Genomic DNA, 143,682 nt, shown 5'->3' with positions numbered 1-143,682 from the left:
CAATGTCGCAGAACTATCAAGACCACTTAAGTAACACCCTTGGAACATTCTTCCCCACATCAGGGTCTCTAAGGCATCATCAGATGACTCTTCCGTTCATTGGTGGTGATTTGGTTTGACAGCAAGGAGTGGCCCCTTCTCTTCCCTCCCTACAGATTCAGGAGAGGGAAAAAATTTTTGTTTTTAGGCCCAGCACAATAGCATAGCGCCTAAAGTCCTCGTCTCGAACATGCTGGGATCCCATATGGGCACCAGTTTGTGTCCTGGCAGCCCCGCTTCCCATCCAGCTACCTGCTTGTGACCTTGGAAAGCAGTTGAGGCCTGCCCAAAGCCTTGGGACCCTGCACCCACATGGGAGACCTGGAAGTGGCTCCAGGTTCCTGGCTTTGGATCAGCTCAGTTCTGGCTGTTGTGGCTACTTGGGAGGTGAATCATTGGATGGAAGATCTTCCTCTCTGTCTCTCCTCCTCTCTGTATATCTGACTTTCCAATAAAAATAAATCAATCTGAAGGAAAAAAGACCCAACATATAAAGAATCAGGCTTTTGGCATAGTGGGTTAAGCTGCCCCTTGGGACACCCAGATCATATGAGAGGGCTAGCTACCCTGCTTCTAAGCCAGCTTCCTGCTAATGTGCCTGGGAACGTCAGGATCATAGTCCAAGTCCCTGTTGCTCACCTGGTAGACTCAGATGGAGTCTGAGTCTTGGTTTGATTTGGCCCAGCCCCAGTTGTTGCAGGCAAAAAGCAAAGGAAGCAGAGGATAGAAGATCTCTCTTTCTCTCTCTCTTCCCTCCTCCTTCTCTCTCTGTCATTCTGCCCTTATATTTATTTGAAAGATGGAGTTACAGAGAAGGAGAGGCAGAAACAGGGAGAGAGGTCTTCTATGTGCAGGTAACCCCCCATATGACAGCAATGATCTGGGTCGAGTCAGGCTGAAGCCAGGCGCTTTATCTAGGTCTCCCGCATGTGTGCAGGGGTCTACCCGGCTGCCTCCTGCTGCTTTCCTAGGCATGTTAACAGGTTGCTAGACATCTGAGAGACGACCCCCTGGGCTCAGGAATCAGAATCGTATTGATAACCAAGAACTGTCACCCTCTAAGTGCGTATGCTACCAATCCTAATACACATTTAGACATCATACAAATGGAATCCTAGAACTAAAATATACAAATATATGTGATAATGGGGTAAATTTTACTACCATCTTACTGACTCAGACAAATCAAGCGTACACCTATAAGACATTTTATTAAAAAAGCAGCTAAGGATAAGTGTTTGTCAGAGAGGTTATTTTCCCTTTGGAACACTCACATCCCATGTTGAAGTGCATGGGTTAGACTCTTGATTCCGCTTCCAATTCCAGCTTCCTGCTATGGGAAGTGGCAGATGACGGCTGGAGCAGTTGTGTCCCTGCCACTCCCATGGGAGGCCTGGACTGTGTTAGGCGCTCCTAGCTTCTGGCTGCTGCAGTCCTGACGTTGCAGGCATTTGAGGACCGAACCAGAGCTTGCTCTGCCAGTCTCGCTATGCTTTCTCATAAACCTTTGCATTTACTTCTGTTCTTTGTCCTAAATCGACACTGTAGGCAGGGATCTAATCACTTGAGCCACCGGTGCTGTTTCTTGGGGTCTGCATTAGCAGGCAAATGGAGGCACTCCACTATTGGGTAGCACAGGATCTTTATCAGCCTCCGAACTGCCAGGCTAAATGGCTGTCTCCTGAAAGCTGAGTCTCTGGAAGGCAAAGTAACTACTACCTGGTAGAACCATCTCTGGCAGATTAGGTAATCTGAGACCATACGGTTCATAGGAATACTGGGTAAAACATATCAAATATTTTTTTTTTCACATAGTGATTTGAACTTAGAAGAAAAGAGGAAAAAAAATTTCCTAGCCTAGGAAAGAAGTGAAAGATGAAAACCAGTAACCAAGCAATTTATTTTCCCAGGGTTACTTAAGAATGAGATAAGATCTAGGGACTGACAGCTTTCGCGGAGCTGAGGCCACCTGCAAGGGCTGTGTTCTCAGCAAGGGGTTGGGCTGAAGACACATCCCGTGGGCAAAAGCAGTCCTTTGTTCATTCAATCATTCATTCACTAACATCTTCTTGAAATTTAACCACTGGCCAAACTTACCTTCCAGGCACTTGGGACACAGTGGCAAAAATACAAGTACTTGCTCTTGGGGAATTTAAATTCTGGTAGGAGAGAGACAGAAATTACTCAATAAACACAAAATACAGTTATCTAAAGGGATGTGTTTACAGAAACAACAGGGTAAAGGGGACAAGGGGACCGAGGAGATTACTGTCTGCTTTGATCTGAACTGTGTGAAGGACAAAAGAATGGTTTTCTGCAAATTCCCAGGCACAGATCCACCTTTAGGTTCTGCTGGGGTTGTAATGGACATTAACTATAGGCATGACCCAGCAACACCAAGGCAGGTAAGGAGCATCCTTGTCTGATCTTTTAGTGCTTTTCCTCACAATGCCAGGAGTATAGAAGGTTGATGAAAACAAAAGGGGCCTGGCGCAGTAGCCTAGCAGCTAAAGTCCTTACCTTAAACACACCGGGATCCTATGTGGGCACCAGTTCTAATCATGATAGTCCCCGCTTCCCATCCAGCTCCTTGCTTGTGGTTTGGGAAAGCAATCGAGGACGGTCCAAAACCTTGGGACCCTGCACCCTCATGGGAGACCAGGAAGAGATACCTGGCTCCTGGCTTTGGACTGGCTCAGTTCTGGCTGTTGTGGCTGCTTGAGGAGTGAATCGTTGGATGGAAGATCTTCCTCTCTGTTTATCTTCTTTGTATATCTAACTTTCCAATAAAAATAATTAATTAAAAAAACAAAAACAAACAAAAGAAATGGGATGACTGTCTAGGGTGCTAAAGGTTCTCATAGACAAAGCTCTAACAAACATGCACTCACAAGGCAACGATACAAAGCTCCTGGCAGCACTTAGCATTCCATACAACATCTGTTTGATACTCATGACCTGTAGCCATGTACCCTCTATATGTGCACTGGGACTGAAGCCACACACCCTCACTCACAGCTTCCTCACACAGCATTTAGAACTATGGACTGGGGAGGTCCCCTGAACCACGCGGGACATGTCTCCCTCTCAGACCACCCCAGCCTCTGTTTGATTATCTCCAGGAAGGGAATGCTCACTCCCTTTGGTGATGCGGGAGGCCTTGCCGCAGAGGCACACCACAGCACTGCCCAAGGAGCCAGGGCGGGGTCCAGTGCTGGCTCTGCACTCCTTCTGAGTCAGGTGATCTTGGGCAGGCTCATTAAGCAGGTGCATTTCAAGCTTCTTATCTGTAGAAGGGATGTCATCTCAGAGGGCTGTGGTGAAGGTCAAACAGAATAATGGATGCAAAGGCTCACCTGGCACGTGATAGTTATTTTCCCTTCTCATTACTATCTAGATCTTGAGCAATATCAGTCAATAAAAAGACTTACTCTACTTTGTAATCATCAATTAACATCCTCCGAAGATGTTAAGTCTGCCTTTAGAGAGGGCCCCTCTCATTCAGCTGAGTGTTCCATAGGGAAGGGTTTGGCTACTTCCAACTGTATTTAAAGTTGAATCAACATTGACTGCCTTCTGTGGCCTTTTACTCCTCAGGGAAGCTGATGGCTTCTAGTGGTCCATTGTGCTGCAGTGGGATATGGCAGACAAGTTTATTTTATTTATTTATTTATTTTTTGCTTTTGGTAACTCAATTTTTTAAGGATTTATTTTATTTTTGTTGGAAAGTCAGATATACAGAGAGGAGGAGAGACAAAGAGGAAGATCGTCTGTCTGATGATTCACTCCCCAAGTGGCTACAACAGCCAGAGCTGATCCAATCTCTTGGCCTCTTCCAGGTCTCCCACATGGGTGCAGGGTCCCAAGGTTTTGGGCCGTCCTCCACTGCTTTCCAAAGCCACAGTCAGGGAGCTGGATGGGAAGCAGGGCTGCCAGGACACAAACTAGTGCCCATATGGGATACCAGAGCATGCAAGGCAGGGGCTTTAGCTGCTAGGTTATCGTGTTGGGGCCCCAATAACTCAATTTTTTTTATTAAAAAAAAGTAAATTTCAAAATATTTAGGGTCTATTTTTATTTTCAATAGTGTTTAAGATTTATTTATGCTTATTGACAAGGCAGTTATAAAATGAGAGAAGGAGAGACCAAGAGTGAGATCTTCCATCTGATGGTTCATTTCCAAGTGGCCATAATGGTCAGAGTTGGGCTGAAGCCAGAGCTTCCTCCAGGTCTCCCCTGCTGGCGCAGGGGCCCAAGGACTTGCACCATCCTCTGCTGCTTTCCCAGGCCATGAGCAGGGAGCTGGATAGGAAGCAGAGCAGTCAGGACTCAAGCTGGTGTCCATAAAGAATCTGGCACTACAGGAAAAGGCTTAACTGTTATGCCATAATACTGGCTCCTGAACTATTTTTTTTAAACTTTTCATTTGTTGAATTCTTTATCTAGCAGAGCATGAAACCTTGACTATGATAATATAAATTAAAATGTTATCTCAAAATCACAAAATAAAATAGCAAGTTGAGAAATTAAGGTATTTGTTATTTACATGCAATGCAATTCTTTTTTTTCAGGTGTGTAGTTGGGCAAAGCTCAGTAATTGTAGTTTGCTTGAGAGCCACGCTAATTCTTAAATCTTAATTCTTAAAATCTTAAACCCCTTCCTTGTTACTGGAACATTTGCATACCAGCTGGGAAATCAGTCAGATGTCTCAAGTCTTTTAGGGTTGTGGATGGGGTGGGGTGGGTAGGAATGCCAAGGGCCATTTGAATATTTATAATATCTTCACAAGACACACAAAATTATCAACCGAAAAATTAGCCTGCTAGAGTTATATTGGATTTCAAGTCCCACCTGTGGTTGCCTAGGCAGGAGCCGACCAACTGATTACCCGCAGGCCAGACATTCCTCACCCTGCTGGGCAGCCCTTCTTATGGGAGGAAAGACATTTCCCAAGTCTTGAAGGACGTCTGGGGGGGCTCTCTCAGGTTCAAATATAAGAACTCTGATTGCAGACTTGACAGGTGAGGCTCCAGAGGGTGAGGTGAGGGAAATGTTAACATCAAAAGTCAACTTCTGACCCAAGGAAGTAACAATGCTGAGTGTGACTCAGACAGTTAAACACCCATCACCTCACATCAAACACGTGGGAAACGGTAGCATTCGAATTTGCAATCAGGTTTGTGAATCCTAAATCAGATATCCCCAATCTCTCTGCTTTTGGAAAACAGGTTGCCTGCTGAGAGGGTATTTGCCTGAAGCTAAAGATGACTTGGTATGAGGAAGTGCTTCAGCTGTTTGTCAGTGTAAGTCATTTACCCATTGGCTAGGGTCCTGACTTGGTCTGGTGTTAGGAAGCTTTGGTCCTGCAGACAAGCGGTCCTTCCCGTGTGCGTGGGGGCAGGGGTGAGGCCACCCTGTCCTCAGCCCCTGGTTCGCTGTGCCTCTGCCTGGAGCCATCTCTTGCCCTGATTTGCGTGTGGGTTGAGGATCCAGGTCAGTGAGAAGCTGGTGCTGGAGCTGCCTGCGTGGGTGCCGCTGATAGGGATCGGCTGCAGACTCGGGCTGGGACTCGGGGCTGAGTACTCGGAGCCGGCCCCCAGCTGGGGCAGCAGAGTAGATAGAGGAGCTGATGCAAACGTCTTTCACTTGTTCTGTTGGGCTTGCAGGCGAGGCCCCACGTGCGCGAAGGTAAAGACCTCGTTGCAGATTGGAGACTAGAAAGAGCACCGCAGGTGAGAAAGGGAGAAGGAATGGTGTAGAAGAGACAAGGCTTGGGGATAAGAGGATGGGTGTTGCGGACTGAAATCCCAAGGAGTGCGGTAAGAAGAGGCAGGGAAGGTAAGCTGAGCGGCTCTGCCCCGCGTGCTGGGACTGTTGGCCTCCTCGGCCTTTCGCTTGGGGTGAGGGTTGCACAGGTGCCTGCTGCTCAGGAAGACCTTCGTGCGTGAAGATGCTCTGCTGATGGGCCTTGGCCCCAGCCTCAGGCTGAGGGAAAGGGACAGTAGAGGCTTCCTTTAACAGGACAGGGCATTGGTTGAGTGTGACTGAGGGAGCAAACCAAGGAACGCAGAGGCCCCTCCTCCCAGGCCAGTCCCTCCCTCTCCCTTCCCCCTCCTTTTCCCTCTGGGAGCAGCTGGCTAGCCAAAAGCGGGCGTGCAGCGTGATCAGACAAGTGGGTGAGAGCCTTGGGTTTTACTGGCTGCAGCTCGTGGGCCGCAGCCAGGTGGCAGAGAGCAGGACAGAGGTCACTTGAACCCGGACCACGCGTCCCTGTTAAATACATCAGCTTTTAAATCAATCTTTGTTCAAAGTCCAGTGAGTTCCAAGACCAGTGCCCTGCAGCAGAGCTCCTGAGCGAACCAGCAGCTCCTCTTTCTTTCTTCTAGCAGGTAAGGACGGGAGTCCCTGGCCCCTGGGGCTGAGGCGCTACTGGCAGCCTGGGCCAAGCAACACGCTCTTAGTGGGACACTGTTCAGGGTGGAAGACAGGGTCCTGGGGGAAGGAACTGGTTCCTTTGGGGCTGGGGGTGCTGGGGGTGGTTAGCAATTTTCTACACTCTGAGAATGTGGTTTTTTTCTTGCTGGAGTTGCCCCTGACTCCTGCACGTTAAGGACCGTTTGGCGAAGACATTGATAACTGATCTTTGAAAGAACTCATCCGGCCTTACAAGGGCACTTTACGTGCAGTGCAGCCAAAGGGAATGGAACAGGTCTGGGTGTTCTCCATCGTGCCAAGACTGTGAGTGGTAGGGAAGACTTGCTTCAGGAAGCAGATCTTAAAGCGCACAGCTTGGCTTCCCTTCTCTGCTCGATCCTAAACGCCAGCATCTCTCATCCCTGTACCACGTTTTAGCATTCAGAAATCAGCATTCCTAGGGCAGCTGAATGGTACCGCCAGGCTCCATCTATCCCTGAGTGTTTTGATGCTTCCAGGTCTTGTGGGACTCTCGAAGCACACATCTTTGTTACTTGGAAGTGCTTCCTGGTCTTTCTGATGCACAGCCAGGGTTGGGAACCACTAGTGGCTCATTTCTCAAGCAGAAGAAGCTGGAGACATAAATAATAGCTTTCCCCTGAGGGTTTCCTGGTCGTTGGCACTCCTGCCCTGGGTTGGACGCAGCTGTGGAGACTGCTGGGCTAGTTCCACGGGATGAACGTCTTCTGCGTTGTTACGGAGATCTCTGCAGTATGGCAATGAGGTGCTCAGCGTGGTAGTCGGGAGTCTCAGGAGGTTGACCATCCTGGTCCCAGCTGTCCAGGCACATGGAGTCAGAGTTCCCATGGGCATCTAACTTGGGGGACTTGGGATTTTTGATTGATGGCTAAGCAAATTGTCCTTATTTCTAATTCTTTTGTTATGTTCGCTGCACCATTAAGTATGAAGTTATTAACATCAATGCCTTGGATTCATAGATCACTGCTAGACAGCTCCTTGGCACCTGGGGCAAAGAACATAGGCCTGGAATATAGATGCCCAGGGTTTGGATTCTGTTGTTGGTGATGGGCCATGAGGCAAGTCAGTTAGTGAATGGGAGCCTCCACTTTGTCAGCTATCAAAGGAAAATAAAGTTATAAACAAGAATGTGTTTGCGGGTATGGTACGCGTAGCAGAAGCTGCTTCAGTTTGGATGCGTAGATCCGATGTCCTGTAGTGTAGTGGCAAGCAGTGGCCTTGTCCATGGGGAGACCTGTGCTCGGTCTCTCCTTGTACCTCTACTGACTCTGCTGCAAATAGAGGGGTAAGCTCCCATGACCACTAATGTGCTTTCAGCCCACCCAATGTGAGGGAAGTCCTGTAGCCTTGTGTCATGTGGGTATGGAGTGAAGTGTGACCTCCCCAGGAAGGACTTTCTGAGAATTGGCTTTCCACTCCATTCCTCTCTGTCCTTCATGGCCTTTGTCCTCGGAGGTTGTCCTGTCTGCTCATTGCTTGTCACCTTGGCCAGGCTTTAAGCTTCAGGAGAGCAAGGAGCTTGCCCCTAGTGTAGCCTGCTGCAGTCCCAGCTGGCACCTGGCACAGAACAGAAGCTTAGCTGTTTGGATACCTGGACCTTAATGTGGCACAAAAGGATGTGGAAGAATAGTACACAGGCTGTCTGAGAAACTGCTCCTTCAGGAGAACGAAGACCTGTGATATCTATCCTCTTAGGTTATCTAGAGTCCAGAGTCTAAGAAAGGGCTTCTCTGATCACACCTCAATTAAATGTCTCATCTTTCTTGCACAGTAAACTGATGAGAGCAGCAAGTTGGAGCTGCCTGTCTTTTCCTCAGACATCTGCAACTCCTTCCCTTAGACTACAGAGTCCTTTGATCTCTTTATGGTTAAGAACATGGACATTGAAAATGGAAAGCTGTATTCCAGACTGACTTGCTCTCTAAGCCCTTACTTCCTCATCCGTTAGATGGGGCAGTGGTTCCTAATGTTAGGAGTGTTAAGTGGGAGACGGCATAGAGTGCTTGGCACAAGCTAAGGCTACTGTTAGCTGAGCTTTGGACAGCTGTATGAGATGCAGGACCCCAGGCAGTGACAGACATTGGATAAATAAGACAATATTCAGTCTAACTGATGGCAACTCCTTGAGATGGCTATCAACCTCTGAGGCTGTAAGTCTGTCTGGTTAAGGGCACAGGTCTGTATTCATGAAGCTGGATGAAACCATGGAATCCTGTTAGGAATACAAAACCAAATGTCTCTGAATAGTCTATGGGCTTTCTACTCATTGCAGTAAGAATGGACCTGAGGGGATGAGCATACAGACAGGAATAGTGGTCCCTGCTCGTTAGGGAACTTGATGGAGACAAACATAAACACTGTAGCTCCTCTGAAACATTTGAGTTCAAGGTGTGTCTCAGTCTTGCCTGGCTTTCCTTGCCACCTGCTCTGTGGTCTTGCTGAACCATTCACCATTCCATGAACATGACTTGTGCTGTTCCTTCTGCTTGGGATGCTTTCGCATAGTACCTTGCACTGCTCACAGTTGGGAGGCAGAAGCCTGGGCCCAGCTGGGTTTGAATGTAGATTTTGTTTAGGCAAGGAACCATGAAAAGTCAACTTTTCAGTCTTTTATTCCCTGTAAAATGGCCCATTGGGATTAAATTGGAACTCAAAAAAGTGCCTAGGTTGGTTGCTGGAGCCTAGCAGGAGCGTAATCATTGCATATGACGATAAGAATCCGTTTTCATTGAAGTATGCAAGCACCTGTTTTATAGTTAGGTTTTGTTACTCTCCCCACTGGACTCTGCATTCTTTGTTCTAATGTGGATTGGGTTCATACAACATCTGTCCTGCAATTGGTCCTAAATATAACTTACTGATTATGTAAATGACTCTTGAAACTTGGGCTATTTCATACCTTCAGACTGTGTTGGCCATGGAAAGTTTTGAACCAAACCTTGCAGATGAGTAGGCCTTGAATTTGTTCACTTGGAAAAAATGTCTACTCAACATCTACTGTGAATGAGTAGTCAGAAGTGGGAAAGATATGCCAGGCAAAGCCTGGGGGTGAGCGAAGGGCAGCCTGGGTGTGGGTGACTGCACGTGGCTCTGCTCGGTTCCTGCTGGGGCGCAGAGGCAGGTGGATCTGGGATAGGCTAGTCCCCAATGCCTGAACTGGTAGTCTGGGTTCCTGTTTCTTGTTTTTCTTAGAGTGGAAGCAAGGTTAGGGAGTTTGTGTGGAGGCAGTGACTGTGACGGATTGCACGCAGGAGAACTCATGTAGTCCACACGTGAGAAAAAAGTGAGGGGCTGGAAAGTGGGGTGAGCAAGGTGCTAATCTGGAAGTTCTTGCCTCAGCCACCTGTCAACATGGTTTGGCTGTTTTCAGGTTCCTATTTGATGCCCCCCTATTGGCACCTCTGTTTCCATATTAAATTGAGACTCTCTCTCTCCAAACTTCTAGAATTCTTAGAGAAGCAATGAAAGTGGGAAAAGCCTTGATCTCTAGCCTGGAGTCCTGCTACGCACAGAATTCAAAGCTCTTGTACCAGGGTGATGATTGTAGGCAACTCCCAGCCTGTCACACAAGCTCCACCAACTTTTTTTCTAAGCAAAAGGCAGCATTCTTTGGTGTTTCTCCTCATAGAGCATGCAGTGCAAATACTGGAGGAACAGCATTCCGTGCAGGTGCTCCTGCTCAAGCTCCTGGGGATGTTCTCTTCTTGCTGTAGTTCGAAGTGTTCTGTAGACCAGCATGGAGTTTGGTTACTGAAAAGCTCATGGCATCTAGCTGGAATGTTGCTGGAGAGATCCTGCCTGCTCTTCTCCCTTAAGACTCAATGAGACATGATTTCTTATTCACTGGCTGCGTATCCTTCCATGGCTGCCACGGCTCGTGTTAAATGTTCCTCACCCCCTATGCTGTTAGTTACATAAATGCCCGGTAGGGAGAGGCTCTGCTTTCTTTGTTAGCTGATACTGACTGCATAAATGATTGCTTATCACTATTAGATAAGGTGATGCCAGTTCTTAGCTACCCTTGACTAAGGGTTGTTGATTACTGTGTTCATGGAATAACATACACCTGGACCTTGGGAGCCAGGCAAAGGTGATGGTCCCTGGGCTTGCTATTGGTGGTGGCCATTGCAGCTGGGCATCACCTGCCACAGAAGCCGTCCATTTCTCTACCCCGAGAAGGATGCTGTGTATCCTACTTCTTTAATCTTTTGTAAATTCAATGATGTATCTGGCGAGTTGGTCTGTTGACATGCCACTCTGTGGTCGCCATGGTTTGTTCTGGGGCCGCATATCCCTAGAGTTTGTGCTATATTCACGTTTTCTCCATCTTGGTCTGTTCTTGGGTTCTTTGTGCTCACTGCTGGGATGCTCATGTGCCCCGTGTGGTGGGACCTTCTGGACAGCTTTTCCTTGAGGTTCTGTTAAAGCACTCTGGATTATTACATCCTTCGTAATAGTTAGCTTTTGGTTCAAGTTTGTAACACTTGAGTTTTTAGATTTACATGGCACTGTTGGGGCCTGGCAAATCTAGGTACCTTATTTGAGATTTGTTGCAAGGAGAACAAAATCTTTGGCCCCGACTTTTCAGCAGCTAGAATCAGTCCTGTAGAGGTTGTCTGGAATAAGTTAAGAACTCCTGGCCTGCTGATCAAGGCGCTCAGCTGCCCCGAGGCCATTGGCGCTCCTCAATTTCAGAAAGAAAAATCAGAAACACTGCTGGAATGTTCTCCCAGGAAGTGGGATTTCTGTGGCCCCAGGGTCCCAGCAGGGTCAAGGAAGGGGTTGTGCCTAGTGGAACTTCCTGTTCAGGTACTGGGTGTGGATGTTCCTGGCTCGCGTTGCAAGCCATCTTCACTGTCCGCATGGCACTTCTCTGGAGGTGCTGCCACCTCTGCCTCAGAGCAAGGAATTTACCGGTGTTCTCACTGAGAGTAGGAAATGGGGGCCACAAACTAGGTGTAGCTCTAGAGCCTTACGCTGCCTTTTTTTTTTAAAATTCATTTTTATTGCAAAGTCAGATATGCAAAGAGGAAGATCTTCCATTCGATGATTCACTCCCCAAGCGGCCGCAATGGCTGGAGCTGAGCCGATCTGAAGCCAGGAGCCAGGAGCCTCTTCTGGGTCTCCCATGTGGGTACAGGGTCCCAAGACTTTGGGCCATCCTTGACTGCTTTCCCAGCCCACAAGCAGGGAGCTGGACTAGAACCAGCATCCATATGGGATCCTGGGCATGTTCAAGGTGAGGACTTTAGCTGTTCGGCTACCACGCCGGGCCCTCAACCTTACTTTCTAAGGCACTTTAGTTAGAGTAGAATACTGAAAAAGATAGAAATAGAAACAAACTCCATCACACTGGCAGCATGCTCAGGTGCTGCTGAGATTTTGTGGTTGGGAATGACTGTGCCAAGGGCCTTTTAAGATGATTTTGCTATGCTGATCCCTTAGCTTTAGCAACGGCCTCCCCGGTGTTCCTTCTTCCTCCTGTCACTCAGCCTGATGAGGAAGTGATTCCTGCAGTCTTCCCAGCCTATCCTTCTGGCTTCTTTTTCCTGCTTGTGTACAAAGGCCCGATGGAACAACACCCTAGCTCTGGGCTCCTTGTAAATCTAGCAGCCTTACTTCCTGGTCCTCTGCTGCTTAAGCCCATCAATCGCCAATATAGGCAAAAAGTTGCCTCTATTCTTGCAGTGTGACGAGAATCTGAAAATTTCATAACATGCATTATGAAGACATGGCTTTAATAAACTTTTTTTTTAGGCCAGTGCCATGGCATAATAGGCTAATGGTGCCAGTATTCCATCTGGGCACTTGCTTGTGTCCTGGCAGCTCTACCCCACATCCAGCTCTCTGCTAATGACCTGAGAAAGTAGTGGTGGATGGCCCAGGTTCTTGGCCTCCTGCACCTGCATGGGAGACCCAGAATAACTTCCTGGCTGCTGGCTTTGGATCAGCTCAGCTTCAACCATTGTGGTCATTTGTCTACCCTTCTTTCTGTGCAACTCTGCCTTTGAAATAAAAACTTTTTTTAGGGTTTATTATTTTTATGAGGCAGGTTTGTGGCTCAGCCGGTTAAGCTACTGCTTGGGATTCTGCAACCCTTATCAGAAAGCCAGTTGCTCAGTTCCTGATCCAGCTCCCTGCAGATGCAGGCTGAGGGGCAGTAGGTGATGGTGTAAGTTCCAGGGCTGCTACTCCCTTGTGGGGGACCCACGTAAAATCCTCAGCTCCTGACTTCAGCTTGAGCGAATTCTGGTCATTTGGGGAGCAAACCAGTGGATGGAAGATCATCTCTCACTCTACCCTTCAAATAAACCAATAAGCAAGTAAGTGGATTTTGGGGGGAGGGTGTCAAAATAAATTTATAGGCAAGCTATTTGGCATGGTAATTAAGACACTACTTTTTAAATATTTATTCATTTTTTTTATCAGAAAGTCATATATGGATAGGAGGAGAGACAGAGGAAGATCTTCCATCCAATGACTCACTCCTCAAGTGGCCGCAACAGCTGGAGCTGAGCAGATCCAAAGCCAGGAACCCGGAGCTTCTTCTGGGTCTCCCATACAGATGCAGGATTCCAAGGCCTTGGGCTGACCTCAGCTGCCTTTCCAGGCCACAAGCAGGGAGCTGGATGGGAAGTGGGGCTATTGGGAATAGAACCGGTATCCATATAGGATCCTGGCACATGCAAGGTGAGCTTTTAGCCACTAGGTTACTGAACTGGGCCCAAGATAAGACTTTTGATTCCTGCATTTTACATTAGCGTGCTGGGTTCAGGTCCTGGTGTCAGCTCTGTGCTAGCAAACACCCTGAAGGCAGCAGTGACGGATTGAGTGCTTGGGTGCTTGCCACCTACAAGGGAGATTGGGATGGGTTCCCAGCTTCTGACTTTGACCCGGTTTAACCCTAGCTGTTGTGGTATTTGCAGAGTGAACCTGCAGGTAGGAGTACCTTTCTCTCTTCCCCAACCCCTCACAAATAAATGAATGAAAAAACTTGAAAGAAGTGGAAATTCTGTCATATTAGGAGGAGAAAAAAACCACAGGAAATCATGCTGAGTGGTTTGCTGTAAATTAGACGCATACATCAATACACAATGAGAGCCTGTACATGTTTGTAGAAGAGGGGATGTATTTTAGTGTGGCAAAATTTGGAAATCCATGTGAAGTCTTTTCAGAACATGCAATTTCGATGAACTCTCTGAAGACTCCTCTTGGTCTGGATTTCAAAATGTTGTATTCCTAAATTTTTGAATTTCATTCCCAGGAACTTGGTGTATGTGTGTGTGTGTGTATATGTTTGTGTATTTGTGTGTGTGTGCATGTGTATATGTGTATATATGTATGTGTGTGTGTTGGGGGTATGTGAACCAGTTTCTTGGGAATTATTATGCCATTTGTTGACTTTATGTAGTAACACAATTCTTGGGTTACCACAAGTCAATTCTGTTTTGATTTACATGGAGTCTCTTAAATACTTGAAATAACTGTCAGTGTTTTAAAGAAAGTATTTTTTTCATCCATCTAGATTCTCAGCTTCTCTTGAAGCGCTCCTGGCCCAGCCCTCCTCTCCGGCCACCCTCCCTGACTGCCCTTGACCTGCCTGAGCTCGGGGCGTGTGCAACCTCGCTGCTTCTGCTGCTGTCCTCAGTCAGCTGCTTCACAGGAGCCGTTGAAGCCTAGGTGAGCGGCCTTGTCTTCCTCTTGAGCCCATCTTTGCCCACTTCCCTCCCCTCCTCCGGGAGACAGGCCCCTCCCAGCAGGTGTCTGCTGTCCCGTGTCCTTCATACCATCTCCTGGTCTACAAACATGTTGGCAGCATTCTTCTTCACAGAATTCATTCATTTGAAGTGAAAGGGAAAGAATTAACTAAAAAAAATTTTTTAAAGATTTATCCACTTATTGAAAAGGCAAATTTACAGAGAGAAGGAGAGACAAAGATCTTTCTTCCACTGGTTCACTTCCCAAAGGTCAGAGTTGAGTTGTTCTGAAATCAGGAGCCAGGAGCTCTTCTGGGTCTCCCACGCAGGTGCAGGGTCCCAAGGCTTTGGGCTGTTCTTAACTGCTTTCCCAGGCCACAAGCAGGGAGCTGAATGGGAAGTGGGGCAGCTGGGATTAGAACTAGCACCCACATGGGATCCCAGTGCATGCAAGGCGAGGACTTTAGCCACTAAGCTACCATGCTGGGCCCTTGAGTATGAATTTATAATCCACTGGTTCACTGCCACTCCCTCCAATGCGTGCAGTACTCGGATCTGGGCTGGTGCTGAAGCCCAGAGCTGGGAACTCAGTCTAGGTCTTCCATGTAGTGGCAGGAACTCAACCACTCTAATCGTCGTTGTTGCCTCCTGGAGTCCCCATTAACGGGAAGCCAGAGTCGGGAGTTGGAGCCAGGAACTGAACCCATACCCGGATGTAGAAAACAAGTGTCTTAATCCCTAGGCCAAATGTCAGCTCACACAGTGTTTTGTTAAGGATAAAAGCATCCATCAGCACAGCTTTCCCCTTTAGCGGCGCTCCCAGCCCTCTCACGTACTTGTTCCAACACATGTCCGTGCTCACTGCTTCTGCTGTTCACTCTCCCCGTGCTTGCTGGGTCTCTGGCCTGGACTTCCGCTTTCTAAGGTTAATGACCTTTTCTTTCTTATTGTACTTTTTCTTTTTTTTTATTATTTTTTCATTGGAAAGGCGGATATACAGAGAGGAGAGACAGAGAGGAAGATCTTCCGTCCGATGATTCACTCCCCAAGTGAGCGCAACCGGCCGATACTATGCCGATCCGAAGCCAGGAGCCTCTTCCGGGTCTCCCACGCGGGTGCAGGGTCCCAAAGCTTTGGGCCATCCTCAACTGCTTTCCCAGGCCACAGGCAGGGAGCTGGAAGGGAAGTGGGGCTGCCGGGATTAGAACCGGCGCCCATATGGGATCCCGGGCGTGCAAGGCGAGGACCTTTAACCACTTGCGCCACCGCCCCGGGCCCTGTACTTTTTCTTTGTTTATTATTTTACAATGAGGTTCCATAGGCTCTGGGATTTCCCCTCCCCAAGTTCTCTCCCCTTATTGATTTCCCCTATATTATTGAGGCAGCATAGTCCTTCATAAACAGTGGTGACATTTTCTTCGTATTTTTTACATCTTGACATTATTTGTTATTAATGATCCTGTCTTGGATTTCTTTTGGTTTTGATGACATTGTAATTCTTGGTGTTCTGACTTCTGCTCATGTCTTTTTGCATCTAGATCTTGGTAGTGTCTTGGTCCATACAGATGGTCCTAAACTTGTACTCTGGTCCAACATCTCTTGAACCACAGGTGATGGTTAGCCATGTCCTCTGACTTAAATGTCCCATAAATTAGCACTGCTTTCTCATTCCTTGTGACTCTCTGGCGTTTTCAGGACTTTTTTTTTTTCTACCAGTCATCAAGTCATGAACTTGGTTTCCTTTGGCAGTACTCAGCCTGCACAGGGCGCATGACTGCATAATAGAATGCCACCCACTGGGCTGCTTTCGCCATGGAAATGTGTTTTCCCACAGTCCAGAGGCTGGAAACCCAAGATCAAGGGATCCGCAGATTTGGTTCCTCTATGGAAAGTCTATCCCTGGGGTCTCTTCCTGTTTAGCAAGATGCTAATGCTGTTGGATTAGGTCTCCACCCTTGCAAATATATGTAACCTGAACGGCCTCTTTAATGTGAATGCAGTCACATAGGAAACTGGGGCGTTAATGTATGAGCTTAGGGGATGGTGGCCAATTCAGTCCATGAGAGAGGCCAGGGCCTACCTTAGGGAAGGTGTCAGGTTGGTGGGTAGAGTGCTGAGCTAAGATCATGAGGTTGGGGCAAATTTCACAGTAGCAACTTATGGAGAAGCACATAGAGTGAGTGGGTTATTGAACTAGAATCTTCTTGCAACCCCTGGACTAGATGGAGCCAAACAGTGTTCCAACTGAGTTGTGACCTCGGGAGATGTCACTGTGCATGTCGCACTCTGCTACAGGAAATCTTTTCTTATGGGCAGTGAAACCATGACAAAGTGACCTGGAAGGGCAGTGAATTGCTGGGGAGAAGACCAGGAGCTTGAGGAGTCTGCAACTGACTAGTCACCGCAGAGCTTTTGTTGTTCTGGGCCAACGGTCATGGGCAGTGTCAATAAGCGCCTGGGACATCTGTGCTGGTGTATGTGTTCAGAGTGATGCCATCTCTGCATGGAGACAACACCTGGTGGAGCAGGGTGAAGAGTTGACATAATCTGTCACCTAGTCCTCTCCCTGGTTCTTCTACCTCTGTCACCTGTGTTCTGTTTTCACGGTTACTGTGCTGGGTCATGCTGCTTTATCAAGTGTGAAGATTATTACAACAACCTGTTACCAGGCCTCTCTCTGGTCCGCTTCTGCTCCAGTGATCCTTGCCTGTGGTTTTTTGGGGCTCGACTCTGATCCTGTCATTTCTCTGCTCAAGATCCTTGAGGGACCAGGAGAGGACTGGTGTTGTGGCACAGTGGGATAAGGCTCTTAGATGAGTTTCCTGCTAGTGTGTTTAGGAAAGCAGTGGCATGTAGCCCAGCTATCTGGACCCCTGCTACTCATATGGGTAACTGGCTTTGGCCTGGAGCATCCCTAGCTATAGTGGCTTTTTGGAAAGCAAACTAGCAGATGGAAGAGCTTTCTATCTCTCTGCCTTTCAAATAAATAAATCTTAAAAAAAAAATCTGAGTACTGCCCACTAACTGCTGAATGAAACCCAGATTCTCTGGGCTGGAGTTCAAGGCTTCTGCAGTCCATCGCTTCCACTTCTTGCCTGCCAACTATCCTTCAATCACGTTTGTTTCTAATCTCTTCCTTGACCATACTCAAGGCCTTTCTCATTTTCACACTCACTTCCACTGTTGGTGTCTAAAATGGTTGTTTCATGTTTTATTTTTTTCTACCTGTGGAAGTCCACCCATCTGTTAAGCCCCAAACCAAACCCTATGTAATCGGTGAAGTGTTCCCTAATCTATCAAAGGTTTTGCGTTATAGCATTCATAGTCTATTCATACTGCTAGTTACCCTTGTATTTAGAATATTTTTCCCCCCTTCATCTTATTCAACTGTGAAATCCCTTGCAAATAGGGGAAGTATTTTACTGTATCCCACTGACCTTGTAACCCTGTGTTGCATATGAGCGTGAGGTGAATAGCTGAGACATGAACAGATGGAGCCTGGGGAGGATCTATACCTTCTTGATGTATAGTGAAGGAACTGCTTTCTTGATCTTGCTCACCCTCCCCCCTGTTCCAGTATGCTAAGTGAAGAAGCTGAAGATCGTGTGGAAGGAAGAGGTAGGCGGAGGGCAAGAAACTTGAAGTAGCGCTGGAGATGACCACTCTTACTCAGGGGTTTGCAGGATGACTTGTGGAGTCTGACTTGAATAGAGCTGGGGACTCCACCTGTTAGCAGTGGGGGATGTGGCGGAGGAGGAGGAAGAGGAAGGGCAATGGCTTCAGCTTATAAAGTGGTTACACTTGGGAGTTGGTGAGCGTCCCGCTGTATTAACTCTGAGCACAGAGAGCCTGTGAGAAGTGTTCAAAGTGGTTTTTGTCTGCTTGATTCTGCATCTGCCTGACTCAGAACTAGACCTTACTGGGAGAGGCACAAGCACAGAGTTGGGGTTGCTGCACACTCCTGTACCACTGGCTGGGGCACTGCTCAGGGACAGAGCCAGGGACCTCTCCCATCCAGGCTGCCGTCTTGATTCTCAGACTTACAAGGGTGAGTGCAAGGTGACTACTGTTAATATTCCATTCAACCTTGACTTTCCTCTGTGACCCAGGAGGAAATGACCCCGAGATGGGAGGGAAAGAAGAGTCAGTGGAGGCCCAGGGTAGAGGGTGACATTTTTTTTAGGATTTACTTATTTTTAATGAGAAATCGGATGTAAAGATGAGGAGAAGAGACAGAGAGGAAGATCTTCCATCCATTAATTTACTCCCCAAGTGACCGCAATGGCTGGTGCTGAGCCAATCAAAAGCCAGGAACCAGGAGCTTCCTCTCTAGGTCTCCCACGTGGGTTCAGGGTCCCAAGTTTTTGGACCATCCTCTACTGCTTTCCCAGGTCACAAGCAGGGAGCTGAATGGGAAAGTGAACTGGCACTTGAGTTTGTATCCATATGGAATGCTGGTGCCAAAGGCAGTAAGTTAGACTGCTGTACTATGGAACTGGATCCTCTTTTTAATAAGTTTTTTTTCTTTAAAAAAAAAAAAAAGACAGGGGATCTGGCATGATGGCTCAATGGCTAAATCCTCACCTTGCATGTTCCAGGATCCCATATGGGTGCCAGTGCTGTCTCAGCTGCTCTACTTCCCATCCAGCTCCCTGCATATGGGAAAGCAATAGAGCATAGCCCAAAGCCTTGAGACCCTGCACTGGCATGGGAGACCTGGAAGGAATTCCGGGCTTTGGATTGGCTCAGCTCCAACCATTGTGGCTATTTGAGGAATGAATCAGCAGACAGATCTGTCTGTCTCCTCTCTGTAATTCTAATCTGTCTTTCCAATAAAAATAAATAAATCTTTATGAAACATAAGCAGCAGAGAGATAGAAAGCAAGTAAGCGAGCTCTCCATGTTTGCAACAACTAGAACTGAGCCAGGTCAAAGCTAGGAGCCCAGAACTCCAACTGGGTCTCCCACATGGGAGTCAGGGACCCAACTGCTTGTGCCAACATGTGTTGCCTCTCAGGATCACATTAGCAAGCAGCTGGAATCGGGAGCAGAGCTGGAGTTTGAACCCTGGCACCCCTATATGGGATGTGGGAATCCCCAGTGAAGTCTTAACTCCAATGCCAAATGCCCGCCCTTCTCTAATAGTGTTTAGGAAGGTATTTCCACATGTAATAATGGCCTTGGGGGCCTTTTCAGGGTACAGGCCCGCAGGGCAATGTACTTTGCTACCAGATCCATTACTGGAATCCACTGAGATGGGGTCATCCTCCCTGACTCTGCCCAGTTAGCCCTGCTGAAAATAGCCTACTGTCTGGTATATGAGCTGAGGGCAAAATGGACTTCCTCTTATGCTCGGCGAGCGCAACTTGAACCCCTTGGGCTGTTTGACCTCTCTTAGTCTTCGTGATGTCTTCAGGAATGGCTGCTAGCTGGAATCCATTTAGCAGTTCCCTGGGCAGAGGAGCTGGTGAGGGTGAAGGTTGACTGAGGATCAGGAGACGAACCATGTTGGTGTCTTCTGGGAGCTGGAACACCTTGGGTTGTTTGTTGAAACCACATTTTCTCTGCTGGAGAAAATAGCCCACACGAATGGCTGCGGCTCTTTGTATCCTTTCCACATCCTGGGAACCACTAACATCTCCGTGATTATTACCTAGCCTGCCTAACCTGTCCCACCTGATTTTTCTCCTTGCTTGTGGACATCATACTCTTTTTCTGGCAGCAATCATCTGATCCTTTTGGAAGAAAGTGGGGTCCAAGAGTATGAGTACTGTGATTAATAATTAAGATTGATTGAAAAAAGTCTCTGGCACTCACCCTTCAGAGCCTTTCCTGTCTGCTGGCCAATGTTTTGTTCTCTTTCCCACACATAAGCAACTTTGCTGCCAAGTATTGACTTTTTTTTCCCCCAGAGTCAAGAAATGGTTATAGTTTCTTTCCTGTCTCTTATCTTATTTGGCTCTCTGAACTGGGGAGCAAAAATGTCCTGCAGGCTTAATGGATTCCAGCATTGCCAGTGGCTGACATGATAGAAATGCAGTCCATGGGTCTTCCCTTGTTTTCCTGCCTGGATTATCTCAGGATGCAGAAGATGTGGTAGGGGCTGGAGAAACAGAAGTGATATTGGTTCATGGAAGGGTCCTTCCATGTTAGGCCCTGTGTTCTGCAGTCTAGGCTTCCTTCTTCAGGGAGCCATGAAAACTTTGCTGAAGTGACTGATTCCAGCCTGGATGTAGAGGGTCAGAGTGGCATCCAAACAGAACCAGGACTGGAGTTAGACCACAGCCCCACTCTCTTAATTCTCAGGTGACTCACCTTCTTGTAAGATGGCAAAAGACATCAGTAGGGTCTCAGCGAGAGCAAGCTTTTGGCATCTTAGGTTTTCCTGTTGTTACAGTCAAGGGTCTTACCTGTGTGATTCGTTTGGCCCTGGACACCCACCAGTTGCTGGACATTGGCATGAATCCTTTAGCAGCTGAACTGTGGGAAGAGCAGACATGGTGGTGGGGCAGCTGGAAGCTCAGATAGGTAGTGTGGTTCTTGCCAGGATGGAGGTGGGTCACTATTTCTATTGGGTTGACCCGGCTCTGGTTTTTCCAGATTCAACTGCAGGTGTCAAGAAATGACCTTGAGTGTCTGAGGCTTCAAAGTCATGGGCGCATATCTCAGTTATTAGCATCTGGCTGTTGGAAACTACAGCCAAACAGATTTTTTTTTTTCTGCCCAGCAGCACCAATTTGTGGGTGTTTTTTTTTTTTTTTTTGTACGTTGGGCTTTTGGGTCCCCAGTGAGACCCAGAAAAACGTTGCCTCTTCCTTTCTTCCTAAGCATAGAACCAGTCCTGCAAGGGAGGAGGTCTTATTTCCTGTCTTTCGCCTGTAGGGAAAGGGCGCCTCTGGTTGACACTGGAGGGTGTGTGAGTGAGTGTGTTGCAAACAACCGCAGGCAGGCTGGCAGCTTTGCCTTGTGGCTTTCCTTCTGTTTATAAGGATGTATTTTGAATTTTGTAGGATTTGCATGAAATTCTCCATTAATTATCCCCAGGCTTTAAAAATTGTGTGTGTGTGTGTGTGTGTGTGTGTGCGCGCGCGTTGATAAGGATGTTAAGAGAGGCTTGAATACTGCTGTGGATTCTAGCTGAAAGCTGAATCTATGCCCATGTCAGGCTAGGTGATGAGCAGAGAAGCAAAGGCGCAAGGAGCTGGAATGGATCCCAAACAGACTCCTGCCTGGCAGCCAACCCCACTGGCCATGCTCTGAGCTTTCCCCTGGTGGCTGCTCCCCTGCTGTGGGCTTGGCTTTCCCCTTTCTCGATAGGCATCTGTCTTGGTTTGTCTTTTTCTTGCCTCCTTCATCTCTTGTACCTCTGTGGCTGCCAGCCTGCGGAGACCCTGTGGGATGGCCAAGTCATGGAGCTGTGGGAGGCTTTCTGGCTGATTGGTACTGGCTGTCTCTGTGGGCACAAAGTTCAGAGATGGCTATCTCTAGTCACCGAGGCTGCTGGAGCACTTGGCTGTCTGTTCACCACCACATGTCCCAACCCCTCTGTGGTTATCTGTCCCTGCCCTTCAGGAGGGAAGGGACAGATGGTTTCATGTCTGATTTATAGCTGGGGAATGTGAGGACTTGCTCTGCACCCAGTTTCAAGAACAAACTGAGCTTATTCTCTGTTCTCGTGCCCTCGGTCTCTTGCTGTTCTAGTTGCCATTCTTATTCTCTAGTGAAAGGAAAAGCTTTAAGCCAGGAGGGCTTGTGGGAATTGGCAGGTGCTTTCCTCTTAACTGGCAGTCAAAGCCCTAACTCTTGACTTTCACATTGGTTCTGTGCTCGACCTATAGCTTAAGGTCCTGGTCCTGTGACAGCGCAACAGGAGGGGCAGGAGGGATGGAAACAGGCCACTTCTAGAGCAAGAGCGCTGGCCCAGCCACAGGAGTCTTCTCTCTGGTGGCATCTCTGCTGTGACCAGAAACTTCAAGGTCCTCTACAACCAACTTTTCCATTGCATCAGCAGCTGATCGGAGCAGACGTGAGGCCTGGATTCACGCATTCATTCCCTGCCCCCAACTACATTGTTTATGGGATTCCTTGTCCTGCCTTACTTCATATGACTCCTACTCATCCTTGAAAAAGTCATTCCTCCAGGAAGCTGCTTGCAGGTCCTCCAACCCTCTTCCTGAGAGCCTTGTCCTTCCTTACCACTCTGTTCTGCAATACAATATCCCGCACGCTATTGTAAACAGGTAGTTACGTTCTCTCTGATATGAGAGGCAAAGTGTGGGTCTCCTATCTGTATGCTCATCATCTGTGCCTAGAACTTGATAGATTTGCCAAATGTTCTTGCACTTATTGAGTTATGTATTTGGACTTAGTTTCTTTGAGTTGGGGGATAAAAAGGAGTGCTGTTGGAGATCCTGGAGTTGAGCCATCTGTGTGTGGTATCAAGTTGAGACTGTGAATCTGAAATGCACATTAAAAGGTCATTCTTGGAGACGGGTTTGGAAATTTTGAGCAAGCGGCAAAAGGCAGCTGATATTCCAATGCTGCTGTGCAGTCTAGACTTGGCACTGCATGAAGAACAGGATGACAGGGCTGGGGAACAGGGTTCGGGAACAGGGCTCTTATTCTATTTTTTTTCCCCCCATGAATTCCTTTTTTTTTCCCTCCAGAAATGGCCTCCACCTTCAACCCCCGAGAATGCAAACTGTCGAAACAAGAAGGGCAAAACTATGGTTTCTTTCTGCGAATCGAGAAAGACACCGAAGGCCACCTGGTGCGGGTGATTGAGAAGGGCAGCCCTGCCGAGAAGGCTGGCCTGCGGGATGGAGACAGAGTGCTGCGGATCAACGGGGTCTTTGTGGACAAGGAAGAGCATATGCAGGTGAATGGCACCTTGAGGTCCTTTCTGGGTCTCGCTAGCTTCCGCATCTGCTCTACTGATGGTCATGTTAGAGGTGAGAGCAGCTCAGTTCTTCACTGGCTGCCAAGAGCACGGTTGGTTATTTTATATTGGAAAATCAAGTCCCTTACAAGTAAATAAGAACCACACTTTTTTTTTTTTTTAGATTTTTTAAAAAAGATTTATTTATGTATTTGAAAGTGTTGCAGAAAAAGAGGCAGAGACAAAGGGAGAGAGTGCACATGGTTCCTGGCCATAACAGCCGGGACTGGGCCAGGCCGCAGCCAGGAGCTTCACTGGGTCTCCCATGCAGGTAGCAGGGGCCCAAGCACTTGGGCTATCCTCTGCTGCCTTTCCCAGGCCATCAGCATAGAGCAAAGTCAGGACTCCAATTGGTGTGTGATGGGATGCTGGCGTCGCAGATGGTATCTTTACCTGTTATGCTACAGTGGCAGCCCCTCTTTACATCAGTAACATCAGATTTAACATGCACTGCATGTTCATTGTATGCCAAAAACTGTGCTAGGCAATTAAGCATATACATATATACATACAAAAATACGTATATGTATGTATATATATTTAGCATCGTGATCAGGCTAGTTCATTTGGCAATCAACAGCATGGGTGCATAAAAAGAAACTACATTAAAAACCCTTGATTGGAATGCTTTCCACTTTCTCTGTAACATAAACCAAAATGCCCATTCTCCAGTGAGTCACAGGTGCAGTCCTGACTACACATGGCTAGTGACTAAAACACGATTGCTTGGTAGCAGCTGGGTCCCCCACCACTGTGCTCAGTGAGCTCTCAGATCTGCTGTAGCCGGTGGCTTCCTTGGCCCTATAGCTCTCCTTTCCTGCTAAGCTTTGTTCCAGGGAAGTCATTCAGACCTTCTGCCATAGCTACAGCTGCTGCTGGGACCACCACAGCCACTTTAATTTTGTGGTTTGGCAAAACATTGGCAGCCATCATGAGAGGGACAAGGGCATCTACTTCCGAAGTTTTTTCCCTTCATGGGTCCGAAATCTGAAGATTGATTGTTGTAACTAGCAAAGTCATCATAGCTTCACTACGTTCAAAATTACATACCCTTATTACTAAAGCCATCTTAAGTATCCCCACTGCCACCATAATCACCACCACCCTGGCTGCCACCAAAGCCACCGCGACCAACTTCCTCTACAACCAAAGTTGTCATTGCCACCAAAACTGTCTCCCGGACCATCACTGAAGTTTCCAGAACCATTTCGCACTCTTGGGGCAGATGAAGCACTGGCTGTGTCCTGCTTCACCAGAACGTGCATGCCTTGAAGGCTGTGACCATTCACAGCACTGCCTTTCTGAATGACAGCTTTATCCGTAGGGTCAAGGTCATCAAAAGTCACAAAAACAACCCCCCCGCCCCTCGCCGCTGTGTTGGCTACCATTGCTTGAGTCAGTTTGGTTTTCCCATATGCTCAAAATCATCTGAGTGTCATCTTTCATGCCACCAGCAAAGGCCTCTTTCAGAGTTATGTGGGCCCCTTGTCTCTGGGAATCTCTTGACACAGCCCTCTTTGGTTCTACAACTCTTCCACCACCTCTTGTGGCCTTGTGGCCTTGCACTTGTGGCTACATCTGCTGCCCATTCCCCCACCCCCAGCCTGTTTGAAACTCATGGCGCTCAGCGGGCTTGGTGTTCAGTCTCTTTCCTGCACGGACCATGGGCGCTCTCGGTGCTCTGGTGAAGCGCCTCTGCAGCTGTCGGGCTCTTTGGGAGACTCTGACTTGGCCCTGACAGTGGCAGGAAGAGAGAATTTGAGGATGCTTCCTTGGTGGCATCCATGGGCAGAAAGGCTGTGCCAGGTGAGCCTACATGTTGGGCATCGCTGTTCAATTCTCATCACGCTTGATCTGGGCCAAAAAGCCAAGAAATGATGCCTGTAAAATCCTCATCCCCACGCCGCGAGGTAGGCACGTGTTATCCTCTCAGAGGAGGCGTTGTGCCAGTGTGTTTGTGCAGTGAGCATACCTCCTTCTCTGTCCTAGGTTGTGGATCTTGTCAGAAAGAGCGGGAATTCTGTGACTTTACTAGTCCTGGATGGCGATTCGTATGAGGATGCCATGAAGAAAAAGGTAGATTTGAAGGAGCTGGGTCAAAGTCAGGAGCAGCCACGTGTGAACGATGAGAAACCTGGTCCCGTGATGAATGGAAGTGTGGATACTTGGCGGCAGCCGCGTCTCTGCTACCTGGTGAAGGAGGGAAACAGCTATGGCTTCTCGCTGACAACTGTCCAAGGTGAGCTGGAGGCGGGGCGGGGATGACAGCTTCGGGGATCAGGATGTTGCCATTGTGGAATGACTTTTCTCCTTGACAGCTTTGCAGTTGCTCCGAGTGTCAGATGGGCTCTTCGCTTCCCCTCCCTGCCCCCACCCCTTCTCCTGCCTGGTACCATTGCACTATGATGAATCGGGCATGGCACAGCAGTGGGGGCTGGGGGCACTGAGGAGAGGGGCACTGGGCTTTCCTCTCTCCTAGTGGTTTCCAGGCTGACCCTATGACGACAGGTGTCCTTGTCATTCTTTTCTAGAGTCCTCAGGGTAAAGGTGCAGGGGAGGTTGAAGATATGACAGGCAAAACAGTAAACAAAACAAAAAACTCCGAGGTTTTTCCTAGTAGAACTTTAGCATAAGAACAGGATCTCTCATTGCCCAGAGGATCCGAAGGTCGGTCATTCACTCTACCATATCTTGAGGTGGCCTCAGTTGTGGCTCAGGCCCAACTTTCCTGAGGTGCACTGCTGACCTCTAGGTGAGGGGTACCTGATCATGTGAGGGATCCTGGATGTGCAGTGGTGACTGAAATCCTCTTGCTGGCATTTCACGAGTGTGGATTGGCTGTAGCTCTGGCCTGGTCTCTCTGGATTGTAGCCTATACCCAGGGGAACTACAGTAACTGGTTGGTTCCATCTTGAGTGTTGCCCACTGCCAGCTGCTTCCCTGTGCTGGTGAGGCACTAGTGGTTTAGTGATGAAGGGAATTCTAAAATTGGTCTGAAAACCCATTTAATCTGCGGTAGGAGATGTAAGCTAGCTGAAGGAGGTAATTCTCAGATCTGCTGGTCGGTAAGCACGCAGGCAGTTGAGGGAAGCTTGGCATGGCTCAGAAGCCCATGATCAGCAAAATGGCGAAACAAACATTGATATGCATTTACTCTACTCATTTGGCTCTGGTGCTAATGTCATGGTGTATAGTGTAGCTTGACTTTATGAAGAAAATGTTTTCTTAGTGGCTGGTGCCATGGCGTAGCATGATAAGCCTTGACCCGAGATGGAGGCATCCCATGTGGGCACGAGTTTGAATCCTGGCTGCTCTGCTTCCAGTCCAGCTCTCTGATAATGGCCTTGAAAGGCAGTGGAGTGAGTGTTTGGGCTCCTGTACCCACGTGGGACATCCAGAAGGGGCTCCTGGCTTCAGACCAGCCCAGCTCTTGGCAGTTGTGGTCATTTGGCAAGTGAATCAGTGGATACAAGATCTGTTTTTCCTTTTCTTTCTCTGTCACTCTTGCAAAAAATGAAACAAAATTTTTTTGTATAAAAAAAAAAAGTGGAAGCATGACATCTGGGCCAAGATAAGATATGGCTCTGACCAGAAAAAAAGAAGAAAAATAGTAATAAATGTAATGTGTTTAGGAGGTAAACTTTAAGTTATTGCTCTTATTCATAGCTGGTTTGTGCTATGAGGCTACCCCTTGCCTAGACTAAAATAACATTGTCTTGAAAGAACTGATGTTTCTTTTTGTAGCACCCAAAGCACCGCCACCTAACTGCGTGCTTTCCCCTCGCCACCAGGCCTCTGTCCTCGCCGCATTACTGACTCCACTAAGTAGATCCCCAGTGACACCAAAGATGAGGGAAGGGAGCAGGTTCCTCCTACCTCTGGGAAGGCAGAGAATCCAGGAAGGACAACACAGGCTCCAGCACAGGCGTGATGTGGGATGTTCTGGGCCAAGCGGCCAAGGATCTCAGGGGTTCAACTGAAATCAACATGTGCTCCCCCACAGATGAGCCGGGTGTCAAGTTTTGTCCTAGGAGGTATAACTGTGATTCCAGATCATAAGCCAAGGGCTGTTTGAGTTAGCTATACAGGTTAAAAGTTGTGCTTTTCCTATTTGGGACTTTTAGTTTTTCTGTGTGATGGAATTCCTTCTGTTCTCTTCCAGGCAAAAAGGGAGTGTACATGACAGATATAATTCCTCAGGGTGTGGCTATGAAGGCTGGTGTCCTGGCTGGGGATCACTTGATCGAAGTGAATGGAGAGAATGTAGAAGATGCCAGCCACGAGGAGGTGGTTGAAAAGGTGTGCCCGCAGGGGGACTTTTCTTATTACTTTATCTACTCTGATTACAAGTGACAGACGGCGTGGGAAGAGGTCAGCTAAGCTTGAGGACCAGTTAGGTTGCCCTGCTGTGTCGGGATACTCACTGGTGGCTCAGCAGTGTTAATAGAGCATTTTGTAGTAAACCCTTTGCGGCTTCCTAACACGAGGCCTCGAACCATCGGCTTTATCTTCTGCATCTTCCTCATGCGCTAGTGACCTTTCATCTGTAGTTTGCTTTCCCTGATTTCAGTTACTTGTGGTCAGCTGCAGCCTGAAAATGTTAAATGGAAATTCCAGGAATCATTTTTAAATAACTTTTATGTAATTGCCTGTTTTCAGTTTGTCTCTTACCATGTTTAAATTAAAAATGAAATGTTACCATTGTCAGCATGTTTGAGAAAAAACACTATATGTAGGTTGTAGTACTAGCGTGGTTTTAGGCGTCTGTGGAACATTTTGGAACACAGTCTCCTCTTGTAACAGGGGACTACTGCATTCGTCACTGCCTTGGTTATCTTCCAGTTCCTAAGAAAATATTTTAGTATCATCATCTCAACACTGAATTTATTACAGTCATAGAAGGTCATTAAATCAATTATAATGATATGCTATAATAAAATAGTCTTGTGCTTTGGGACCATTATAAAGTAAAATAAGGGCTCCTTGAACACAAGCAGAATGATACCATGACAGCTGATCTCATAACTGAGGTGGATCCCGGGTGGTGAAGGAGTGGGTGGTCCCACAGCGTGGGTGTGCAAGACAAAGGGATGATTCACGTCCCAGGCAGGATGGAGTGGGATGGTCCAAGATTTGATTCTGCTCTGCAGAACGCATGCCACTTAACACTCGTGGATCGGGGTGGGTGTTAGGCAGTGGTGAAGTCACTCCTGGGGAAGTCTGCATTCCAAGACCTGGGCTTGATTGCAATTTCTTGTTAGTGCATGCCTGGGAGGAGGCAGATGATTGGTCAAATACTTGGGTGTCTGTCCCCCATGTGGCCCCCGGGCTTTGGCCTGGGCCAGCCCTGGCTGTTGTGGGCCCTTGGGATGTGAACAGTGGATGGAAATTCACTTTCTTTGTTGCTCTGCCTTCCAAGTTGAATTAAGAATTAAAAATAATGAAAGCTAATACCAAGATTAAAAAACTCTTATGAATAGTCTATTTCTAGAATTTTAATATTTAGCATATTTATCATAGTTGACTATGGAGCACTGAAAGTAAAAGATAAGGATGGACCACTGTCCAGAACTCCCATGGAGGATACTGGATAACTACAGATCATCTGTCCTGGCCTGGTTCCATGACATGTGAAAAAAACTGGAAATTTTGGGGAGGATCATGCAAAACCTTTAAAAATTAATCAACTTGGGCCTGGTGCAATAGCATAGTGGTTAAATCCTCACTTTGTGTCTAGTGAGATCCCATATGGGCACTGGGTCCTATCCCAGCAGCCCCGCTTCCCATCCAGCTCCCTGCTTGTGGCCTGGGAAAGCAGCTGAGGATGGCTCAAAGACTTCAGACCCTGCACCCACATGGGAGACCCAGAAAAAGCTCCTGGTTTCTGGATTTGGCTCAGCTTGGCTCCAGCCATTGTGGCCACTTAGAGATCTGCCATCTGCTGGTTCACTCCCTATCTCCTTCTCTGTATATATCTGCCTTTCCAAATAAAAATAAGTTGATTAAATTTAAGATTTTATTTATATATCCATCGCTCCTTCCAGGTTTTTTTTTTTTAAAGATTTATTTATTTTTATTGGAAAGTCAGATATACAGAGAGGAGGAGAGACAGAGAGGAAAATCTTCCACCCGATGATTCACTCCCCAAGTGAGCGCAATGGCCAATGCTATGCCAATCCAAAGCCAGGAGCCAGGAACTTCCTCCAGGTCTCCCACACAGGTGCAGAGTCCCAAAGCTTTGGGCCGTCCTCGACTGCTTTCCCAGGCCACAAGCAGGGAGCTGGATGGGAAGCGGGGCTGCCAGGATTAGAACCGGCGTCTATATGGGATCCTGGCGCATTCAAGGCAAGGACTTAAGCCGCTAGGCCATGGTGCCGGGCCCTCCTTCCAGGTTTTCTGAATTCCAGGTCTTGCCTGGTGTCAGGTGGCCTCTGTGTGGGTGGAGTCGTAGACAGCAAAGGGAAACAGCTGTAGGAGTAGCGCTAGATGATAGGATGGTGTCAGGAACAGCTTAATTTCAAGACCTGATCTCACGTTTTCTGTCGGGAGGTCGTGTGCCGCTTCGTGGAGACTGCCGAGCCCCAGCCGACGTCCCTCATCCGTGTGTTGGTTGCAGGTGAAGAAGTCGGGCAACCGGATCATGTTCCTTCTGGTGGACAAAGACACGGATAAACACCACAGTGAGCAGAAGATACAGTTCAGGAGAGAGACGGCCAGTTTGAAGCTGCTGCCGCAGCAGCCCCGCCTTGTGGAGATGAAGAAGGGAAGCAATGGCTATGGTTTCTATCTGAGGGCAGGATCAGAACAGCAAGGTAAGGCATTAGAAGGGCCCCGGACCTGGCGGCGTAACCAGCTAGCTCTTCATCCGAACCCGGCGCCAGCGGTCTTCAAGCCCTCAATTCCTGATCCACAGGAAAAGCAAAAAAGTAGGAAAGAAATGGGGTCAGTTTGTCCAGCACATGGGGGCCTGAACTTGGGCCCCCTAAAGTGTGATAAGGCAAAATGAAGCCTACACTGACTTGGGGGCTTTAAACATCTCCATGACTCTTGATCATTCCACAAGAATTGCTGAAATTGAGGGCTTGGAGAAGACCTGGTAGTTATGTAAAAGTCAAATAGTTGTGGTATACCTGGGATCCAACTCGGGACTGATTATTTGCAAAGCCTGTGTGTGTGTTGCCTTGGGGAGTGCATGCTTAGACAGGGCCACAAGCGGGTCAGAAGGCAGATCTGACTTGGAGAACAAGGGAGGGGAGAGCCGGTTGGAAAAGCTATAGCAGGATAGATACAATCCCAGGCAGAAACTACTGCAAATTGCATTCAGGTTACTGGAAATGACCAAGAAGAGGGGTGTGGAAAATATTAAGGCAGCACTGAAGGATGTAGCAACTGACTGATTATAGGGGTGAATGTAGGAACGGTCAGTTGTTGGTGTTAACTCAGGTGACCAGGGAGAGGGGCTTGGAAATGGGGAGTGGGCAGAGCTGATTTTTCATTTGAATAAATGGCATTTGAGGCATCTATGGGATATCTTGTTAGAGATGCCCAGCAGGTAGCCAAAAAAGTAGAACTGGAACTTGTTCACACAGTGTGAAGGCTAAAGCGTAAGAGATAGGGAGGCGTGTGGTGACGAAAGTGCAAGGTCGGGAGAAGACGGCTACAGGCACGCCAGGCGATGGTTCACTCGAATGCAATCATAGTTGAATACAGTCAGCTGCTACTAACATGCCAGCGTCGGTGTCCAGAGTCTGAAGTCTTTGGTTTTTGTTCTTTGGTCCCCCCTCCCTCATCTACCTTTCCCCTGCCTCAGTTTTTATATTAATTGCTTTTTTTCATTTTCACTTTCCTTTGTATAAATTTATTACACCTGTCTTCCTGCCCTCCTTCCCCCCCACCTTTTTTTTCAGCTTAGCTTCTATGTAAGACATACAAGGGTCCTTCAAAAAGTTCATGGGACATGAGAATGAAAAGCTTGTTTTGATGCAGAAATTTTTGGAAATTACACGTATTTCTTCATAATGCTCTTTTTCTCATGGATTTTTTGGGAAGACTCTTGATTTGGCTACGGGTTAGCCTATTGACTTCCTGGGAACCCGGTGACCCTCAATGATTATTGCTATTTCACCAAGATGGAATGTCAGGCACTTTTAGAGGATGACATTTCATTGTAAAATGCAAGGTGTGTCCCGAGAGAGTTCTGAGCAGGAAATGAACCTGCGCACAGTGCTCACAGGTTTTCTGAGGCCAGAAGGGGCAGTGGTTATACTCAGCATGTGTTTACATGAGCTTCATCAGCTCCTTGGACTCCAGTAGAAGTTTCACAGTGTGTTAGGGGCATGCTTTCTGATCATTTCATTTTCCTGTTGTTCGGACGGTAGGTCAGATCATCAAGGACATAGATTCTGGAAGTCCAGCAGAGGCGGCTGGCCTGAAGAACAACGATCTGGTAATTGCGGTCAATGGCACATCTGTGGAATCCCTCGATCATGACAGTGTGGTGGAAATGATTAAAAAGGGTGGAGACCAGACTTCCCTGCTGGTGGTTGACAAAGAGACGGACAGTCTATATAAACTGGTAAGTAGAACAGGCCCCGTGTTCTTGCGTTAAGGTTGGACCTGTTCACTCATACATTTGCACTTTGGCTTGAGTTCCTCCTTTGTTCTTTACACTAGAATGGGCGTAACAATCATCCGTCCCTAAGGCTGAATTGAATCTCACAGTGGTACTGATGAAAGAATGTCAAATGATTGGTAAATGGATCCCAAGTGTCTAGACTGGACATTTTGAAAGACCGGGCGCTTTGTCTAGCGGTTAAGTGCCTGCTCCTAATACCCTAGTGCCTGGGTTTGATCAGCAGCTCCTGGATCCCTGTAATGCAGACCTGCAGGAAGAGGTGTAGCCAACTATGTGGGAAACCTGGGCCCCATTCTAAACTCTAGTCCTTTCACATATCTTGGTTGTAAACTAATAGTGAGAGCTCTCCCTCTCTTAAATAAATTTAAACAAAACAACCCCCCGCCCTCTCCCCCCCCCCAAAACCCTGGGACCTTCATTGTGGTGCTGCATATTACACTGCCAGCATCCCATATGGATATTGGTTGAGTCTTGGCTGTTCCGCTTCAGTCCAGCTCCCTGCCAATGAGGAAGGAAAGCAATGGAGGATCGCCCAAGTGTTTGCTTCCTTGCTACCCAGGTGGGACACCTGAAAGAAGCTCCTGGCTCCTGGTTTTGGCCTGACCCGGCCCCGGCTGTTGCAGCCATCTGGGGAGTGAACCAGTAGATGGAGGACTTCTTTTTCTATTTCTCTTTACTTCTCTCTCTGTAACAACAACAAAAAAAATTATTTGAAAAATGGGTTTGTAACAAATAGCCTTAACTTTCAAAATGGAGAATAATGGGATTTTAAAATGTAGATCAGTAAAGTCCACCAATCTCTGAAATTATGAAACAGAGTACAAATCCTTAGCAAATTGGAGGGAATAGAAATGGACTCCTGAAGATCAAGTTGACTCGGACTAAACTTCCTCTCAGCAACTTTTCTATTTGAAAGAGTGAAAGAAAGAATATCTTCCTTCTTCGGTTCATCCCCACATGGCCACAACAGCTGGGTCTAGGCCTGGCTGAAGCAGGAGCCAGGACTCCATTCAGGTATCCAATGGATGACAGCAGTCCAAGTACACCTTCCTCTGCATTTCCACACTCATCAGAAGCAGCAAAATAGGCAGCCCAAGAACTGCTGTGGGATGTCAGCATTGCAAGTGGTGGCTTAATCCTGCTGCACCGAAACTCCAGCTGCCTCTTAGCAACTCTAAATCATAACACCTACTATTTGTGTATTTTAAGGTTTTACAGCCTGTATTTTACCATAGGAACTGAGCTTCAGCTGAGTTTAATCGTCATTGAGGGATTTTTAAGTACCATCTGCCTGTTGGGTGTTGGTCATACAGATGAACCAGATAAAAAGTTCTTGTTCTATGAGATGCGCAGTAACAGAAGCATCCAAAGGACTTTGGAAGATACAGTTTGTGTGGGTGCTGGTGCTAGTCCTTTTTCATAGAGTAGAGAGCAAGCTTAGACTGTGATTTGTTCGTCACTGAGCTTGATAAAAATTGAAACCAATGTTTAAACTCAAGTACTTGGATTGTTAATTCATTATACCATACTTCTCAGCACATTTGTTTTTGTATTATTTTTTAAAGGTTTACTTATTTTTATTGGAAAGATAGACAGAGAGGAAGATATTCTGTCTGCTGATTCACTCCCCACATGGCTGCAACAACCAGAGCTGATCCAATCTGAAGCCAGGAGCTTCTTCCGGGTCTCCCACGCAGGTGCAGGGTCCCATGGCTTTGGGCCATCCTTGACTGCTTTCCCAGGCCACAAGCAGGGAGCTGGATGGGAGGTGGGACTCCATGACTAAAACTGGTGACCATACGGGATCCCAGCACGTTAAAGGCAAGGACTTTAGCTGCTAGGCTACTGCATCAGGCTCTAATATTACTTATATCATTGAGGGATGCATGCCTGTGTGGGTCACTGATTAAGGTGGGAAGGGTCAAGATACAGAGGAAGGTAGGGACAAATGTTCCGGTTCTTTCCCCACCCCCTTTTTTTTTCTCTTGTGTCTGTGGGGGAAGCTGGGGAGGGAGCTGCTCCTTGCTGTCAAACTGTATGAGCAACAGGATGGGGGACAGTCATTTGATGCCTTACACACTTGGATATGGGTCAATGGCATGCTGCTTGTTTCTGTCCTAAACCTGCTTACTACATTTAAGTGGATACACGACAGCATATCTAACCTGATGGATAAAATGCTGACAGTTAATGTGCTGCAGAGTATAATTAGTATGCAAAATCAGTAGGTTGGAAAGAATAAAAACAATAAGATTAAGTTGAAGCAGGGATAGATTTCAAGTACCAAATTATGTCAAAGTTTAAGTTGTATGAATACCAAATGAGACCTGATATGACTACAGAAAAAGACCAGAAACTTGATGACACTCCATGCAGTTGCTCTACATTTATTGTCAAGATGTATGTATGTATTTGAAATGTAGAGTGACAGTGAAGGAGACAGAGACCGACAGACACGACATGTCTTTCATCTACTGGTTCACTCCCCAGATGTTCACAACAGTGGGGGCCAGGCCTGGCAGAAGCCAGAAACCAGGAATTCCATGCAAATCTCCCATGTGGGTAGCAAAGATCCAAGTGCTTGGGTCATTATCCATTGCCTCCCAGATGCCTTAGCAGGAAGTAGATCAGAAACATGGAGCAGCCAGATTTGAACTGGTGTTCTGATAAAGTATATGGGCTTCTCCTGGGAATGGAGACATGGACACAGCTTAAGCTGCTGTCCCATGATGCACTTTCTCCATAAAAGGTAGTTTAGTGTTTTTTGTCAATTGATATTTGCCATTGGAGGATCATGATCTCTGGTTTGGCCAGGTTATGCTGGAATTACCAGTAATGTTACCTTGGGACAAATTAGCTACTGATTTAGTTGTAATATGGAGGTAGCTGTGGTAGAGTGACCATACAAGTTAAATGAATTAATGTTCACAGCATGCATAATAATGTTGCACATTTGTTAAATCAATATTCTATTTCTAAGAACCTTGAAGATCCAGTGATAAGGTAGCCAGGAGAAGAGGTTTTGGAAGCTACCAAGTATTTGGGTTGAATAACCATAACCACTTTAGAGAAGAAAGTGACTTCAAGAACTTGAAAAATTGTGCATATGAGGAGTAGATTTCTTTTTGTTGGGATGTTTTATACAGCACAGCTGGAACAAAGGGAGAAGCCTATAAGACTTGTTTTGGGCTAAGAACAACTGAAACTACTAGAAATGGGCTGAGTAAGGTACGCAGAGCGGTGCACACCATGCCAGTTGGCAGAAATGTCGAGCAGCAGGCTAGAAGCCACTGCTGCAGGTTTCTAAAGGGACTGTTGGCATCAGGTCCTACCTGACCTTTCCTGAAATCACAATAATATGATCATGGGAGGGTTTAACTCCTTTTGTTAGTGGTTAATTTTTGCTCCATGAAAATATCTGCCCTTATCCTCTTATTGCTCCTCTCTCAAAGGCAACTTCATAGGGTGGGTGGGAGGTGGGCCCTTGAGATGGATTGGTGAGCAAGAGAAACACCTGTTGCAGTTCCTAGCAGAGGTGAGACCCATACATATTCAAATAATGAACAGAAACTCACGAAATATTTAAGTTTTTTATATTCCTTTTTCCAAATACTTATTTTTTATGAAAGGAGGAGTATCGGAGACAAAGATCTTCCTCTCATGGGTCTATTCACCAACTGGTTGCAATGGACCCCAGGCTGGGCCAGGCCAAAACCAGGAGCCAGCAACTCCATCTGGGTCTCCTAGTTAGCAAGAACACCAAGAATGTGGGTCATCTTTTGCTGCTTTTGCAGGCACAGGAAGCTGGATTGGAAGTGGATCAGCTGAGATGCATTCCAGTATGAGCTGCTGGTACTACAAGCAGTGGCTAACTTACCCTGTAGGGTAACAGCATAAGTCCGAAGCGTTCAAACTTTGATGTCCCTGTAATTTGCTTCACAATTAGCTGCTGCTATTATATATAGTGACTTTGCTTGAGCAGTGCTGCTATTCCGGCGTGTAGTGAGTCATCAACAATTTTTCACCTTTTTAAAGAGGAAGACTCCAATAAGGAACAGGTTCTTTTTCTTTTCTTCCCCATTTTAAAGGAGCAGTTTATCACTGAAAGGTCTAAAGTAAGCTGACCTAGGTAAGGTACTTGTGCTGTTCTCACCCAGGAAGGAAGGAGATGTGGTGTTGTGGTTCCTAAGATGACCACCAGAGCTCATTTTAGGTTGCTACAGTTGTGATTTCAAGAGCACACATTCTCACCTTCATGCCCTTGATTGCCTATCAAGTATAGACATTCAACTGACCTGGGATCGCACCAAAACCACATCTACCCTCCTAGTCCTCAATCTGCTCACAGCCAGCTAAACTTTTTACTCTATTAAAATGTCAGTTTGTTGTTTTATGATTTCCTTTAAAAAAATTATTTGAAAGGGAAAGAGTGTCTGTGCTTCCACCTGTCGGACCCCTCCCCAGATGCCCGCAATGCCCAGGTTGAAGCCTGGAACTCCATCCGTGCGGGCAGCACGTGCTCCTTTCCCGGGCACCATAATCAGGAGGCTGGATTACAAGTGGAGTAACTAGGACTTGAACCAGTTCTCCAGGTCAGAATGTTGGGGTTGTAGGCCTCAACTTAGTTTTCTGTACCACAATGCTGGGCAAACTGAGTTCAGTTTTAAAAAAATTACATGTCCTGTTCTGCTTTTATACTTCTTTCTTCAGATGGAAGTTCCGAGTTAGCCTAGATAAGCACTTGAAAATGGTGAGTTTGGCAAGAATAGTTATTGGTTATAACACATGGCAAAAGAGAGTTCAGCAGATCCTGGGGGTGGAGGTGGTGAAGGGATGGTTAGAAGCAAAGTGTTGGAAATAACATTTAGCAAAATGTGTATCCATATGGTTGGTAACTGCTGTCCTTCCCCAATTACTATGGCAAAAAGGTTTTCAAAAAGTTCATAGAAAATGTATGAGATCTATGCATGGATTTCACTTTTTTTTCCAAAATTTAAAAATTTTCCAAAATCTTAATTCAATTTTTCTATGAACTTGTATAACTGGCCTTCTATAGGTTAGTCTATAGCCTTGAGTCTTCAGACAGTGATGAAAAATGATGTGAGGAGTTAGGATCATCTTCAGGAAGGGGAATGGTCAGAAGAACCTTTGTGTGAGCCAACAGGTTTCTCAGATTTGTCTTCTCCCAGTGGGGGATTCCAAGTAGGGCTGCTCAGTGTCTTGTTTGCTATCAGGGAGTCCAAAGAAACTGGTAGACCTTTCTTTTTATTATCAGTGGACAGCATATTCTGTTCTGCTTCACTTTTATGTGCATTTTTTTTTTTTGCATATTGCTCCAGGACCAAACTCAGGCTTCTTTCATTATGACAATAAATTAAACCATGTCTAATAATCTTCTCACAATTAAGTGCTTTTTCTTTTGTTTTCCAAAGGCTCGTTTTTCCCCATTTTTCTACTACCAAAGTCAAGAACTGCCTAATGGTTCTGTCAAGGAGGCTGAGGGTCCCACTCCTGTTCCTCTGGAGGTCCCAAGTGCAGATCCTACAGAGGAAGCAGAGGATCACAAGCCTAAACTCTGCAGGCTGGAGAAAGGTGCAAACGGCTATGGCTTTCACTTAAATGCAATTCGAGGTCGGCCGGGCTCATTCGTCAAAGAGGTATGGTACCTGGCTCCGGCAGCATAAAGAACACCGCCAGTTAGGGCAGTCTCGGCCTCTAACCACTGAGGGCTTAGGAAAAAGTTTACACTGAAGGCCCATATTTCACTTGGATTCAGACAATACTATCTTACACCCTTTATGAGTGCATTATAAGATCTTTTACTTCCCAAATCTGTTGCTCCTCTTTAGACACATTTAAATCAAATAACGAGTTGACTTGATTCCTGGTGACATTTGCCATCAACCCTCACTGCTGCTTCTTTGCATTTAGTGCACGTATCTTGGAGGCACCAAAATGAGATTCTCCCTGCAGCTGTAGAGTTGAGTGTAGAAAGTGGACCTAGGGAACCTAGTGCTGCCAACCTAGAAAACACACACTATGATATTCAATCACTGTAACACTAACCACTCACACACAGTAGAAAAGCTTTAGAAGACCCTCTGCACCTTCTGTCACACAAGGGGAAATAACTACACAGTTATGAATAAACTTTCTAAACACTTCCATCTGAAGGGAAGTTAGTCTCTCACCTGCCCTTTGGAGTTGATAACTCAGTGCATCTGTTCACAGGTACAGAAGGGCAGCCCTGCTGGCCTGGCCGGCCTGGAGGATGAGGATGTCATCATTGAAGTGAATGGTGCAAATGTGCTCGATGAACCCTATGAGAAGGTGGTGGAAAGAATCCAGAGCAGTGGGGAAAACGTCACACTCTTAGTCTGCGGGAAGAAAGCCTATGAGTATTTCCAAGCTAAGAAAATCCCCATTGTGTCCTCCATGGCTCTTCCACTGGCTAGCCCCCCAGGTTCCACAGAAACACCTGTGGAATCGGAGAACGATTCGCACGTGGCAAAAGAACGAGTAAGTGGATATATCAGCATTTTTCAGTGACTTAATTTACCAAAGCCCCTAATAAGTTGGATTGCCATTGACTTCTAAAATAACACAAAATGACTATGTAAAGATGACTAACAAATAGTTATTGCAGGAAAGGAGACAGTGTAAAGACAATGAACTTCTTATTTTCATAGCATGTAAGTGACAGCAATTGCTTAGGGCTGATAAAAGTTGTCAAATTATCATGTGCATCAGTAGAAGAGCCCAAGTCAGATCATTTAGCTACAAATTCTGGGTTTTTCATGTTGTCAGCCTTTATTTGCTCTGCTTCCCCACAGGCATAAGGCAGTTTTTTTTTTATCAGGATCACATTGTCAAAGTGCTTTGAACACTGGGCTTGGCTCACCATGAACATGAAAACTGGGTGGTAGTAGTCAGGAACAGTATTATTAATAATTGGCATGTATTACAGCCTTTTGTCTGAAGGTACTTCAAAAAGTTCATAGAGGATGGAATTTTCTGAATTTATTTTGGCACAAATTTTATAGTGTGTAGAAAATATTAAGCATGAATTTCAAGTTTTTGCACTAAAATTAGTCTTCTATTTTTCATGAACTTCTTGAAGTATTCTTCTATACATCTGGAATACATTCTTTGGTGAATTTGTTTGCTATTTTAAAGATTTTTGTTCATTTGAAAGGGAGAGTGGCAGAGAAAGACAAGGAAATCTTCCAATCGTGGGTTCACTCCCCAGTCCGGGCCTTCTCCAGACTGAAGTTAGGATCGTGGAATTCCATCTGGATCTCCTAAGCGGGTGGTTGGGCCCAAATGCTCTTGCCAACTTCTGCTGCTTTCCCAGGCATGTTGCCAGGGAGTTGGACTGGTAGTGGAGAAGCTGGGACTTGAACAAACACTCCAACAGGGGATGTCAGTATCACAGACCTAACCTGCTGTGTTATAATGCTGGCCCTTCTCTTTGGTACCTTTGTGTAGTTTATCACAGAGGAACAGACTTATCCAAATTCATAAAGGAAATTTAATACAATGCCAGGATCCTGAAAGTTTCATTCAATATTGGTTTCCATTCTATCAATTCTAATGATTGGCAATATAAAAAACAAATATTCATTTTAATGAACATACAATAATAGTTACTGGCTTTGTATGCTGGAATGCTTAACACTCTATCTTTAAAAAAATTATAAATTCCTGTATGTCAATTATAGCACTAAGCTGGCTTATGTACTGTGGACACATTAAGACACTTGCTAATGTGTCAAGAGCACATTGGAATCGAAGCCAAGTGTAGAATTCAGGTCTTCTGGTTTCTAGCGAGTGGTTATTCCCTACCTGAGGTCATGTAACTCCGATCATGCCTCTCTTGACAGTCACACTTGGGCTCTTGTCAATCCTTTCTTTTCTTTTGTACAGGCAGATAGTACAGCCTCAAATTCTTCTGCCAGTTCTGAAGATACTGAGCTGTAATGAGAATGAATTATGGCTTTGGCTGAAAGCTGTTTCTGGATATGTAATACAAATTTTTGAAGGAATGAGCTGCCATTTGTTGACCGTCTGTTAGAGAAGAACTCTTCTGGAAACCATTCGTCATGTCTTCTGCTGTCATCCGTCTGAGGGCCACTATTGCAGATGACTTCTTTATGGGTGACTTAGGAAGAACTATGGCACGAGCCGGATTCTTCTCATGTGATCTCTTCCAAGCTTCAACTTGACCTCCCTCCTTTGTGTGGTATCTCCTACCCTGACGAGTTCCCTGAGCACCAAAGATGATTTGCAAATCTGTGTATGTGATTTAAAGTATCTAAGTAGATAAGTCTGTTAAATTATGCTTTTGTAACAATGTTGTGTTTACTACAATAAATACCATTAAAGACGCCTTCTGAGTTTGCTTGAAACTTTCTCTGTTCACTGGTATAACCTTTATAGAGCTTTTGTTGGGATAGATTTGTGTTTTAATCTTTAAAAAGCACAACATACAGAATAAGACCTTTATAGTAAGAGACTTCCATATAATCAGGATTTTCTTAAACCATTTTTCCGAACATTCTGAAAAATTCCCATTATCTTCCTTTTATAGATGAAGAAACTTAGTTCCAGGGTAGAAAAGTGACTTACTGCAGCTACTTACTGTTTCACATGAGGGGCAAAGGGTAAGAAAAAAAAAATCATTACTGAATTAAGCAATACTAAGTGAAAAGGAACTCAGGAAGAGTAATATAACTCTCTATTGGTAGCATCTATTTCAGCTGTACTCCATCCCGCTCCCAGAAAATAACGGAAAAGTTCTTGGCTATTTTAACAGGGCAGGGGAGGGCAGTGGGGAGAAGCTAACGCACATTAGATAACAGATACCCACACTTGAGGAAATGAATGCAGGACTAAAGTGTCACCACCTTTGGCTTTTAATGAGTCAATCCCAAGGGAAAGCCACGGTCTCCATGTGAACCCTGGCCAGTTGAGTTCCAACGCCTTTTTCCCTCTAGTTTCTTGGCTCATTTCCCACAACCCTCACTCCCAACTGGCATGAGTTTCAAATCCACAGGAAATGTTTTCTGAGGACCGCTGCTTTGAGTTGCTTCTGCTCAAGTCCTCGCTGATGCTGCGTGTGACCTGGGGTGGAAGGCCAATGCTGAAGGGACAATATGCTGCTGCAGCATTTCATTTAGAAAACATTCAGCTTGAGCCCTCTCCACTTTCCCTCTTCCATCCAAATTGTGATACCACTGGTCACTGCCAGTCTGTGGCAGTAGGAGTTCAAAATGTCATATGTTTCTCTGGTGCCTGTTTGTGAGCCAAATAGAGGAACAGTATGCTGGAAAGAGCGCTGACCAGGAAGATGACATCAAACCATCGATGGTAGAAGTTGAACTGCAGTTCTCCCAGGACTTCCGTGATTATAGTGCGGTACTCCAGAGGCATACTCATCCGGATCAGCAGCACGGAAGAGACGAAGTACATGCCCTGTAGGTTCACACAGAAGTTAACTGTGAATGTAGCGGGGGCTTGAATTATTTACAATACATCTGTGGCATTTTATAATTATACACAAAAAAGCTAGTTCATCAAACTTACCATTATCTGCGCTAATAACAGGACAATGACATTGGATGATTTACTGCTGGAGATGGCATAAAAGAACTGTCAAGGAAGGGAAGAGAGATGAATTCATGCAGTACTACTAGATTCCTGTATCATGAGAGTAAGCAACATGGTTAACTTTTACCTAAGTGTCTCTTGCATGCCACATCCTGTATAGAATTCAGATGACTAAAGCTACAGAGAGATGTAAAACAGATGTCTGTGAAAGTTAGTTTCCCCAAGAGGAACTTGGTGGTTTTAAGTATTGCACTGTAACACAGGACTCCTTTCACTATCAAATTTCATAAACTGACTATGACTTTAATTTCACTATAAAACATTAAAACATAGTTTGAAGCCACTCTAAACATCTAGGTGTTATTACACTTCTGAGCTCTTTCTGAAATTATGCTGGGTGGCTGGAGAGCCCTTCTCATCCCAAACTCTGCTCTTTTGGTCACCTTGAAATTTTTACTCTGGGCCCGGCACGATAGCATAATGGTTAAGGTCCTCGCCTTTAACGTGCTGGGATCCCAAATGGGCACTGCTTCCAATTCCAGCAGCTCCACTTCCCATCCAGCTCCCTGCATGTGGCCTGGGAAAGCAGTCGAGGATGGCCCAAAGCCTTGGGACCCTGCACCTGTGTGAGAGACCCGGAAAGAAGTTCCCGACTCCTGGCTTCAGATTGGCACAGCACAGGCCATTGCAGCTACTTGGGGAGTGAATCATCGGATGGAAGATCTTCCTCTCTATTTCTCTTCCTTTCTGTACATCTGCCTTTCCGATAAAATAATTAAAAAAAATTTTTTTTTTTTACTTTTCTGTCAGAGGACTCATTTTCTGCCTCAATGAAGCCAGCCTACATTAATCAGAAAACACCTGAATATCCTTTCTACTTATCTTCTCTGCAACTGGGCTCTCACAATTATATATTTATTTTTATTTTTTTTTTAAGATTTATTTTTATTATTTTTTCATTGGAAAGGCGGATATACAGAGAGGAGAGACAGAGAGGAAGATTTTCCGTCCGATGATTCACTCCCCAAGTGAGCGCAACGGGCCGATACTCTGCCGATCTGAAGCCAGGAGCCTCTTCCGGGTCTCCCACGCGGGTGCAGGGTCCCAAAGCTTTGGGCCGTCCTCGACTGCTTTCCCGGGCCACAGGCAGGGAGCTGGAAGGGAAGTGGAGCTGCCGGGATTAGAACCGGCGCCCATATGGGATCCCGGGCGTGCAAGGCGAGGACCTTTAACCACTTGCGCCACCGCGCCGGGCCCTATATTTATTTTTAAAGATGTATTTATTTTTTACTGGAAAGGCTGATTTATAAAGAGAAGGAAAGATCTTCCATCTGCTGGTTCATTCTCAAAGTGGCTGCCATGGCAAGAGCTGAGCTGATCCAAAGCCAGGAGTGAGGATTTCTTCCAGGTCTCCCACATGGGTGCAGGACCTCAAGGCTTTGGGCCATGCTCTCCCAGGATAGGAAGTGGAGCAGCTAGGATATGAACCTTCACTCATAGCAGATGTTGGTGCTTGGAAGTGGATTAGCCAGTTGAGTCAATGTGCTGGCCCCACAATTATTTTTCTAACCTTAAATATATTTTTCATTCATTTATTTCAATTATCTGCCAAATACCTATCATGTGCCAAGTTCTATTCTATGCTGGTGACATACCTGAACAAAACATATACTTAGGCAGTAACTTTTGGTAAGTGTATTTAACTATAATAAGCACGTATTCCATCACCATTTTATGCAGTAGTTTAATTTTTGAAAAATCTGAGGGTTGGTGTCATGGTGCAGAGATTGTTACCCACAATGCATGGTATCATAATTATTTAAGAGCACTGGTACAAGTCTTGGCTGCTCTGATTCCAATACAGCTCCTTGCTAATGTGTCTGAGAAGGCAGCAGAAGGAGGCCCAAGTGGTTAGGCCCATGCTACAAATGCTAGAGTTCCAGGCTCCTGATTTTAACCTGGCCCAAACTCTACCACTGAAGCCATCTGTGGAATGTATCAGTGGATAGAAAATTTACTTCTCTCACCTCCTTTCCTTCTGCCTTTCAGATAAATAAATTTTTAAGAAAAAATTCAGTGTGTCTTTTAAATACTTTGGACTTAAAGATTTCATGAGGCAGAAATCTTCATTAGTTATAATAATAATATCATAGTGCTACATACAACTAAATAATTGAGAAGTCCTTTAAAAAGATTTATTTATTTATTTGAAATGGAGAGAGATCAATCGATCTTCTATGTGTTGGTTCACTCCCCAAATGGCTGGACCAAGCTGAAGTCAGGAGCCTGGAGCTTCTTCTAAATCTCCCATATAGGTTCAGAGGCCCAAGTACTTGGCCATTCTTCTAGTGCTTTAGCAGGGAGCTAGCTGGGTTGGAAGTGGAGCAGCCGGGACTTAAACTGGCACCCAACTGGAATGTTTGCATCACAAGGGGCAGCTTTACCTGCTACTAGACTAGCCCACAGAAGTACATTTCAGCATTGTAACAAACATACCTTGGTAAGCGTGATCAGCAATCCTCTAATGGATGTGACAATGATTATTCCAACCAGAATGAAGGAAATGTGTTGGGACCAGAACTTCACCTGCCTCCAAAACAGGAAAATAATCTGTTAAATCTCTGCTGAGTGACACATGAAAGCTAAGATGTATTCTGATTACATTTGTGAATGTGAAATGGAACTTCATGAAAAACTAGGTTCCTATGTAGTTTTTATTTTTTAGGGAGGGAGCAGAGTAAATAAATGGTAAATAAAACACCTATAGGAAGACCTGAATCTAATTAGCAGATTGAATTAAATCTTATGGGCAAAAGAAAGCAAGTATAGTGAAGTAATGAAAATAATACTAATTAATAAAAACAATAGTGGCATAATGAAATAGCTTTACTGTGATAAGTATAAAGAATCCAAAGGAAACTAGCTAAACCATACCTTTATTGTTTTTAATTATCTATGAATATTATTCATTGATATTTAAAACTTCTTTTCACAACAGACAGATACTCCCAATTAGGGTCTTGGAAATAGTTGAATGTCATCTGAAACAGAGGAGGACACCTTTTTCCCTGCATTGTTTGCTGTGAGAAGTAACTGTGGGGCCATGTGCTTGACCCACTTTTGAAAAGTGTCTGAGGGTGAGCTGATGCTACTAACATCTCAAAGTCTTGTTACTCAGAACAATGAGAACAGAATGTGTAGATGAATTACAAAATTATAGACGGAATACACACACCACCAGTGAGTAGCCTCAGGAAGTACTGACAAAGAACATTTGTAAATATCAGCCCAGTAAAAAATTTAAGGAAACCTCAATACAACTAGAGCAAAGCATGGTTAACAATGTAATAATATGCTTATTAAAGAAAATACACCATGCTCCTTTCCATGCAAAAAAGGGAGACACTATTGATTATCATAAAAAAGGCCGGGGGCGGGGGGAAATGGAACAGAGAATGGGAGTCACTGGTCTTAACTACCAAAGTGCTAATCAGCTGAATCACTAATCAGGCACATGGCTGGAAAACAAACTCTTCTATAAATAATGAAATAACTTACATCGGGACATGGGTGTGTTTATGACAATGTATTATGAAACAGATTAAAAAACAAGCCCAACTTGTACACAGGTGACAGTCACCATCTTTAGCCAGAAGTCCACATTAATGAATTGATAAAGAGAATTTATTACACTAGAGATCATTTCAGGGCCAGTATTTCAGCTCTAATTAGTAGTTACATTTCTACCAGGGGAAATCAAAGGTGAGTTGTGCACATGAAAATCTCATTAAATATGACAGAGAGAGGTTATCTGAATACCTAATGGGAACAAACTGGTAAAGTGGTAACTGGCCACAGAGAAGCACAGGAAAAACTGAAGAAATAACAAATTACACTAATAATAAGTATCAGGTAAGTGCCAGTCTTTACATATGGTTTTACGTTAACAGAGAAACTAGACTTTGACAAATTTGCCATGTGAATATGACTGTATAGATGAAAGTAGACAGAACAAAAGCAGAAGCAAGAACCTAAAGTATGAGAAGTCAAAGCTTCAACAATTAAGTTATGGTGGAGTGCTCAGGCTTTTCCATGAACAACATCATGTTATGTGTAAATATGCATCATTTGACTTTTTGTCTTTTTTTTTTCAATTTTGATGTCCTTTATTTTTTCTTCCTCCCTAATTACTTCTGCTAAAATTTGCAGTACTCTAAAGATCAACAGTGGTTAAAGTGGACATCTTTGTCTTGTTTTGGATCTGAGGGGAAATGCTTTCAGCGTTCCCCATTCAGTATGATACTGGCTGCCAGTCTGTCAAGCACAGCCTCTGTAACTGTGAGGCAGGTTCCTTTTGATATTTGTGCAGAGTTCTTATCACGAATGGGTATTGAGTCTTATCAAATGCTTTCTCTGCATCTATTGACATGACCAAATGGTTTTTGTTCTTTATTCTGTTGATGTGATTTATGGTGCTTAGTGATTTGCATATGTTGAACCACCCCTACCATCTCATTTCTGGGTATACACTCAAAAGACACGAACACATTATCAAAGAGATACCTGCATCATCATGTTTACTGCGGCACTGTTCACAGCAGCCAAAATATGGAACCAACCAAGGTGTCTGTCATCAAATGAGTAGATAAAAAAATGTGGCATATATGCATTATGGAATATTATACAGCTATAAAAAATGAAATTCTATCATTTCTGGTAAAATCCAAGTGGAGGACACCAAATTGAGTGAAACAGATGAATAGAAACATACATTCCCTCAAATGTGGGAGCTAAACCTAAAAATGGGATAAAGAAGCCAAAAACAAAGCCAAAAATGTCTGTGTGTAACAGTTTGCTGCAAATAGTTTTGTCAAACCAATGGTTACGGATGTCACATTACTATATTTTTGATGATTTACAATTATTTTGAAATTTGGCATATGTGGGTGAAATCATCATCTTTCTATATGATTTTTGTTTATAGTCCTTGCCTATGTTTATGTTAAACTGTATTTATGCTTTTATGCCAATATTTATGCTAAACTAGGGTCTTTCAGCTTTTTACTTGTTCAACACTTTGTTCAAGGGAGCACTAAGCATTAATGATGTAAATTATGCTAAAAATATGCTATCTCAAAAATTAAAGAAATGAAGGAGGGAAAGTAGGAAGGAGAGACTGGGAGGGAAAAGAAGAAAATATTATACTCTTAGACTTACATTTATGAACTACACTAAATCTATTAAAAGCTAAAAGTTAAAAGCTAATTATATAATTAGAACTGTATGTTATATGTGATTATAAGTAGATAAAAATGAAAAAAATATAATAAAGCAGGACCTTGATATAACTTACATCAAACTGGATTCCCAAGTAATTCACAGTGATCTCAATGCCTCTTGTGACAGGATCAGTTTTCCCCACTCGATCAAAAACGATGTTGATGGTTGCCTACAAAGACAGAGACTTTACATCTGTGTATCAAAATAACGGCTACTTCAAAAAGTGGCTGAAAATAATGAATTAATTACAACACAGGTGAGAAGGCAATGTTTCTAAAAATGCGATTCTATCCTCAATTCAAATGTGGTGTAGTCGCATATTCTGTAAAGCTGCCGCCTTGCAATGCTGGCATCCTGTATGGGCTGCTCTGCTTCTGATATCCTGCTAACAGCCTAGGGAAAGGGGGTGGATGGTTCCAGAGTTTGAGGTCCTGCTACCCACATGGGAGACCTACATGAAGCTCCTGGCTCTGGGCTCCTGCCTTTGGCCTGGCCTAATGCTGTGGCTGCGGCCTTTTGGAGAGTGAACCAGTGGACAGAAGACTTCTCTGTCTCTCCTGTTCTCTTTGCAACTCTTTCAAACAAATCTTTACAAAAGAATCATAAAGTTTATTTCAGCTGATTATATATAAGCAAACAACAGAAGCCTATACTATCTTTATGCTCTATGAAGAGTAAGGGGAATAAAGCTATGGAATATACACTTTAAGTGCTCAGGAGCCAGGAAAATAACATTCTAGCAGGTTGAAGTCAAAGAAGTCCAGGATTGCTCCTTGTGAGAAGAAAAAAAAAAGTTAAAGGCTAGGAAGCCAACAAAGGTCAAATGGAACCATAAAAACTACAACTAATCCTAAAGGTGACAGTTTAAACAAAGAAAAAAGGACAGGACAAATAAAACTATTTGACAGTTTTAAAGCTAACCATATCAAAAATCACATTACATTTAAATAGGATGAATCATGGATCAGTAAACTCTGCCAGTGTTGTGTGAAAGTAATCAAAGACAATGCATAAACAAATGGGCTTGGCTGTTTCAATAGAACTATTTACAGGGTGGATGTTGTGGTGCAGTGGACAAGTGTGGCACACTTAAGTCAGTGCCTGAAAAGCTGGCATCCGTATCAGAGTGCCAAGTTAAGTTTCAGCTGGTGTGTCTGGGACAGCAGCACATGAGAGACACAGGTTGAGTTCCAGTTGTTTCACTTATGTTCCAGCTTCTGGCGAATGTATGTGGGAGAGCAGCAGTATGCTGCCACACGGGAGACTTGGCACAAGTTCCTGGTTCCTGGCTTCAGATCGGCCCAGGTTAAGCCACTGCTGTGGACATTTGGGGAGTGAACCAACAGATGGAAGATTGCTCTCTCTGTAAACTCTGCTTTCAAATAAATACATCTTTTAAAAAATTAATGAATGACAAAATCCGACATCCTTTCATGATGAACAAGACTAAACACATTGTGCATAGAAGGAACTTCCTCAATCTGATAAAGAAAACTGAGAAAAAACAAAACAGTCAATATTACACTTAATGGTGAAGGACTTGGAGCTGGCACAGGGACATTCAGGCTAATCCTCTGTCTGTAGCGCTGGTATCCCAGTCCTGGGATTCACAGATTTGTATACAAACACTCACAGCGGATTTATTTATAACATCTTCAAACAGAAAACAGCCAAACATCTACCAGCAGCTGAGTAAACACTGACATACATCCACATTACAGTATGCTACTCAGCAATAAAAAAAGGAATAAATTACTGATATATACAATTTTTAAAAAATCATGCTGAGTAATATAAACCAGATAGAAAAGGAGAGAGGCTGGCACAATGACTCAACAGGTTAATCCTTCATCAGCAAGCACCAGCATCCCATATGGGAGTTGTTTAGCGTCCTGGCTCTTCCACTTCCCATCCAGCTCTCTGCTTCTGGCCTGGGAAGGCAGTGGAAGATGGCTCAAGTCCTTGTGCTCCTGCACCCACATGGTAGACCCAGAACAACTCTTGGCTCTGGATCAGCTCAGCTCCAGGCTTTGTGGCCACTTGGGGAGAGAAATAGTGAATGAAAGATCTTTTTCTGTCTTTCCTTTTCTCTATAAATCAGGCTTTGCAATAAAAATCAATCTTAAAAAAAGATGATAGCAATCAGTAGTAAGGGGTATGAAAAAGTTTTGAGGTATTTTCTCTATCTTGATAAGGTGTTAGTTGCTGCAGAAATATTTACGATTTGTAAAAAACTTATTAAATTGTACACCCGACATGGCAAGTATATTTCCAATAATGTTATTAATAAGTCATAAGTTCCCTTAAAGGTTGCATCTCGGGCCCGGCGGCATGGCCTAGTGCCTAAAGTCCTCGCCTTGAACGTGCCGGGATCCCATATGGGCGCCGGTTCTAATCCTGGCAGTTCCACTTCCCATCCAGCTCCCTGCTTGTGGCCTGGGAAAGCAGTCGAGGACGGCCCAAAGCTTTGGGACCCTGCACCTGTGTGGGAGACCCAGAAGAAGTTCCTGGATCCTTGCTTCGGATCGGCATAGCATCGGTTGTTGCACTCACTTGGGGAGTGAATCATTGGACAGAAGACCTTCCTCTCTGTCTCTCCTCGTCTCTGTATATCTGGCTTTCCAATAAAAAAAAAAAGAGGTTGCATCTCAGGGAAAAAACTGAGTCAACATAGTGCCTAAACATACTATTTTCATTCATTCTCTCCCACTGAGTGGATCAAGATTTAAAAATGTCATCTCAGTGGTACCCACATCAATGTATTATAACATTAGATCCATTAAAACCAAAATCTTTCAATCATCTACACTGGTCAATATAAACAAGCTGTCAAATCTCCTCTTTGTGTAAACATGGCCTCAGTAGGAAAGTCATCAAACCAGAAAGTCAAATCAGCCTTTTCTATAATCACACTGAATCTACTCAGACGAGTGAGAAGATCAGTGGGGTACATGAAATGCACACACAGAACAGAACACTAAGGGTCAGCCAGACACAGCCCGGGCTGCACGGATGGAAGATGAATCTCCCTACAGAAATACACCGTACAATTTATTTTGCACTTAAGATTTTACATATACCAATTATTAAAAAGGACGAGTGATTTCTGTTCTGGCTGGAAGGAGTTGAATCAGGTACTCCTGGATAAATGGAAAGAAGAATGAAATAAAAAGACTTCAGATTGAATTCTTACATTTCATAATCTAAAGATTTCTTAATGATTTTTGACAGAAGAAAAATGCAACTTCCCTTTTCTAGGTCATGTGAAAAGGAGAGGGGGGAAACAGTGAGGTTCTGAGACAGGAGAGATCATGTTCCCTGCTGGCATGGCTCAATCTGGAATTTAGTCCAAGGCATCAATCAAATCCACCTTTAACTCTTTACCCATTCCAGGAAAAATTGTCTACACCCTGAGAGTTCAAAATAATTTACTTACCATGAAGATTTTCCAAACGCAGTAAATGGAGAAAAAGTAACCCAAGAAATTAAAATATTTCCCTTTGAAGGTTTTAGAATACTCAATTCTCTCCTAGGGGGAAAACAAACACAAAACACGGTCAGTCAGTGTAAAGTATAAATTTATTTTCAGCAACAGCATTCCCCCCTGTATGCATCACTGGCTCAGGCTAAGACAACAAAACTACCCATGCTAGTAATAATATGAAACTATCAGTACCAGTGGTGGCATTTACTGAAGGTTTACTTTGACACAGAGACTGGGATAAGCATTTTATGTGCATTATCTAATCTTCATAACAAGCTCTCATATGTCCTATTATTTTCACATATGATAAACTGAGTTTTGGGCTAAATAAGTTAAGGTCACGTGCCATGGACCATTCAAGGTAGATATCAGCAGTCTGAGAAGGAGGGAGACAGTTCTGAGCTGAGAGTTCTGGGAACAAACTCTGCTAGGGCGTTCCGCCTGCAAGGCAGCAGTCAAGCCCTCAGCTGCAGGTGGCGTTCTAAGACTCTGAGCTCAGGGAGCTTGTGTGTTCAGGGAGGAATCCTGTTCTTCTGGTGCAGGCTGAGCTCCTGGGGTCTCAGGGGCTCCTTAAGCAGTAGAGTGGGGATGTGATCTTAGACTATCGTGACATCAGTTAATGATGCCTTGACTAAGAAACACTGGTGGGAAGAGCTCAACAAGGAGGAGAGCTCTGGCCCCTTGTTCTTATAAACCTGTACTTTGCATCTGTGTCTGTTTCTTGTATTTAGTTGCACATTATCTCCCTGTTCACCCTAGTTCCTGTGCTGGGTTAGTGGTAAGTGGTACCTGAAAAGAGACCAGAAATGGAAGACTCACTTTGAGTGGAATAAATAAACAAAAAGAGAAAACACAAGACTACTGTCCAAGCATCAAATATTCCTGCAGTAGCGAGTGAGTCCTATGGATGACTAATTGTTAGCCAGAGCAATGGGGCAGATTTATAGTACAGAACGTAGACAATATTGGAGAATACTTAAACGGTTACTTCAAGAAGAGCTAATATCTCAGAAGTTGGTTTCTGCAGCACGAGACCTGAGATTTAGCTGAGGGAAAAAGTAGGTTCATCAACAGGGAGAGAAATTGCTCAAAGTACATTCTCTCTGTGGGTTCATATCAAGCAGGTCCTGGAGCCTTTGCAGCTAGAGGGAGACTGTCCAGTGTGAGGAAGAACAGCTGTTTCTCTCCCAACACTGGTTCCTAACGTGTTTATTCTCCTTCAGTTCCTGATGTGCAGTTTAAACCCACTGCATTGAATCCTGAGGTGACAGGCAGTGGGAGACCTGGATCTGGCATTTCCTGTAATCCAGAGTCTAGATCCTAATAATCCCAATCAGTCATTAGAGACCAGGCTGGATTTGACTGGAAGATTTAAAAATCTCTGATATTGGCTCATGATTTGAGGTCTCCTATGCCCTTTATAATTTTAAGTACATTCCTTCAATGACTTTTATGGAGGTTTTTTTTTTTTTAATCATGAAAGGGTGTTGAGTCTTGTCAAATGCTTTCTCTGCAACTATGAGATGACTTGATTTTTCTTTTTTATTGTATTTATGTAAGTTACGGTGTTTATCAGTCTGTGAATGCTGAACCACCCTCGGACTTCTGGGATATGTTGTACTTACTCAAAATGAATGATCTTTTTGATGTGTTTTGGTTTCAGTTTGCTGGCATTCTGTTGAGAATCTTTGCATCTATGTTCATTAATAATATAGATCTCTGTACTTTCTCTTCATGTCATGTTAATACAATCTCTTTAAATTTTGGAAAAAAAAATCTCTTTGAGAAATTGTAGCTCAAGACAGGGCTAATACTCCTTTTACTGTGTCTTTAATTGGAGGCACCTTCTCGGGCCTGGCTTAGCTCCAGCTGATTGGATGTGGCTTGCTTTTGCTTGTTTAGATGGAGGAAGACTACTTACTACAGAAAAATGAATACTATGAGCAAGCTCAGAAGCAGGACAGGACCAAGTGGAATAATAGGATTAATATGATGTATGACATGCTTACAGGCCAGGACAATATACTACTATTGATTGGCAAAGCATTTATCCTGCCAATGCTTATGATCAGATTAGAGTGTACTCATGGCACATGGATGCCCTTGCTTGGCAAAGGAGATTTACCAGGAAATTTTGCTAAATGCCTTCAAGGACCTAATGAACATTCTGCAGATTGCATGAACAGGTTGATGAGACAAATTCACTGCCAAGTAAACAGCTCTCCAGCTGGGGAGATACTAGTGAGACAGCTTGCATGTGAAAATGCTAAAGCAGACTGCAAAATGGTTATGTGTCCATTCAAGAGAGGGAGGCACATCTGAAGGATCAGAGCTTGCTGAGATGTTGGGAGCAGTCCACATCAGGCTCAAGCCTTTGCTGCAGCCATGCAGAAGGCCCAGAAAATTTGTGTTAATTGTGGTAGTTAGCCATATTCAGGCAGAGTGCAGAGTGTTAGTAAAAATATCTGTGGCTTTCAGAGACCTACTTTTACAGTTGTTAATGCCTTCATTCAAGGTTCCAATGCTTCTGGCCTCTATATGTGTTGTAACATAGGCAATCACTGGGCTAGTCAGTACAGGTCAAAGTTTCACAAAATGCTCAGCCTTCACAAGGTGTTCAGGTACAGGGAAACAGGAGGAAGGCTTCTCCCAGCCCAGTCAACTGTGGGCTCAGATACCTCCTCCAGCGAGAGGTCCCAGGCTTATTCTGTCAACATCCCAAGACATTGCAGGAAGTGTCGACCTTGATTTAAGCAATGTGGTCAATGTGACTTTGACACCAGGAATGAAAAGGTAGGCAACTCCTATTGAAGTTTATAGTCCATTGCTCCCAGGCACTGTAGGGCTTCCTGCAGGGCACAGTCATTAGCACTTGATGAGGACTCTGTTTTAAAAGGATACAGATGCAGAATATACAGGAGAAATAAAATCTTGTCTGAAGCATATCATATAAATCTTATTTTTCCAGGAGACAAAATAACACAAATTATTATTTGTCCAATATGACCATTGAGAAAAACAAAAAGAAAACATCAGGGTGATAATGGTTTTGGTAGCTCTGATGTCTATTAAACACAACAAATAACTATGAAAGATCTATTATGTGCTTTAAAACTCAGGAACAAAATTTTGAAGGTCTCCTTGACACAGGAACAGACATCAGAGTGATTGCATGACATAACTGCCCTTGCCTGTCAGTGGTCACTTATTGAGGCAAATGGGAGATTAGTGGGATAGGGATTCTAGGAAATACTTGTAAGAGTGCCGCTGTCTTCAAATGGCAGGACCTAGACAGAGTACCAGGATATCGTAAACCTTATGTGGTTCCAGGCATAACATTAAATTTATGGGGCAGAGACATTTTATCTGTTTTATTCAACTTACAAATTCAAATAGCAAGTGGAAAGGTATGGCAATGTGCCACAAAATAGGATATTAAAAAAAAAATGACAGTGGTTATGAAAATGTAATCAAGGTAAAAAACAACCTATTCAGTCAGAGACCAATGTGGAAGGAAAAGGTTTGGGACATCAGCCTTTTTAGGAGCGGCCAGTGACCAATCTCCTCACTCATTTACAGGTCCTATTACTTGGAAATCTGATGATCCCATTTAGCTGGATCAATGGTCTCTTTCCAAGAACATTTCCCATATTGAACAATTAATAAAATAACAGCTTGATGCAGAACACATAAAGCCACCTAATAGTCTTTGCAATATCCCCATATTTCCTCTTCCAAACAAGACCATTAGAAAATGGCATCTCCTGAATGATTTCTAGGCAGTCAACGCAACCATGCTACCCAGGGGCGCTTTTCTCATCAAATTCCTTTAGTTTGGTCTTAAAGACTGTTCTTATCTATCCTTGCAGCTATCCCTTTAGCTTCTCAGGATAAACAGTGCTTTGCATTTTCTGTCCCTTCTATTAACAACATTGCACTTACACAAGGCTATCAATGGAAAAGTGTTACCACAGCTTGCTCCTGTGAGATATCATTTTCCTATAGCTTATCTTATCCATTATACGAATGACATTTTAATGATGTGTTCTTCAGTGGGGGAGAGGTTACAACAGGTTTATAATTCCTCCTTAGCTCATTTGAGCTATGGGGGTTAAAAACTGCCACGAAAAAAATTCAACACTGCCCATCTTTCCAATATTTATGAACATTAATAGATGAGTATATAATTAGGTCACAAACAATCCAAATCAGGTAAGACAGTTTAAAAACCTTAAATGACTGGCAGAAAGCCTTGGGTGATATTAGTTGGTTTGGCCATTGTTAACGTTAACTACAAAAGATTTATGACACCTGCCTGAGATACTGAGGAATGACCCTAACTTAATCTCCTCTCCACAACACACTCCTCAGGCTCTTGCAGATTTACAAAAGGTAGAAAGAACACAGTGATTGGTCCAAGCCTTCCAAGCTGATGAATATTTGTTACTTCTTACACAAATTAATACTACACAATGGACTGCTAACAGGCTAATATGTCAGGACCCAAATCAAGTAAAAATTATTGAGTGGATTTCATATGCAAAACTCCTACTACTTACACAGAACAAATAATTTTCTCATTTCTCATTACCCTTACAAGAAAGAGATGTTTGCAATTATGTAGAATTGAGCCAGAAATTATCTACGTTTTTCTCACACAGAATCAGATTTACATGCTTTACGTCTCTGATCTTTTATGACAGATTGTTTGTGCAGGTTTTTAAAGCCTATTCTCTTTAGCATGAACATCTAATAAACTTCTCTAATTTGCCAAAGTAGTTCCAAATATTCTTGTTGAGGTTATTAAACATCAGTCTACAAAGCAATCTCTCACAGAGTTTTTACAGATGCTTCCAAGTCTGGGATGGCAGGATTATGTCCAAGACCACATGTCACCAAATCCAAACCTTATTCCTCTGTTCAAAGGGCTGAACTGTTTATTATTGTAAAAGTGTTCAGTTTCTTTTTTCCTGCTAATCTTGGGATTGCTTGGCTGCCGTTTTTCTAGCTACTTCAAATGTACAGTTAGTATGGTTAATTCATTTACTTGGCTTTTTTTTTTTTCTTTTTCGGTGCTTTCTGTGTTATGGCGTGTGTGTATTAAAGCACATCACACACAGATGTGAAGATACAGTGCAGTGTGCATCTCTAATTCCAAATCAAAGATGGACTCCCAATGAAACTGTTCACTATATCTTGACAACAGGATGCTGGACTCTGCCATTGTCCATGCCTACAATGTTAGGACACACTTAAATAGCAGAATGATGGACTTATGATGATACTATTGTAATGACGTGGGGGAAACTAGTGGCGGGATGGGAGTTGGGGAAGGAAATCCCAGAGCCTATGAAGCTGTGTCATGAAATAATAAAATAAATTTAAAAAGTGTGCTAAGTTGGGCCCGGCGCGGTGGCGCAGTGGTTAAGGTCCTCGCCTTGCATGCCCGGGATCCCATATGGGCGCCGGTTCTAATCCGGGCAGCCCAGCTTCCCTTCCAGCTCCCTGCCTGTGGCCCGGGAAAGCAGTCAAGGACGGCCCAAAGCTTTGGGACCCTGTACCCGCGTGGGAGACCCGGAAGAGGCTCCTGGCTTCGGATCGGCATAGCATCGGCTGTTGCGCTCACTTGGGGAGTGACTCATCGGACGGAAGATCTTCCTCTCTGTCTCTATTCTCTGTATATCTGCCTTTCAATAAAAATAATAAAATCTTTAAAAAAAAAAGTGTGCTAAGTTTCCTGGTCTCCCCTGATAAAATCACAGAAACCCAATACTCTGATGTATGCTGGTTAGAAACCGCTAAAACATTTTGTTGATGAAGAATTGTTCATTGTTTTAGACTGTGTAAATAGTTATCTAGGAGCATGTCTGTCCTTTGTCTATTACCCACACTGATCTTCCCGGTCCACCTAGTCCTGGTGATGCCATTGCTGATGGTTTAACTGCATCTGTAATGCAAGAACCTCTGGCAGTCTTAGCAATGGGAATGGGATGTGACCTTAGATTACTGCCATGTCAGTAGAGAAATCTGATATCCTAATAAAAACCTAGGAACAGCTCCACATGTTTCCCATCCCTGTTGTATAGGTGAAACCTCTGACCTCCCACCTTTCTAAATCTCTACTTTGTGTCTGTCTTGTATCTACCTGGCACTATTTCCCTTTCTCTGGGGTGGGTGGAGGTCATGGTTGTCACACAGCTTGTGAGCCGTCTCAGAGCTGTGCTCAGAGCCTGTGTGAATCTCTATCTTACTGTCCCTATGAAGTTACCCTCAGAAATTATTAAAAGCTTGTAAACTTCAGTAAAAGATATTTGCATTTTTCAAGTTTACTGTATTCTGGGCGAACATAGGACAGTTACCTCTTGAAGTTAGGACACTTCTTGACCTAGAGGCATTAAGGTAAGGCTAACCCATGGCACACAGGTATCTACTGCTTTTGTATTAAGCTGTAAGGGAATAAAGGGAACAAGAAGGAATCTTGATCAAGGGTCAGCAGAAGTGGTACATGTCACTTTCCCAGATGCTTACTGGGAGAACTCCGTGAGAGTTCTGCAGGTGATAAAGGCACTTGGTGAAGATGCAGACCCCTCATACCCCAGGCTTCAGGGCTGACACTGAACCTGCACTGAATGGCCACTGTGGCCACTAAGAAGACACTTAATCTTGTTCTCTCTCCAATTATATTGACAAAAATCATATTTAGTTCAGTTTCTTGCTTTGTACCTTGGTAGCATAGAGATCAGCTGTTTCCAGAAAAAGTTGCCTGCTTAATTCTTCCAAAGCATCCACTTCCTGTTGAATAAGAGTAAGATCTGGTACAAAATGGGCATTAAGGTTTAAACCACATAGAAATTAAAAACAAACAAACAAACAAACAAAGAATAGCAGTGAAGAAAGCATTTGCTGTTGGTTTCTCTTGGCACACCCTGAGAACAGTCTGTATCTTCAGTTTGTTTCACAAACAGCTGTGTTACGCACAGCACTTTTCCCACCCCAACACAGGTGTGAAAGCTGTGCTGCAAAGAGAATCACTGCTGATCTCTCACTCAGTTTCTCCAAGTTTGTGTTTTCGATACTTTCTAGGCATCTGATTAAATTAAGTCTAACATGATTTCCAGGATCTCAAGTGATTTCATAATAACCCTAACACCCAAAATAGAGCATAGTTTTCATACATTATCTGAGTAAGGACGATGTTTGGAAAGGGAACTGACATTTACTGAGTTATGGACATCTTTCATTCCCGTAACAGTCCCATGGAGCAGCTATTTCCATTTTGCAGATGAGGAAAGTAAAGCTCAGAGAGCTGAATAACTTGCTTAAAGTCACATATCTAATAGGTGTAGATGGAAAGTTACATCTGCCAACCCCTGCTCTTTCCACTAAGCTGTGCTACTTTCCAAGACCCAGTGGGTAGTGTTAACTATTCTCTCCACGTTGGAAACATAGGCTCAGAGGTTAGATACTCCCAATACATGTACTATCACTAAAATAGCTTATACTTGCACTTTTGGACTTTACGGATTTTTAAGCAATAAAAAAGATGGAGGTAGCACTGTGGTTTAAAGAGTAAAGCTGCTGCCTGGGGTGCCAGGATTCCAATGGGTGCTGGTTTGTGTCCTAGGTGCTCCACTTCATATCTAGCTCCCTTCTAATGTTCCTGGGAAAGCAGTAGAAGCTGACTCAAGTCCTCAGGCCTCTGCACCTATGATGGGAGACCTGGAAGAAGCTCTAGGCTTTGGATCAGCCCAACTCTGGTCATGGTGGCCATTTGGAGAGTTATGAAAGATCTTTATCACTCAGCCTTTAAAAAAAAAAGCAACACCAAACCAAACCAAAAAACCTACCCTTATTTCTAAAACAATACACTCACTGACTTTAATCCAAATTCTCCCTTCTTCTGTGACTTTTCTATTATCTAAAATCAACAAATGTCATTCAGTTCCTTCCTCAGCATGCCTGCTGCTGGCATGGTGTAGGCAATCAAACAATACAACCTAAAATGATTAGGTATTAGGCTCCCTAAAGAGAAATGCTATACTCAGTTCATCATTTTGTCCCTTAGTACTCTGCTTGGAAATAGAAGATATGAAATAAATGTTTCTTGTTGAAAAGAACCTAAATTAATCACTTTTCTTTCTCTGTCATAAACATCTTGCTTTCCTTTGGTCTTACATTTATCTGTATTTGACAGCTGAAGGATCTAAGTCATAATTTTTAATAACAGACTACATCCTTCTCCAACTGAAACCAAAAAGCAAAATGCTACAGCAGGACACAGCAATATGTTATCTGAAGCCTAGTTCTCTGTATTCCCAGCCGAAAAGCCTAAGGGTCACAGGGATGTGGTTCTTTAGACTGGGAGAAGTTCTACATCATATTCAGTTGGGCCGGGAATAATCTATTATTTCTAACTGAGTATCTTGATTTTTTTTTAAACCACAAAGTTACTAGCCAAGCACAGCTACTTAAAACTTGCTTAGGAATGCTAATCATTTGAGAAATGGGACTTTATCAACTCTTATACAAACCACCCATTAAGGAAGCCATCATTTTTGTGGTGGTTTCTCAAGAGTCGGGAGACGTAATGGTGAACTAGGAAGAGGAGACCACAATTCTGTTCCTAGCTTTGCCACAAACCCACTGCGTGACTTTAGCTCTCTGGCACCTATTTTTTCCCCTGTAAAATGGAAAGACTGAATTTTTAGAAGTCCTTTAACTCAAAGAAAACAATTTTACGATCTTAAATGGATGCTAGAAACATGACTCTACACACTATTTCCTAAGTCTTGTATGGGCCAGGTTGGACTGCGATGCAGTCAGGGACCTTTGAAGTGCTATCCCAACACGACTTTTTTCTTCTGCCATTGGACCAGAGCTGAGAAAAGGAATCAACAGTAATTTAAAGGATACTTTCACTTCCAGGTGCTGAAGTAGTGACACTCTTTATCATTCCCCAGAATCCTGAAGGTTTGTTATGCACCTCCCCCTTTTGGAACATAGTTCTCCGTGCCATTGCCATCCTGAAATGAAAGCAAATATAACATCTCAGCAAGAAAGCATGGATTCTCACAGTCCAATCCCATCCACTTTCCAGCTTCACAAGTGCTTATCCCACTTGCCAAGTTCTTCAGGAAAGGACCCTGATGCTGGAATCCTACTTCCTGCTACCTACGGCTGAGGGGGACCTGCACACTCTCAGGAGCAATGTGGACTCAGGGAAGGAGCACTGAAGTTGGAGTCAGACAATAAACTTGGGGACTGGCTCTGCCACACAGAAGCTGAGGCCTCGAGTTTCCATTTCCTCATCTCTGGAGGGTTGTGAAGATCACTGAAATAGTTTGTAAAAACTAATACAGTTAATTACAAAGTGCAATGGACTTATTAATAATGGCTACAGTTATCATTTAAGGACAAAAAAAATGGATCTGATACATGGTAGGAATGCAATAAAACAAACAAAAGGCAAAGTAAAATCACTCTACCCTGCTCTGTTCTGAAACTTTTGTCTCCCTCTACTTCAAGCGCTTCACTTCACTTCATTACAATCTATCAACAGGAAATCTACCATCTCTTTCTGCTGTCTTCTCCATGTATAGAAAGCCAATTAGCCTGTGGTAGCTTCTGGCATGTTCTAACCCACAATAAAGATCTTAAGGACAGGTTTCTCAAGAAGTTTAAAAAAAAAAACATCAAGGTGGGTGTTTGGCTTAGTGATTAAGGTTCTGCTTGGGATAGCTGCATCCCACATCAGAATGCCTGCACTAATTCAGCATCCTGCTAATGGACATCCTGGGCAGCGGTAGGGGGGACAGCAGATCATGGCTCAAGTATTTGGGTGCTTGACGCCTCTGTCAGAGAGCTAGATTGAGTTCCAGGCTCCTGGTTTCACTGACTCCAGTCTGGCTCTAGGAGTGGGCATTTGTTGGATGAACTAGCAGATGAAAGAATGATCTGTTTATGTCTGTCTCTGACACTTTCAAATAAACACAGGTGCCGGCACAGTGCCGTAGTAGGCCAATTCTCCACCTGTAGCACTAGCATCCCCTATGGGTGCTGGCTCATGTTGCGGCCGATCCATTTCCCATCCAGCTCTCTGAGTATGACCTCGGAAAGCAGTGGAGGATGACCTAAGTCCTTGGGCCCCTACACCCATGTGGGAGACCTGGAAAGAAGCTCTTGACTACTGGCTTCGAATTGGCTCAGCAATAGCTTTTGCATTCTCTGTTTATAGCTCCCAACAAGGTACAAATTTATCAGCTTTGCTTAACTTTTGAAGAGTGTTTTTGTTTTCTTTTATTACTTGTATTGACTGGATACACCTTTGGTAAATATCTCTTTTTTACTGGATTCTATTGCTCCTTTCAATTGGCTCTCACAACGCAAACTATCAACTTGTTGCTTCAGTTCTTGGCTGCAGCACTGCAGGGCCTGGAGACGGTCACTGGCAGCCTTGCTAGCATCCTGCTGCTGTGCCAGTTTCCAGGGACATCCCAGGCAGTATTTAAATGCACTGTGCCACAGTGTCTGGCCCTTTTCTTCATTTCTCTGAATCTATTTGCAAAAGCTATTTTCAAGTCTTTGCTGAGACTTCCCATGTGGAGCCATTTGGAGTTAGTTCCTAATGATGACTTTTTATCTTGCATATGAGTCATACAGTTCTAGTAGTAAATTCTGGTGGAAGGCTTGATAGTGTGGATAACATGACTGTCAAGTTTTTTGTAGTAGTAGGCAGCTAAATTAACTTGGACTCAAACTGTGAAATCTGTCCCAGCTTCAGCAACTAATGTTTCTTTTCAATTGTTCGGCTGCCGGCTGGTCCTTTTAGCCTCCCTGATGCGCTTCTCAGCCTGAGCTTGGTAAGCCAGGAGTTAAGAAGGAATTTGGATAGTTTATACCCATTATAGGATTTTGTGCTTCTTTTGCTTCTGGGGATATTCTAAATTTCAAACAGAGTTGCTAGTCCTGAGTTCTAACTTCGGATACATCCAGCCAAGCTGAGGCTTTAACTATCTCATCCAAGCTGTGCGTACAATCTGCAGTTTAGGAAACACATGCAATCAGAGGCGCAGCACGTTTGTGGTTCACACCAGAAAGCAATGCTGTCTTCGAAGGGGAAATTTCCTTTCAGTCCCTGCCAACTTCTTCCTCAGGTCCTCTGGTATTCCTTGTGTTCATGGCGTGTAGAGCAATGAGGAAGCAATTTGGGTAAAGTTTAGACTTAGATTCTGAATCTCAGCTCTGTGGTATTTCTCTTATCTTTGAAATTTCTTTTTAAATTTCCAGTTACTCTACAGAGAGTAGAGTGGGTGGGTGGTAACTGAGAAGCAACAGGGAAGGCTTAAATACCTAACAACTGATGATCCATTCAAGCTGCTATTTGACTCTTTTCATTTCCCAGTGATTTCAATTTAAAAAAAAAAAAAAAAAGTTTCCCTAGGGCGTGGCGCGGTAGCCAAGTGCCTAATGTCCTCGCCTTGCACGCCAGGATCCCATATGGGTGCCGATTCGAATCCCAGCAGCAATGCTTCCCATCCAGCTCCCTGCCTGTGGCCTGGGAAAGCAGTAAAGGATGGCTCAATGCCTTGGGACCCTGCACCTGTGTGGGAGATCCAAAAGAAGCTCTGGGCTCCTGGCTTCGGATCGGCATGGCTCTGGCTGTTGCAGACACTTCGGGGGAGTGAATCAGCAGATGGAAGATCTTCTTTGTCTCTCCTCCTCTCTGTATATCTGACTTTCCAATAAAAATAAACAAATCTTAAAAAAAGTTTCCCTCGTTTTTATGATATTCTGTATTAGAAATTGCTTCAATATTTCACACTGCCTTTTCTCTACTTTGAAATCAGCTGTGGCCAGCGCTAACAATTCATCACTGAATGTACTATTTTCCTTATCCCTTCACAATTTCAAAAAGAGAACTAACATAAAGTTAACATAAAGTTAAGATTTTTCCTCCAGTCTTCCCAATGACAAGATGTGTTCTTTCATCCTTTTCCCATTTACATTTTGTTAAAGAAAGGATGCTGTTTTTTTCACTATGGCCCTCTACTGCTAAACCAAAAGATGGGTTTCTGGTCACTACTCCCTAGCTGTAAGTGCTGACAGAACTAGCTATTCTAAGTTCTGGCAAGTGGCAAGGGCACTGCACAAATTCCAAAGGCCCCAGTGTTATAACGCTGGCTGTCGATCTGTTCTGTTAGTTCCACTGGGTAAAGGACTGTGCTAATGGCATTAGTTTGGGGGCGTCTACTTTTGAGGTTTACTCAAATAAGTAAGACCTATCACAGAACCACAAACCATCTCTGAGCTGCCTAAACAGGGTCTTATAGAAGAACTACGCTACAGTCTTTGTACGTCAGAGCTAACTCCTGATCACAACTAGTGTGAAGTAGCTTAAAAGCATTTACCCATATTTAACGTGGGCCATGGCTGCAATTTTACGCATTCATTTTCTGAAGAAATAGAGCAAGGGCCTGGCGCAGTAGCTTAGCGGCTAGTCTTCGCCTTGCATGCCCAGGATCTGATGTGGGTGCCGGTACTGATCCCGGTGGCCTCGTTTCCCATCCAGCTCTCTGCTTGCGTTCTGGGAGGGCACTTTGGGACAGCCCAGGGCCTTGGGACTCTGCAACTGTGTGTGAGACCCGAAGGAGGCTCTGGGATCCTGGGTTTGGATAGGCACAGCTCCGGCCGTGGCGGCCACCTGGGGAGTGGGTCAGCAGATGGGGGAACATCCTCTCCATCTCTCCTCCTCTCTGTATATCTGACTTTCCAATAAAAACAAAGAAATAAAGGGAGAATAATCTCAGGAATCAAAATGTCATTGTTCCCAAAGAACTATCTCAATATAAAACTTTATCAAGCAGTTCAGCATACTTGGAGTCCTAGAAAAGAGTCGAGAAACTATTTGAAGAAATGATTAAAAACTTCCCATATTAGATGGAAAACATTAATGTACAGATCCAGGAAGCTAAAATAACTCCAAGTAGGATAAACAACAAAGAAAACTACAGCTAAATTCATGTAATGAATGCAAAGATAAAGAAAAAATCTTGAAAAAAACAAGAGAAAAATGATATATACAGAAGACCAACTTAAAAAAAAATTATTTACCAATATTTCAAAATATGAAGTAAACATGTGAAAATCAAAAGCTTTCGTATTTGTTAGCTATGAAAACGTGGCTATTAAAATGAAAAACTATAATCATTCAAAAAGCAAAACACTTAGGGATAAGCTTAACAAAATATATAGGACTCATATGCTGAAAATGACAAAACTACATGGAAAGAAACCAAAGATCTAAGTGGAAAGACATATCATGCTTACGGCTTGGAAAACAACATAGTGATGATGCTAATTCTCCTCAAGCTGATATTCAAGTTTGATTAATTTCAAAATCTAAATAAAGTTTCTTGTATATGGTCCTGTACACTGGCTCCTTGTACAGGGTCCTATACATATTTAATAGCTATTTATCTGTCTCTCAAATAAAAATAATTTTTAAAAGGCAATGGGTGTTCAGCCTCAGTGCTCATGCCCCACAGCAGAGCTCTTGCCTTCACCTCCCTGCTCCGGCTCCTGACTCCAGCTTCCCGCCCATGCAGACCGTGGGAGGCAGCAGTGACGGCAGCTACTGATGCTGGAAACCTGAACTGAGTTCCTGGCCCCGATCCAGCTATAGCCATTGCAGGCATCTGGAAAGTAAGCTGGCAAGTGAGCATTCTCTTTCTACCCCTCCACAAATACATTTGGAAAATAATGTGGAAATTTGGAAATAATATGGAAAGGAAAAAACAAAACACCAAAAACCAAACTAGATACATGGTTTTGAAAAAGAACAAGAGTGTAATTGATCTGATTTCAAAACTTATATAATTCTAGTAATCAAGATCATGTGATGCTAGAGCAATGGGACAGAACAGAGAACTCTGGAATAGTAAAACTAAACAAGAAGACACTTTCTGCCAGCAGCAATTCACAGGTAAATTTTTTTGTTGTGAATTTCTAACAGTACAAATTTTTCATGAGCTGACCTTACCTTTTCTTTTTGCTTATGATCATATCCATGGTTTGGAGCAGCCGTCGTTCCAGGGCTAGAATATCTGTGTCAGTTACATTCCTAGAAGAAGTATAAAGTGTTAACAATGTTTTTGGAACCCATCCTTGGGCACAATACAAAGCAACTGGAAAAACACATACACTTCAGTTGTCTCCTGGCAATTCTGGGATCTGTCTTCTTCTAGGAAACATTAAAATGACTGTATTAGGCTACAACAATTCTGTGGCTACAATGTTCATGGCAGCTTAGGGCGGTGGAAGGTTATTCATCTCTCTCATAGTCTTTCTTAGCTTTGATCCAGCAATATTTAGGATATATGAAAAGCACACTGTGAACTTGGAATTCTTCCACTCTGCTTCTAAGAGGAACTGATTTTACTGAAGCTGAGAGTGCACTAGAAATACGCCTTGAGAAAGTGTGCTTGGGCTATTGCCATTTAAATGAGGACTGAGCATTTAGCCTAGCAGTTATGATGCCCAAGATTCAGACTGGAGCGTTTGGGCTTAACAACTGTCTCCGGCTCCCAACTCCAACTTCCTGCTAATGTAAACGCTGGGGAGCAGCAGCAATGGTTCCAGGAATTGGGCTCCTGCTGCTCACTGGGAAACCTGGATAGGGTTCCTGGCTTCCAGTTTTTGCCAGGCCCAGTCCTGGCAGTTGCAGGCGCTTGGTTGAATAAACAGATGGACTGCTAAGCTCTCTCTTAAAAAAAAAAAAAAAGGCAAATGAGGGGAAGCAATATACATTATAAGACAGATAAGACACTTAAAATCCTAAGAGAATATCTGCAGGAAAGGAGGAAGAATAATATGTAAGTATTAAATATGTTATGACATATATTCAAGAAGAATGGGAGGGCCCAGCATGATGGCTCAACGGCTAACTCCTCCCCTTGCAAGATAAGAGCGCTGGTTTGTGTCTTGGCTGCTCCACTTTCCCATCCAGCCTTCCTGCTTGTGGCCTGGGAAAGCAGCAGAGAATGGTCCAAAGCCTTGGGACCCTGTACCCGTGAGAGAGACGCAGAAGAAGCTATTGGCTGCTGTGGCCATTTGGGGAATGAACCAGTGGATGGAGGATCCTTTTGACTCTCCTTCCCTCTGTGAAATCTGCCTTTCCAATTTAAAGAAAGAAGGGAAAAAGGAACGGGGGAAAAAGAAAAAGCAACAAAGTGTTCATTACCTGAGGAAGTAAGACATGTAAGTATATGGGCAGTTGACAGCACCAAATCCAGAAAGTAGGGCCATGAAAGTCACCCCGATCACACCAACCCGGCTGATGAGCTGTTCTATGGATAAGATCCCTAAAAACATGAAAGCACATTCATGCAGGTAACACAGGTAAAAAGGCTCTCATCTGTGTGGCAAAGGAAAACACTGAACACATCCACCAGCACAGATGCCTTAACCCTCCCACACCAACAGTAAGTTATTAATTTGGAAGCCTATCTATAATAAATAAATGTCTACTAATTATCCTCTTATCCCTTAGGCCTTAGAGTAACCCTTTTATTGCATAATAATGGTAAAAACTTTAAAAAAGTAATAATAGTTGTAAATAACACAGTAAAATATTTTTAGTAAAAATTTTGGCAAAAAAAAGTGAAGCATGCTGGGAAAGCACACGGCTAGTAGGTGACACTGTGATGCTGACCTTTGACACATGGATTTTCCCCTTCGTCATACTTTTTAGGTTATATCTTATCCCTTGTTCACCCAATAAACACATCATGCATCTAATAAACAGGCTAAATTTGTAGAAAAGGATCAATTCAAAGGCAGAGAAGGGCAGATTATCAGTTGGCTTCGGATTTTCAGATCTTTCTTATCATTTGAGAAGGCTAAAAATCACTGAGGAACCAGAATAATACATGCTGCTGAGGGAAGTATTTGGAATAAATAAGATAAAACAATACTGAAGAACAACTCGGGAAGTTTGGTGCCAGAGGGGGAAAAAATTAATTTAGTTTGTCTTCACTCCCTATTCCAGGAAAGAACTCATATCAGTCATTTACTCCCAAGGCCCAAAGGCATTGTGCTGCCATTCGTGAATTCTATCAGCTTTGAAACTACAAACTCCAACATTTCACTTGTGGTCCCTGCCCTCTGCTCCTGTCCTTCCAGCTCCCTTGTTCTTCTATTTCCATCACACTGGTTGTAGAGCTCAGCGCCCTCCTGGCCTGTAGTCCTGTGCTACCCTGCTCCATCACCTAGTTGGGGGCCAAGCTTGCTTGCTTGCTCATATTTCTCCCACCTACCCTCTTCCTGCCAAAGCTCTAATCCTACAAAACCCAACCTTCTGCCCAGACCTAAGTTGCCTAAAATGCATCCTGGTATTGGGGTAGTATACATTTATGGCCTATTGTCATCAACAGAGCTCATGCAGTATTGAATAAAATCTTACCTAGCTCCTGGTAGACATCTCACTCTACCTCTCTCAGGACTGGCTAATCTATTTCGCCCACCTTTGTTCATCTCTTTTAGTCAGTGCCTTTATTAGAAAATATAAGAGACAAAATCTATCTTCACTCTAGTAGATATGTATATATGTGTGTGCGTGACATTCGCAAAACATCTCTCTTAGAACAACATGGTAAGCAAAGCTAAGACATCTGTATTAGTGTTATTGGTCCTATTCAATTCCCTCTACATGCTACAGAAAAAAAGCACATGTACTCAAAGGGAGTGACATACACTTAAAATATTTTGGGGAGGGGCCCCAGGGGGAATGGTGACATGGCATAGCATGCTAAGCTTCTGCCTGTGGTGCCAGCATCCCATATGGGTGCCGGTTCTAGTCCAGGTGGCTCTACTTCTGACCCAGTTCCATGTTAATGGCCAGGAAAGCAGTGGAGGATGGCCCAAGTCCTTGGATTCCTGTACCCATGTAGAACATTTGGAAGAAGATCCTGGCTCTTTATTTTGGTATGGCCCAGCTCTGGCCATTTGGCCATTAGGGGAGTGAACCAGTTGCTGGAGTATCTCTTTCTGCCTTTCCTCTCTGTAACTCTTTCCAACAAAAACAAATTTTGGAAAAAAAAAAGTGATAATTGAGGCCAGTGCCATGGCTAAGCCTCTCTGCCTGTAGTGCCCGTTTAAATTCTGGCTTCTCCACCTTTGATCCATTTTCTGGTAGATGGCCTGAGAAAGCAGTGGAGGATGGCCCAAGTCCTCGGGCCCCTGCACTCAGGTGAGAGACCCAGAAAAAAACTCCTAGCTCCCAGTTTTGGACAAGCTCAGCTCTCCATTACAACCATTTGGGGAGTGAATTGGTGGATGGTAACTCTCGCTTTCGTTCTCTTCATTTTGATAGCTTTTCAAATAAAAAACCAAATCTTGTAAAAAAAAGTGATATTTATAATTTCCCCAAAAAGGTTTTAATTTTAACCGATTACACTCTATTTGATATCTTCTCTGTAGTAGACTCTATGAAAGTAACCCATTCACTTCTTGATGACAATTACTAAATGGAAATTACTTGTTTATAATATTTATCTCTGTATTGTTTAGTCCCACTCACAAAAAGAGTTTTAGCAGTGCAGAAACCAAGTTTGTTTTGTTCTTAGTTCGTCTCTAGCAACCAGGTACTCATAAGCACCTGTGGCATGAGGAAATCCTCATCTAGCTTCTGCTGATTTTACTTTCTATTTCTCTTTTGAACTTGCATCCTCTTTACAGGAAGGAATTATTTCTCATTCATCTTTGTTTTCCTTATACAAAGGGAGTACAACAAATACTTGTTGATTATGTGTCTATAGTATTATTCAATAAAAAAAGAGAAAATGGATTAATATAGAGGTCTTTAAAAAGTTCTTAAAAATACATATTAAGAAAAAACTGTGAACCATAAAATTTTCTGCGCCAAAATAATCTTGTCTTTAATCCAATCTTTTGCAAAAATTTGAAGTCCCTATTGTAGAGTGTGCTGGAAAAAACAAAAACAGAAACAGAAAAACACAATCCTTTCTACTTTTACTCTTTTAACTTGGTGCTCTTTCATTAAATGTGTTTTTCCAAGATACTGTCTACCTACTCCAAGCATTTCTTTCTTTTTTTTTTTTTTTAAGATTTATTTTATTTTTATTGGAAAGGCAGATATACAGAGAGGAAGATCTTCCATCCAAGGTTCACTCCTCAAGTGGCCGCAATGGCTGGAGCTGAGCCAATCTGAAGCCAGGAACCAAGAGCTTCTTCCGGGTCTCCCACATGGGTACAGAATCCCAAGGCTTTGGGCCTTCCTTTACTTCTTTCCCAAGCTACAAGCAGGGAGCAAGATGGGAAGCAGGGCCACCAGGATTTAAGCCAGTGCCCATATGGGATTCTGGTGCGTTCAAGGCGGAGACTTTAGCTGCTTGGCTACACTATTGTGCCATGCCTTCCAAGCATTTCAGTTACGATTTGGTCATATTTTGGCCCAGCGTGATAGCGTAGTGGTTAATGTCCTCGCCTTGCACTCCCAGGATTCCCATATGGGTGCCAGTTCTAATCCCAGTGGCCCCTGTTCCCATCCAGCTCCCTGCCTGTGGCCTGGGAAAGCAGTGGAGGACGGCCCAAAGCCTTGGGAACCTGAACCCACTTGGGAGACCCGGAAGAGCTCCTGGTTCCGGATTGGCTCAGGTCCAGTAGTAGCGGCCAATTGGGGAGTGAGTCATCAGACAGAAGAACATCCTCTCTGTTTCTCCTCCTCTCTGTATATCCGCCTTTCCAATAAAAATAAATAAATCTTTAAGATTTGGTCATATTCCTACCTGCTCACCAACTAATAAATGGAAAGCTGATAAATCAGGCAACCAGCAGAAGGCCATTTCCCCACTGCCATCATCCAGACTCCTTCTAGGCCTCTATGTCGTCTTTGTAGTCTCCTATAGAATGTCTTCTAGCTTGGGTGCGGCGTGGTAGCCTAGTTGCTAGTCCTTGCCTTGCATGCTCCCATCCTAAATGGGTGCTGGTTCATATCCCGGCTGCTCCACTTCTCATCCAGTTCCCTGCTCGTGGCTTGGGAGCAGTCTTAGGATTGCTTAGGGACCCTGCACCCACACGGGAGACTAGAAGCTTCTGGCTCCAGATCAGCTTAGCAACGACTGTTGCGGCCACTTGGGAAGTAAACCAGTGGACAGAAGAGCTTTCTCTCTGTCTCTCTTCTCTGTATTTCTGACTTTCTAGTAAAAATAATAAATAAATCTTTAAAAAGCTATTTAATAATAAAAATAATAAAAAAGAATGTCTAACCTCCTGAGACTCAGGCATTGCACCAGGAATTATCTGTTTTTTTTTTTCAGTATAAGTAAGGATGAGATTTTATAGTTATTGAGGTCTTCAGTTATTAATAAACCATACTGATTGCAGGGAACATCCTAGCAAAAAAGCAGTTTACATCTGGCTATTGCAGTAGCTCAGCTATTGCAGAAGCTTTCTTCTTGCTCATTTCTCCTAGGGGACCAAATAACTTAAGACACCTGAGCATTCAGGCATAGCTGAAATGTGTATTTATTGAAGTATAAAGGAAAGGCCAGAATTGAAAATATCTTCCTAATTTTCTAGGTCAGAATCCTTTTAAGAATATTTGCATACAATTTAGAAAGGAGGATGGATGAAGGTATAGCAGATATTTTCCAGTCCCTCTGCCAACGGGCTGGCCGCACGGAGATTCAGGCTCTGCCTAACTTCTTGCATTGAAAATGAACTTTTTTTTGAGAGGAAACACCAATTCCTAAAAAGCTTTTCTTTATCCACTAATTATAAAAGTTTAATGTTATCTTTTTTTCGTAAAGCACACATACTCCTGAAAGAGAATTTTTATCATCACATAAGCAGTGGTCACAGAACCTCCTGGGAAGCTGATAAAAACCTTGCTGAGGCCCGGCGCGATAGCGTAGTGGTTAAAGTCCTGGCCTTGCATGCGCCAGGATCACATATGGATGCTGGTTCTAATCCTGGCAGCCCCTGCTTGTGGCCTGGGAAGGCAGTCGAGGACAGTCCAAAGCCTTGGGATCCTGCACCCGCGTGGGAGACCTGGAAGAGGTTCCTGGCTTCGAATTGGCTCAGCTCCAGCCATTGTGGTCACTTGGGGAGTGAATCATCGGACGGAAGATCTTTCTCTCTGTCTCTCCTCCTCTCTATATACATGCCTTTCTAATAAAAATAAATAAATCTTAAAAAAAAAAAAAGCTTGCTGAAAGCTCACCTCTAAGTAAACATAGAAATATAGTCTCATAATTCTGTGTACAATATTAAGAGATTTAAGTTGAGGACCCCTTTCTCTGTACTTAAACCCTTAGGGTTCATTCACTAAAATAAGGTCCAAATTTCCTACTCTGGAATGAAAGAAGCCTGTTCCCAAGCCAATATTTGATACCTCTTAGGGTGAAACAGAAAATTTGGTTCAAAATCAGATTTTTTTTTTTCTGGAATACTTGGCTCAGCTCCAACCATTGCCGCCACTAGGGGAGTGAATCATCAGATGGAAGATCTTCCTCTCTGTCTCTCCCCCTCTCTGTATATTTTCCTTTCCAATTAAAAAATCTTAAAAAATAGAGAATCAATCAACCTCTGTGCCCACTTCCTCCTGCCCCCAACATAAAACTCACCGTGCTTCGGGCTGAGAATGGGAAATGGATCTCCTAATTTCCAGAAGAAATACATAAAGGTCAACCACAGGAGACAGGAAAACAGCAGTCTCTGTTTATACACTGTGACAGGGGAGACAAGAGCATCAGGGAAAACAGACCTATATTAAAAGACCTTGCTCTACTGAAAAATACAAATGCATATCATATACATTTGGCCACCCAGTCTACCTGGCAAATAAGAGACAGAACAATACAGTCTTCATTGAAAGCAGCTTTAACGTCCATAGGAGAAATTTGGTTGACATTAAGACATGGATTTAGCTAAGACAGGCTATGGTGAAAATTAAAGCTGTGGTAGGGTAAATAATCAAATTATCACCTTCCTGTTTATGACCTTTCTAAAATATTGCATGGTAGTTTCAAGCAGCATTAGCTATGGAAAGTTCCATAGAAACAAAGGTATTCACGCTCTCCATCTCTAAGAATAAATCATCTCCATCTATGTGGCAAGAGGTAACTCATGTAGTATTAACTCACATAGTCGGATGTTGCTCACGATAAAATAGCCAATGTAAAAAGGCACCATGAAAACCAGGATCAGCAGGATTACACACAGGTTCATTTTCCAGTGAAAATACCGGGAGCTGAAACAGAAGTCAAAAAATATCACTGCCAGAGCAGGGAATGGTGGAGGGAAAGAACAGCGACTTCCCTTCACGTCAGTCTTCCAGACGACTCCCTGCGCCTTGAACTCAACTGCTCCCAACTAGGCTAGCTACTCACCTATAGAGGTTAAAAAATAGATTTTTTTCAAAACAGTGTTTTATACATCTATCAAACCATTTTAGCCTAACAATTTCACTAATCAAAATAAGAATGTTAATGCTCTAGCCATATTCACAGTCACTATGTCTAAATGACAAATATTATTACATTTATCATATTTCATTACTGGCAGACTGGCCTTCACTCAATGCAAGAAATAAACAAAACTAAATGTTAATAGTAAAAGATGCTTGCTATAGAATTAAGCATTTTATTTGCATGATCATTTTACTACAGTTTATAAAGCCCATTTTAAAAATTTTTAGCATTTGTGCTTTTTGTAAGTTTTATAGATTATAGTTCACCTGTTTAAAAGTGTACAATTCAATGATTTTCACAGACTGGCATGATGGCTCAATTGACTAAGCCTCTAGCTGCAAGTGCTAATATCCCTTGCGGATGCTAGTTCATGTCCCAGCTGTTGCACTTTCCATCCAGCTCCCTGCTTTATGGCCTGGGAGGGCAGCTGAGGATGATTCATATCCATGGGCCCCTGCACCCACATGGGAGACCCGGAAGAAGCGCCTTGCTTCAGATCAACTCAGCTTCAGCCATTGTGGACATCTGGGAAGTGAAGCAGCAGGTGGAAAATTTTTCTTAATTTTTGTCTGTCTCTATAAATCTACCTTTTCAACAACAACAACAACAAAATCTTAAAGAAATAATTTATGTGAAAGGCAGAGTGGAGGGGAGACTGAAGAAGAGAAAGAGATTGTCCCACAAAAGGGAGAGCTGTGCTAGGCGGAAGCCAGGAGTCGGGAACCCCACCTGTGTCTCCCACGTTAGCTGGCAAAAACCCAAGTACTGAGCTGCTCCCTGGGTCATTAGCAGAGAGCTGGGTCAGAAGGGAAAGTGTGAGTCAATCCTGGACACTCGACTAGGAGATGCCGCCATGGCAAGCAGGGTTTAATTCACAGCACATCATGCCCTCCCCGAGGTTTGAATTATTGAATATCAAAGTATAAAAATTACATTATTAAGTGATCTATCAAGAGATTCCAACCAGGGCCAGCACTGTGGCACAGTGGGTTGATCAGCCGCTTGTCATGGCAGCATCCCATAGCTCAGCAATGATTTTAAATCTTGGCCAAAGGAAAGACAGACAGAAAAAAGGAAAGGGAAAGAAAAAAAAAAACAAAGAAACTTTAAAAAAGAGATTATGATTTTCTTTCCCCAACTTCCCATATTTCGTGATTAACTGTCTACTATAAGGCTTTTTAAAAAGCTATGATTTTTCAACTTTGATTCTGGCAAAAAAAGGATTTAAAAGTAAATCTCTTAATAATTTTTTAAAGGTTTTAAAAAATTTTTATTTGAAAAGGCAGATTTACAGAGAGGAGACAAAGAGGGAAAAATCTTCCATCAGATGGCTCACTCCCTGTGGCCGCAATGGTCACCAGCCAGGAGCTTCTTTTTGGTTTCCCAAGTGGCTGCAGGGGTCAAGGCCCTGGGCCACCCTGCTGGTATCCCAAGTCATTACCAGAGAACGTCCGGGACAAGAACTGGTGCCCAGACGGGATACTGGCACTTGCAGTACATCTCCCAAGTCTCACGTGTCAAAGGTCTATCCAGCTTAACCGACTGTAGGTCACACTGTGCAAGGTCACTTTATGATCACATAATTTTTTTTCATTTGGTGATAAAAGTACAACAAATGTTGCCATAGCATAGCTAATGAATTCCAAATACAAGTGCTGGCTTAAAGAATACTTAAGCATGGGGCCAGCACTGTGGCATGTAAGGTTAAGCCTCCACTGCAGAGCTAGCATTCTGTATGGCATCAGTTCGATTTCTGGTTGCTTCATTTTTGATTCAGCTCTGTGCTGATGGGCCTGGCAAAGCAGCGGAAGACAGCCCAAGACCTTGGGCCCCTGCACCCACATGGGACACCAGGGAGAAGGTTCAGGCATCTAGCTTTGTACTGACTCAGTTTCAGCCACTGCAGCCATCTGGGGAGTAAATCAGTAGATGGAAGAAGTTTTTGTTTCTCCTTTCCTCTGCAAAATCTGCCTTTCAAATAAAGATAAATAAATCTTAAAAAAAAGAAAAGAAAAGAAAAAGAAAACACTCAAGCTTGCGGTTTTATAGGCAACACACATCTTGGGTAAATGTTTAATGAACAAGTCCACCATTTGGGAAAGAGTAATGTGTCATTTTTAAGAAAATGTTTTGGGGCCTGGTGCTGTAGCCTAGTGGCTAAAATCCTCGCATGCACCAGGATCACATATGGGTGCCAATTTGTGTCCTGGTTGCTCCACTGCCTTCCAGTCCCTGCTAGTGTCCTGGGAAAGCAGTAGAAGATGGCCCAAAGCTTGTGGGACCCTGCACCCGTGTGGGAGACCTGGAAGCAGTTCCTGGCTCCTGGCTTCGGATTGGCTGAGCTTTGGCTGCTCTGGCTACTTGGGGAGTGAACCAGCAGATGGCAAATCTTTCTGTTCTTCTTCATTCTATAAAAATCTGACTTTCCAATACAAATAAATAAATCTTAATAAAAGTTTTAAAAAATAATCTCAGTTTAATCAAATTTAATTATGCTTGTAAAACCAAAAGTCAAGAAAGGAGTGGAGCTCAGGCTTCATGGAGGAATTCTACTCTTCTCAGGCAGAGACAGCCAATCAGCAGGGCTGTGTGAAGGGCCACATTCCAGGGCTTTAGTCAAGAGAACACTCCATGGAAGAGCAAAAACTGGGACAGTCTCTCACAACTCCCTGAGTTCTTCAGAGGTAAAGGTAATTTTTCTCCTCAAACATCATAATCCTACTTTAAAATAATTACTTATTTTTATTTATTTGAACGGCACAGCCAGAGAGAGAGAGAAAGAGAGAGAGAGAGAGAGAGAGAGAGAGAGAGAGAGAGAGAGATACATAGAAAGATGGCTCTTCCATCTTCTGGTTCACTCTCCATATACCCGTGGCAGCCAGGATCTCCAGCTGGTCTCAAGCACAGATGGCAGACCCAAGCACTTGAAAAATTGGAACTCAAATTCAGGCATACTGACATGGGTGTGGGCATTCTAAAGCCAGCCCCTAAGCAAATTAGTACGCAGAAGAGTCAGTGAAGCATTTCTTTTAGATAATCCCTATTTGTAAGCATTTAAAAATAAATGATAGGGCTCAGCGCGGTGGCGCAAGTGGTTAGGGTCCTCGCCTTGCACGCCCGGGATCCCATATGGGCGCCGGTTCTATCCCGGCAGCCCCGCTTCCCTTCCAGCTCCCTGCCTGTGGCCCGGGAAAGCAGTCGAGGACGGCCCAAAGCTTTGGGAACCTACACCCACGTGGGAGACCCGGAAGAGGCTCCTGGCTTCGGATCGGCATAGTATTGGCCGTTGCGCTCACTTGGGGAGTGAATCATGGGATGGAAGATCTTCCTCTCTGTCTCTCCTCTCTGTATATCTGCCTTTCCACTAAAAAAATAATAAAACTAAATCTTTAAAAAATAAATAAATAAATAAATGATAACCCGGTGGTGGAAGCCATGTTTATTGTGCTCATTGCAGTTATTTATTAATACTAAAATGTCACACAGTGGAATATTTCTCAGCTATGAGATCCAAGTAATTTTTTTTTTAATCATAAAGTAGCACAGAATTTCAGTTGAGTTACTCAGGAGTCTCACTCACCTGCTATTCAATACTCCCAAGATTTCAAAGATGATGAGCTCAAACATGGTGCAGGAAAACGCAAAAGTCACAGAGAAGATCACCTGTACAACATACTGGCGCACCTGTTAAAGACAAATGCAGTCCAGAAGTTACTTGCTTGTTGGAAATACTGAAGCAATAAACTCTTTCTGATTACAAGTCAGAAACTTCTTTTTTTAAAAAAATTTACAGCTTTATTAATTTACTTGAAAGGCAAAGTTAGAGAGGGAGATGCAGAGACAAGTCTTCTATCCCCTGGTTCATCATTCCAGATGACCACAATGGTTAGGGTGAAACCAGTCTGAAACTAAGAGCCAGGAGTTTTTTCTGCATCTCCCGCATTTGTGCAGGGCCTTCAGACTTGAGCCATCTTCTAATGCTTTCCCAGGCACATTCGCAGGGAGCTAGATTGCAAGTGGAGTGGCCTGGACTTGAACAGGCATCTGTATGGAATGCCAGTGCTAATTCAGCCACACTACAGTCCTGACTCTTCAAAAATTAAGAAATTCTCACAGCATTGCAAACAGGACTACAGCTACAACCTGCCTAGAACTAAAGAAACACATAAAAGTGGTAGCACTTTTAAGTTATGGTGATTATCAGCATCATCTTATGGATGGAGAATTTAAAGTACAAGAAGATAAAATGACAGGGTTAAAAGTAGCACTAAGAATTCCTGATATACATGAGGGCCAGAGCCATGGTTGAACAGGTTAATACTCCACAATGTGGTGCCAGCATCCCAAATGGGTGCCAGTTAGTATCTCAAATGTTCAACTTCCAATTCAGCTCCCTGCTTGTGGATTGCAGGAAAAGGGGAGATTGGCCTGAGTCCTTAGGCCCTTGCACTCACATGGGGGACCTGGAAACGGTTCCTGGCTCTCAGGCTCGGGTCAGCTCAGCTCCAGCCACTGTAGCCATTTGGGGAGTGAACCAGTGATCTGAACACCCTTTCTCTCTTTCCTTCTCTCTGTAATCTGCCTTTCAAAAAAAAAAAGGTGGTGGGGGAGGAATGTCTGACCTACATTGATAAAAAGAAAAAAAAAAGGTAAGTTTGCCAATTATAGTTAATGCTAAAAGGAGTTCTTCAACTCTACAGTTTCTGGATTAATTCAGGAACCTTTCTTGGGAGCCTTAAAGTACAGAGTAGATCTGGATCTTTAGAGTCCTGGGCTCTTTCAGACTATAATCCAAACTTCCTGAGAAGGTTAATGGAGAACATCTTAGAAATTATCCAAAGGTAGCACATAATTACTAATTCTATTATTCTATTACTGAATTAGCACTTTAACCTCTTGAGTGATGGAGATTACCTCCCAGGGTCTACACTGGCAGGCATCTGGAACTAGGAGCCAGAACTTGAACCCAAGCACTCCCAGGTGGGACTTGGCATGTTAACAGCTAAGCCAAACGCTTATGCCTAAGGTGGAAAAGTCAAAGCTCAATGGCAGATCCAGACAGCCTTGGAATTTTGGTATAAATTTAGAATACAGGATTGGTAATTCAGGACTAGACAGAAAATGAAACACTGATGAGACATATGTTAAATTCTTTACCAAAGAATAACTGACTCCTATTTGGTGTATATTCAGCTAAGAGTAAGCCATGACACCAACTTTTGGGCTACATGTGACTAGCTTTTTTTTTCTCTCCGAAATCAACAAAATCAAACACCCTTCAATGTTATGGCTCCCTAGTACTCATTTGAAAAAACTTCCTATTTTGGCATTGAACATAACTTTCACCGGAGGCATTTTGTTTTATAGTTAACTTAAATTCATAAAGTATAAACATAATGTAACAACAACTTTTTCTTACCTCATAGTCCTTAAACAATTGGCGCATGAAGAAAAGCCACCCAAATCCAAAAAAAAGTATCTGGAGGAGAAATTAGATAGAATGTCAATATACAGCTTCTTTTGAGAAATGCTTGATAAAAGCCTGATTAAAAAGTTATGATATTTATTTCCTGTTAATTTCAGAGATTAAAAAGCAGGTGTATTCATAACTACTTATTAAAGCTTGTAACATTGAGAATAGATGTTTAAAAGGCTCTTAGATTTTTGAAACTCTCCCTGCTATTGGATGTGCTTCTAAGTTATACAAAAGTGGAAATACATATTTTTCCATAGCTCTGTAATAATCACTGTGAGTCAGAGAAATTAGCAGGTAAAAAATGAGTTAATGAAACTTGTTTCTTATAAGTGATCTTTATGTGCAAGTTTTAAAAATTTTTTAATGGAAAAAAATTTTAAAAATCAGGAAATGGTAGAAAGATTAATATTTTTGATGATGTATTTCCTTCAGCAAGATTTTTCAGCTCCTTTACCATTCTGTAAAGTGTTTTCCATCTCAGTGGAAAGCCAAGAGGCTGCAGGATCCACTTTTGTCAGTTCTGTTTCAAACTGGCATCACAGACAGCAGTCACATGACAGCTGACAAAGCTGGTTTGTTTTTCCACTAGTAAATAGAACCTTCTAACTATATACACACACATACATGCTGACATAACTCCTCTATTCTTCCTCTACTGGATGGGAAATTTAACTATGAATCAACCCTTTCATGCTTTTCTACTGATTCTGGGAACAAGAGTTAATTTCTGAGCACTGTTTAGCACGAGCTACTCCAGCCCCTGGCCTGTGCCTCCCAGGTCTATCTAACACCCTGTTAGCCACCTGGGGCCTTGGTTATCCAGCACCCATGCCTTGAGACCGAAGCCTCTGTGGATGCTGTCCTCTGACAGAACTTTGCTCCAGCTCTCTCCTACTCACCCCACAAGTTCCAACTTATGCGTAACTCCCTTTGCTCTTTCCAAATGATATAACTTGTTTTTTAAATATATAATCCTACTGCATCCTGTACTTCCCTTGTCAACGTAAAAACACACTTTTGTGATTTCTAATTAAAAATTTTAAGGCAATGAATTGTAAGTTCTACTGCAAATTTTTGTATCCTATCCTCAGTACACAGGACAATGCCTGGTACCTAGCACGCTCTCCATAACTGTTTGTAGAATTGCTTAAACACTCAAAAGCAAAAAATGGATAGGTTTTCAGTAACATTCAGCCTCAAATTATCTGTATTAACTTGTGTGTGCTGTGTTAGATGCTGGGGAAGCAGACGAGGGATATAGTCACCACCTTCAAGGAGCTCATATGAGGAAGTGGACCCTAAAGAAGCCAAGTCATACTGGGTTTGTACAGATTTTCTAGGACAGAACACCTGAGCAGAAGAATTTTTTAAAAGTTATTTATTTTCGTTTTTTATTTGAAAGGGAGAGAGAAGACAGATGGAGGGAGGGAGATGTGCCAGTTCACTCTGCAAATAGTTCACTCTGCTCAATAGTCAGGGCTGGGCCAGGCCCAAACCAGGAGCTGAGAACTGAACTGGAACATCAGCAGAAAACTGGACTAGAAGTGGAACAGCATACTCAAACCACGGTGCTCACACATGGGATGCAGGACTTCCAGGCAGTGACTGCACCACTGTGCCAGATGTCTGCTTCTAGAAGTTTTAATTTGGGATTATAAACCTGAATTGTGGCTAAAAGTTGAGATTATGTACATTTTCAAAAAAGATTTATTTTACTTTATTTTTACTTGAAAGGCAGAATTACACACAGAAGGAGAGATGGATCTTCCATTCATTGGTTCATTTTCCAAATGGCTGCAACAGCCAGAGCTGGATTGCTCCGAAGCCAGGAGCCTCTTCTGAGTCTCCCATGTAGGTCAGGGGCCCAGGGACTTGAGTCATCGTCCACTGCTTTCCAAGACCACATAAGCAGATAGCTAGCCAGGAAGCAGAGCAGCCAGAACATGAAATAGTGCCCACATGGGATGCTGGTGCCACAGGCAGAAACCAAGCCCACTATGCCATGGTGCCAGCCCCCAGGATTATGCAAATTTCTCAAGATAAGTTCTAAGGTACTAATTACATATTTAGAGATTTCCACTGTCCCTAAAATATTAAAAACTCCATTTAAATAAAAATTAGGCAAATAAAAGAGGGAGTACAATGGTTTTCGGCAGCAAAGAGCATGAGTAAAGGCACAGATGTAAGAAATGGCATAGTACCTGCTGGGAACAACACACAATCTCGTTGTTTAAAGAAGCAAATATTTCAAAATGCAGCTGGAAAGGAGAGAAAAATACTGCTCACGGGGGGGGGGGGGGGGGGGAGGGCAGGGAGGGCAGGGAGGGGAGGGGGCGCCCACAGTGGAGCAGGTGGACAGGAGGAGGCTTGTATCCCAACCCTGAAGACTCCCAGATCCCCACCAAGGACTATCAGTACGAGCACCAAGGACTACATCCCAACTGCTAGAGACCACGGGAAATTGGAGTGCTTTTGGAGGCCAAGAACTCTGAGGTCACCCACCCACACTTGAATCTACCACATGGGATGGAAGAAGCCCAAATCCTGCAAGGTCATCGGAACGACAACCAGGAGCACTGAGCGGTCTGCAGAAACAAAAGAAGAGTAAGCTTCCTTCAGGACTAGGGAGAGGAGCTTTCTCTGGTCCTTGCCTGGTTCTGACTCTGGGTCCCCAACCTCACTGGCAATGACCATCAGGATCACTCCAGAAAACCCTCAAAACAAACAAACAAACAAACTAGAATAGATGACAGAGAACAACAAGGAAAGCTTAGAAACAGACAGGAAACGGTCAGCGGGGATGCACTTATAACTCACTGGGTGGGACATAAAGATTAGTTACTCCTCACTAGGGTACTGAAGATTTCTCTGCACACCCCTCCTAGAACTGTTCACCTAAACTGTTGACATATGTCTTGTTAGAGCTACAGAGTTAGACTACCCGTAAAACAGCCAGGTTCAGCAAAATCATGCTTCAACGCTATAAACTGCTAAATACTATAATGAAAATAGACACAAGACAGCTGAATAGTAATCTATAGCCATTTTAAGGTGTATAGAAACCAGTTATATATAAACTAATACGTGAAATGTCAATGTAGAAGTCACAGGATGTGGTTCAGAACTTGCAATCTTTTTTTCTCTCTCTCTTTTAACATATCGACTACTCAATACCATGTCAACTAATTCCATAGCGTTATAAAATGTTACCGATGTAATGTTGGGGCTTTTAATTGATTGGGGAAATACTCTGTCGGCTCTACCTTCAGACCAGAGATGGTCTCTCCAAGAAACCATTGAATGTATCTGGACAATTAGACGCTGGACTTTATACCTGGTAGATGCTTGCAATGAAAGAATCTCAACTGAATTTGATCTGTGGAAATGCAACAAGGTGGAGGAATCCACCGGGGGGGGGGGGGGGGCGGCGGAGGGGATTGAGAAGGGGTGGGGGAAATCCCAGTGCCTATAAAACTGTGTCACATAATGCAATGTAATCAATAAAAAAGGGGGGAGGGGAAGAAAAATACTGCTCACTGAGAGCCCTGATTGCCACCTGAGTTTTGATTATAGTCTGTGATTTGTGTCATGCAACAGGAAGACGACATGTTCAGACCTTACTGAAACCTCTGTTGGGCTATGTGGAAGGATACATCGCAGCAGGACGACAAACACAGGGAGTTGTTATAAAAGTCAAGAAGAGAAACTATGGGCTTAAATTAAGACACAGGTGATAGAGAGGAAGCAACAGATTTGAGATACATTATTTAGAAAGTATTTATTAGAAAGTAAATGGGCAGGACACTCCTTACCAGTCTGTCTCTGGCGCTTCTTATGGCCAAAGAACACCATTGCCTCGCCCTCGGTTACCTTGGGGCCTGGTGGCAGGTCTAAACCCCGAGAATATTAAAGATGTGCGCATTTTAAGTGCCAATAAAAACTATACACTGTAATAAAAAAGAAAGAAAGAAAGAAAGAAAGAAAGAAAAAGAAAGAAAGTAAATGAGCAAGGTGCCAAGGATGACAGGTTTGGAATACAAGATGAAGAAAGATGCCAATTAATCTTACATAATGAATACTGAAGGAGAAGGTTTGGTATGTGGACAAAGAATGGGGAATTTTATTTAAAGATTTATTGGAAAGGTAGAGTTTGAGAGTCAGAGAAAGAGAGACAGCGCGAATGAGCTCCCATCTGGTTCATTCTCCAAATGAAAATAATGGTCAGAGCTGAGCCAATCCAAAGCCAGGTGCCAGAAACTTCTTCCAGGTCTCCCATGTAAGTGCAGGAGACAAAATGGTTGGGCCATCTTCTGTTGCTTTTCCAGGCACATTAGCAGGGAGCTGGACTAGAAGCGGAACAGTTGGGACTTAAATTGGCACCTAAATGGGACGTTGGCACCACAGGCTTACTTTGCTACACCATAGTGCTGTCCAAGAGACTTCCGTTTTAGAAATGCTAGGGGCACCCAGTTAGGCATGTTGAGCAGTTATTCAAGTGCTTGAATAAGAGATTATGAAGGCAGGGCCGAGAGTTACCTGTGAATTGAAATCATCAAAGTGTGAGAGATCACCCAGGAACAGAGTATACAATAAAGAATAATGTACTAATAAGAAGCAAGCCCTGGAGGATGGGAATGGGAAGAATCCAGGAAGAAGTCCAAGAAGGAATGGTCAGAGGCACCAACATGGTGTCCTCAGAGTATGGAAATACAGTATTAAGTGAATCAATGAGTAAAACAAGGATTTAAAAATGTTCAAAAGAGGACGCAAGTTGGAAGCAGAAAACAGGTTGGAGATGACTGGAAGGTATGGCAGTGGATGTAAGAAGCACAAATCAGTCTAGAAGGAGCTTTTGGTAACAGTCAGGGAGGTGAGCTTGCAAAAAGGGAATCTGAGGAGAGTGATGGCGACGCAAAGAAACCATGAAAGGAGTGGTATAAGGAACAGGTTCAAAGGGCTGGTGTTGTAGCACAGTAGGTGCTGGTATCCCACATGGGTGTCGGTTCACATCAGGGCTGCCCCACTTCCGATCCAGCTCACTGATGATGTGGCCAGGGAGGACAGCAGAGGATGGCCCAAAGCCTTGGGCCCTGACCTGTGTAGGAGACCCGGAAGAAACTCCAGGTTCCCGGCTTCAGATCGATTCAGCTATAGCCCTTTTGGCCATTTGGGGAGTAAAATAACAGATGTATGATCGTTTTATCTCTTCATTTTCTCTCTGTAAATCTGCTTTTAAAATAAAAAAATCTTTAAAAAATAAAAAGTGATTCAGTGGGCTAAGGGTTAAACCCATGGCACTGGTGAACTGCAGAGCTGTGTCAGTAGTCAGGCCTCTGTGCTGGCAGTAGACAAATTAAGGCGGTGATTGAGTATGGGCTTTTATATGAAAAAAAAAAAAAAGAACAAGATGGTATGATATGAGAATGTACTTAGGATTTATAAATACACATCAACTAGAAAAGGGCAAGTAGATTAGAAAAAATACGGCTAGACTATCTAAGGGACGGTTTGGCTACTATTAATAATTACCACTGGGAACAGATTTAAAGTCAGATTTTTAAAAAAGATTTATATTATTTATTTTTATTGGAAAGTCAGATTCAATGAGAGAAGGAGATACAGAGAAGATTTTTCCATCTGCGGATTCACTCCCCAAGTGACTGCAATGGTTAGAGCTGAGCTGAAGCCTGGAGTCAGGAGCTTTTTCCTGACTTCTCCCAAGAAGGTGCAGAGTCCCAAGGCTTTGGGCCGTCCTCGACTGCTTTCCCAGGCCACAGGCAGGGAGCTGGAAGGGAAGCGGGGCTGCTGGGACAAGAACTGGCACCCGTATGGGATCCTGGCACATGCAAGGCGAGGACTTTACCTACTAGGCTACCATGTTGGCCCCAGAAATAATGATTTCAAACTCTGCAAATAAAATGGATGTTACACAGCTTTCTATTTGAAACAGTATACTTTTAGAATTACATGGAGAAGAGCTTCAACCTTGAGACTTAACATGTACTCTAGAACTGCTAAGTCTTATGACTGTGTGCTGGGCTCAAAACACGAGTCAGATAACAGTTGCTTTTTTGAAACGAGCGCTGGATTGAAAATTAGCTAAAAAATCTAACAAAAAGATGGCCACTAATGGCCATTAACTAATTGGAAAAGACTCACAGGGCTAATATTGTTGGAGTAGCAAGTTAAGCCTCCAGCTGCAACACTGGCATCTCTTATGGGTGCTGCTTTGAGATCCGGCTGCTCCTCTTTTGATTCAGCTTCATGTTAATGTGCCTGGAAAAGCAGAGAAGGATGATGGCCCAAGTGCTTGAGCCTCTGCATCCGTGTGGGAAACCCATGGGAGGCTCAGAGCCCCTGGATTTGGGCAGGCTTAGTCCCGGCCATTGTAGTCACTTGGGAAATGAACTAGCAGATGAAAGATCTTTGGCTCTCCTCCTCTCTCTGTAACGCTATACAGCAAATAAATAAAAAATAAATCTTAAAAAAGACTCCTCTCCAGGGGCATCTAAGTTATCCTTTAACTCATTCACTAAATATTTATTAGTGCCTAAAAGGTACCTGCTCCCAGAAATGGAGGATGAGTAAGAATTTATGATCTAGGGAGGGGATAAACAATTGCAAACTATATGGTGGAGTACAAGGGGTGTTGGTGAAGGGTGTTACGGAAGCAATATAAGGACATCTAGCACAGTCTGGAGGACATTCTTGTATGAACAAGCTGAGATCAAAAGGTTAAGCAGGAGTTCACCGCATCCAAGGGTACAGGGATGGTGGGGGCATTCCAGAGAACAAACTGGAAATCTGGAGGCAGGTTAGCAGGGTCAGATATAGGTGCTAAAATAAGTCTGGAAGTCTAAAGTGAGGATATGTGAAGGTCTTAAGAGCCAGGTTCCTACAGCAAGTGGCTCTATAAGTTATACTAAATATTCACAGGCTAATATACCAAGAGTTGGCAACAATTACTTATTGGGTGCTTGCACTTAAAAAGGGGTAAATAGCTGTGGCCAAGACAGGGCCTCAACAAACAAATTCTCAGACAAATACAGAAATGATACATGATAAATACTAGGAAGAAAAAAGAATAACAACGGATGATATGGGAAGAGGGGCTCACTAGATGAAGATTTAAAAGAATATCTTATGTTGGTAAACTCAGAACTTAATATATTGGTCCATAAATATTCATGGACACGTATGAATGAATGAAAGCAGCTCATCGAGAAGAAACGAAAGTGAGAAAATGATCCGAAAAGAATGGGTGGCAAATCAAGAGGACAAACTGTTATCACACAAACGACACCTTTAAGTACCAGCGACAAACACACTGCATCCGCATCCAGGATTGGATCATTGGCAGCGAACCTCCATGTGTACCCAGTGTTGCGCGCTGACGGGTGCCCTGAGCCACTCGGCTGCCCATTCCACGGTGGGCGGCACGGCCGAGCAGCCCAAGGCGGCTACGGGGTCGCTGCTTTAGGATGGCACCGCGTAGTGTCGAGGCCAGAAGACCCCTCCCACATCCGGGAAGGCAGCAGGGCCGGGATCTGAACAGCAGTGGCAAGGCAGCCTCAGACCAACAGGGCAGAAGGAAGGGACGGAGCGCGGCCAACCCCATACCCTCTCCGCTCTCTGGGTGCCAGGCTGGGAGACGCGCACCAGACCCCCGGGCAGCGCCTAGAGCCAAGGCCGGGAGAGGGCGATTCCGGGAAGGAAGGCAGAAGGGTGCGGGTGGTGACGCACCTGGGAAGTAATCATGACGCTGGAGTCGATGAGGAAACTCATGGTGAAGCCTAGGGAGAGCTCGTGCTTCCATGTCCCGCGCCTCAAGGCCACCACACGCTGGGGCCACTGGCTCCCTCACCCAGGAGGCCTTTGCCCGGCAGCCGGGACCCAGACAGAACGGCGCGTCCGCTCGACGCAATCAAACTGAGCCCTAGCCAGCCAATCAGCGGCCAACTTCAGCGCTTCCCGCCTGAGGCCGGGAGTGGGCGGGGCCGACTGAGGGCGTCGTGGTTCGGGGGCGGGGCTTCCTAGAGGTTTGCGGACAGAAAGGCCGAGCGGTAGTGATGCTATGAACGCTGGAAAACAGGTGCAGTGCAAGGTAGCATATTCTTTTCTGTAGCTGAAGGAACTGGGGTCTGAGAGCTAACGTCTTTTATTTTTTTTAAGGGGTAATTGCATTTTTGTAATGGTTATTACTAAAATGCGGAAGTTAATAATGATTATCATAATGTTAGGCCCTAAGTGGAAGAGTTTGTTATAAATGTTACAATGTAGACACACTTATTCAGCTACAAGTGAAAGAAGAGTGGAAAAGCAGGAAACAGTTTAGCAAAGCGGCCAAACAAGTACATTTCTAATGTGACAGCAAAAAGCACATCATTTATTGCAAGAATACACCATCTTATATTCTGTACGAATTAAAGCATACACTCTTTTTGCCATTTTTTAAAATTTTATTTTATTTTTGACAATCTTTACATAGTTAATTAGGGCACAAAGGTTCAAGGGCTCCAGGAAAGTGGGTAAGTCTATCATTTCCACATTTTTTTCTATATCTGAGGTAAAAGGGGAGGTAAAGGGAGAAGCCCGACCCAGTCTCCCACCTGCCCCAGGTCCCTGATGTGGGGCATGTTCCGAGGGTCTTGCTCAAGTGGTTTTGATAGTTCAACTGTTATGAATCGCTGCCAGTCTCGCCATTCCAAGCACGAAGAAATCGCTACAAAATCCACCGATTGACATAGTCCATCTTAGAGTCTCCGTTTGCCCTGTTTTTCACTGCCAACATATGGCTGGGGTAGTTGATTGATCTGAGTCCTTTTTGCCATGGTTTTAATAGGTACATTGGGACAGGCTTTTGGCCTAGAGGTTGCTGGATGAATATCTGGACTCCTGGTTCAAGCTCTCTGCTTTTGTATGCTCTGGGAAGCAACAGGAGATGGCTCAACGAGTTCAGTCCTGCCACCTACCTGTCATCATCTATTTCAATGTCTACCTGTCTCAGCCCCTGCCATTGCAAGCACAGAGAAGGACTGGTGGAAAGGCCTGAAGAAGGAACACTCAGGAACAAAACAATGGTCTTTATGCAACTGAATATGTAGAACTGATGTGGCCCCAAAAGGTATCTGTAGGACAAAGAAAGGATTGAAAGTTAATTGACAGATCTTTAATTCAAAACCAGGGACATTTTAAAAATAAAATTTAAAAAATTTGATAGGAAGATTTTTAGAGAGAAGGAGAGACAGAAAGAGATCTTTTATCCACCGGTCTGCTCCACAAATGGCTGCAACCACCAGACCTGAGCATATCAAGCCAGGGATTGGGAGCTTCTTTGTGGTCTCCTGTGTGGGTGCAGGGTCCCAACAACTTGAGCCGTCCTGTGCTTTCTTAGGCCATAAGCAGGGAGTTGAATCGGAAGTAGAGCTGTTGGGGCTAGAATCAGCACCTATAAGCAATGTCAGCATTGCAAAATGGACTTGTGAAGCCACCACATCAACCTTGAAGGGGCGATTCTTTAAAAAAAAGACAGATGTGGTATTTTAGGAAGTGGTTCTCACCCCACCCATTGCCCTTTCCTGTTGCTGTGAGTCGCTTTCACTCATACTTACTTCCCGAAGGCTGAATGCACAATTGTGGGTCTAATTCTTATCCTCCAGGGCCCTGGCTTGCCCTTGTAGTTCCTGTAATAGCTAAGCTGCCTGTGGAGTGCCTGTACTTGAGTCTAGGCTCTGCTTCTCATAGTCCAGCTTCTTGCTAACATGCACTCTGGAAGGTGGTAGGGAATGGTTCAAGTAGTTCAGTCTCAAGTACCTCTGTGAGAGTGCCTGCCTCTGACCCAGGGCAGTTACCCTTAATGAGAATGGCTGTAGTCAAGGCCTGGAAGGGCAGGCCTGAGGGCTACTGACATCCTGTGTCTGAGCTCTCAGCATATTGTTATTTTAATTATGGATCTACAAGGGAGTGTCACAAACTTTGTGGGAAATGGAGTTAAAATATGAATTTGTTTTGGTGCCAAACAATTCTGAAATTTGTGCTGAGTTTGATCATATTACATATTGCTTTGAAGCCTTTTGTGTTAAAAAAGCAGGAAGATTCATACAGAGTAATACAAAACTGATATTTAGCAGAATGCTGGGCAAGTCTAACAAGGCAAGTGGTTTACTTTGATGACTTACTGGGTCACATGGTGTGGAACAGGGTCTCAGTGAACCTGACATAGCAGAGGAAGAAATGGGATGATTCATTCCATAAATGCATATATTGATCATGGCTGGGCCAGGTAAGCCAGGAATCAAGAACTTCATCCAGGTCTCCCACAAGGGTAGCAAGGAGACAAGTACTTGAGCCAGCCTATGCTGCCTCCAAGGATGGATTAGGAGGAAGTTGGGATAGAGGTAGAGTAGCCTCAAAAAATAAAACAAAATTTGTAAAAAGGGAAAGAAACAGGAGTAGACTGAGCTCTAGGCAAGCACTCTGATATGGGACTGTGGGCATTCCAAGTGGTGACTTAACCACTGCACCAAATGCCTGTCCCAAATCACACAATTCTTGCTGGCCTCAGTCTTGTGCAAAGCTTTGAGGAATTTTCCCTATTGTAACGCTTGTGTCTAGGTGCACAACAAGCCAGGTGACCCATGGGATACTTTATATCCTGCCTTTGGTCGTACAGAATATCTCTGGAAACCTTCACACTTTCAGGTGCAATTGAGTCTTCTTCCAAAGCAGTTCTCTCATACTGTCCTGCTTGTCTACCTCTGTCCAGATTCTGTGCCACCCCCTCCAGCCTCTAGCTGCTATCTTCTTTCAACAGTAAAACCTGCTGCTATATGGATTTTCAGGCCACCAGTGTCCCACTTCCGAGGGTGCTCTTCAAAATATGTCATGCTCATAACTGCTGGACATTTTTTCAGAATTCATCCAAGATCAATAGCCAGAGAGTTACATCTGTTGTTAGAGAGACAGCTGACATGATGGCCCATCAGTATCCCTTTATAGTTTTTGACTCTTTCATAGCAATTAGAGTGTTAATATTCCTTGTCTTCTCATGCCTCCCATCACCACCTGAGTTCTGACAGCTAACTGTTTTCTCCACTTCCTGTTAACTCAGGAAGAGAACTGAGTCCAAGTGTTGATGTACTCAGTCCCTGAGAAACATCCCAGTATGTCTTCATGCATAAGTTGGCCCATACAGCACTGGGTAAATGATCTTTGTTAGAGATTTTCTTTTTCAACTTTTTGTTTATTGTGATTTAAGTTGTGGACTCTCATGCAGTTGTTAAGTTTGAGATCATTTGAAATGTGACATTACTAGTTCTGCAACATCCTACTCCATCTGTCTTGTTCTAAGTATGGCCATCCTCTCTTGTAGCTCACCCCACTCTTCCTGACTCACTGAGACTCTGAATCCCTCTAAGTCATTCTGTAAGCTGGGCAGGAAGCCCCATGGATTTGGAGTGAAGGCACACATCATAGTGGTGAGACAGTGCCTAAGCTTCAAGTTGAGAGTGTGGAGGTGCAGTTTTCTGGAAATATGATTCTTTAGTGGCTTGGAAAGCTTACTTAAAATGCAGAATCACAGGTCTTAGGTAGATCAGTGCATTTGGGATTTCTGAAGCTGAATCCCATGAACAATCTGCATTCACATAATTATGTTGAAGTAGAAAAGTATTATAAGCTGACCTAAATAGCATACATATCAACTAAGCTACATTTTTATGGTAAAAACATTTAAAATCTATTTTCATTTATTTTCAAGAGTACAACACATTGGTATTAACTATAGCCACTATGTAGTATAATAAATTTCTTGAATTTATTTCTCCTGTCTAACCAAAATTGTCTTTGAGCAGAATCCCCTCACTTCCAGTCTACAGCCCTTCTAGGCCCTGGTGGCCACCAGTCTAGTCTACTTCTTTGAACTCAACTTTTTGTTTTAATTTTTCATGATACAATTCTATGGGCTCGGGGCTTTACCTTTCCACATTCCCTATTTCTCTTTCAGCCACTTTGCCCCCTGTATTATTACTATAATATAGTCCTTTAGCAACAGTCACAAGTTCATCATTCTGTTTATGATACCTGTACAAAGACAAGCATCCTGTTGTCAAGATATATTTGACAGCTTCGTTGGGAGTCCATCTTTTATTTGGGAGTAGAAATGCACACTGCAATGTATCTTCACTTCTCGGTATATTTGCCTCCATTATACAGTTCCTCTAGATAAATATATGAATATACATGTTTGTTTATATATCTATTGACTTTATGTTTCGCATGAAAGTTGCCTTATATCAGAGAGAACATATGATATTTGTCCTTTTGGGATTGGTTTGTTTCACTGAGCATACTCATCTCTAACTAGTACCATTTTGTTGCAAATGGGAGAATTTTATGCTGTTTTATGCTGTTTAATGGAGTAGATGTACCTTTGTTCACTCCTCTTTAGATAAGCATCTGGGTTATTTCCCTGTTTTTGTTATTGTAGTTTGTGCAGCTGTAAATAGAGTATTACAGATTATTTTCTCATTTGCAGATTTTATTCCTTTTAGCTATATTCCAAGCAATGAGATACCTGAATTATACAGTAGATCAATTTTTAGTTATCTAAGACTCTCCGTACTGGTTTCCATAGTTTAGCCTAATATTTTTAGAAGGAACTTGAGTTTTATTTTTGTATGTTCAAAATTATGTATTTCAGTAAAAACAAAACAAAAAAAAACCCCTTTTTTTGAGCAGGGAAAAAGGAGTGTTGTGAAGCTGAAACTGGAAAGTCTCACATGAAGGTCACAGGAACCCAATTACTTGCTGCTTCCCAGGCTCTTTGTTAGTAGGAAACTGGAGTTGGGAAAGTCTGGCACTAAACTCAGATCTTTTTAAGAATTTTAATTTTTATTGGAAAGGCAGATTTATAGAGAGAAGGAGAGAGAGAGAAAGATCTTTCATCTGCTCATTCACTCCCCAAGTGGATGCAATGGCAGGGACTGAGCTGATCCAAAGCCAGGAGCCAGGAGCTTCTTCTGGGTCTTCCAAGTGGGTACAGGGTCCCAAGGCTCTGGGCTGTGCTTGACTATTTTCCCAGGCCACAAGCAGGGATCTGGATAGGAAGTAGAGTAGTGGGAATATGAATTGGTGCCCATATGAGATCCCAGCACATGCAAGGTGAAGAGTTTAGCTGCTAGGCTACTGCACCAGACCACAAACCCAGATCTTAATTTGCTTGGCTGTATGCCTGCTTGGGACTTATATTAGTTGTAATAACAGCTTTGCAGGATTTTCTCACATATTTTAGAAGGGCTGGAGAATTGGTGATGAGAATTTGTTTATTTCTAAACCTTTTTGAAGTGAGTGAGGCCTTTGACCTAAGGAAATGCCAGTTCTGATTCTTTTCCTTCTTAAGCATTCTTGGTTTTTAGCCTTAGCATACCCTTAAAGAATGAACCCCACTGTGACTTGGCTCGAGAATTTCTGTTCTTCTTGGAGTCAGCTTTGAACCCCTTCATTAATTGATTTTCCACTCTTTTGGACATTTTTTGTTTTTTTTAAAGCTTCATTTATTTTTACTTGAAAGGCAGATTTATAGAGAAAAGGAGAGACAGATACAGAGAGATCTTACAACTGCTGGTTTACTTCCCGAATGGCTGTAATGGCCAATGGCCAGGCTCCAGGAGCCTCTTCCATATCTCCCATGTGGGTGCAGACCCACACCTTTGGGGCATCCTCTACTGCTTTTCCAGGCCACAAGCAAGGAGCTGGATGGGAAGTGGAGCAGCTGGGGCACGAACTGGCTTCCATCTAGGATGCTGGTGCTTGGAGATGGAGGATTAGCCTGTTGAGCAATGGTGCCAGCCTCTAGACATTCTTGAGTGTATTCTGTCTGTCCTCTTTCACAGCCTCATTTTGGTTATGCTGACATTGGCACTGACCTGGTAGACACTTAGGAGGCCCTAGTCAGACACTCAATTTGATTTAAATGAGTTAGAGTTAACTTTGAATCAAATTTTTTTTGTTCATGATGTCATATTCCTCGGTAATGAAGAAGCATTAAATAATCATAACTATGCTCTTTTGCAAGTTACTTAACTTTCTCTCATTTACAGCATCTAAAATAGTAGGGATACTAATAGTACCATAGCTTGTAAGGTTATTATGAGGATAAAATAAGTAATACACATTAAATCTTTAGGAAAGTAAGTACTTTATAGTTTATATGCAATTTTTTTTTTGCCCGTTATAATTATTGTAAGCAGTAGCCTAGTGATTAAGTCCTCACCTTGAATACCTGGGATCCCATATGGGTGCTGGTTCTAATCCCGGCGGGCTTATTTCCCATCAAACTCTTTCTTGTGCCATGGGAGAGAGCTGAGGGTCCAAAGCTTTGGGACCCTGAACCTGTGTAGGAGACCTGGAAGAGGCTCCGGGCTCCTGCCTTTGGAGCCTGGATACTTACAAAGAAAAAAAGATTTATTTAGCCTTATGATTTTAAAAGGTCACCATTTGAAATCAAGCAAACCATTGATTTGATGTCTGCTAAGTGTGGTAGGTGGTGTAACATTGCAGAAGGGCCACATACAAGCCAGAAAGCAAAGACAAGGGTCACACTCATGTCTACCATCCAGGAGTTCTTTCTGTAAAGCCAATATGAGTGATCTTTAGGTTCCCCACCTTAACAACTTAATCCAATCTAATCTTTTCTGAGGCTCCACTTTCAGACACTATAATTGGATTGAGTTCTTTCTAGAACCTATTAACATAAAACTCTGGCTGCACAATGGCCTTTGGTGACACCCAAACTATTACTCAAACAATGATATTTACCAATTTTTCAGTCTGAGTTGAAAGACTATTGGTTGGGCCTGGCGTGATAGCATAGTGGTTAAAGTCCTTGCCTTGCATATGCCGGGATCCCATATGGGCGCCGGTTCTAATCTCTGTCTGCACCCACGTGGGAGACCCAAAAGAAGCTCATGGCCCCTGGCTTCGGATTGGCTCAGCTCCAGCTGTTGCAGCCACTTTGGGAATAAACCATCAGCTTGAAGATCTTCCTCTCTGTCTCTCCTCCTCTCTGTATATCCGACTTTGCAATAAAAATAAATAAATCTTTAAAAAAGAAAGACTATTGATTGAATACCTCCCATATTTGGAAAGACTCCAGAAACATTATTTAAAATATATGACATTAAAAGTGTTTTTCCATTTATTGTAACTGATCTCAGTGTTCCCTGTTAATATAATTATAATATGGAATTAATCTGAACCATATCACTTATGAACGAATAGGGACGAATATACAGAGGTGATATTTAAAATTGGATATATAACTTACAACACATAAGTAAGTCATATTTTTTTCTTAATAACTATTTTCAACTTCTGATCTGCTCTTTGGACATGGGGTGAGGGCAGAAAGCTTTTTCTACCTGCTCACCGCTTGCTGCTCCAGGACTAACTTCTCAGGTTGACTAACGGAAGGGCACTCACATATTTCAACGAAGTTTTCATCTTCAGTCCTTGGTTGTCATTTACCATTATGATTCTGGTAAGACAATTACAAAAGAAGGCAGTAGAGGCAGATTTCCAAAATCTGCACTATTTAGCACTATTTTTGCCACACCTTTGCCCATGTACAAACTCCTAGGTTCAGGGAAGTTTGGCCATTGCTTGTTGAAGGGAAGGAAGATGCCAGACAAGGTGTAGGTCTGACACGGAAGGTCATTAGATGTCACTAATTTGAAGTTAAATCTCCCAGAACCCAGAGTGTTTTTATAGGAAAAAGCAGGAACTTGGAGAAAACAGGGAGTGTAATTTTATCATTTGGCATGTGTGGAATGTTTTCAGAGAACATTTGCTGATGTTATCATCATTGTCCAAACCCTGCTGTCTCAGCAGTCACTTTTGCAAGGGCTGGGAAAATCTACTTCCAGCGTTCTGGACCGGAGGCCATGGTATTGCACTTCCTCAGAAGTAGCACAAACACAAGTTAGCCTGCTATTGACACATCAGTGCCTCTGCGGCCCACGACTCTCCTTTTCTTTTGCTTTTGATGAACACTGTGGAGATAAAGCCTTCAACCCAATTTTTCTGACTGTACAAAGGAAAAAGAGAACAAGGGTTAAAATAATTAGAACTACAATTAATGAATGCCAAATAGAAGAAAACCGCGTCATAGACAACAGCCAAGAAGAGTGAGGTTGAAGATTTTGATTCCATTGAGTATGTGGATGTTGTTCAGAGGAGGCTTGGAAGGTTTGTTATATGGTGGTAGTGAATACTCATGATGGCATTATCTCAGAGGGAGCTTTGTAGGTGTTTTGTAATCTGTTTCCAGGTGTAAAGGGAATTATTCCAGAGAGTATTAGTCACGTGAATAGCCTTATATTGTCAATCACATAGGAGATTTTGTAACATTCATACTTGGTCTCGTTGAAAGCAGGATGCTGGTATAAGACAGACCATTATTCGTCCTAACTTAGCGTGGAACTCCAAGGAAACTGAATGCAGTGAGACAATGGGTGATGATGCGAGCAGCAGTCTTACCCGAAAGAGGAGGTGACATGAAGCATTTTAGAAAAGTATCTACAGAGACATAAATATAAGGCAATGGAGATATAGCAGCGGTATGTGATATATTCACCTGCCAAATCTGGGTTAAAGCCCATGGGGATTGTTGCCCTGATGAGGTCTGTAGGGTCCCAAACTTTGACAGTGAGGACAAGTGGGCCTCCTAGTGAGATAACAAAAAGGTATGATGTAAGGCACAGGCATTTTGATGTAAGTGCCCTTGAGAAGCAAATGCATGATGAAATTGAGATAGAGTGATTAGGCCATTGGCAGCATCATTGCCTTCAGCCAAAAGACCAGGAAGTCAAGAGTGTGACCATAGATGAGTGAAAAAGACTGGCTAACTTTGGGTATATATCTGATGTTCAATGTGTATAAATAAAGCAAAAAGATCAGGTGGAATAGTAGGCTTGTTATAAGCTTTCTCTAATATACTAACAGTAAAAACTGCATGCTGGGAAATACTAATAATATGAAGAGGCTCATTTGGGAAAGTAGTCAATACAAGGTTATTTGTTGCTAATTCTGCCTTTTCCATGGAGGAATATCCTTGTGTAACAAGGGGAACAGTGCCAGAAACCAGGGAAGTTTTTCCTGCACACCTGGAACCATCAGTAGAGACTGTCCATGCTCCATGTGTGGGAATGAAAGGACGCACTTTAGGAAAGAATGAAGTTTATCAGATGGCCATTGACAACTGTCAGACAAACTCTGCCCGTGCAATTTACATGGAAGTAATGGAATGTGAAAGGTTTTAGAAGTAATGAGAATCATATCCTGTAACCTGTTGACAGGTATTGGGACTATGACTTATCAGTTCAGCTGATGATTGAGGGGCAGCTGAGATGCCTGTGTCTACTATGACTGAGAAAAATCCACTGTGGGTTATCTAAAGACTTGTCCCACTGGCCAAGAATTTCTGCCTGAAGAAAAGGAGTGGAGAGGGGGTAACAAACATATTGGAAGAGAAGGATGAATGTGAAAAAGCTGAGGTGTATTAATAACTTGTTTAACAAGATGAAGTTGAGCTGTTGCTGCAGGAATAAGAGATCAGCCTCTTCATGCAAGATCTGAAATAATGCTGCAATTGATGAGTAGTAATCCCAATGAAAGGCAGAGCAAACTGGTACTCCCCGCCCCCTCAGACAGCCCAGTAATTTTTGAAGGTCATTCAGCACATGGAGTGTCCTTATGCATTTGAAGTCATCATGACTAAAACTATGTGCAGCGACTGAATAACTAAGATGAGACCAAGGGACTGAATTTACCTTTGTGTGTGTGTGTGTGTGTGTGTGTGTGTTGATAAGGTCATACTGAGGAAGGGTAATCTAGTAAAAAAAGTTAACAAGTTGAAACAGATTGCTGAAATTAGGGACAGAAAGCAAGATGTCATCTATATAGTGACAGATTTTGGCTTTTGAAATTTTTTTCTTGAGCAGTGGGCCTTAAAGCTTGACTAACATGCCATCAACATGTAATAGAGCAATTTAACATATCCTGAGATAACACGTTTTATTAATAGTGTGCTGGGCACAGAATTATTAATCATGGACAGGGTGAATACAAACCATTCTGCAGTAAAGGAATGATGGAAAAAGTCTTTCAGATAGATACTATTAGGGAAAATCTTGAAGAAGCGTAACATAGACAATAAGCTTTGCTGAAAAGCACCCAGTTTTGCTCTTTGGAAAGGCAAGATACCATGTTCCTTCTAGCTTCTGACTTGATTGTAAGAATGGGAACTTTTGGGGAGGTAGGTGGAGCCCCTGTTAGAATGTGATTCTTGTTTCTCTGAATTTCCAGTTTTATCATAAAATGTCCAGGAAGTAAGAAAGTCTCTTTGAGAGGATGCTAAGTGCTTGTTTTCCCAAAAGCGGTCTTTGACCAGATCAAAGTGTAAACCTCTATTTCTTTGAGTCTTCAGTTTTATTCGGAGAAGGCAAAGGAGACAATGCCTGAGATTTTAGCTTATCATGCGAATGGGCTGAAGATGTTATCACAGCCTTCTGGTGGCTTTTTGTTTTGAGCAAGCTAGACGGGATTAGAATTCTGGGCCTTTGAGCTTTGTGTCTGCACCCTCTTGGTTGCTAGCTGCCGTTGTATTTTTTTCTCTCTCAAAATTGAGCTAAGAGGACACCATTCACCATTTCTGCCATTTTCTGTTTTTTTTTTTTTTTTTTTTCCTCTCATGGAGTCCCCACTCCTATGTTGTGGTAGGAAATTTCTACTCTAATAAATCTTGCTTTGTTCACTGAAATTGTCCGCATGAAAATTCTTCTTTCATGTGGGATAAGAACTGAGGTTGCCTTTGTCTTTTGTGTCAAATTCCTTGTAATGCTAAGAGCTCACTTATGGTTTGTAGCTTGGATTGAACTAGATGTGTGGAGACTTGGCCATCAGCATTGGCATTTTCAAAGGCAAGTTGTAACAATAAAGTGTCTGCAGCTGCTCCCTGACAAACTTGTCTCTTAAATAGCTTGGGTTAAACAGTCTACAAACCACTCAGGGCACTGGTGAATTTCAACTAAAGATCCCAGTTGACTGTTAGACCCTGGAATATGACTCCAGGCCCTACTAGTGCATAAAGTCATCTGTTTGTTGATAGGTATGCTCAACCAATTGCAGTTGGGCCAAAGTTGCCTTCATTTGGTTTCCTGCCAGGTGGTTGTAAGAAGCTTGTTTGTAAGGTCGCACGAAGTGAGGACAGCCTTACTGACTCTCGAGAAAGTGAGTCTTCCCAATGATCAACGAAGACGAGGCTTGATGCAAAAGCAGGAGGATTTATTCAGATGCCAGCGCGCTGGGACGGAGGCCAGTTCCTCACGTAGGAGGGTGGCACATCCGTACCAGGTCGCTATATCACCTGTCTTTTGTAGGCCAAAATCACTTACACAGCATTTTGAAAAATAGCTTACTAATAGGTACAAATAGAATCATAAAACAATAAAGTTAGGGGCTGTTTTTTCCTGACCATTACATCATAAGACTGCTGTTTCTTTTAATTCTTTGTCACAATTTTCCTTGAGTTTGCTTCTTTTTCAGACCAAGTTTACTTTTCTCAGACCTTTGGAGCCTCCTCCAAGAAGTCAGGGACTTTTCGGCTCCTCACTATTTTACCTTAATTCCTGCTGAGATACTTATCTCAGGGCCACTGTTGAATTTTGTATCCTGAATCCCAATTGAACCTAATCATTTACCAAAGATATCCTATTCAGCTATTCTCAGCAAGTAAGACAAGTAAAGTACAGAAGGCAAAGAAGTAAGTTAAATTTCTCTATTCTAAATCTTCCTTTTCAGTTCTTCTGAAGCTCATCATACTCTGCCCTCCACAGCAGGTATTGAGGAACATCGAGGCATATTGAGACAAGGGTGGTCCAATTCCAAGAACACATACGATATTGACCTCACAGCACTTGAACTGGCTCTTGGTTATATGGGCACTGGCAAGGTTCTCTCTGATATATACCCCAAGTTCTTTATATACTTCATAAGCGTCTGGTTGGTGAATTATTTGTTGTTATCAACATTAACTGGACAAGCTAAAAGTTTTCCAGTTGAGTTTGCCTAACATATGGCTATTACCAAGACAGGTTAGCTGGAGGGGTGGTGGAAGCTGCCTAGGTTCTTCCTTTGCTGGGGCCAGTGGTGCCCACACCTCAAGAACCACCATCAGAGCAGATAGTGGAGGTGGAGCAGGTGACAGCCTGTCACTCTGATCTTGAGTAACAGATGATAAAGCACTGTGAACTAAACCCCAGGTGACTAAGTCCGGGGTGGTCATTTTCTGTCCCTTATCATGGGTCCCCTGAAGGTTCTTCTTCCACTCAGTCTCACAGTGCAAGATCCAGAGAAGGGTTTGAGTTGTGCTCAACCACAACCTGAAACGTTTGTATTAATTGCTCATCAGACAGGCTTCTCTCCTGAAAGCTTCAGCAAATGCTATAAGACATGTAAATTATTCAGCAGACAGACTGCCTCATGGCTACCATGACTGACAATTGCCCAAAAGGTAGAATTCCCTGATCTTATTGATAGCTGTGGAGTTGTCCCAGCCTCTTTCCAAATCAGTTTGTTCTCTCAGGATTCCTTCTCTTCCCATGTCTCATATTGGATATTACTTGAAAGCTACCTTTCAGTGGAAGGAATGAAGACACAAAACAAGGTGTAGGACTGAAGCAGAGAAGATTTCACCAGTGTGAAAATCACCCAGAAGCCAGAGTATTTTATTAAGGAGGTTATGTTCCAAGAAATAGGAACATTGAGAGTAGAGAGGGTGCAATTTCCTGGCTTGGTGAATATAGTGTGTTTTCAGATAACATTTGCTGACGTCATCACTTTTTGTCCAAACTCTAGTGTCTTACAAGAAACTTTCACAAAGCTGGGAAAACCTGCTTTCAGCATTCAGGACCCGAGGCCGTGGCATTCCGCTTCCCCAGACGTAGCCCAAACACAAGTTCTCCTTGTTGCTGATGCCTATGCGTCTCACTCCTAGGCTTTTCTATTTTTCCTCAAAAATGAGCTACAGTGAGCACAACTGAATGATTGTGTCGTCTAAAAATTCATAGGTTGGAGCTCCAAACACCAAGGCGATGGTATTTGGAGATGGGGTCTTTGGGAGGTAACTAGGTTTAGGTGAGGTCCTGAGAGTGTGGGAAGTGTCTATAAGATGACGGTAGCAGAGTGTGCTTGCTGTCTCTCTCCCTGCTATGTGAGGGCTCAGTGAGAAGCCAGCTGTCTGTGAACCAGGAGGAAGGTCCTCAGTAGGAGGTGCTGGCACCTTGATCTAGCATCCAGAATAGTGAGACCTAAGTGTTTGTTGTTTATGACACCCAGTCTGTGATACCTTGTTATAGTAACTTGAGTGACAGCACAGTAGTTTGTCATATACTTTTCATTTGGAAATATTTCACGAACATTTTTCTCATGCCAAAGCCTTTACATTTTAATTGTCTTAAATTTATTCCATCATATGTTTTGCCATAATTGTTGAGCCAATCTCTTTTTTAACTTAAAAGGTATTTTAGACCTTATGTTTATCTTAAGTAATCTGTATGTAGTTGGTGAATGAGAACTGTGAGATTATTTGGGGGCCACATTTTTCCCCCTTTATTTGGACAATAAAATTTTCCTTGGTTTTGTGACCTTGATTGAACCTCTGACAGGAAATACTTTATTTCACATCTATTAAGTCAGGCTTGGGCACCATATTCAGGTCCTCTATATTTTTGTGCTTTGTTGATTTGTCAAGGACTGAAGGAATCATACTAAGGTTTCTCAGTGCTACTATTTTTTCTGTCTGTATTTCCTTGTATTTCTAAGAGCCTCATATGGTCTATTGCCTTGGTTTTCAGTGTAAAATCATATCATATCTTTGCTGCCTGTTACACTTTATATCAGTAAAAACAAACATTTTGGCTTATTTTAATAATTTTACTGTCTTACTTTCTGTTTGTTTTTTATTTTATTTTTTCTTTCTGTTTCAAATATGAACTGTGTTTCTGGCTTTTTTCCCCCCTCCTACATTTTGTTTAAAAAGCATACATGCAATTCTGCATTTTTCAAATTCCTAACATAAAAAATATTTGTGTAAGTTAAGAATATCAGGGTTAGGCATTTGACACAGCAGTTAAGACGCTGCTGGGAATGTCTGTGTTCCCTGTGGGAGTGCGTTGGTTTGAGCTCTGGCTCTGCTGTGAATTCCATGTGTTCTATGGGAGGTAGCAGGTGATGGATCAGGTAGTTGGGTCCTTGCTGTTCCTGTGGGAAATTCCAGCTTAGTTGCTGGCTCTCCGTTTCAGTTTGGCCCCACCCTGGCTGCTGTCAGCATTTGGGGAATGAGCTAGCGGATGCGATCTCTTTTTCTCTTTCAAATACATAAAATAAATAAATGAAAAAATTTAAAAAGAGTATAAGAGCATTTCTACTTTCTCATAGTTCTCCTCTTTTAATCTTTCCATCAACACAGTCTCCTAAATTGATAGTAGTATAATCTGAGATTTTAAACTGTACTTTTTTTTTTGGTGTTTAGGATCATTTATGACATTTATATGATCTTCCATCCACTGGTTCACTCCTCAAATAGCCACAGTGGCCAGGGTTGGGCCAGGCTGAAGCTAGGAAACTAGAATACCATCCATGACTCCCATGTGGGTACAGGTAGGATTTGGGTCACCCTGTGATATTTTCCCAGGCACACCAGCAGGGAGCAGGTTCAGAAGTGAAGCATCCAGGCTTTGGACTGGCACCCTGTCAGATGCTAATGTCATAGGTGCTGACTTTATCCACTATGCTACAACATTAATCCCTTTCCTAAATGCTTATTTTTTTTCTTTTGGTTTTTAGTGGGTCATGAAATACATTTTTCTTTAGAGAAGTATTCGTAAGTATTTTACATTTTGACAGTTTTTTTTAAATTCTGGACTGAAATTTTATTTGTTGTGGAGTTCTTAAGTATTTTAACCTCAGGATTCTATAGAAATCTTATTTCTTTATGGAAGTTAATGTGCTATGGAAAAGGATGATTCCAGTCTCACATGTTGTTCCTCTGTAGGTAACTAAATAGACATGCTACTCCTCCAGAGCTGGCACTGTAAGGACTGTTTCCACAGTGACAGCCAGGAGGTTTTTCTCTTGAACTTTCCCCAGCTTTTCTTTTCCTTTTGCCATGAGCAACAGTGGCCTCAGAGGAAAAGAGAAAATTGGTCCCCCTCTGTCAGATCAAGTGTACAAATACTTTCCTTAAGTCTCTGTATCCTAGTTTGATGCTAAGGTGCATTACTTAGTAAGAAGACGAACCACATTTAGGTAACCATGTTATGCAATGCATTATATATAATGGCAATGACACGTGATAGTGCTTACTGTATGCTAAGCACAGTTTACTTTTTAAAAAAACAACAATTCATTTTATCTTTGATGATGCTTACAGAGGTGAGAGGGATTCATGCCATGTGAATTAGAGTAGGAGGGGTTGAAGAATGTGGGAAAGTGGATGAGACAACTGCCCTCAATCTCCTTTTTTCTCCCTGTATCTGGGGAAAGTAGGGAAGAGGGGAAGAGAGGGCCACTCCCTGTGGTTGGAGTTCTGAGTTCAGTGATCCAGTTGGGAGGGCCCCCAAAGAGACCTCACCAGAGGGGACTACAACCTGCCTTCCATGTGTGCCAGTCAGTGTGGTGTCTGGCTCAGTCCATCACCCACATCAGCTTACACATATACTGGTGGTTGCAGTTATCTGATCAGTTCTGTCTTCAGCCCTATCATATGCAAAACAATGGATGCTGTGGTGCCACCCACCCCAACCCTGCCCACCACACACTTGGCCCTCACGCACACACTGGCAGTGATCCCCAGCAACCCCCACCAGGACTGCCCCTAGTATCGGTTCCTGTGCATGCCATTATGTATAGCAGACTGGTCCAGTATGTCCCTCATCTAATTCAGCTCTCATACACATCAGTGGGCACCAGAGCCTAGTTTAGCCCAACCAATTCCACTGTCCAGTCTCACTCATACTGGCAGGTGCCACTGTCTGTCCATCCAAGTCTGCCCAAGCCCTAGTTCTCATACTTACTAGTGGGAGCTGCAGCCCAACGATGGGGTGCCCAGTTTCCCTAGTAGGCCCAGTCCCAGCTGCAGATCTTGCAGTTTCTAGATGGTTGTATGGTCTAGCCAGACAGAACTTGCACCCAGTTCTAGAACTGGCTAGCCAATGATGTGGCAAAGCCCAACCAGCCAGCACTTACTTTGGCTCATGTAAGCACCAGTGGATATTGTCACTTAGCCCACCCTGGCTTTCTCCCTAACCCAATTCATATGCAGGCCAACAGGCCTTGTAGCCTTGCCTAGCCTGGTCTGCTCCCAATCCCAGCTCTCATACTCACCCGTGGGAGCAATAGCCCAGCAGGTGAGTCTCCACTGCCCCCTTGACAGGCTTGCCCTCCATCCCTGTTCTCACATGTGCTGGTGAAAGCTGTCTTGCCTCACCTTGGCATTCATCAGCATATGCTGCAGCGTGCCTCAGCCTGCACCTGGTCCTGTTTCTCACATCTGCCAATGGGTGTTATGAATTGGCACAGCCTGGCCTACCCTTAGGTCTGACCCTCATGTATGCTGGTGGGTTCTGTAACCTGGCCCAATCTGGGCTGTTCCCAGCCTTGGTTCTTGAGCTCACTTATGAGGACTGTGCCCCAACAGAGGATTTCCCCATGTTCCTCTATCAAGTCACTCCCCAGTTACAGATCTTGCACATACTGGTGGATCCTTGGCCCAGCTTGACTTGATCTACTTCCTGTCTTGACAGAAACAGTGGCCTAGCCTGACCAATCCACACCCATTCCAGCTCTTACTATTGTGTGTTGCAGCCCAGCAATGCCTGATCCACTCCCAGAAACAGCTCTGGTGTGGTTTAGTGGGTGCTCACAAGACCTAGCCTAAACCATCCTATACCCACTCTGGCTCTTGCAAGTACCAGTGGATGCTGGAGCCTAGCCCAGTCTGGCATACCCCAGATCCAATCCACACCCATACTGAGGGATACTGCAATCATGTCCAGTCCAGATTGCTGACCCCTTGCTGACTCACACTCACCAGTGGGAACCACAATCCAGCAGAGACATCCCCTAAGCTCCCCAATCAGACTTTTTTCCAGCCTCAGATCTTACACATGTCAGTGGTTTCTCTGTGCCAGCCCTGGATAATCCATTACCCAGCTTGGCCTTTTCTATTGGATGTTTCAGCCTAGTCTGGCCTGATCTACCACCCAGTCCCAACTCTCACTGATGGGTACTGTAGCTTAACCCTGCCCAGCCTGCCTCCATCGCTGTCATCCATGAAAATCTGTAGGTATCATAGCTTAGCCTAGCCTGGCATGATCTGCACCCAATTCTAGCTCCCATGCATGCCACTGTGCTATGGTTTGACCCGGCCCTGCCTGGTCTGCCCCCCAGGGCCAGACCACACACCTGCTGACAAGTGAAACAGCCCTGCGTGGCTTGACCAACACCCAGCTCTGACTCTTGTGTTCACCAGTAGGAGCAATGCCCTCCAGGGTAGTTCCCCATGTTCCCCCACCAAGTCCACTCCCAGACCCAGATATCATTTGTGCCAGCGGGTGCTAGACCCTTACCCAGCACAATCTGCCTCCAAGTGTTGGCCTTTGTGTGTGTTGGTGGATGTTGTGGCCTGGTCTGCCCCAAACCCAATTCTTAGGTGCACTTACAGATACTACAACCTGGACCAGATTGGCCTGTTCCCAACCCCAGTTACTTATGAGTGTTGGTGAGTTCCATAGTCATACCTAGTTTAGCCCATCACCACCCCTAGCCCTTGTGGAAACCAGGTGGTGTGGTAGTCCCACAGGGGTGAGCCCATGATTCCTCACAGAATCTGCTCCTAGTCTCAGTTCTGTTGTAAACTGATTAGAGTCATGGTGCAGCCTAACATGGTCCACACCCTACCCTGACACTCATTGGTGGGTACTGTGGTTGAGCCCTCCCAGGCAGGGACCCCCAGCCATGACTTTTGTGTGCCCCTCAGTAGACGATGGTTGAGGCCAACTATCCCAGCTCCAGTCTCTTATGTGGGTGGGTGCATTGGTTTAACCCCAAAAGATCCTCTGGTTTCCCTCCTATAAGCCACCTGGTCTTAACCCCTCTTGTTTGTTTACTTGCAAGTACGGTAGTCTGGTTGGTGAAAGTTCCTCAGAAGTCATTTCTCACCTGTCACATTTGCCCTCAGCAGTCCTTCCTCCCACACATCTCCAGACCTCCTTCCCTGGGCAATCCATACCCCCTATGCCTGCGAGTGCACAGATCCCCAAGCCCAGTCCTCTGGTGGTGTGCCATACCAGACTGGGGCACTGCCTGCTGATTCAGGGACTATGCATCCTGCCGTGTGAGTCTCTAGACCCCATCTGTTGTGTGCCAGCATCTTCTCCCAACATACCTTAAAAAAGTATAGGCAACTATGTTGACACACTGGTAAATTGAATACATTCCTTTCCAATCAGTCTTCAGTCTCTCTCTTACCCTATTCAATAGTCACACTTCAGGGCAGATGTTGGACACAGTGGGTGAGATGCCTCTTGGGATGCCTGTATCCACATTACAGTGCCTGATTTCAGTAGCAGCTATTGAGATCCATTAGCTATTGCTAATAATCCATACCCTGAGAGGCAGCAGGGTGTGTGGTTCAAATATGTGGGTTCCTGCCACTCCTGTGGGAGACACAGCTTAAACTGCAGTCTCCTGGTTTCAGTCTGTTCTAGTCCTTAGGACTTGGGGAGTCAAATAATGGATAGAAGGTCTCTATCCTTTTGTCTCTACCTTTCAAACAAGCAAATAAGCAAACATTTATACTCCAGGGAGAGTGATTCATTGATCTATTAGTGTCAAAATATCCAGATCTTTCATCAAGGTGAGTCAGGTAAACTTGACCAAGAGTACACCAGGATTATATTCAAGTTGACGTGTTTCTCATAGCTAAAATGGAGATGTGATTATAAAAGATAACTAGTTCCTAGGCAGTTAAAAACAAAAATCTTCTCTCGTTTGAGTCCTTTATAAAGGCCTCTGTAAGTCATGTTAATGAATTTAAAATTTATTGGGTAGAGATAGAAAAGCCATTGAAATATTTTGAGGAGGAAAGAGACAAGATAAAACCCTGGCTAAAACTGTTGGCTACGTCTATGTTATCAATTTATTTTTATCCATAATGAATAAGTGTAACTCCTCTCTATTCTTTTGACACACAAAAGAAAATGATTCTCTGGCCTCTTTCCCTAGTCCAACCTAGCACATCATTTGTTTTTCTTGAAGTTTGTGTACAGAGACAAAATGGACTGGTTTGAATTGATCAGGAGTTTTCATGTTCTTCTTGAATCAGATTCTCTGTTCCACTCAGAAGTATTGGCAGCTGCTTGCACTTGGTAGCAAGAATTGTTTACTGAATTTTTAGGAATGTGGTGAGTCAGTTGTTAAGCATAGTAATGATTACCAACTCGATTAAGGTTAAAAAAAATGTGGTGCACAAAGTTAACAAACACTCAAAGCTTACCGCTTCCTACTTCTTCTACTGTTATCTCTGTTCTTCAGATTATTTATATTGTAGAGTGTATGTCTGAGGATATGGTGGAGAAATCCCGTCAAGTATTCCTATCAGCTCTGCATGCAGTGACATCGGGCTAGTGGCTTGAAACTGATATCGTGAAGAGAACTCACACCAAAGAAACTGGCAAACACTATCAACCAGCTGGAGGGAATTGGTTGTGAATCATTTACCAGTATACACCTCCCACCCTTGTCACCTTTCTCCTTCTTACCTCAACCTCCTTAGGGCAAAGGCCCTCAATTCCCAAGGAAGAATAGCTAGAAAATGAATTAGTCTCTTCACAGTCTACCTTGCCTGACAGGCCAAAAGAAAAAACAAAGAAGGCAAAAAGTCAGGTTAGCTTTATTGGTTTTGTAACAGTCTAATGTGGCTGTTAGCTCTGACACAAGGCTGTGGAGGACTGGAGAACAGAGGACCACCTTCCCAAGAATGCCTCTCTCTTTTGCCACAGAAAATTTGGTATGGATGTGCTTGTTAGCTGAGTCTTTGCTGTCTTATTTCACAGAAGGAAGAGACCTGCATCAAAAGGCAATGAAACCAGCCACTTTTCCTTCCAGGCAATTAAAGAGTTCTCTTTGTCTTCCCTGAAGAACTTGTAGAAAGCAGTGGTTCTGGGACTGTTGTCTCCCAAGGACTTGGTGGCTGCTGTCTGAACTGCTTGCTACCTTCTCCCTGGACTTCAGAGTTGCACCGTCTAGGACAGTGGGGAGTGAGTCTTCTTATCCAACTTGTGAACCTAGAATTTCATTTCATTATTCTTCGTTCTCTGTCTCCCTGCCTATCTCACTATCACTACTAAACACACACTAGGTTTTGCAGATTGTATTTACATTTTGAAAAGATTTCTGTCCAATCAGGCAAATATTTTTCATCTTAACTTTGTTAACTTAGGCTGTGTTTCATTTGCATGTGATATGCAAAGAAGGTAACTAATGGACAAGGGAAGGAGAGATGAGAAGGTTGAGGGTGTGGGATGGGAAATGGGGAAGGTGGGGTTTCTTCTTATGCAGGCATGATTGGGGACCCTCTTCAAGAATAGGACAGGAGTAGCAGTCTGCATGAGTTTTGCCCCAGGCGTTGTACATGGTGTGGACCAAAGAGTTCTTGCAGGAGGGTCTTTCAGTTCATGATGTCTTTCCGCCAAGTATCAGAGGCTGTCTCAGGAACTGGTGCTTCTCCACACATGCGCTTTGCTTTTTGGCTCACTTTTCATCATTATCTTAGTTTCATGATCTCTGCAGGATTTGAAAGTGATGGCTGTAATGGCTTCAGAATATAGACTTACACAGTTGGATGAAGCCCCATCTTTCCTTTCATTTTCAAATTAGTGAATTTTTTTGTTTGTTTTAAAAAAAACAGCAATACCATTCTGTGAACAAGAACTTATCCCCAATTAACCTAAAGAAAGTTGTCATAAAGAGCAGGTAGGTGGCATCTGGGCCTCCCCAGGGTGAGGGAGTGGCAGCCCTCACTCCTGGCTTGAATGTTGGTGCTCTTTGTGGGTCTCTAGGTCATACAGACTTTAAGCAATGCTAGATATTTCAGCATTGTGTCGACGGAGGAAGTCATGGTGAAAGCATGTGCTCCAAAAGCTAGGCCAGGGATTACATGGCCAGGTTGAATACTTTCTAACTGAATTTTGTGTGACTCTGCCCCTCTTGATCACACATCTCTGACATAGGTGTTGTAATTGCCATGAAGTGAGGAGCCCTTTGTCTCTTTGGGGAAGCTGCACTTCTGATGTAATGCTGTCCCATGTGCTTTTATTGGGAGGTCTAATTGCTCTAAGACTTTAAGGGACATCCTAAGAGTAAGGAACTCAAGATGTACCTCATTGCACCCTGGCAGGGCAGGATTACAATCCAGAATTAGTCATAATTACTTGGCTAAACAGCTGAGGGGTGCAACGTCACAGATTCATGGCCACATCCCCGACATAAAGCTGTCCCTGAAGGGAACCCGTGTGGCTGCTCAAGAAGGAGCACCTTATACAGAATATAGAAGAAGCACCTTATTTCAGAATATAGAAGGAGCACCTTATTTCAGAATATAGAAGCAATTACAATCTGGGCACAGAACCTCAGGCTCCTACCAAATGTATGGGTTAAGATCCTGTTTTGATTCTGCTCTGAGGAAGCTGATTTTTAGACTGCTTACTCCACATGGAAACATTCTCATCAGATAACTGAAAGCAAGTAGGGTGGGTCGATGGACACCACCAGTTGTCCTTCTTCCAACTCTCACTGCCGTTGGATGACTCTATCAGGAAATGGTACTCCTACTTGGCAGGTTATAGGCCTGGCAGCCAACTTGCTGATCTTTCTGATACCTCTGGAGGAAGTAGGTGGTAAACGCTATCTGGTTTGTAGACAGAAAACTGAGGTACAGAGAGCTTAAGGGACAATAACACATATACGAAATGGCAGAAATAGAAAATCCTGGTTCCTTGATGCCTGAATCTGTTCCTTCCAAAATAGGCTCATTCTTCTAGTTGGGAAGACTAAAAGAAAAAAAATGCCAACTTCTGTGCAGGCTGAGTGGTACAGAAATAGAAGCAGGATGCTGCTTTATTCAAAGGAAGGCACTGCCACACCTGTGTCCCAGCCAATACAAGGAAGCCAGAAGGCCTTACCTATAGCTTTATAATTGGTTCCCAAGCCCTAGAGGTCTCACTTAGGGATAAGGATGCTTTTTCCTTTTTTTTTTTCTTTGAGTCCTGGTTGAAATAGACACTTTATTATTTTAATGACCAAATAATTACTAATATTTTTCTAAAAGGTGTCATCAATGTACAACCATAGGAGTAATAGTTCAGCCATTGAGGGGTCACAGATGCAGTCTCTGGTTTTCAGGCCTAGGATCTTGTTTGTTTTACCATACAGGGTAAAAGTATGTGGGATGGTGTTGCCTATGAAGGGTTAGATTCAAGCAGTATCCAGAAAATCACATTGTACATGATAAATTTTTCCTCTGCTCAACTTGCCTTTGCCTGATACACTGAAAATTTGTTACTTTGCATTACATAAGTAAAATATGAAGAGTCTTTATAAAGCTCATGGAAAATGTGTATTATGAAAAAAAAAAACCCATACTGATTTCCATTTTTTTTTTTTGCACCAAAACTTCATTAAATTCCATTTTCCATGAATGTTTGGACATATTCTCATCTATGTTAGGCGTTCCTTGCTAAATACTAGTTTCCACAAGAGTAAATATCAATCACACTTTAGCATGAGTTTAATTTTTAGAGCACTTTGCCCTAGAATAAGGCACCAAAGAATGGGAATATGGTCACAGCTTTGGAGAAGGCTTGCTCTGAAAAGACTTATCTTGAATGGCTCTCTCTCTCTCTTTTTTTTTTTAATATTTTATTGGAAAGGCAGATATACAGAGAGGAGAGACAGAGAGGAAGATCATCTGTCCGATGGTTCACTCCCCAAGCGGCATCAATGCCTGGTGCTGAGCCAATCTGAAACCAGGAGCCTCTTCTGGGTCTCCCACACAGATGCAGGGTCTCAAGGCTTTGGGCCATCCTCGATTGCTTTCCCAAGCCACAGGTAGGGAGCTGGATGGGAAGTGGGGCCACTGGGATTAAAACCAGCACCCATATGGGATCCTGGTGCATTCAAGGTGAGAACCTTAACTGCTTCGCTATTGCGCCGGGCCCTGAATGGCTATCTTAAAAAGAGGGTGGAAACCAGACAGCAACCAAAGCGCTTTGCATATTTTGAGATGGTGCTTGGTGGAGGTGGTGGGGGGAGACAGAATAAAGGCATTTTTTTTTCTGGATACTTCTTTTGAGTCTCCTGGTAACAGGCTGTGCAGATTCCTGACGTAGCAACTTGGTTCCTAGACCCCTTACCCTGCCTTTGGCACTTCAGCCTGCGAAATAGCCTTGGTTTAACTCAGCTGGCTTAGTTATTGCGTTCTGTCTCTTCTCCGGAAACTGATTGACTGGGTGAGATTGCTGCTGGTGTGAAATACATACTTGCCCTTGAGGATTTTCCCTGACCGGACTGCGTGTTTGAGGTGGGTTGGTTGTGGTGGTTCCAGGAGCACAGACCTCTGAGACTGCTCCTGTTCCCTTTGGCAGCCATGTCCTTTCCAGGGAGGAAGCTTGGCCTGGACTGATCTTTGGGACCCTGGCTATTTGGAGACCTGCTCAGCAAGAGGCTCCTCTGCTGTCACTCTGATGATTCTTCTGGCTGGAGCACTAGGTCTTCAGGGAAAGGCCTGTGAGCAGGTATTCTCAGCTTAAAACTTGGCTTGCTCTTGCAGCCTTCAGTGAAACGAGGTATATTGGTTTTAGGCTGAACACTAATGTTGGCTAAGGAGAATAAAGCGAAGGGCCTTTTTCTTGTTTGTTTGTTTGTTTCAGGGAATAAAACTGTGACGATGCCTTAAGGCCTCGTTATCTCACAAGGAGACCTTCTGGCCTCTTGATGTCTTTTTCTGATGCTGCCCGGGGCAGAATGCCTACCAAAATGAAAAGGTATTGCTGCTTCAGCGCCTAGGGGTTCACTGACCCAAAAGCATGGTCAATGAAAATTCTGGGTATCTTCTGAGTTGATGACTTAAACACCCCAAGGTGGTGAAATGAGGTTTAGAAGCCACAGAAAACAAATGGTGACAGTAAAGAGTAATGCCCACTCCACAGGAAAGCTGACTGTCCCATCAGTGCAAGCAGACATCAAAATTGGTGCCAGACGGGTTAACTTTGACTGGCACACATTTCATTCGGCCCAGTGTTGGATTTAAAGTTTGACTGTGGACATTCACACTTCTGCAGTTTCAATTCAAAGTTGGATTTCTGGCTTCTTTCAAAAAAAAAAAAATTAAATCAGATATCAGGTAATATCATGTGGCAGTCACTGCCTGGCATTGAGCGGCAGGCACAGCCCCCTACTTCTCTCCGTTGTAGCCCCATTTTGCCCATATAAATAGCTTGCCTGGGTCCTGGGGGGGAGGGGGCGCTTTTCAGTTTGAAACCCTTCAGAAACAGTCATAGAGTATCAATTAGTGAAGTGTTATGGTATTAGAATCTGGCTGAGTTAGTGAGATTAACACTGGTAAAGGGCTGTGGGGCAACCCCAACTCTGATGGGTTTCTATAGAGAAATGAGACAAAAGAAATATTCCATAGTTGGGGTATTGGAACAGGGCAGTCATACGAGGCTGGGAACTCTGAGAGGACAGCAGGTTTATCCAGGTAGCCGTTGGCGGGGGAAGGGAGTCAGCTGGAGATGCTGTTTCTTAGTTGTCCAGCAGGCACTGTGCCAAGGCCACCATTTGTCCAACTAGGGATGAGGGGGAGGGGAGGAGGCGGTGAACTCAAACCATGTTGATACCTTTGCATTTCACCTTGCCCCGTGTTGGCTGGAAGCTGTCTTCCTTGGGCGCCACTTCATATGGTTAGATCGTCTGACCTGGCCCGGCTGCTGGCTTTGCTCAGCCTGCTCAGGGGTCTGATATCATCGGTGGTCAGCTCCGGACACAGCGATGGCGTCTTCTCAGCCGGCAGCCCTGGCTTGGAAACCTTCTCGGCCTGCAGCTCTTCTTTTTCTCCCTCCGTCCCCACTCCAGGGATCTCCACCTTCTCTCCCTCCTGCACTTGCAGTGTCTCAGGCACCTCCGGGGTCACCTTCTCTGCTTCTGGCTTCTTCTCTCCCACTTCTGGTTCTGCAGCTTCCTCTACCGGCGGCTCCTCCCCCTCCACCTCAGGCACTCCCACCTGAGCGTAGGAGGGCAATGTCTCTTGGTAACCCCGGGGCATCTCAGCTAAGGATCCGCTGCCAATCTTTTCCTCGAACTGTCCGAAGGGCTTGGCTGAAAGAGGGCTTGTCTCCACCATCCCAACCTCAGTCAAAGGGAAATAGTGGGATACGATTTTCTCTTCTTCGAGGAGCTGGTAGCCCTTGGCTTTCTGGATGGAGGAGACGGCAATGGAGTGAAGGGATTTCTCAGGGATCTCCCCCAGTGGCTGCTCCACGGGCCTCTTGAAGGCAGACCGGATACCCTTGAGGCCCAGGTGGCTCATCTCCATAATGTTGAGGAAGAGGGACACAAAGGCCACAGACAGCATGAACAAGATGAAGATGGTTTTCTCAGTGGGCCTGGACACGAAACAGTCCACCACGTTGGGGCAGGGCCAGCGGCTGCAGCGGTAGAGGGGCAGGATGCGGAAACCGTACAGGAAGTAGTGGCCCACGATGAAACCTACCTCAAAGAGGGTCTTGAAGATGATGTGGCAGACGTAGGTCCTCAGCAGGGTCCCCTCCAGCCGGAACTTCTTGGTGCCTTTGCTGCTGCTGCTGCTCTTCCTGATGCTCGCCTGGTCGGGGCTCACGGGCACCCTCTCGCTCCCGTCACCCCGAGACTGCTCCTCCGCCTCGCGGTCCTTGCGCTTCTCCTCCATGCGCACGTGGTGCACCGCGTGTCCCACGTACATGAGGGATGGAGTGGAGACGAAGATGATCTGCAGGACCCACAGGCGGATGTGGGAGATGGGGAAGGCCTCATCGTAACAGACGTTCTCACAGCCGGGTTGCTGGGTGTTGCACACGAAGTCGGACTGCTCATCCCCCCACACGAACTCCGCCGCTGTGCCCAGAATCAGGATCCGGAAGATGAAGAGCACAGTGAGCCAGACCCTGCCGATGACCGTGGAGTGCTCATTCACCTCCTCCAAGATGTTCCCCAGGAAACTCCAATCACCCATCTCGCAGCTACCTGGAGGAGGAAGAAGGCAAAAGCTCAGCCGCCCCAGTGCAACCCGGGTCAGTCTCTTTTTGCTAACTCCTGGGATACTCCTTTCAGCACTGCTGAAACAGCCCGCGTGTAAACAGCATCTATTGAGTGCATCCTCTTTGTAGGCCGTGTAGGGACAAAAGAGGCCTGAAAGAAACTGCTTCCATTAGCTTATTCATGGGCAAAACGGATTTAATAGTATTACCTGTTCTCATTCACTTCACGAAAGGTCAGAAAGGACACAAGAGGCCACATCTGTGTGATTCCTTGAACTCCACCAAAAATAGGAACGCATGGTTGATTATAAATAAAAATCCATGGTTACGTAGATTTAAATTCAGAGTGTAAACTGAGGTAATTCTTATAAGACACACTAGTGAAAAAATTCCTTGTTTCGTGGGTGTCTGGGCTTCCAACACAATGTGTGCATGTCTATGATTGTGATACCTTCTTTTTGTTATGGTGGGATATGTCAGCATCATCTGTTTTAAAGGTGAGTGGGAAAGAGCCAATTCTCACCCACCATCTACCTTGGGACAGACCTTTGACGTGTATTTCATTTAATTTGATCCTTCTAAACTGTCATCACCGTGAGAGGAGGGACCACACCCATCTTGTTGACAGTTGTATACTCAATATCTACTCCGTAGTGTGAGCTAAATGTAACTTGATTCCAACAGAAGCTAATAAAACTGAGGCTCAGAGAGGCCAAACTGGCCTAAGACCGGAGAGCTAATTAGCAGCAGTTCTGTCTGCCAGATGTTCAAAGCCGTTCTTTCCACTATACCACCGAGATAAACTGCCTGCAATCAGAGCTATGTAATCCTCTGACTTCTGTGCTCTGAATTTATGTATTTGTTTCTCTAAGTTGAAATCTGGAAACCCTTCCTAATAGCGTTATACATGGAGTGCAGTATGTTTTTATTATTGTTCTTTTAAATCTGAAGAAGCTAGAGAGGACTTAAGAATCATGTTACAGGACAAGGAAGGTTCACGAGGACACATTTAGTGCCCGACAGGAAAGCTGTCAAGGTCTATGGTGTGGCTGTTTTAATAGAGCTCTTTAGCTCTGTTGGCCTGTAGCAAAAGAAGACCATTAAACATGATAGTATATAATGCCCGCAGCACAGCAGCGGCTAATGGAAGTGGCATTGAACTGACAGGGAGCTCTGTGCAAACTGGGTCACTCATCTAGTGCAAACCTGTAGCCTGTGAAAGACCAGGATCAAAACTCCCATTTTATCCTAGGACTGGTCTCTTCAGCTGCAATATCTCTAGAATTGTGCAGTTTACACATGGCTTACTCAACACAGGCAAGAGCCTGTTAAGGAACCTGCTCCAAGCTTCTTCCAGCCATTCCCCCTACTACCCTACTTCTGTAGATTCAGGACCACATGCAACTCAAGTAATATATCTAGTGCTTTTAATACAGCTTTAAGCATTATTATTTTATTTTTTGGTGAGACAGAGTTGGAGAGAGAGTGCTCCCCTGGATTGGTTTACTCCTCAGATGCCTATAATAAGCCATCAGGCTGAAGCCAGGTCCAGGTCCGGCAATGCAATCCAGGTCCCCTGTGTGGGTAGCAGGGACCCAGTTACTCAAGCCATCCCCTGCTGTTTCCTAGGGTTTGCAGTAACTAGAAACTGGAGTGAGAAATTGGAGCTGAGTATTAATACCAGGTACTTTACCCTCAAACTAAATGCCCAATCCTTTTCCACTGTTTATAATAACAGGGTTATTTGTTAAGAACTTTAAAGAGTGATAAAAATGGAGGGCAATCAAAATGAGAGTTCAAAATGAGAGTTCAAATTGAGAGTTCAAAGCCTCCACCCAACCTGAGATTTGGAGCCCCTGTGGGAAGGTTGCGGCTACAGCATGGGGCCTTAATCTATACATAACTATGCATATCAGCCATCTGCATTTTGTTGAAGAGCAGATGGTGTTCTTGCTCCTGGAACCCCTGAAATTCTCAATTAGGGAGAGTGTTTTCTAGCTGCTTCTCTCATTCTGGGAAGTTAAGAGCAGCCGTGGTACTCTCAGCCATGAGCCTGGTATTGGGAACAGACTCATGAAGCTATGGGGGTTTGAGAGTGGGAGGGAGTCCTCTGTTTAGAAGCAGCAGCTCGTAATCTCAGCTACATAAATCTGATTTACAATCTCCTCAAGTTACAGATTTTATCTAGTGCTTGCCCTGTAAACAGTGGCAGCTACTTCTGCTTCCTTCTAGAAAATAGATGGGAAATATCACAGTCAGGTAAGCAGCCCACACATGAAACACAACGGCTGCAGCCAGGGCGAAAAGTCTGTTTCTTATCAAAATAGTTCAATCTAAAATTGATTAAAACAGTAATTAATATAATTCTTATAAGATTGAACCTAGCTTTAATGTGCTCTAAATCTGACAACTTACTAAGTTCATGAATAATATCTGACATTATCTTGTTAGTATCTTGCTGTGTTGATGCAGAAGTTTGGATTAAAGGATACAGTTATTTACGCGCAAAAAGTTTGAGGTCTACCTGTAATTGCTTCAGCACATGGATCTTCCATTAACTTTTTGAAGTATGGCCTTTCTTCAGCTGTGCCCTATTAGTCCTTTTGATTTTGTACTTTACTCATGTGATCACAAAGAAGCTCTTAGAACTATATGTCACTCAGTCTGGTTTTTCCCCCTGTAGGATCAAAAGCTCAGGGAGGACAGGGACCAATTTGACTTGGTCCACTGGGAGCCATCACAGCACAGAACAAAGCCCCTAGGGACCCGGACGGAGTTCCGTGAACATCAATGGATGTGTCCAGCCATAATCATTTTGAAATCTCCTCTGAGTGCATGCAGGGTCTGTGTTCCTTAGAGTCCAGGTAACTCTAGTCTTTTTTTTTTTTTTTTCTATAGCAGCAATAAAGAGAGTAAGAATTGGCAAAGAAAATACAAGAAAACACTAAATAGCACAAAAGGATAGGTGATTTATCAAAAACCAGCTGTTTTGAGGAAAAAGAATAACACACCTGCCAATTTTTTAAGACTGAAAATATAAACTGGAAGAGCAGTAACTCTTGCCATTTCCGTGTCATGATACACGTTTATGACACAGATACTCCTGACCACACTGTTAGAAATTTCCAGATCAGGGCCAGCCAGGGCTGTGTCTTTCTATACCCCATCCTGTGATGCTAGGATTGCTTGACTTTTAGTTTTTTTAATGTCCGCTTCCAAGTGTCTTGTGGTGATTGAAGGAAAATAACCTATAATTTGGTGCAAGATCTTTCCAGTCCCACCATATTGAAGCGGACCAAGCCTGCTATTGTGGTGACAAGCTTTGCAGTTACTAAGGGAAAGTGCCTTGGATCCTTGCCTTCTGATAATGAAAATTTAAAGTCATATCAGGGTAGTAGACATTCCAATGAAGCAGAGAGAGAGAGATATGAACTGAAGGAAGAATAGTTCTCTAATTTCCTTCAGCATAATATGTCTCCTTATTATTATGTTTGTGAAAATTTAGTGGATAGACTTATTACAGATGGAAGATATAACTATGGAGGCTCAAACTCCCAACACCAGAGCATCCATGTATTCGCAGGAATACTCGAGCAGAGAATGATATTTAGAGGTTTGTTTGATGTTTAGAGATTAATTTTGGGTACCCATTTCTGTTTTTAAGTGATGCATGTTCATCTAGCTTATCTCATTCCTTGAACAAGCTTTGAACTTGGCCAATGGTTCTCAAACTTGGATTTCACAGAGTACTATAACAACAAAATAGGGTGCCCAACATAAGAATGCCAGTTCCTTATTTTGCCAAACAAGGACATTAAAACAAGACCTTTACAAAATAATCAATAATGACGTTTGCCTGTTTTCACCATCATATTGCAAAATAGGATTTTAGTAACATAAAACTGGGAAGGGCATTATTTCAGAATGAAAGACATGCCTTTAATTGAACACATCGGATTTAGTAGAAAATGTAGTACAAAATGTACACTGTTTACAATATTATTGTCACACTTTTGTCACAGGCCCCTGAAAACCTTATCTTGTGTTAGAACTGACAGATCCTCGGGTGGATGTTTGAGACCCAGTTCCCAGTTGATCTCTGGCATTATCCAATCCTAGCCCCAAAGAGGGAGACAGGCTGGAAGGCTAAATGCGTTTCCCGGAGCAGCGCAGCTAAGGAGGGCTGACCTGGGATAGGAACACCAGTCCTCCAGCTTCGAGCCCGGTGTAGCACTGCCTTCCCCCAGTTTTGAGGATGGCAGAGCAACAGAACAACAACACACATTGATGTTAAATCCTCCCGAAGCATTAGAGGCCACTTGCCACCCCAGTTAGTAATGTGGTGGTAACTGTGTGCTTCCCATCTTATTTCTGGAGCAGCCACTAAACCAGCAGCACTTCCGGCAGACAGCAGAACCTTTTCCAGGAAGGGTCCTTAAGTGAATTTGTTTCTGTGTTCTGTTAAATGATCTACTGTCAAAACAAAGCAAAAACTAAACAACACTGAGCCTGAAGCTTCACCAATACCCACAGAACCCAATAATTATGACAATTACTCTTATAGCTAAGTTGAGTGAGAAAAGTGCAAAACTCAAATTGAATACTTGGTTTAGGTCCTTCTGGATTCCTGGAGGCATGTTAATTCATTCTACAAAGTGAAAAGACTTTAGCAAGTCAAGTTGTGGTTAGGATTTAACCTTTTCTCTCTCTTCATTTGTCCAAGTACTCCAGTATTTCCCTTCCAAATCTCTCCCAATCCTTTGGTTGACTCCAAGGGGGTTCTAGAGTTGGACTCTTAACGTCCAGCCATCCCAACCCCCGGCCTGAATCTTAATGGCACTCCTTTGGAGCAGCCTGTTTATGATTTGTAGATTAGGTTGTGAAAGAAGCAGGAGGATGGGCTGGGGAGGAGCTTCTAACTAGTATCACCCAAGCAAAACTTGCCAATATGAGTTGGGTCCCGCGGAGAACTACGTGCTGTCTTTCTCTCTTGGCGTTCAGCAGCAAAATGGCAACTTTGGCCTCTTTCCTTTGCCACCTAAAAGCCCACCTCCCACTTCTCTACCCCGCCCCTAACGTGCTGCACGACTGAGCAGATATGACTGGATTGGCCCTGATGGGTAGGTTTTACTGTCCAGCAATATTTTAAGCTCCCAGCCAGACAGCTTTCATGAAGGGAGGGATGTTTGGGGAACAATAGGAGGGAGAGAATGGGAGAGCTGGGTTGGGCACTGAGGGGAGGAGGCTGGGGCAAAGCTGATCTGTGAAAGCCTGGATGGGGCTTCTGCCACCTCCCAGAGTTTCTTTTTACAGCTGACTGGTTCTCTACAACAAAAGTCCTCTAACTTCTGTCCAGAGGGCATGAGCCCAGGACTTTTTTCCCAGGGCCTTCGCATCAGCTTAGAGAATTTTGTGATGTGGGAAGAGGGCACCGATGTGCATCCCCCTGCCCATATCAGACCAAGAGAGAGCATTGGGTCCTTTTCCAGGGACAATATTTCACCCTGTATTAGTGGCTTGTTCCTGTTCTCCAAACCCTTCAGCAGGGCGGTCTCCCTCTTTTTTTTTTTTTAAAGGAGCCTTAATACTCCAAAGAATTCTGGTATTATCTGCCAAGGTAATAGCAATTTCTGCCATGTTCTTGCTTATAATAACAAATATTTTTGAGAAGCTACATTGAATTTAGCGGATTATGTAATGTGAGTTTCTTTTCCTACAGAAAGTAACATCTTTCTGTGAAACAAGGATCTGAAGGTTTGGCTTTCTAAGAGGCTCTTGGCTGGGATAGCAGTGGTTTAATGAGGAATGATGTGTTGACAGCCAGCTCCGGGGGCGTAGACACAGATCCTCCTAGGCTCATTTCTTGCCCCTGGTTTGGACTGACTACTTTTCTCAGACCGGAAAGGATTATTTTGACTACATTTTCCAAACCAAATATTGGACCGTTCGATCCTATAAATGCAATTCTGAAAATAATGGAGTCAAAACAGTTAAACTTGGATCGTTCTAGGAAATCTGTAATGTGTGATTATTAAATGGAAGGCAATATGAGGGGTAAGCCAGACAGAAAAGCTAAGCATTTGCTTTACCATTCTCCATTTCCTGTCCTGTCTGGGCACCACAGATTTACTACATTTTAATAGCAATAGTTGGGTATCAATATATCATGTGAGCCTCCATTTTTATTACAATGCTCATTAGCTCATAACCTTATTCTGCATATTTCTCTAGAACTCCAAAGTTAAGGTCCACATTAACTGAAACAATGTTGTTTGGGAATCGTTGTACTAAAATTAGAGGGTCAAGGTTGTCATCCCAATCACTAATGAGGCAAAAAAACCAGAAAACATGCAGTACAGGTTGATTCCTAAAGCTTGTATATTCACAGAAATATTCCAGAATCCACATGCTTCTCTTCAAATGAATTTTTTGCCAGTTAATGTTTCTAGTCTAAGTTGGCTAATGCAATGGTGGCTTCATTGCTTTCATTATTTTGTGAGAAATGGAGCAGAGTCTAGAAAACCAACCTTGAACCACTTTTGGTCTACGAATACAGAAGACACTTTGCTGATAATTGACTGAATTTTTTGTTGTTGTTGCTTTTTTTGTTTGTTTACAACTGGAAAGTTCTTGACAGTGTAACACCCAATCATTATTTCTTGTGGATGTTTGAAAGATATAGGAGAGGCTCTCTTAGCTGTCACTGAGAGATGAGTTATCGATTTCTGCCAAGAATCAGTCAGTCTCTCATATCTTTGAGGTGCTGTGCTGTATTATTTGATAAAAATAAGTAAACCTTTGGAACACGAGAGACATAATCTACCCAAATGCAAATTCCAATCATATATTCACAATCGTAAAGATAGATTATCAAGTTATTGACATTTGGAGAATCAAATGATACCATGTTACTCCCAGGGTGAATTTTGAAAACAGTGAGAAAGTTGTGTTGAAAGTTGACAAAATTTGGGCCCAGAGCAATAGCCTAGTGGCTCATCCTTGCCTTGCGTCAGCTGGGATCCTACATGGGTGCTGGTTCGTGTCCCAGCTGCTCCATTTCCCTTCCGGTTCCTTGTTTGTGGTTTGGGAAAGCAGTAGAGGATGGGCCAAAGCCTTGGGACCCTGAACCCATGTAGAGAGACCTTGAAAAGGCTCCTGGTTCTTGGCTTTGGATTGGCTTACCTCTGGCCATTGTGGCTACTTGGGGAGTGAATCAATGGATGGGAGATTTTTCTCTCTGTTTTTTCTTCTCTCTGTAAATCTGCCTTTTCAACAAAAATAAATAAACATTTTTTTTTAAAAGGAAGAAGACAAAACTTGTGTTTGGATCTGCCTATTGCTCATCTGTTTCCTACTTGTGAACAGCTCATCCAGCCCTTCTTTGGGAGATGGGAGGAGAGATAGGAGAGAGAGACAGAGATAAAGAAAGAGAAATCTTTTATCTGCTGGCTCACTCCCCAAAATGCTGCAGCAGCCAGGGACCGGCCACGCTAACCCAGGAGCCAGGAATTCTTTCCAGGCTTTCCACCTGAGTAGCAGCAGCCCAAGTACTTGGGTGATCATCCATTGCCTTCCCAGGTGCATTAGCAGGAAGCTGGATTGGAAGCACAATAGCTGGGATTTGAGCCAGTGCTCAGCAATGGGATGCCAGGATTCTAAGTGGAAACTTAACCACTTCCACTTTGTGGAAGCCACAAAGCCCACCTCTGTTAAGCATATTTTTAAGCTCTATTAATTTTTTTTGAAAAAAGATTTATTTTATTTTTATTGCAAAGTCAGATATACAGAGAGAGAGAGGAGAGACAGAGAGGAAGATCTGTCCACTGATTCACTCCCCAAGTGAGCACAACGGCCAGTGCTGCGCTGATCCAAAGCCAGGAGCCAGGAGCTTCTTCTGGATCTCCCACGCGGGTGCCGGGTCCCAAGGCTTTGGGCCGTCCTGGATGCTTTCCGAGGCCACAAGCAGGGAGCTGAACAGGAAGTGGAGCCACCAGGATTAGAACTGGTGCCCATATGGGATCTTGGTGCATTCAAGGTAAGGACTTTAGCTGCTAGGCCACCATGCCGGGCCCTAGATCCATTCATTTTTATTGGAAAGTCAGAGTTACAGAGAGGAGAGTCAGAGACAAAGATCTTCCATCTACTTGTTCACTCCTCAAATGGCCACAATGGCCAAAGCCAAGCTGATCCAAAGCCAGGAGCTGGGAGCTTCTTCTGGGTTTCCCATGAAAGTGCAGGGTCCCGGGCCATCCTCCACTGCTTCCCTAAGCCACAAGGAGCAGCCAGGACAGGAACCAGCACCTCTATGGGATGCTGGTGCTTGCAGAGGGAGGATTAGTCGGTTGAGCCACCACATCAGGCCCTGCTCAGCCTTTCTGAGCTGAGCTTTCTCATCTGTGAAACAGAGAAGATAATAACTGCCTTTCTTGTTTTATGAAAACAAGATGGCGTCTTCCTGCCAAATTTCTTTTGATGCTCTGAATCCCTGTTTACTTATTCGTTACATTTGTTATGATCACTTCCCCTCCAAGAGACTATGTGTTCGGTGTCCGAGGGTCATGGGTTCATTGTCACACACTCTCTCCTTCCCAGAGGGAGAGTGTCAGAACTAGGAAAGGCTGGATGAGATCCTTGGTCCCAAAGTCCTCATTTCATAGGTGAGGGACTGAAGCTCAGAGCAGAAATGACACTCTGAGGTTGGGACGCAGCTCTGAGGGCCTCGTGCCTCCTGCGGCTCCAGGAGCTTCCATAATTGGGACCCACGTTCACTGAAGCTGTGACGTTCTGGAGGGAGAGCAAGGCATGCCTTGCGTGAGTAGAGGGACAGAGAGATCAGCTGGGCCTGAGCGAGTGTCCCTGGGTAATCCCCGTGGTGAGAGGACCTAGAGACGTCAAACCTGTCTCTTCTGGTTATTGTTGAGTGGAAATGAAATCTATACATACATAGTGACTTGTCAGGTCGCTTCTCTGGGCCCACATCCCAATGGGAAGTGTTTGGAGAGTCATTCAACAGATGTTTACATGGCCTCCCATTGAAACAAAAAGGTCCTGGCCATAGCAGAGCTTATGTTTTGATGGGGGAGGTAGACAGTAGATGTGTGAAAACACAGCAAATAAGTGAATTGTGTACACTATGCTGGAAGCTGCTGAGAGCTACCGGAAATGAGCAGGGTGAGTGGGTGGAGGGGCGGTAGTGCTCAGCGACCACCTGGTGAGAACTGAGCATGCATCCAAGAGGGGAGGGGAAGAGCATAAGGGTGGGGAAGTGGATGGGGAGGAAAAGTCCAGGGTGAAGGCCAGAGTCTGAGCGTGCTCAAGGGCAAGTACACGCTGGAAAAGTGATTTCTTTTCCATGTGTTGTTTGTCCACCTGCACATTTTCAAAAACCTCAGTGACACCAAGAAATAAGAGGTTACCCAGCATCTCACATACAGCCTTGACCTTTCTTTCTTCCACCCACTTTTGGTATGTTCCCACTGTGTGCTGGGTGTGGTGCCAGGAACACCAAGGCAGGGTGGGCGCAGTCTCTGGTGTGATGCCCGGCACGGAGAGTGTGCAGAGAGCCTCATGCCCATCAAGGCGAAGATGGAGGTAGAGAATCCGGTCCAGCCTGTCAGCATGAACCCTGGGTCCAGGCCTAGGCTAGCAGCCTGCCTCTCATGGGAACCCTTGCAAGCCAAGTGCTTAGCAGCAGGCTGTGGAACTGGATGGCCTCCGTTTCACCCCTTGCCAGCTGCTGACCTTGTAGTGCAGCTTTCCTTGTCTCAGCTTCATTGTCTTTTGTGAACACATGAGTGGCAGTGTGTGCCTCAAAGAGTTATAGCAATGAAATAAAACGGTGTGTGTAGTTGAGCACATGCTTGGCATGGCAAGCCGTCAGTGAATAGTAGCTGCTATAAGCACGAGTAGGGAAGCAAGCTGAGACCAGCTGGGAGTCAAGGGTTCTGTATTTTACCAGCACAGGATCTGTGCTTGCTTTCTCTCCTGCCCTGTTGATTTGGTTGTGAGCCACAGATTCTTCTTTATCGCAACTATTTGGCTGAGGTTCAAGGGCTCCCGTGCCCTGAGGGGGCAAAGGGTGGGCTGGAGGGGGCACTGGGAGCATTCTCACCCGATAGAGGATTTCCAGTGTAGACGAGTTGTCAGGGCAAGGCAGGGCTCGCTATTGAACTGGGCAGCTCATGCGTGAGAGCAGATTGTGCCAATTCTATGGAACACGACCCCTGGGCCCAGGATTCTCCTGCTAACAAAGTTATCTTTCACAATCTGCTTAGGCAGAAAGGGGACTCCCTTCCTGTCCTTGTGCTGAGCACACAGAGCAGGCAGGACCCATGCTGCGGTTGGTGCTGGCGCTCAGCACCCACCTCCCCAACACCTGCTCTCCCTTAATCAAAAATCTTGAATTTTTTCAGCTGCCCATCCCCTGGGACAGAGTTAGCAATGGCTGCAGAAAGTGGGTACTTATGGGGCAGGGTAGGTGGGTTGTGGGAAGGGGACTTGGACCAACAAGTGTTTTGGCATTCTTGGGGAGAAAATTCCAGGTGAATTTTGCCAGACAAGGAGTGGGTAAAAGAGCTACTACAGCAGAAAACTCAGTGGATTGGGAGCAGGAGAGAATGCTCTTGGTCAGCAGGGCATTGTAGCAGTAGCATTGCCTGGGAACTTGTTAGGGAGGAGAGCTCCCGAGCCATCCTGCATGCCCACCAACTCAGCAACTTGGGCATGGAGACCAGCAAGCGGCTCTAATGAGGCCTCCAGGCGATTGGAAGGCAGGGGACCATGTGAGAGCCACTGTTCCACGGTGCCCCAGCCCTTCTGGACAACCCACTGCACTTCTGGACATTGTGCCACCAAGAGACGGGCCCTTTCTAGAAGCATCTCTTTATATCCACTGAGGGAAAAAAGAATCTTTGTGAAGAGTTCCCTATAGTCTGTCACTTGCTGTATTGGCCCATCCAACACACAGGGATAATTCTTTCTTTTAAAATTAAGTTTCTATTTTAATTGATTTGAAAACGAGAGAGAGGGAAGGATAGAAGGCAGAAGAAAGATAAAGATAGATAGATAGATAGATAGATAGATAGATAGATAGATAGATAGATAGATCTTCTAGCTACTGCTACACTCACCATACTCACCAAATGCTGAAGCAACCAGGGCTGGGCCAGGTTGAAGCCAGGAACCAAGAACTTAATCCAGGGCTCCCACTTGGGTATCAGGGACTCAAGCAGTTGAACCATTGTCTGCTGTCTCCCAGGGTGCTCATGAGCAGGAATCTGGATTGGAAGCGGAGTTGGCACTTGGACTCAGGCACTCTAAGTTGTAGGTGTCCCAAGTGACATGCTGCCAGCACCTATCTGATGAGGGCACTTCAAAAAGTTTGTGGAAAAATGGAATTAGATAAGTTTATCTTTGCATAATACACATTTTTTCATGGATTTTTTTGAGGAGCCCACATGTGATATCATAAATCAAAAGAGGAGAAAACACTTGGGCATCTGAGTGCCTCAAGGGTAAGGTGATGCACTTTTGTCTCCACTTTATTGAGAGTTGGTGGGGTTAAGTAATTAGTTCATGGTCACAGGAAGAAAGAGGCAAGGCCAGGCTGGGAACCAGAGTTGCTGGACTTTAAAATCTGTGTTTGCTTTGGGACTGCCCGGGCTGTCTCCTTTAATTAAGAGATGCTTTTCTGCAGTGTTGACCTTTCAGAGCATCGGGTGGGGGCGGGGAGGGGCCCGGTTATTGTGCTAATCAGTTAACACTTGGGGTGCTTAGCATTTTTTTTTTTTTTTTTTGGTTCTGAAAAAAAAAAAACAAAAACAGAACCTAACACTTCTGAGACCCTTTTCTAAACAGGGAAATTCCACTCTGTGGATATTCATTTTCATGAAACTCACAAATGTATGCTATGAATATTTGCATATTAAAAACACTATAAGAGCAAGTAGGGTAAAAAGTAAAGGTCCCTAGGCTGCTGTGACCACTTTTAGCTGTTCGGGTGTGTGCACCAGGCCCTTTTCTGACACCAAAGGTGACAACTACACCCCGTACTGTGGTGCCGCTTGCTTCTCTCCCTTTTTGTATCTTGGTGATCTCTGCATCATATATGAGAAACCTTGCCTGGGTGGGGGGAACCCTCTTTTTAAAAATTTTTCTACACAAGGTCATTTGAATATTTATAACATCATTCACGCAAAACTCTTAGCTTAAAAATGAACCAGCTAGAGATGTATCACATTTTGAGTCTCACCCATGGGTGCCAGTTGGCAGGGTCAGGTCAAATGAGTTTTTGGGGTGTCTGTGGTGTGAAGGTTGGAAGTTTTCCCATGGTGGTTGTCTACACGAGGCCAGCCTGCAAATTCTTTCAGTGTTCGTTACTGAAGGGCTTTGTTTCTCTTGGTATAAATTTTTTTAAGTAACAATATCCTTATGAAGACATTTCCGTACACATGGGAATGTTGCAGGAGGATGTATCCTCAGAGGTGTAATTGATGATTCCAAAGAGGTGGACCTGGAACACGAGTGGGTAGCCCCTGGGAGACCACATGCAGATCGCTTTCCCCATGGCTTTCTCTCCGTCTCTGCATTCCTTCTAATGGGGTAGGCAGAAAGGATCTGCTTACTGTATTCTGGGTTTTTCTGACTGCCCAAGACATGAAATGGTTTATCCTGCTTATTATTGGCGCTCGTTTCTTTCTTGCTGACTTGCCTACTCGTGTCCCTGGCCATTGAGGTGGGAGGGTTCTGTCTCTCGTCCTTGTTGATTATTAAATTTTATTTTTGACTTATAAGCTCTTTTTTTTAATAGGTAGTGGATAGGATTCCTCTCACAAATGTTGTAGAACTTTCAAGCGATCATTTGCCTTGCAACTTTGCTGTTAGTGAGTTTTGCTGTACAGAGAATTCGAACCTTTATCTAATCAAATCTGTCATTTAAAATTTTATGGTTTCTTGACTTTGTGCCTGACTTGGAAAGGCTTCTACATGTCATTAAAATTCAGGAAACCAGTAGGAAAAAAGAATCGGCCAGAGTAGTTTTCTGTCTTGGTTCAGCATTTGGACTTTGATCTTTAAGATGCTGAATTATCAGAGCAAAATGAATACTGCTTGTTCTCTTTATGGGTATTTCTTAAGCAAAGATTTCTCTGAGAGGTAGGAGGGAGAGAGAGAGCCTTCCGTCCTTTGGTTTACTTCCTCAATCCGCACGAGAATCAGGGCTCACTCAGGCCCAAGAGTTGGGAGCTAGGAGTTTCATCCGGATCTTTCACATGGGTGGCAAGAACCCAAGTCCTTGGGTCATCTGCTGCCTGTCAGGTGCATTAGTAGGCAACTGCATCAGAAGTGGAGTAGCTGGTCTTGAACCCAGTTACCGCGATATGGGATGCGGGTGTCTCGTATGGGGACATTGCACCACAATACCCCTCTTTCCTCCTACTTTGCAGTTTTTTTTTTTTTTTAAACTGATCTTTTAAAATATCAGTAAAGGGGCCCAGCTTGGTAGCCTAGGGGCTAAAGTCCTCACCTTGCAGGTGCTAGGATCCCATATGGGCGTCAATTCATGTTCTGACTGCTCCACTTCCATCCAGCTCCCTGCTTGTGGCCTGGGAAAGCAGTCGAGGATGGCCCAAAGCCTTGGGACCCGGCACCCGCGTGGGAGACCTGGAAGAAGCTTCTGGCTCCTGGCTTTGGATAAGCTCAGCTCTGGCTGTTGTAGCCACTTGGGGAAGACAGTGAGTCCTGTCTAGAAACTGGAACAAGCAGGAGACTGGCACTCTAGGAACTCTGCTGATACCTTAACTTCAGCAGGGGCTAGATTATCGTTGACCTCTGACCCGGATGCGGCCTCTAGAGAAGGAAACCCGCGAGGGTCCTGAGCTGCTAAGCTGCAGGCAATGGATCACAGCAGCCCGAGGAGACCCAGGCTCTGTCCAAGGAGCCAGGTGGCCAGCAGGGCAGCAAGTCTGACCACCATAGATGCAGAATGCGTGGCTCTGAGATGACGGTTCCCAGATGGATTCCCAGCTCTCAAGCACAGAGCGTCTCTCGGGAGGTGGCCACATACTCCCCAGGAATATGCCCTGTTGGGCTTCTGATGGGCCCCAGGTACACAGATTCATTCCTGCAACTCACGAGTTCTGGCTGTGGAAATGCTTCCTGTAAGCAGTGTCAATTACAAACGTGTGCTGATTGCCACTCATGACAGAGGAAGTAGCCGTAGTTGTAGTCTGGTTATCCTGAATAGCAGGAAAACTGGCCCAAATCAAAGATTTGAAGCTGAGTAGATCCATCTGGAAGAACATGAGTGAATGTTCTAGAAAGGAGGAAAGTTCAGTGTCTGTGGCTTAGTGTGGCTGGTTTCTTCATCGCTGAGGTCGTCAGCTTCTCCATCTTGGAAGTGGCCCTAGTGGCAACCCCTCGGATGTTAATAATACGCTGCCGGCCTACAGAAGCCTCAAAGCAAGCATGATTTCCTGTCCAAACTCTCAGTTTCCTGACCTGCAACACGGATATGGAAATATCTTGCTCCGGTATTTGGGGCGGGGGGCGGGGAGGGGTTAAGGCAAGAAAGTACCACATTTTAGGAATAAACATCACACAAGGCGCCTGGGGGGTCATGCTACACCTTTACCGCTAGATGGCAACATCAACACAGCCAGCTTGCTACAAGTCTCTGCAATCCAAGTGGGGGAACGGGGAGCCCCATTTCATTTTCTCCTTTGTGTGTTTGGCAGCAACGAAGAACTTGTCATTTTGCTGTGAACCGTTTATTACCATTAGAGCTTTCCTTGGGGAGGGGGCTGCCCTTTGGGCTGATGGGCTACAGAGGTCAGCTTGCTGGGCTGGCTCTTCTGAATCACCAACGGCACCAGGTCCTTCCTATGCTTAAAACCGCTGTGGCTAGCACTCAGATACGTGGATGGTGGATATAAAACAAGCTGCTTGGGTCAAGAACAAGAGACATCCTGGTGCAGCTCCTTGAAGTGAGGCCCAGGAACCACCACGACAGAAGGCAGTGTTGGGCACAGCCTCTAGCCTCCACTGAAGAAGTCTGCGTGCCTGGTTTAAGTCCTGGCTCCTCTGCTTCAGGTCCAACTTCCTTTTAATGTGCACTCTGTCAGGCAGCAGGTGATGGCTCACGTACTGGAGTCCCTGCCACGCCCGTGGGAGACTCCGATAGAGCTCTAGGCTCTTGGTTTCAACGATGTCCAGTGCTGGCTATTGGGAAATGAATCAAGTCTTCCCGACTTTCAAATAAAATAGAAAAAAACCACAACAACACCAAAACTAAACAAAACCCCAAACCAACCAACCGAACAACGAAGGCAAACCAAACCCTGTAGGGAGAAGACTGGGGCCTCTAGCATGGCCGTGGGGCCCCTCTGCTGTCGCTTGTGGCTTTGCACCTGATTCAGCGCAGGCGGTCTGAGTTCCCCACCTGTCTCTCCCATTGTCTTGCCGCCATGCCTTTACCTACACAGTGTGTCGATGCTTTGGATCTCCCCTCCCCTAACCCTCAACTCCTCCACTGGGACCCGTCTGGGCTTTGCCTTCTCCTACAATTCTTGTCTGACCCAGTTAGTATTGGTCTTCCTCCCTAGTCTGTAAGAATGCTGAGCGCAGGGAATGCATTTTCCGAGGGTCTGTCGTGAAGGCCTGGCAGGCGAGAGAACTCGGTGGGATTTTGGTAAATGATGAGCAGGCAGAAGGGTGTTCCAGGGAGAGATGGCAGGGGGTAAAGATGGAGAAGTGGGAAGGGAAAGTGAATATTTGGAGAAGCAGATGGTTTGACTCTAGGAGGAAGGGGAATACTTCCTGGGCTTAAGCTGAGGTCCCCACAGAGAGACCAGGATGAGCCTTCATCTCTCAACGTGCCCGTGGTGGCCGTCGCTCTGGAGGGGTGCAGATGGGTAGCGGCTGAGAGAAAAGCATTAGCAGTGGCTTGTTCTACAACTCATACTGACTGTGACCTCCGGGGCCATGAGGTTGGGGACCTAGAGCTACTCAAGTTGTTGCCCTTAAAAAGGCAAGGGTACTATCTGAGATGACCCTTGCCAGGGGGCCAGGGGCAGAGTGGGCTCTTGGCCTGAAGCTGAAAGGCAACCAGTTAGATTTTGAAAAAATCGTTTCTTACTTCATTTTCCTTTTGAGTGGGTCCCCAGGCATCCAAACAATGCCTCTCCAGGCAGCCTGGCACGGCTGTCATAAAATGCAACTGAAATCCGTATCTATGGAAACAGGCTGGCTCCCCTGTCCTTTTTGCCTCTTTCCCTTCTTGCTGCTGTGTTGGCCAGGATGGGTCTAGGCGCTGCACTTGCATGAGGGGGCTGCTGCAGCCACGCCCTGGCCGCTCCTCTGTTGTCTGCTTTCCTCTTACTTTGTCTAAGCGGAGGCAGGAAAGCTATGGGGTGGGCATAACCTTAGGGTGGCGGCCAGACCTCAGTCTCCCAATCAACATCAATCAGAAAAGGATGCGTGCTTTGCCTGCCTGGGTGAAGTTTGGAGACAGCAGAGCTGCACCAACACTGACGTGGGCATCAGAGGCCCTGCGCCCTTTCCAGCCTTGTTGTGCAGGGCCAGGACCTGTGCACAGGGGAGCACAGTTCGTTTCCCAGCCCTCCCCATCCGAGGTGTGACTGTGATTCTGTGATCACAGGATTCATCATTCTTGGGAGGTGCGTGTGCAAGGATGTCTGGTTTGAGAGGTTTATTTATTTATGCATTGGATTTATGACGAGTGAAAATCAATCTGTTTCAGTTGTGCAAAATGGATTGAAATGAAAACAAAGACATCAGCCCTCTCTCTCTTCGTCCCTAATTCTGATCTGTTAACTAAACCGGGAGTCTTACAGGAGCAACCTGGCTTCAAGAAGTGCTAGAGACAGGTGTGGTTGTTCTGCGTGGAAAATCGTCTGGGAGGGTGAAGCGAGCAGGCTGATGCCCTTTGGAGACTTTGCCATTCTGTTGAGACTCCAGTGGCCCACAGTCAGAGAGGTTCTCAGGACACCATTTACTCTCCCCACTGGGTCCTGCCTCTACCCGGAGGCCATCAGGTGACACCACAGAGGCCGGCCTTGCACCACTAGGGGGCGGTGCCATCTCTCTTTTGCTCCGTTGCGTTCCTGTGGGCCAGAGCGGAGGTTAGCTCCAGGGCTACAGGGCAGAGTGGTGGGTGGATGCTTTTCAGCAGGATGATCAGCGTGGTCTACATGGGATATGCTGAGCTATGTGGTATCTGCTGAATTAACTCTTTTGAATCTCAATTGTATCATTTGTAGATGGAGATGATCTAAAGGAGGTAAGCCACTTGGCCCAGTGGTTCGACAGTGGAGGTAGTCATGACCTTATAACGCAGTGCAGACAGCTGACACAGATCTGCACTCCACAGCTTACCTGCCGTGACTTCGGGGAAGCCGTCTGAGCTCCCCGAGCCTGTTTCCTCACCTATCACATGCTGTTGCACAATAGCACCTGTGTCGTGTGCTTGTAGGGACTGAATGGCTCGTGCGCACTTATACTGAAAACGGTTCGTAGTGCATCGTAAGAACCCAGAGAAAGCCCACATGACACTGCCTGTGAGGCTGTCGTTTGAATTTCCAAAAACAATCTCTGCTTTTGGCTTTGGAATACTATAATGGGTGTTTCTGCAGAAGACTTATTTTCTCATTTGATTTAGTTTGCACTCAGATGAAATTTGTGCGCGTTGCCCATCCAACAGTTTCAAGTTAGGGCTCAGAGCTTAGGATATGTCTGAGAGAGACAAGTCAGAAATACAGGCGACTCTACGGAGAGCCCACAAACAAGGTACTTTGAGGTACTTGCCTGGCACCTCTCCACCTGCAATCTTATAGATTTTCCTTGTTGCTGCACATCAGTTTGGAGAGAAAAATTCTATTGCCACATCAGTTTTGCAAACGGAGAACTTGGCAAAGGGGAAAGATTATGCACCCAACCCAAAGGTTGCAAAGGTAGAATCACTAGCCACAAGCCAATTGCATTTGAAAATAAAAATTAAGGGTGAACATTTGGTGAGAAGAGATCACTTAGAATGCCTTGCACCCCAAATCAGAGCCCGAGTCAAGTTGTGGCTCTGCTTCTGATTGTAGTTTTCTACTAACGTGCACCTTGAAATGCAGCTGTGATGACTCAAGAACCTGGGTCCCTGCCATCCATGTGGAAAACCCAGATTGATTTTTCTGGCTCACAGCTTTGGCCTGGCCTAGGCCTGGCTACCGCAGGCACTTAAGGGAATGAACCAGCAGAGGGCGATCTCCACCTGTCACTTTCTCTGAACGTAAACACATAAAAGTTAAAAAAAAAAAAATAAAGCAGATTTTGACATTGCTTGACATGACAGGGCATACACAGTGTTTCTAACATGGTTCTATTGGAAGCCAGTGGGTCAGAGGAGAGTAGGGACCAAGCACTTCTTAGAACTCTATCACGCATCCCCGTTTGGCTGTTTTTAAGTCTCCAACAACAAAATATCTGGGGCTGGCACTGCAGTGCAACAGTTTCTGCCTGTGATGCCAGTAACCCATATGGAGTCCCGGTTGTTTCACTTCTGATCCAGTTCCCTGCTAATGTGCTTGAAAAACAGCAGAAGATTACCCGAGTTTGGGCCCTTGCCACGTTTGTGGGAACTCAGATGAAGTTTCTGCCTCCTGGCTCAACTTAGTTGTTGTGAACATTTGGAGAGCAAACCACTAGATGGAAGATTTCTTCCCCTCGCCCCCTGCTCTGTTTCTCTTCTTTCCAAATAAATGAATCTTTAACAACTTTTTACACTTGATCTTAGCCAAAAAGCCGAGAAGCGATTTAAACAACTTTTTAAAGAAAGAAAATGTGGGTAGAAATCAGTAAAGATTAAGTTAGACAAATCTGAACTTTTCTTAAAATTTTTATGATATATATAGTATGAGTTCCAGGTCCAGGGCCACTTAGATAAGCCACTATCTGAGTCTTACCATTGTTTTCTAGGAGAAGAATCTGCTGGAAGAATCAAAGGAGTAGGATGAGGGTGATATACTATCCATCTTTCCAGAAAAACAAGTAGGGTTGATTTGGAGAAGCAACATATTATGGTTGACAATTATTTAAGTCAAACTGATGCCAAGGAATTTGGAAAGATGCTCTGCTGGTTAGGGGTGTGTGTGACCTTTTCCTGGTGACCTGTGAAATAGTAGCCTGGATCATGCAAAAAGGTTCTGGAAAATGTCATGATTTTTGTTTTGGGAGTAGATTAATATTCCAACTAAATGTATTAGGTGAATTAAAAACATTTTCTTAGAAAGCGATGAACATGAGTGCTGTAAGTTCTTTCTACCCACGAGGTGCTAGACCCTGGGCTAAGAGCCGGAAGACAATGGCTTGACCAGTTGGACGTGGTCTCTGTCTTCCTGGGGCTGGACATCGAAGAAGCACCATACACAAATAATTGTTTAAGATATTGTCACACCAAAGGACGCAGACAGAATGTTAACTATGCGAAGAATGAAGAGTTGGCTTTGTCCAGAGGATTAGAAATATGAAAGTCCTTTGACAACTGTGAAGTGTTGGCTGAAGGAGTGAGGGCTCCTGCACTGCAGCCTTTAACTGGATCTGTAGTGAATCTCAGCAGTCACGAGGTCGCTCTGCCTGAAGCCTGGAGTGTTCGCGTTTGAACTTTCTAGCTATTTTACTCTTTTAAATATTTTCCTTGATGAACAAATCATAGCTGTATGCACTTCTAAGATACAATGTGCTGTTTTGATATATGTATATTATGTGGCGTGACTGGGGCTGGCAGGTGGCACAATTGAGCTGCCACAATGGAATGACTGTATCCTGTGTTGAAGTGACTCCTTCTCCTCCACCCTCCTCCTCTACTCCCATCTCCTTCCTCCTTTCTCCTCCTCCTCTTCTTCTTTAGATTTATTTATTTTTATTGGAAAGTCGCATTTACAAAGAGAAGGAGAGACAGAGAGAAAGATCTTTCATCTGCTGATTCACTCACCAAATGGCCACAATATCTGGACCTGAGCTGATTCAAAGCCAGGAGCCAGGAGCTTCTTCTGGGTCTCCCACATGGGTACAGGGTCCCAAGGCTTTGGGCCATCCTCGACTGCTCTACTAGGCCACAAGCAGGGAGCTGGTTGGGAAGTGGAGTAGCCAGGATATGAACCAATGTCAAATTGGCAGGTAACGTACAAGTTAAGGACTTTAGCCACTAGGCTACTGAGCCGGGCCCCCAACTGGGCTTTTACTCCAGCTTCCTGATAATGCTCATCTTGGGAGGTAGTAGGTGATAGCTCAGCTACTTGGGTCCTACATGCCACGTCATGCCAATTACATGGGAGACCGACCTAGCTCTAGTTGTTGTGGGTAAGTGGGGAGTGAAATAATAGGGAGAAGATTCTCTCTCTGGGTCACTGTACTTTTCAAATAAATGAACAGAAGTTAAGTTTAAAACATGTTGCGTGATTAAATGAAAATAATTTATACATATATTCATTATCTTACTTGCCTGTAATCTTTTATGGTGAGACATGTGAAATTTACTCTCTTAGTTATTTTGAACATTATTAATGACTATAGTCACCTTGCTGTGTCATCAATCTCAAAACCCATTCCTCTTGTCTCTCTGCGACTTTGTACCCTTTGATCACGCACAAGGTGTGGAAAGAACCTCAGTGTCCATTGATGAGTAAATGGGAAAACTAGTATGTGATGCTAAATGTAAATATAAAGGAATAGTATTCAGTCTTGAAAAGGTGGGCAGAGCTATGTCATTTGCCATAATGTAGATGGATCTGTAGACAGTCTGGCAGGTGAGATGTGTAAGTCACAGAAGGAAAATACTGCAGGATCTCATGGATGGTGAAATCCAGTCAGTTACACCCATTGAAGCAGAAGGTAGAGCAGTGGTGACCGGAGGATGGTTAGGATGGGGACAGCGTGGGGAAGGGTTATTGCTGAACTTGGCCAACATTTTCCTCCCAAACTTCCTCATCCCAACTTTACTGGTAGATGGAAGAGGCTCCAGGTGTGGCTGAGAATAGGGAGTGGAATGTTCAGTTTCTGGAACAGGAGACTGGTTCAGCTCTGTTACTTCATTATTTGCTTTGCTGGGAAACCTGACCAAAAAATAAGGAAGCACAGCAACTTCTTGACCAAAACTCTAAGATGTTCTACTGTCCATCACTCATGGTACACATTTATATCTTAACAGACATATGTGGTTGTGACTGTCAATATTATTATAAAAATTAAATTTTTGTCAGATACACATTATGGTCAGCACCTTTATGCATGAGTGGACTTCAGAAAGCTTGTGGAAGATTGAATTAAAATGTTAATTTTGATGCAAAATTTTTTTGAACTTCATGTACAGATTTTTTATAAGACATAATTTCATGAACCTTTTGAAATTCCCTCATACATCATTTCATTTACTCATCATATAAGCCTCAAAGAGTAGCTCTTTTATACTCAGTTTATATGTAGCAAGTAAAGTTAAATATATCAACTTACTTGTATAGTGCTGAGAAGTGACTGAATCAGGATTTATATTAAAATTCAGTCGGACTTTAAAACCTGAATTTTCCTCCATTTGTGTTAACTGTTCTTTGGAAAGTAGAGAGACAACAGCTGGGGCTCAAGACTCTGGTAGTACTCTTTGTTTCCTCTTAATGAAGAGGGTAGGCTAGGCCTGTGTGATGCCACAGCAGTCTAATCCTCTGCCTGTGGTACTGGTATCATGTCCCAGGTGTTCCACTTTTGATCCAGATCCCTAGTAATGGCCTGGAAAAACAGTAAGCATAGCCCAAGGCCTTGAGCCCCTTCGCCCACGTGGGAGACCTGGAAGAAACTCCCGGCTCTTAGCTTCAGACTGGTCCAGCCCTGACCATAGCTACCATTTGGGGGTAATGAATTGGCAAACGAAAGAGATTTTTCTTTGGTTGCTCCCGCTTTGTAATTGTGACTTGCAAGTAAAAATAAAACAAATCTTAAACAACAACAACAACAAAAAAAAAAAAAAAAGAGGGGAAGGAGAGCCTACTGCTGAACTTTTGACTTTTTTTTTTTCTTTAAAAAGATTTATTTATTTATTTGAAAGTTGGAGTTACAGAGTGTGGGAGAGACAGAAGAAAGAGAGATCTTCCATCTGCTGGTTCACTTCTCAGGTGACTACAGCACCTGGCACTGGGCCTGGTGCAGGTGTCCGCAAGAGGTTCCAGCGTTGCCCACAGTGGCTTTATCTGCTGCGCCACAAAGCCACCCTGTACAACTGAAGTTTCAACTGAGGATCAATTGAAGAAGAACTCACATTATTGTAAGGTAAACAAACACCTCCTACAGAGTGAGCCCTGAAATGAAAGACAGAAATCAGATTATCTGTTCTGAGCTTGAAGTAGGAGCTGCTTGACTTTCACACGGCCATTAACATGGGAATAAAATGCAATCTGTCAGGGTGTAGTTGGTGTAAGAAACTGAGACACACAGCTGGCAATTGTGAAAGAGCACCTAAGGGACCACAACCCAGGAATCGCAGAGAAGGGGGTCACATGGCTGATCACCAAAGTGGAGTTATTTCTGTTTTAAGAGACATAAAAGTCCTACCCTAACCCTTCTTTTTTAGTCCTGGTAATGTGTAGTCTGGGAGCCATTCCTATGAACTCCATCCCCTTTACAGGTCCCTGTGTAATTGGATCCCCACTTTAAGGAAGGGAGGCTTGGCAGGTGTGTTTCGGGATATATTCATAACCCAGTTCCTTTCATGTTTCCTGTCAAAGATTCATGCTTATAAACTGCATTTCTGAAATCCATTGTAACCATTTCTGGAGTTGGGAAATCCGTTATACAACCAGACCAGTTGGCTGCTGTGTGGTTGATTGCTAATGTATACAGAAAGAAGAGACAGTGGAAGAGCTGTGCAGAGAAAGGTAAGGGCGTTGAGAAGACTAGTGAATCAGGACTTCTGTTCTCTCATCTTTGTTCATCTTGTGCTGTTGAGAACTGCCTGTAGCAGACAGCATTCTACAGTACCGACAGGATATACTGAGCTAAGAGGAGACTTATTATGAGAATTGACTCATGTGGGTATAGAGGCAAAGTTCCACGATTGGCCCTTTGCAAGCTGGACAACTAGAAAACCTGGTGGTAGGATTCAGTTCAAGTCAGAAGTCCTGAGAACCAGGGATGCTGATGGTGGAACTTACAGTTCTATGCAGAAGGCCTAAGAGCATGGGAGGCGGGATGCTGATGCAATCAGGGAGTCCCCAGGGCTGTAAACCAGCAGCTCCAAGGTCTGGGAGTGGGAGAAGATGGATGTTCTACCTCCAGAAGAACGGGAAGATTTATCCTCTCACTCTTCTTTTTGTTATATTTGGGCCATCAGTAAATTGGATGCTGTCCACTCAACACTGGGGACCATAGAGCTTGACTCAGTCTTTTGATTCAAATGCCAGGATTTTCCTAAAGGTTCCTTAACCCACACAGCCAAAAAGGGTGCCTTATCAGTTATCATGCCTTAGCTCAATCAAATTGAACACCCCAATCAAAACACCCCAGACATCAACCGCTCCTTTGCCTCTTCTCCAGCTATCTTACACAGCATTAAATTCTTAACTGTATGATTTTGACAATTGCCATTTTTTCCCCTATTTTTGAAAGCAAAAAAGATTTGGTTGCAAAGGGATTTTTTTTAATCCCTCATGTTAGTTTTCAGTTTAATGATTTTCATAATGTCCTTAAGCTAACTGATCTTTTTTTCCCCCACTGGCTTGGTGAAACGGAGTTCATGTTTATACCTGTGTAAGAATTAATTAGCTGAGTTTAAGAATAGACTTTATATAGTTCTAGCTTTAACTCAAGAACAACTGAGATAATATCCACAATTACAATAATGCTAAATATAATCAATGAAAGAAAATTGTGCTGCAGAAGGGGATGGTGGTTGATACTTTAGTAGTACTTCAACACACTCGTCCAATAGTGCTATGAATCCTGCGATCCTGTATATTCCGTCTATTTTAAATCTGGAAGTGTTATTTATAATGATGACAATCAATCTAACCTGAAAGATACGAAACAAAGGAAGCTGTTGATGATCCTTTGTTTAGCTGGAGAGATCCCATCCTGTCCACACGTCTATTATGGACTTTATTAAATTATATGACAATTATCCATCAAGTTGGCTGGCTCCTTCAGTAACATGCAAATGTCTCAAGAGTGTATTAACTAAAATCAGTGTTAATAAAATTTGGCTGATTATTGATTAAGCAATGTCTGAAAATTCAATAATGAAAAATAAGGAGTTAATGAGGTTAGTGGGCTAGCTGGGGCCAGCCAGCCATCGGCAAGCCCCATCCAGATTCATTGTCAGTTGGTTGTCTCTAGGTAACTCTTGTTGGCAGATATCTGCTGTGACTTAAACAGTAGTGAGGCTGCTCCTGTTTTTTTTGTAGTTGGGATTTCCAGGACAAGAACAATGAATCCAGAAATCTGGGTTTACCTATTTGAGTTGAGCCAGCAAATGGTTAGCTTTTTCACTCTAAGCCCAGCTCATTGTTCCCTTTTACCAAACAGTCATTGAAAATCTTGGAAGGTTAAGATGCCAAGTTTGATATTTTGAGCGATACAGAGATAACTGGGTTGTGGTTCCTAATCTTTTGCATGGAAAGTAACCTAATGTGAATACCTAGTATCTGTCAAATGTTCATATACACATCATCTATTTAAGACCTGTGAGTTATCCTCCAAGTGTAAACATTAATTCAATTTTAATGTGAAGAAATTGAGATGCAGAGAAGTCAGCACCTCTACAACTTGCCCAATGCCAAATTGAGCCAGTGACAGAGCCAAGATTAGAGTCCAGCTCCAGAGCCACATTGTCTTCAGCGGCTGCTTCATCAGGTTTTTTATTTTAGGAAGGGAGGTAGAAAACATGAAAAGTAACCACATTATGAACCAGCACACAGTTAGGTATTCTAACAGAGCCGAAGCTGGTTTACAGAGGGCTCCCCGAGGAAGGCAGGGATATCTGATGTTGGAGGAATTCCCGTTCCTGTGTCTCCTGGATGTTGTGAAAATCCTCATCATGTCAGTGATTTCCTATAGAATTGGTGAAAGGGAAAATCCTTTACTAGTCAATTAGCAACAAAGAGATTCTTTGTGAGATCAGAGAACATTGGGAATGTCCTCTTGGTCTTGATCCCAAGCTACTCCAAAACAGAAAAAGGCTTAACCCCAGCCAGCCATCTCAATAATCAAATTTTAAAAATACATACGTAAAGGATAGAGAGATCTTCAAATGTGGTTGTGAAAATCAAGACTGAAGAATATTATATCTACAGGAGATAATATTTTAAAAATATATATTTATTTTTATTTGACATGCAGAGTTACAGAGAGAGAAGGAGAGGCACATTGAGAGATCTTTCATCCACTGGGTCACTCCCACAAAAGGCTGTAATGGCTAGAGCTGATATGGTCTGAAGCTAGCAGCCTGAAGCTTCCTCTGGGTCTCTCATGTGAGTGCAGGGGCCCAAGAGGTTGGGTCCTATTCCACTGCCTTCCCAGGCCATTAAGAGAGAGCTAGTTCCGAAGTAGAGTTGCTGTGAGACTCCTGCCTGTGGCCATTAGAGATGCTGGCGCCATGGATGGAGGCTAGGCCCTTAGAGGAGATAACACATATAGAGGTTTATAGTCAAAGGATGGAAAATAGATACAGCTCTTAAATAGTGTATGGATATAAGCAACTGGTATGGCTACATTTGTATCAGTAGAGCTTAAGCAAGGAGTATTTCTAGAAATGAAAAGGGATGTTTCACAGTAACAAAAGGGTCAGCTCATCAGGAAGACATAACAATTCTAAATATAATTGCACCAAATAAAAGAAGCAAACCACGACAGAACTAAAGGGAAATACAGACAAACATGCTATTATAGTGATGGATTTTAATAACTCAAAGTAATTTATAGAACAAGGAGATAAAAAAAATCAACAAGAATAAAAAGGCTGGAACAACCCAATGAACAACTTGATCTACCTGGCCTTCGTAGAACACTCCAGCCTATGACAACATAATCACCACTCTTTCAAGTGTCCAGAGAATACTGACCACAGATGGGCCACTTGCTGGGTCTTTAGAACATTTTCAAGGCTTTGCATTTTGCACAATGTATCCTCTGATTATAGTAAAAAAATCAAATCATAAACTAATCATGTATGTAAAACAATCCCCAAATATTTAGAAATTAAATAATATACTAGCAAGCAACCCATGACTCAAAGAAAAAGAATTGCAAATGAGGGCCCGGTGCAATAGTGTAATGGTTAAGGTCCTTGCCTTGAACGCACTGGGATCCCATATGAGCGCCGGTTCTAATCCCGACAGCCCACTTCCCATCCAGCTCCCTGCTTGTGGCCTGGGAAAGCAGTCAAGGACGGCCCAAAACCTTGGGACCCTAACTCCCCCAAAGAAAAAGGGGCAAGTGTTCAGTTTGGCAGTTAACATATCCATATTCCATATCAGAATGCTTGGGTTTGAGCCTGGAGCCCTGCTTTCCATGTTCACCCTGAGAGTGGCAATCATGGTTCAAGTAGTTGGGGCCCTGTCACCCACATTAGAGACCTAGATTGGGTTATTAGCTCCTGGTTTCTGCCTGGCCCAGCCATGGCTGTTAGGGGCATTTGGGGAGTGAACCAGCAGATGGAAATACTTTCTCTTCCTCTCTTGATTTCCCCTTCCCCCGTCCTTCCTTTCTCTCCTCTCTTTTTCTCTGTCTCTCTCTGCCTCTCAAATTAATAAAAAAAAAAAAAAAGAGAGAGAAATGACAAATGAGAATTACATTTACATTTACAACCTCTGTTCAAATGGCATGAAGATGGCATGAAAGGCATGCAAATGGAAAGACCTGCCATAATCTTGGAAAAAAAGATATTTGCAAAACATATCTGCCAAAGAATTTCTTTCCAATAGAACTATATAAAATGTGCACATACCAACCAGATAAGCATAATCCAACAAATAGAACATGGAAAAACTTCATCAGAGATTTCATGAAAGAAGATATATAAATGATTGTTAAGCATGTGAAAGTGTGCTCTCAACATCATTAGCAAAATATTAAAACTGCAGTAAAATATCAGTACATGCCCTTCAAAATGGCTAAAGTTATGAATGCTAACAATACCAAAAGTTGGCAACTGGAAGTCACATTGCTGGATGGTGAATATTTCAAATGGTGCAACTCCTTGGCAATAGTTTTTGGATTTCTTTTTCTCTTTTTATAGATGGTAGAAATTTATTGACATTGGAAGATATTTAATCTTCTCTCTCTTGAGCATCCAGCCAGCTACCTTTCAAAGCATGAGCTGCTTGCTGGCTGCTGTCACGAAGCCCTTGATGTTTCCATGGTTAAAGAGGATACTGGGTTTCCAGGATCTGCACTTCTTCAAATGTGAATTCTTAATCCTTTGCTCAAAACCGTTTCCTTCACGGACTGAAGCCGAGCTGATACTTCATACCTTTACTTAAAAGGTCTCCAGATTCTGCATCCATGTCACCCATGGCTAATAAGGGGAACCAGTAGTAAAAGCAAAACAAAACAGAAACAAAGCAGGCTCAGGTAAGTGAGGCTTTGCTGCTTTCAAACTGCATGAAAAATCCCTGTGTGACCACAGAGAAGAGGCTGGTTCCCTGGGATCTCTGTTTTCATCCTTATTGACACTGAGCTGCCTATAAGACATTATCAAGAGCCACGCTACTCCTTAGCTAGCACCACTCCTTCATCCTGTGAACTAACTCCCAGTTGGGAAAAGTGATGAGCACGGTTCGAGTCCCAACTGCTACACTTCCAGTCCCGTTCAGTGCTGATGCATCTGGGAAAGCAGGGGAAGAATGGCCAATGTTTGTGTCTTGCCACCTGGATGGAAGACCCAGATGGAGTTGAAGGTTCCTGGATTCAGACTGGTCCCAGCTCTGGCTGTTGTGGTCATTTGGGAGAATGAAACAGTAGGTGAAATATCACTTTGTGTCTCTCTGTTGCCCTCCTTCTCTGTTACTCTGCTTTCAAAATACATAAATATTAAAAAAGAAATGTTCATATGACCCTACCCAAGAACACAATCATTTGACTCTTATGGAAAGGCACTTTAAAATGTTTGTAGAAAAGTGGAATTAAAAGATAAGTTTGTTTTGATGATGGAAAAATATTTTTAGATCTGTGTTTAACTTTTTCATAATAAGGCTTTTCTCATGAACATTTTGAAGAAATTTGTATATTTACCCAAAAGAAACAAAAATATATCTGCATGAATTTGTTTAAAAAAAAAACATTGTTGTAAGTTAAAGGGGCCAAGCAAAAAGAACTATAAGTTTATGATTCCATTTGTATGAAAAACTAGAAAAGAATAAATCACAGTGATAGAAATGAGATCCATGGTTGCCAGGGAACAAGAAATGGGGGTGTGAGTATTGATTGTGAAGAGGTCAGAAGGAATTTTGGGGATGAGAAAAGTTTTGCAGCTTGATTGTAGTGTTGATTACCTGACTGCATATCTTTGTGAAGACTGACTGAATTGCATGCTTTCAATGGGTGAACTTAATTGTTTGAAAATGGTGCTTTAATAAAGATGACTGAAAAATACAACCTGGAATAGGTGTGTATTTTTCCTATTTAGCATACCTGAAAAGTGAGATCAAAGAGGTGATAGCCATTTTCTTCAAGAAGGTTTTTGATTTTTCTTTTTCATTCCTCAAGCAACACATTAGTCGTTCTGTAGCATGCTACCTAACTTCATGGCATTGTAAATTTCTAATTTTTCTTCCTGTTATTGATTTCGTTCTATGGCTTTTCATTTAAGAGGATGTGTAGTCATTGTGTCACTATTATATCCAGATGTGAAGATACAATGCAGTATGCATCTCTACTTTCACATCAAAATGGACTCCCAATGAAACTTAAATATAACTTGAAAATAGGATGTTGGACTGTCTGCCATTGTCCATACCTACAATATCAGGATACGCTTAAATAGCAGAACATACGGGAAATCACTGAGCAGGGGGAGGATTAGGGAAGCAATAAAGGAAATTCCACAACCTATGGAACTGTATCATAAAATAATAATAATAAAAAGAGAAAATGAAAACAACAAAGAAACAACAGACAAAAAAAAAAAAAAAAAGAAGTGATAGTATCTTGCCTGAATTCATACAATAGCTGGGTGGCAAAATCAGGTTTTGTACCTTCCTAAGTTGTTAATGCCAGAAGAAATGTTCTTTGTGTGACATTAAGAACTTCAAAAAATGATTTTGTATTCATATATTACTTCCACATGCAGGTGTCTTCCATTTCTTCTAAAATGGAAACTCTTCGAAGCTTTGCCAAAAGTCATGTGCGCGGTGGCTTTGCATGGACTAGAGGTGTGCCCGACGTATGCTCCTATTCTCCTCCAGGCATCTGGAATGCCTGGGCTAGCTGCTCATGCTGACAATAGCCTTAAGTGCCATAAAAATATTATCATTTTTTATTCCCTCAACAAGATGCAGAAAGGCAATTTACAGTCAGGAAGTGCTGCTGGGATTTGAAAGTGAGGATGACACTGGCTGAGTTGCTCTCCATCAAAGACTGGTGGGTAAGACCTTGTCAACCAGAGAAGGAGGGAAGGGAGTAGGAAGCAGGAGCTGAGGAGGATGGATTAGAGTGAGGCTGGCCTTGACACATGCTTGGGGACAGTGAGTTGAGCACCAAGCCTGGAGATGGACTTACGTATGTAACTGAGATGGGGATGGACACTTACGTGGTGATGCCCTGGCCTCTAGACTAAGGAGTTGGGAGATGCTGTGCAGTACAAAGCCTCTTGGTTGGATTTCACATGGGATTTGACGTGTGTGTGTTGGAGGGGGGGAAGGGAAGAGTTTGCAGGGAAGGGGATGGGAAGGGAAAGCGTGTGTGTGTTTAAGAACAATGTACAGTTCCAGCGCTGTGTAGCTGAGGCTCAGGCTGGATGCCCGGAACGCCAGCCCCTCCACCCAGAGCCTCTGGTGAAGTCTGGCTCTCCTTTTCACACAGTGTTGGTTCACAGGACCTGGCTGTCCCTCCCCCAGGGAGGACATCCGGGGGGACAGTTCCTGTTTCCCTGCTGCGGTATGCCCTTGCCTTCCTGAATGTGATATGATTGTTTCTCTGGGCATAGTGCAAAGATGCCAGTCGAGAACGGAAGTATCTCATGCCTCAGCAATTTTTTTTAAGGCTAAAGAGGAAAGGCTATTGAACTTGTAGACCCTGGACCTGGAGTTTCCTTTTCCTGAAGTGGGAGAGGGGATATTGTACAGGGCTGATCAGTCAGTCCTGGGCGCCAGATCACCAACATGGGGACGATTTGCCTCCCATCTGTCAGCTGAATTCTTCCTTGGTTTAAACTGCTATATTTACCCATGGTTCCTCTGGGGACCCTTGTGACATGCAAATGGAAAACTTATTCCTTGTCTTTTCCCTCTCCTCATTTTCTGCCACTCATTCTGCTTTGATTTTCTTTCAATCTTTCACTCATTTGTTCGCAGGTTTACAAAATATTTCTTGAGTACTTACTTTGTGATGTAATTAGATACAGATTTTTGTTCCTCCTCCCTGGTTTCAGGCACAGAGCTTCTGAAAACAGTGGAACTTCTTAAATGATAGGTGTACTTTTTGTTATTCCTACTGAATCCCTTTCAATCACACCTGACTTTATGCTCCTGAGATCAGTAGAGATTGACAAGCAGGGGCTGCTTATTAGTAAAACCAAGAGATTAGAGGAAGAGATGGGGAGGGGAAGGGCTGGAGATTAAGCTCAATAGCAACTCTTGAACAAGAGTTGATCGTTTCTTTTCTTTCTTTCTTCTTCTTCTTCTTCTTCTTCTTTTTTTAAAGATTTATTTGTTTTCACTTTAAAGACAGATTCACAGAGAGAAGGAGAGGCAGAGAGAAATATTCTCCATCTACTGGTTCACTTCCCATATGGCTATAATGGCTCCAGCTGAACTGATCTGAAGCCAGTAGCTTCTTTTAGGTTTCCCTCATGGGTGCAGGGTTCCAAGGCCTTGGGCCATATTCTGCTTTTTCAGGCCACAAACAGGGAATTGGATGGGAAGTGGAGCAATTACGATGCAAACCAGTGCTCATATGGGATCCCAGTGCATTCAAAGAGAAAATTTGACCCCTAGCCATCCGGCTTTGCTCGAGTTGATCACTCTTCAGGTTGCTGACCACCTGGAGGGGCTGGAAGGGTAGCAGGGCCTCAGAAGGCATGGCAATTCTGTTTGTCTCACTCTCTACTCCCATGCCTGGCCCTAAACAGCTGTTCCATCTAGCTATTCCTGAGTTGTATTGTTTTAAACAATAACGAGTAAACTTAAGTAAGGGTGTTTCTCTTAATTCTGTAAGCTAGTTTGGCGAATTATTACCTTAAAGAGGAGGTTATGAAAAAAAGTTGATTCATATTGGTCAATCAGAAGTGTGGGTGGGCCAAACTTGTGACTGGCATCTGAAACTGGGCAGTCTTGTAGGAATGAGCTCTTAATCTTTGGGATCTAATGCTAGGGCTAGCTCCCAGTAGCTGGTGGCCACACTGAATGAAATTGTAGGGCATCCAGTCGATATCCAGAGAGTTGAAGAATTGCTTGATGTGGCAAAACTTGCACATTCAGGTATTAGAAATGTGTGAGTCCATAGAGGAACAGAGTGTGTGTTTTCTCAAATTACTGTGTGCGAGGTATTGTACTAAGTGCTAACATTATAGCAGTTCTTAAGACAGAGCCCATCCTTGACCTCATGCACTTACTGCCTGATGGAACTGTCTCTAGCTGTGTTAGAACCAGGCATGGAAAAACAGAACATATGCAAAAAGAAATGGCAGCATAAAGAAGCATATCTGCAAGTTATTTTTTTAAAGATTTATTTATTTATTTGTTTGAAAAGTAGATTTGTATAGAGACATCTTCCATCTACTGGTTCACTTCCCAAATGGCTGCAACAGCCACAGGTGGGCCCGTCCACAGCTTTCACAGGTGTATTAGGGAGCTAAATATGAAATAGAGCATCTAAGCCTGAAGCTTGTGCCACTGCACCCGTGTGGGAGACCTGGAAGAAACTCCTGGTTGGTGCCTTCAGATTGGCTCAGTCTGGTCATTGTAGCCTATAGGAT

General features: G+C 44.0%; 3 protein-coding genes across 6 annotated transcripts; 1 reads left to right on the top strand and 2 right to left on the bottom strand.

Moving 5' to 3' along the window:
• The first annotated feature begins 22,858 nt into the window (after positions 1–22,858).
• Positions 22,859–40,101, top strand: PDZK1 (PDZ domain containing 1). 3 transcript variants are annotated; one of them, XM_040998355.1, is made up of 8 exons: positions 22,859–23,068; positions 25,118–25,367; positions 27,291–27,427; positions 29,745–29,940; positions 31,507–31,703; positions 37,196–37,420; positions 37,995–38,282; positions 39,690–40,101. In XM_040998355.1, exons 1-8 carry the CDS (start codon positions 22,859–22,861, stop codon positions 39,741–39,743), a joined length of 1,557 nt encoding a protein of 518 aa, XP_040854289.1. In that variant the 3' UTR covers positions 39,744–40,101. The 3 variants fall into 3 exon arrangements, with proteins under 3 accessions (XP_040854289.1, XP_040854290.1, XP_040854291.1); XM_040998356.1 differs by having other exon boundaries at positions 37,995–38,286; positions 39,694–39,808; XM_040998357.1 differs by lacking the exons at positions 27,291–27,427; positions 29,745–29,940.
• Positions 40,102–40,662: 561 nt separating this feature from the next.
• On the bottom strand, positions 40,663–84,993 carry LOC121168352 (Golgi pH regulator). 2 transcript variants are annotated; one of them, XM_040998358.1, is made up of 14 exons: positions 84,844–84,993; positions 77,044–77,103; positions 75,205–75,308; positions 71,298–71,404; positions 70,779–70,880; positions 65,375–65,495; positions 64,175–64,255; positions 59,050–59,159; positions 56,860–56,948; positions 50,089–50,181; positions 46,726–46,821; positions 43,869–43,958; positions 41,349–41,414; positions 40,663–41,237 (listed from the first exon to the last, which is right to left on the bottom strand). In XM_040998358.1, the coding sequence occupies exons 1-14, from the start codon at positions 84,883–84,885 to the stop codon at positions 41,031–41,033; spliced, it is 1,368 nt and encodes a 455-aa protein (XP_040854292.1). In that variant the 5' UTR covers positions 84,886–84,993; the 3' UTR covers positions 40,663–41,030. The 2 variants fall into 2 exon arrangements, with proteins under 2 accessions (XP_040854292.1, XP_040854293.1); XM_040998359.1 differs by lacking the exon at positions 43,869–43,958 and having other exon boundaries at positions 84,844–84,984.
• A 25,165-nt stretch (positions 84,994–110,158) lies between these two features.
• On the bottom strand, positions 110,159–116,522 carry GJA8 (gap junction protein alpha 8). Its single transcript, XM_040998879.1, has 2 exons — positions 116,454–116,522; positions 110,159–111,495 (listed from the first exon to the last, which is right to left on the bottom strand). Exon 2 carries the CDS (start codon positions 111,482–111,484, stop codon positions 110,171–110,173), a length of 1,314 nt encoding a protein of 437 aa, XP_040854813.1. The 5' UTR covers positions 111,485–111,495; positions 116,454–116,522; the 3' UTR covers positions 110,159–110,170.
• Positions 116,523–143,682: the final 27,160 nt, after the last annotated feature.

This window comes from Ochotona curzoniae, unplaced genomic scaffold (genome assembly GCF_017591425.1).
Source record: "Ochotona curzoniae isolate NIBS_2020 unplaced genomic scaffold, NIBS_Ocur_1.0 scaffold_1037, whole genome shotgun sequence".
NCBI lineage: Eukaryota > Metazoa > Chordata > Mammalia > Lagomorpha > Ochotonidae > Ochotona > Ochotona curzoniae.
Note: the sequence above shows the minus strand (reverse complement) of the source record. Positions and strands in the feature narration are given on the sequence as shown.

Coding starts and splice junctions, on each gene's coding strand:
- PDZK1 (XM_040998355.1), top strand. CDS start 22,859: ATGGCCTCCACCTTCAACCCCCGAGAATGCAAACTGTCGAAACAAGAA. Junction 23,069..25,117: donor ACAAGGAAGAGCATATGCAG/GTGAATGGCACC, acceptor TCTCTGTCCTAG/GTTGTGGATCTTGTCAGAAA. Junction 31,704..37,195: donor CGGACAGTCTATATAAACTG/GTAAGTAGAACA, acceptor TGTTTTCCAAAG/GCTCGTTTTTCCCCATTTTT.
- LOC121168352 (XM_040998358.1), bottom strand. CDS start 84,885: ATGAGTTTCCTCATCGACTCCAGCGTCATGATTACTTCCCAG. Junction 71,405..75,204: donor TTGGGAGTATTGAATAGCAG/GTGAGTGAGACT, acceptor CTTCTGTTTCAG/CTCCCGGTATTTTCACTGGA. Junction 41,238..41,348: donor TGTTATTAGCGCAGATAATG/GTAAGTTTGATG, acceptor GTGAACCTACAG/GGCATGTACTTCGTCTCTTC.
- GJA8 (XM_040998879.1), bottom strand. CDS start 111,484: ATGGGTGATTGGAGTTTCCTGGGGAACATCTTGGAGGAGGTGAATGAG.